The following is a 121896-nucleotide window of genomic DNA, read 5'->3' as shown; positions in this document are numbered from 1 at the left end:
GCAACCACCATCTTTAAAAAGATAGAACTGTCAAAAGAGTTGATAGATGCATATGAATAAACAAACACTCTTTCCCATGTTTAACTTTTGTTGGATCAAAGAGACCCTTATAATATAGTGATAAAGTGTTATATCCACTTTAACAACCTTCAACTATATGGAACCCGGATAATGAGTCACAAGCAAACCAATATCCACTGAAAACTTCTCATACAGTATCAGGTTTTCTGGTGAGGTTTTTTTTGTTTTGAATAATTACATTGATTAAATTTTTTTAAAGACTAACAATACTGTATGCACAAAGTAAAACAAACATTATATACAGAAGCATAGAAAAGTTTATTTTGTACAGGACACACACAAAAATGATATATACATGATTTTTATAAAATATTTTTCTAAGAAATAATAATAGTTAAAGATTAAAATGTACAATTAGAGTTAATAGTTGTATTGTAGTTGTAAAAAATTTGAAGGTAAAACTGCAGAACAAATTAAATTAATTTAGGAAAATATAACTGTTAAAATTTGACCCAATAAAACCACATTTAAAAAGTACCAGATTAAGTAAACATGAGTTCATTATGTATTTGCAGATATATGATAACTACTGCTACTGGTAGCAGTTGGGTGTAAAGGCTTTACTTTAGCAAATCTGGACAATCCTAGTCGGAGGCCCTGACTCGGAGATTTCACCGTTATTCTTCCATTTGTATTTGGGCTTACTCCAACTTTGGCTGGAAAAGTTAAAAATAAAAAAAATATTACAAACATTCCCACCATAAATGGGTACTGTTCAAATTTAACTATTTGTTTAATTAATGTACTTCAGATTTCAATTAAAACAACTTTAAGTATACTATAGTGTTTAAACAAAAAATAAAATGAGAGAAATTATAAATGACTAGAATTGATTTTAGACCCTAATTTTGAAACAAACAATGTCTAATTTGACAGCTACAACAATTTTCTACAAACAGCCCAACAATCTCACCAATCCTATTCACTTGCTTTCTCCAAAATAACATTGAGTAATTTACACATTTCTGCAATAACCTGAAGGCTCACTGAATTAACTAGTTTTCATTATTATTTGAAATGGTGTCTTTTGCTCACCTGGAGGCGTCCATTTGTGTATTCTGGAACCAAGTGTGGGACTGGGCATCAGTATAGGTTTGGATGATGGAGTAGATGATGGTGATCTTCCATGCAAAATGGGAATTGAATTGGAAAGGTCAGGATCTGTACCTGTGAAACAAAAATAAAGTACAGTATTTGATGTAGACATAAAGATGAAGACAAACACCTTATAAACCAAGGTGTACCTAATTAATACGTTGTCTTCATTAAATAAACAGGTAAAGAATGTCAAATGATTCACCTTTTAATATTAAAATTAAAATACAGAAGTTAAAAAAAAAACAAACACGCACTTAATATTAATTTTGTTTGAACTGTTCAACTACTACTACATTAACTTTTTATTAAACCTTAAAAAAATAAAGAAGCATATTTATAAGTGCAATATTGGTAATCATGGGGTATAATGGAGTGTACAGGAAGAGGTAGTACCTCAGATGGGGGAACACGTGGTGCTCCCAGGAGCAGTTTGTCTGCTTTGGTCCTCACCTGTCACTCAGCTCTCATCTGTGGCTCCCCGTAGCTGTTAGCATGCAACAGCGGCCATACCCCGGACAACAGCTTCCACTGGCCGGCTAAACCAGGTGAGGGTAGCCGATGGGCCCAAACCCTCGGTGAACTGGGCCTGCCTACCTACGCATGCGAAGTCTGGACGTCGGCGGAACCTGCGGAAGAGACCATCTAGGTCCAATGGAGGTGAAGGTGATTACAGCAATGCACCATGGAGTGCACAGAGCAAGATGAGGCACGTAGAACATCTTGGTCATCCACTGCATCCGTACCCATCTCCAGTCGTCAGGACTTGGTCTTGCCACTGGACACAGGTGGTCCCGGACGAGAGAGAGAGGTCGACGCTGCGCAACTCTTCCTCACTATAAACAAAGTCAGCCGCACAAGTCATCAGTCATCAATCTCACATCATCTTTCAAGCCCTGTGGCGACGGGTAAGCGACGAAGCGACAGGTGTGGTGCACTGGGAGTCGTAGCCGCAAGCCTGCACACAGGCGACTCAGGCCATAGGGTCGCTCTTCACTTACTGGAGCAGAAGTGGAGTTCGGCAGCCACCTGAGTGTCTGAGCAGCCCTATTCAGGACAGCACTGCTCACCTCCATGCATGAGGAAGGGGCTAGAAAAGGTGCCCCAAACATTGCCTGCTCCTTTCCACCCTGGCCGGCTAGCCGCGGTCGGCGAGGACCCAACTATGCGGTCGAAATTTAAAAACAAAATCTATTTCACTAAAACTTGCCACATAGAACATCCGCACCCTGCTTGACAGGGATAACACAGACCGACCCCAACGACGTACGGCACTCATTGCCCACGAACTTGCCAGATACAACATAGACATCGCCGCCCTCAGTGAAACCAGACTCTCCGGTGAAGGAGAACTTACAGAAAGGCTTGCTGGCTACTCATTCTACTGGAGCGGACACGACCCCGACTCAAGGCGAGAAGCTGGAGTTGGCTTTGCTATCAAAACCTCTCTTGTGAGCAAACTCTCCAGTTCCCCGAAAGGAATCAATGATCGTCTCATGACGATGAAACTCCCCCTCATCCATGGAACGAAGGCTGCCACTATTGTCAGCGCGTATGCACCCACCATGACAAACCCAGAAGAGATCATAGACAAGTTTTATGAAGACCTGAACACCGTCATCTCCTCCACTCCTACTGCTGACAATCAGAACTCATCATTCTCGGAGACTTTAATGCACATGTCGGCAGTGATAACATCCCCTGGGAAGGTGTGATGGGGAAGCATGGGGTTGGAAAGTGCAACAGCAACGGCCTGCTGCTCCTTCAGACCTGTGTTAAACATGGCCTTTTAATAACAAACACAGTCTTCAACCTCCCCACACGCAACAAGACATCCTGGATGCAACCCCGCTCAAAACACTGACATCTAATTGACTACGTCATCGTCAGAAACAAGGACCGACAGGACGTGAAGGTGACTAAGGCCATGTGTGGAGCAGAATGCTGGACGGATCACCGCCTCATCATCTCAAAGATGAAAATCCACATCCAACCTAAGAGAAGACCTCAAGCCACTAAAGCTCCGAAACGCCTTAACATCAGCAAGCTGAAGATCCCCGATATCAGACAGACCTTTGTTGACACCCTGGATGAACGTCTTGCTTCCATCACACTAGACAACCAGGACGCGGAGATGGCGTGGACCACACTTCGTGAGACGGTGTATAGCACAGCCGCTGAGCACCTCGGACCCTCTACCAGGAAACACAAGGACTGGTTTGATGAAAACAATACAGCGATCCAACTGCTACTTCAGCAAAAACGCCGGGCATACAAGGCGCTACATGACGATCCAACGTCAACAGCAAAGAAAGTCGCACTGAGAAGCATCCGCAGCAACGTCCAGCTGCAACTGCGCCTGATGCAATACTCCTGGCTGAGTGCGAAAGCTGATGAGATTCAGGGCTTTGCAGACAGGAAAGACATGAAGAACTTCTACAGAAGCCTGAGAGAAATGTATGGCCCTACCACCTCAGGATCTTCCCCTGTCCTCAGTGCAGACGGCTCTACACTCATCATAGACAAGGAAAAAATCTTAGAAAGATGGGCGGAACACTTTCCTAGTGTGTTGAATACGCCTTCCGTCATCAACGATGAATCCATTGAAAGACTGCCCCAGGTTCCAGCGAACAAGGCACTGGACGCTGTTCCAATGTTGGACGAGATACAGACAGCTATCCGCCAGCTGTCCAATGGTAAAGCACCTGGCTCCGATATGATTCCTGTCGAAATCTACAAAGAGGGTGGACCAGCGCTGACGGATAAGCTGTTGTGTTTAATCCAGATTATCTGGCAGACCAAAACTGTACCACAGGACCTCAAAGATGCTTCCATTATCCACCTGTATAAACGCAAAGGAAACCGCCAGGCCTGCGACAACCACTGTGGAATCTCACTACTGTCCATTGCAGGCAAGATATTGGCCCGTGTCCTACTGAACCGCCTGAATGTACATCTTGAGCAAGGTCTCCTACCCAAGAGTCAGTGCGGTTTCCGCAAAGAACGTGGGACTACCGACATGGTGTTTGCTGCCAGGCAGCTCCAAGAGAAATGCCAGGAACAAAATATGGACCTATATTCTACATTTATTGACCTGACCAAGGCTTTCGACACGGTCAGCAGAGATGGCCTGTGGAAAATCATGAAGAAGTACGGATGCCCAGACAAGTTCACTGCCATCATTCGACAGTTGCATGATGGCATGCTCGCCCGAATCCAGGACAACGGTCAGTCATCTCAAGCATTCCCTGTCACAAACGGCGTGAAGCAGGGCTGTGTCCAGGCCCCCACACTCTTCAGTATCATGTATTCTGCAATGCTGGCTGACGCGTTCAAGGACTCCACTACGGGCTTGTCAATTCGTTTCCGTACCGATGGATCAGTCTTTAACCTTAAGAGGCTTCAAGCGAAAACCAAGGTCAAATGTAACACCATCAACGAGCTTCTGTTCGCGGATGACTGCGCCCTCAACGCTGCCTCAGAAGCCAACTTGCAGCACAGCGTTGATATCTTTGCCGAGGCCTGCAACAACTTTGGTCTCACAATCAACACAAAGAAAACTGAAGTGATGTATCAACCAGCCCCCAGGAAGCCCTACATGGAACCCACCATTACCATCAGTGGGCAGCGTCTAAACGTGGTGGACAAATTCACCTACTTGGGCAGCACCCTTTCCAGAACTGTTGTCATGGACGACGAAATGAATGCCAGACTGGCAAAAGCGAGTGCAACATTTGGCAGACTCTGCAGCACCGTGTGGGACAGGAGAGGTATCAGACAAGAAACCAAGATCAAGGTGTATCGCGCAGCAGTCCTCTCTACATTGCTCTATGGATGTGAAACGTGGACAGTATACCAGCGTCACGCCAAGAAATTAAACCACTTTCACACAACCTGCCTCAGAAAGCTTCTCGGCATCAAGTGGCAAGATAAAGTGCCTGACACGGAGGTTCTTGCCAGAGCGGACCTACCCAGCATCTTTACAACCTTGATGCAGTCTCAACTCCGATGGGCAGGACACGTAGCCCGTATGGATGACAATCAGCTTCCTAAAAAGCTGTTCTTCGGTGAACTCACGCAAGGGAAGCGCTCCCAAGGAGGTCAATGTAAGCGCTATAAAGACACACTCAAAGCAGCCCTGAAAGCCTTCAACATCAATCCTACTAAATGGGAACAGACAGCTCAGGACAAAACCAAATGGAGATCAGCTGTCAAGAAGGGGGCTCAATCTTATGAAACTACCAGGACTGCGGCAGCTGAACAACGCAGACAAGCCAGAAAAAACAGCATTAGACCATCGTCTGCCGCAACCATTTCCTGTCCGCATTGCCAGAGACTATTCCGAGCACGCATCGGACTAGTAAGCCACCTACGCACCCACCCAGACCCACCCCACCCTTAACCAGATGACTTGATGGTCCTTGTTGATTCGACGGACGAATGAACGAACGAACGAACGAACGATTGGTAATCATGCTGTCTTAAGGATGTAGCAGCTTGGGTTCAAATGCCAGTTTCAGTTCAGTTGAGAAAGTGATGGAATAAGTAACGTATGACAGGTATGTGCATGGGACAGGACACATAGAGCAATAGCATGCTGTAGTACTTGCTAATGCAACTATCATTACATGGTTAAAATTATGATATGCCTCTAGGAGGCCAAACATCACTGCTTTTTTATTGTTCAAACCATTAAATACTAAAATTAAAATTTTATTTTCAGGAAGTAAATATAAATTAGTTCATCTTTGCGTCTATTTTTCTAAATCTATATATTCAACAATAAGGTTATGTGAAGACACACAGCCAACCCCAACAGCAGCAGGGGCAAGGTCATGAACCATCACTGAAGAAGATACAAGTTCATTGCAGAGTCCACTCACATATCTACTGCCACCACCAACATACCCTAACATGTACTGTATGTCTTTGAAAGAAACCAGAGAACCCGCAAAAATGTCACTTATGCACAGGATGAATGTGCAAACTCTGCAGAAACAGTAGCTAAGGTCACTATTAAATCCAGCTCAATGGAGCTGATAGGCAGCAGAACAAAATCGCTGTACCAGCTCCAAGGTGATTTTTTAATTATTCGGAAGATTCAATTTTTGTATCCCTTATATTAATTCTTTCATTTGTTTCTACAAATGTGCTCATGAGGAAAGCTGTTAGGGAAACATTCCACTATTTAAATCAATTGTTGTATAGCATGCAACATTTGAGAAGTTATGAGCATTTGGTTTAAAAAAAAAAAAAACTCTCCACAATGCCTTCAGAAGAGGGTTCTTTATTTCAGTTTTTTTAGAATGACAAATGAAAAGTAAAAGCAGTAAAGCCTGCATTTACGAAGACTCAGAAGGGCACAATTTTATGGGGCCTTTTAGAAGGCAACAACTTTATGGATTATGTATGCATGTCCTGCTCACGTACAGTATGCTTTAGTGGAAAAATTTTTTCAAAAATATGTACATAGTGGAAGCCATCATTTTCTGCACACTTTGACTTACATATGCCTATTATACAAAAAGAGAGGTTTGTCTAGAGACTTTAAATAACTGTTCACATAAAAAAAATTAAAAATCCCCAGTTTTTAAGCACTTAGCCATATCATTGAAGTAAAAATATCACTAACAACTGTTAATGAAAGAAAAAAAAAGGCTAAATAAAAATTCAAAGTGTAATGTTATAAGAAGATATTAATTGGTTTGAAACTATTTTCCATGGAAATGGTCCATTACATGGAGAGGTAACAAAACCAATCAAAATAAAAAGCCCACATATATATATAGAACACGAAAAATATACCTAATTCTTTTGGTAATATGGAAAAGTTCTTTCCAGATACACTCTTGTGGTTCACTTGGTTATGTTTTCTACCTGTCTGTCGTTATGTGAATTTGTGTTTAGTGTTGTTGAAAAATTTGTATGACAACTTTTAAACCTTTATGCTTTATGCCCCTGGTAGGGCCACCCAAGGCCAACTGGTCCTAGGTGAGGGATGAGACAAAGAGCGGTTAAACAAACCTCCTATGAAGAAAAACAATTTTGGACGGCGTTTTCCCTTGCCCGGACGCGGGTCACCAGGGCCCCACTCTGGAGCCAGGCCTGGAGGTGGGGCTCGATGGCGAGCGCCTGGTGGCCGGGCCTGCACCCATGGGGCTCGGCCGGGCACAGCCTGAAGAGGCAACGTGGGTCCCCCTTCCCATGGGCTCACCACCTATGGGAGGGGCCAAGGAGGTCGGGTGCAGTGTGAGTAGGGTGGTGGCCGAAGGCGGGGACCTTAGCGGTCCGATCCTCGGCTACAGAAGCTGGCTCTTGGGATGTGGAATGTCACCTCTCTGAAGGGGAAGGAGCCTGAGCTAGTGCGCGAAGTTGAGAGGTTCCGGCTAGATATAGTCGGACTCACCTCGACGCACAGCTTGGACTCTGGAACCAATCTCCTTGAGAGGGGCTGGACTCTGTACCACTCTGGAGTTGCCCCCGGTGAGAGGCGCCGAGCAGGTGTGGGTATACTTATTGCCCCCCAACTTGGAGCCTGTACATTGGGGTTTACCCCGGTGGACGAGAGGGTAGCCTCCCTTCGCCTTCGGGTGGGGGGATGGGTCCTAACTGTTGTTTGTGCGTATGCACCGAACAGCAGTTCGGAGTACCCACCCTTTTTGGAGTCCCTGGAGGGGGTGCTAGAGGGCATACCTTCTGGGGACTCCCTCGTTCTGCTGGGAGACTTCAATGCTCACGTGGGCAATGACAGTGAGACCTGGAAGGGTGTGATTGGGAGGAATGGCCCCCCCGATCTGAACCCGAGCGGTGTTTTGTTATTGGACTTCTGTGCTCGTCACGGATTGTCCATAACGAACACCATGTTCAAGCATAGGGGTGTTCATATGTGCACTTGGCACCAGGACACCCTAGGCCTCAGTTCGATGATCGACTTTGTGGTCGTGTTGTCGGACTTGCGGCCACATGTCTTGGACACTCAGGTGAAGAGAGGGTCGGAGCTGTCAACTGATCACCACCTGGTGGTGAGTTGGCTTCGATGGTGGGGGAGGATGCCGGTCAGGCGTGGTAGGCCCAAACGTGTTGTGAGGGTCTGCTGGGAACGTCTGGCAGAGCCCCCTGTCAGAAGTAGCTTCAACTCCCACCTCCGGCAGAACTTCAACCACATCCCGAGGGAGGTGGGGGACATTGAGTCCGAATGGGCCATGTTCCGTGCCTCTATTGTTGAGGCAGCTGACCAGAGCTGTGGCCGTAAGGTGGTCGGTGCCTGTCGTGGCGGCAATCCCCGAACCCGTTGGTGGACACCGGCGGTGAAGGATGCCGTCAAGCTGAAGAAGGAGTCCTACAGGACCCTTTTGTCCTGTGGGACCCTGGAGACAGCTGATAGGTACCGGCAGGCCAAGCGGAATGCGGCTTTGGTGGTTGGTGAGGCAAAAACTCGGGCGTGGGAGGAGTTTGGGGAGGCCATGGAGAACGACTTTCGGACGGCTTCGAGGAGATTCTGGTCCACCATCCAGCATCTCAGGAAGGGGAAACAGTGCAGTGTCAACACTGTATATGGTGGGGATGGTGCGCTACTGACCTCGACTCGGGACGTTGTGGGTCGGTGGGGGGAGTACTTCGAAGACCTCCTCAATCCCATTAACATGCCTTCCAATGAGGAAGCAGAGCCTGGGGACTCAGAGGTGGGCTCCCCCATCTCTGGGACTGAGGTCACCGAGGTGGTCAAAAAACTCCTTGGTGGCAGGGCCCCGGGGGTGGATGAGATACGCCCGGAGTTCCTCAAGGCTCTGGATGTTGTAGGACTGTCTTGGCTGACATGCCTCTGCAACATCGCATGGACATCAGGGACAGTGCCTCTGGATTGGCAGACCGGGGTGGTGGTCCCCCTCTTTAAGAAGGGGGACCGGAGGGTGTGTTCCAACTACAGAGGGATCACACTCCTCAGCCTCCCTGGAAAATTCTATTCAGGGGTTCTGGAGAGGAGGGTCTGTCGGATAGTCGAGCCTCGGATTCAGGAGGAACAGTGTGGTTTTCGTCCTGGTCGCGGAACAGTGGACCAGCTCTATACCCTTAGCAGGGTCCTGGAGGGTGCATGGGAGTTTGCCCAACCAGTCTACATGTGTTTTGTGGACTTGGAAAAGGCATTCGACCGTGTCCCTCGGGGAATCCTGTGGGGGGTACTCCGAGAGTATGGGGTACCGGCCCCCCTGATAAGGGCTGTTCGGTCCCTGTACGATCGTTGCCAGAGCCTGGTCCGCATTGCCGGCAGTAAGTCGAACCCGTTTCCAGTGAGAGTTGGACTCCGCCAGGGCTGCCCTTTGTCACCGATTCTGTTCATAACTTTTATGGACAGAATTTCTAGGCGCAGCCAGGGCGTTGAGGGGGTCCGGTTTGGTGGGCTCAGGATTGGGTCACTGCTTTTTGCAGATGATGTTGTCCTGTTTGCTTCATCAGGCCGTGATCTTCAGCTCTCTCTGGATCGGTTCGCAGCCGAGTGTGAAGCGGCTGGGATGAGAATCAGCACCTCCAAATCCGAGACCATGGTCCTCAGCCGGAAAAGGGTGGAGTGCCCTCTCAGGGCTGGTAGCGAGATCCTGCCCCAAGTGGAGGAGTTCAAGTATCTTGGGGTCTTGTTCACGAGTGAGGGAAGAATGGAGCGCGAGATCGACAGGCGGATCGGTGTGGCATCCGCAGTAATGCGGGCTCTGCATCGGTCTGTCGTGGTGAAAAAGGAGCTGAGCCGCAAGGCGAAGCTCTCAATTTACCAGTCGATCTATGTTCCTACCCTCACCTATGGTCATGAGCTATGGGTAGTGACCGAAAGAACGAGATCGCGAATACAAGCGGCTGAAATGAGTTTCCTCCGCAGGGTGTCTGGGCTTTCCCTTAAAGATAGGGTGAGAAGCTCAGTCATCCGGGAGGGGCTCAGAGTAGAGCCGCTGCTCCTCCGCATCGAGAGGAGTCAGATGAGGTGGCTCAGGCATCTGATCAGGATGCCTCCTGGACGCCTCCCTGGTGAGGTATTCCGGGCACGTCCAACCGGGAGGAGGCCCCGGGGAAGACCCAGGACACGCTGGAGGGACTATGTCTCTCGACTGGCCTGGGAACGCCTTGGGATTCTCCCGGAAGAGCTAGAAGAAGTGGCCGGGGAGAGGGAAGTCTGGGCATCTCTGCTCAAGCTGCTGCCCCCGCGACCCGACCTCGGATAAGCGGGAGACAATGGATGGATGGATGGAATTTTTAAACCTTGAATTTTTTAAATAACTGCTTGAATTACACCATTTTTGTCTTATTTACTAATAATATACACACACACATATACAATACATAAGCTACATATATATATATATATATATATTTTTTTTTTTTTTTTTTCAGGTGCTGGTCATAAAATTAGAATAACATGACAAAGTTGATTTATTTCAGTAATTCCATTAAAAAAGTGAAACTTGTATATTAGATTCATTCATTACACACAGACTGATGTATTTCAAATGTTTATTTCTTTTAATGTTGATGATTATAACTGACAACTAATGAAAGTCCCAAATTCAGTATCTCGGAAAATTAGAATATCAATTAAGACCAATGCAAAAAAAGGATTTTTAGAAATGTTGGCCAACTGAAAGGTATGAACATGAAAAGTATGAGCATGTACAGCACTCAATATTTAGTTGGGGCTCCTTTGGCCTGGATTACTGCAGTACTGGAGCACTGCTCAGGTGTTATGAGAGCCCATGTTGCTCTGATAGTGGCCTTCAGCTCTTCTGAATTGTTGGGTCTGGCGTATTGCATCTTCCTCTTCACAATACCCCATAGATTTTCTATGGGGTTAAGGTCAGGCGAGTTTGCTGGCCAGTCAAGAACAGGGATACCATGGTCCTTAAACCAGGTACTGGTAGCTTTGGCACTGTGTGCAGGTGCCAGGTCCTGTTGGAAAATGAAATCTGCATCTCCATAAAGTTCGTCAGCAGCAGGAAGCATGAAGTGCTCTAAAACTTCCTGGTAGACGGCTGTGTTGACCTTGGACCTCAGAAAACACAATGGACCAACACCAGCAGATGACATGACACCCCAAACCATCACTGACTGTGGAAACTTCACACTGGACCTCAAGCAATGTGGATTCTGTGCCTCTCCTCTCTTCCTCCAGACTCTGGGACCTTGACTTCCAAAGGAAATGCAAAATTTACTTTCATAAGAGAACATAACTTTGGACCACTCAGCAGGCGAGACGCTTCTGACGCTGTCTCTTGTTCAAGAGTGGCTTGACACAAGGAATGCGACAGCTGAAACCCATGTCTTGCATACGTCTGTGCGTGGTGGTTCTTGAAGCACTGACTCCAGCTGCAGTCCACTCTTTGTGAATCTCCCCCACATTTTTGAATGGGTTTTATTTCACAATCCTCTCCAGGGTGCGGTTATCCCTATTGCTTGTACACTTTTTTCTACCACATCTTGTCCTTCCCTTCGCCTCTCTATTAATGTGCTTGGACATAGAGCTCTGTGAACAGCCAGCCTCTTTAGCAATGACCTTTTGTGTCTTGCCCTTCTTGTGCAAGGTGTCAATGGTCGTCTTTTGGACAACTGTCAAGTCAGCAGTCTTCCCCATGATTGTGTAGCCTACAGAACTAGACTGAGAGACCATTTAAGGGCTTTTGCAGGTGTTTTGAGTTAATTAGCTGATTAGAGTGTGGCACCAGGTGTCTTCAATATTGAACCTTTTCACAATATTCTAATTTTCCGAGATACTGAATTTGGGACTTTCATTAGTTGTCAGTTATAATCATCAACATTAAAAGAAATAAACATTTGAAATACATCAGTCTGTGTGTAATCTATATTACTAAACCACAGTTAATTTATGCACGGCAGATGCACCGAGGCGCATGTGCACTGCGGCCTTTGCGCCTACCCCACAGTCCAGAGTCAAACGCAGCGGCTTCCCAAAACACGGCGGCGCCTGCCCCAGAGTCAAACGCAGCGGCTTCCCAGAGTCAGTAGGTGGCGCCCAAACAACACAACCTGTGAGCGCCCCCCGCCCCAGAGTCCAGAGTCAAACGCAGCCTGCTGCACTTGCTCTAATCCACTGTGCCAGTAATATAGATCACATAACGGTCACAGACTCAAACCCAGTGGCTTCCCTGACTCAGTGGCTGGCACATGAACACCACAACCTGTAAACTACACTTGCTGTGCTCCACTCTGCCAGCAGTCGGTGTCAGCAAAGGCAACAGAATCACGTCTCCACAAAACGAAACCGCTTTAGTACAGATATGCTTATTGAATTAAATGACATTTCCTCAGACGCACCCACCCTCCATGATATGTCATCCATCCAAATATCGGACGGAACAGACACTGATTGCCATTCTTGGATTTCTGATTCGCTAGCAAATCGCGGGATTACTTGTGAATGAATCTAATATACAAGTTTCACTATTTGAATGGAATTACTGAAATAAATCAACTTTGTCATGATATTCTAATTTTATGACCAGCACCTGTATATATGGAAGCAAAGGTCTGTGATATGGTTTGCATATTAGCAGCTGGAGACCCACAAAGGGAGAAAAATGAATCACGTATCATAAAGTAGTTTTTATTCCTGAGCTTTCAGCCCCTACCAGGAGCCTTCATCAGAGGATAATGCTTAGACTTACAAGAATCAAAGGCAATATATAGCACAATTTGTTTTTTAGGGTGGGGGGGGGGGGGGGTATAGGTTGTAATGTTTTATTTATTATGAACATGTTCTACTTAGGGCGGCACGGTGGCGCAGTGGGTAGCGCTGCTGCCTCGCAGTTGGGAGACCTGGGGACCCGGGTTCACTTCCCGGGTCCTCCCTGCGTGGAGTTTGCATGTTCTCCCCGTGTCTGCGTGGGTTTCCTCCGGGCGCTCCGGTTTCCTCCCACAGTCCAAAGACATGCAGGTTAGGTGGATTGGCGATTCTAAATTGGCCCTAGTTGTGCTTGATGTGTGGGTGTGTTTGTGTGTGTCCTGTGATGGGTTGGCACCCTGCCCAGGATTGGTTCCCTGCCTTGTGCCCTGTGTTGGCTGGGATTGGCTCCAGCAGACCCCCGTGACCCTGTGTTCGGATTCAGCGGGTTGGAAAATGGATGGCTGGATGGATGTTCTACTTAAGTTTGCATATGCTGGGTTTATGTCCAAATGTCTGTTAATGGCGTTTTTGTCTGATAGCCAAGATTCGGCCAGTTCTCTGGCATTTTTAGTACTGGCCTTAAATCTTACCTGTACATTATATATATACTGAAATGCTGGTGCATGTACTGTATCACATATACACACTCACATGTATTGTATGTTAGTACTTAAATGTAAATTGCTGTCTCACTTTTCTACAGACAACTACACAATCACAGAAAAATGCAATTTATAAATCAGTCATATTTTTTCAGTACATGAAATAAAAAGAGATCATACATTAATCTGAAAACTACTAGTGCTCCAGTTATTTAAGTTAGCTAAAAAAAGTACATAAACTCACCTAAAATTGCATTGCAATGTTTTTGCACACTTGGCCTACAAAGTACACCATTAGCATCAATTTGACATGGTAAAAGGACAACACACGGGGTGGCATATTGTAGATGGAGTGAAACACAAAGACGGCTCATTCGTAATAGTTTTAAGAGATACATTTACATATGGCAAACTTAAATGAACAGAATGAACAGTAGGATTAATTTGTGAAGGCAGGACTGATGCAATGTGGTATTTGGCCATGAATAAGGTACCTTTTAGAAAAAAATACATGATTTGAGTACAGCTATATCAAAATGCTGGCATGCATATTGAATCTCTGTGACACAGACACACTCTTTTATGGCATACACAAACAAAGAAAAGCCAGCCATTTATTCTTGCTTTTACGTATGTTGTTGGGTATATTTGTGCATTGTGGTGTTTTCACAGACCTGTAATATAAAGTGCGTAGCCAGAATTAATTTTGAAGTGTGCCATGCTCTTCAGTGCTCTGTACACCCAACATTTCCTATCCTCAATGTGTTCTCCTTTCCTCACGTCAGATTGGTGCTGGCTGTGTACTGCATATACAGATAGCTTTGCTGCTCTCAAACAATGTGCACACTCAGATGCTGGCTGCATACTTTGTATTCCAAGTAATGTGAAAATGTTACAAGTGAGGTGGCATTGTACATTGTGGACTTATTTAAAAGATTTTTGCTAGACAGGTTTCCTTTTAGAACAGTATTTATTATTTGGTAAATTTGTTCCCGGTTTGATTTAACTGCAGTTTAATAACTATTAATTATAACTATTCAAACATAACAAAAATAAAGATTAAAAAAAGAAAAAGAAAGTTTAAAATGCTACATTATTCATTTTGATATAAATTAAGTCAGAAGGACTTCATTTTAGATTTTTTAAAGTCTACACCATAATATAGTCTTATTTTCCAAACTTTTGCAAATATCATGTTGTATAATTTTGCTTATATCATCCAACCCTAAAGGGGGGGTCTAATGAATATTAATACCATTCAAAATGTAAAATATTTACCTTTTTGTTTAAATATGCTTATATACCCAAGGCATAAATGTTCACTATCACATAAACAGATAATGGTGATAACATTTTGTTGGTTTGGCTTCCACTGTGCAGAGGATACCTGCATCACCACGGGCAAATTTATACTTGTTTTGAAAAAGTGCAACATTCAACCCTCTGTACTGCTCCATTTTTCCATTAAACTGGGAAATAATGATTTCAAACTCGTGGTTTTTTTTTTTGTTTTTAAATTTGGTTTCACAAATAAAACAATAAATAAAGTTGTAAAAGTCATATGCCAGTGTTTGTCAACTGGGGCTCTGAAAAAACTGAAACTTCAACTCAAAGCAACATTTAGATAACTAACTTTGCCTGACTGCTACCGATTCCTTACAGCATGATACCATAATGTGCTATGTTTCCTTTCTCTACTGAAGGGTCCAAAAATGTTCACATTGTACTGTAAATGTATTCAGACTGCCCAGAATTATTTTCCAAAAAAAATCAAATGTGCAATTAAATGTAAGCAGCTACATGTCCGGAGTCGTATCATGTCCTTCATCCCTCCCACCTTTGATGCACACCAATTTGCTTACAGGGCTAACAGGTCTACTGAGGATGCTGTTGCTGCAGCTCTCCATGCTACCCTGTCCCATCTGGAGCACCAGGGGAGCTACGCACGTCTCCTCTTTATTGATTTTAGCTCTGCTCTTAACACCATCCTCCCTCACAGATTGGTGTGCAAGCTGCTAGCCCTGGGACTCCCGTATTCCACCTGTATATGGATTAAAGACTTCCTGACAGACCGCACACAAAGGTTTATGGAGGGCCCTCACATCTCCTCAGCCATCAGCATCAGCACCGGGTCTCCTCAGGGCTGTGTGCTGGGCCCACTGCTCTTCATGCTGTACACACATGACTGCGCCCCCACCCACCACAGCAACACCATTGTCTAATTTGTGGTGGGGCTAATCTCTAGGGAGGATGAGTCCGCCTACAGGGAAGAAGTGGAGCAGCTGACAGCATGGTGCATTGACAACAACCTGCTCCTGAACACAATTAAGACCAAGGAGCTCGTTGTGGACTTCAGGAAAAAGTAAACGGACATCAAACCACTCTACATCAGAGGGGACTGTGTGGAGAGGGTGTCAGATTTCTGCTTCCTGGGAGTCCACATCATGGAAGACTTGCCCTGGAGTGTGAATACAGCAGAGCTGGCGAAGAAGGCTCAGCAGACACTTCATTTCCTGAGAGTCCTCAGGAAAAATAACCTTCCCCAAAAACTGCTGGTGTCCTTCTATCACTGCTCTATTGAGAGTATCCTGTGCTACTGCCTCTGCGTGTGGTTTTCCAGCTGCACAACAGCGCAGAAGAAAACACTTCAGCGGATCGTAAAGACTGCCCAGCAGACCACCGGCTGTTCTTTAACCTCTCTGGATGAACTGCACAGCTCTCGCTGCCTCAGGAAAGCAGAAAACATCTTAATAGACTCCTCACACCCCACTCATGACACGTTCCAACTGTTGCCATCAGGCAAAAGAAATAGGAGCATCAAAACAAAAAAACAAAGACTAATAGACTAAATAACAGTTTCTACCCTGTTGCTATTAGTGCACTGAATGTCACCTAATCACCTCCAATGAAGCAGTGCAATAGATGACATCTTGTGCAATATATCTTGTGTTTCATGTGCAATTAAGGTCTTATGTTGAATGTTTTTGTTCTACCTTATTTCTTCTTATCCTTTGTTATCCTTTTGTAATTATATTTATTTATATTTTGACACCGCAGGGACTGCACCTAATTTTGTTGTATTTGTTACAATGACAATAAAGATATTCTGATTTTGTAATAGCTCAGTACTCCATCTTGTGGATGAAAAAAATACTGCTCTTCAGAAAAAGAATACAACAGAATCTTGGAAGGCATTCACATACCAAATATACATACCATCAACACAAAGGGAATTTCCACGATTACAAAGTGACACCATTCCACACCACAAAACTCCATAGATAAAAATATCAACAAGAAATTAATAGGCACACTATTATACAGGCAAAGCATGTAAAGTGTAAATGTTTTGTAAAATTGCATTACTTCCCAATAAATACAGGTCATACACAAGTAAGAACTGAAACAATATAAAATGTACAGTTTTGTGTAACTTTAAATTAGGCAGAATTAACTTGTCCTGCAAACATGGAAGAGAATTTTTCTGGTTCAGACAGTGGGTGGATGAATAAGGTACAGTACAATACTGGCAATGCTGATTGCAGAAGCAAGTTAAAGAACAAATGATTTTAACATTTTTGCCATTTTTTTTCTATGTGGGTGACTGGCAAAAATTAGAGTTACAGCAAAAACCAGGTATTACTATTTGAGTAATTTCTTGTAAATTTAAAATGCAAAGGTTGTACAGCTTCAAGTTAAAAAGGATTAACAACTCTTATTTAGTTAAAAAGGATTAACAACTCTTATTTAATAAACTGGTAAACCCAAATAATCAGCACTTAAAACCAACTCACACTTTACAAATATATGCATCAACCTTCATGCATGCAGATGATGTTATTCCAAACTTGTCCAGAGGAATGTCGACATACCTACAAAGTTTTGAACACAGACTTATCTGGATTGATTGTCCATGTGCTTCAAAAATCACAGAAAAGTGACATACCCCTCCTACAAATGTATACATGTGCAAACTGCAAACTCAAAAAAACAGTATGAAAGGATGAGCATCACCTGTGCTGGACAGGCACACACACTTAATGTCTGTAGAAGTTTCATATAACGAAAATGTGATGCTGGGCACCTGACATGTTGGAGGCATTTCTGAATGCTTGGCAATACCTAAACCTGTCCTTCCATTTGAGCCGAATTTAATAAAGAAAAGTTTGCTTATTTCTGAATTTGTCACATTTTAATTACCTAATCAAATGCCTATACCCATTTGTTAAAAACTCTTAAACTAATCATTGACTTGAATCAAAGTAATAATTGATTTGAATATATGATTTTTTTTTTTTTTTTTGAGTATAACATTACTTCAGTCATATTTAAGTCTCACATAAGGCTGTCATGATGTTTTGAGCACTGGATCTGCTAATCTCTGTTAGAGATTGTTGAACTGGGAAACTACCGAGTCAATTTTCTTTTGATATCCTCTCCAACTTTCATTGGAACATGAAATCTGTGTGATAGCCTAAATAAGTGAAAGGAATAATTAAGGCAGTCAGCCCAAAAATTACAATCAGAAAATTTTCAATATCTGGTACCAGCATAAGTTACCTTCACCTTGATGTTTGGTTTTAGATTCTTTGCTTTTTTTCGGTTTGGCTTCTTTTTTAACATTTTTAGGGTTTGTGCCTTTCTTCATTACAATTTCTTGGACTTCCCCACTTTCACAGTTGTCACTACTTGAATCTTTCGAAGATAAAAAATAAATAAATAAATGAATGATTGGTTAATTAGTCACTTAATCCCACCTCTCCATCAGAATTTCATCCATTGCTAACATATTGAGCAATTCATCCAGTAGTGCTGGATGCTGAAGACTACCCATGAAGTACTGTAATGGACAAAATCCCAAAACCAACACAGCTAAACATGTATAATGAAAAATTCAGAGACTAATCAACTTTATAATTTTTTTTTGTAATTTTGGGGTGAATTCAAATGCATAGAGAATTACATTTAGTTTGTGCAAACATACATAGACGATATTCACTATTGAATTGTTCCATCACATCCAGTTTATTTGTAAATTTAGATGACTTTTTACTTTATTTTTTAGCTATATTCTTTGAAATATTTTGACTGCTCTGCTCAACAAGGTTTTTCTACCCCCTTAAGTGTTTAAAAAAAACACATTCTTTAAAACATTGTGTAAAGTAGCCTTAACAGTGTTAAAGACATGGTGTTCAGAATATATCCACCAAATGAATGGAATTGTAACAATCTGGTTCAGAGTATTTCACAAAAGTAAACCTTATATCAGTGTTTTTCTGGCTTATTGGGTGCTGCCTCAATTGGGGATGTAAGGTCAATTAATAAAGTAAGAGACCTAAACTAGAACGCACATTAAGGCATGAAAGAGAAACTGCAAAGCTGTATGATATTTTTACATCAGTCGTAGCCTGACTTTCAGGTCTGCCATTTCATTGCCTTTGTATAACTTGTAATTCAAAAGACAAGGCTGACTAGAGATTTCTGATTATGCATCTAATGTCTCTACAGAAGCAGAAGATTTGTAGTGCAGAATAGAAAATGAGCCATGACAAAAACTCTTGTCAGCATTTTTGCATTTAAGTAGAGTGAAATATGCCCAGAAAGCTGCCGCTGATCATTAACTTTCATAAAGAGGCTACCTAGATTGCTAAAAATCTCAGTAGGGAGTAATTTAATTGAATAAAAAAGATTAAACAATTTTTATTTTAAATATGACCTTTGATTAAACTCTTACAGAGGTCATGTCTCCCTCACCTTTGAGATGAATATTCATTTACATCAGTATGTGAAATCTAACCACTAAAAGCAAGAAGAAAAAAAATAAGCAACACAAATAGCATGTTAAATCAGGAAAAAATATTAGGAGAAATCAAGCATTTTGGTGTAAACACAGATGTGGCCCCCAGAATGGGTTCCAGGCCCCTGTGACCAAGAATTGGATTAGGTGGATCTGATAATAGATGGATAAAACTACACAGTCTACTGTATATATGTTTCCTTCTGGATTTATGCAGTATTATGTAAAAGCAAAAATTCATCATTATTCTGGTGTACAGACAGGCAGATAATTTGTACCTAGGTGTCCGTCTCCTTTGACTCCACTATCATCCACAGGCATATTTCTTTGAGTTGTTTGTGCCTTTGCATCAGCCTGACTTTTGCGAAGGCTGGTAGAAGAAATATCTACAGTTTTGAGAACAAAAGAAATTTTTAAGACCATGCATTTTTTCTTACTGTTATTAGCTACTCAAAACCACATAGACACTCAACAAGCTGCTTCTTAATAAAAATAATAATAATAACAGTATATTTTATTTATACAGTACATTTCCCATGCTCACAGAACTTCAAAAAAAAAAGCACAATATTTGATTCAAAATGCACAGTTTACTCTACCTGTAGGTCTTTAGCTAAATAAGACCTGAATATACTCTTTTGTGAAATGCAAAAATTTACTATTTACCCATATTAGCCTCTGTACAGGTAAGTATACTGAATATCTGAATTCTGTCTGAAGAATTGTTCTATGCCTGACAATGAAGAAGGCAAATTCCCTCAGCTTGTATGAGAATAATATGACCCTTAGTCTACTGATGCATTTTACATATTTTAAAAGTCTGTTTTTATTAGTTTTTAAGATTTCTGTCTTCATATGTTCTACAGGATTAGAATGTTGTGTCAACACAAACAGCTTAATCCTTTGGCTTCAGATAGGTAAGCCTCTGCTACAGAAATATCAATGAATTTATGTTTGTTTAACCAGGGTAGTATTCAAAGACTGAAGTGAACATTTGTTAGTGGGACATGCTGATCTCTTCAGCTAGGTTTGGTCACAGATGTCTTCCTTCACCCCCTTTTTACATAAACGAGTCAGGCGGTAGGAAAGCAGGTAGATTTTAAACTGGTGCGAAAGGATACTTCTGCAACTTAATTATATAAAAACTGAAGAATGTTTTATTTGTTTTAGACAAAGCTCCATTCACTCACAAATAGTGTGGAAAGAAATGTATCCTCTCAGACAAAACTGACTACATTCTGAATTCTAGCTTTTTATATCAAGTCAAAAGTTCAAGTTGCTGAAAATCAAAAATAAACATCCAAAATATTCTTTTATTCCAATTGCTTAACAGTAAACTTTATTATAATAGGCAGCTGCCAGGTGTCTACAGATATTATTTTTGGCAAACACTGGTTGAGCATTTATGCTGGATTCATCTCAGTTTCTCTCAAAATTACTTGATATTTAATTATACAGTTAGGTCCATAAATATTTGGACAGAGACAACTTTTTTCTAATTTTGGTTCTGTACATTACCACAATGAATTTTAAACGAAACAACTCAGATGCAGTTGAAGTGCAGACTTTCAGCTTTATTTCAGTGGGTTGAACAAAACGATAGCATAAAAATGTGAGGCAACTAAAGCATTTTTTTTAACACAATCCCTTCATTTCAGGGGCTCAAAAGTAATTGGACAAATTAAATAACTGGAAATAAAATGTTCATTTCTAATACTTGGTTGAAAACCCTTTGCTGGCAATGACAGCCTGAAGTCTTGAACTCATGGACATCACCAGATGCTGGGTTTCCTCCTTTTTAATGCTCTGCCAGGCCTTTATTGCAGCGGCTTTCAGTTGCTGTTTGTTTGTGGGCCTTTCTGTCTGAAGTTTAGTCTTCAACAAGTGAAATGCATGCTCGATTGGGTTAAGATCAGGTGACTGACTTGGCTATTCAAGAATTTTCCACTTCTTTGCTTTAATAAACTCCTGGGTTGCTTTGGCTGTATGTTTTGGGTCATTGTCCATCTGTATCATGAAACGCCGAACAATTAATTTGACTGCATTTAGCTGGATTTGACCAGACAGTATGTCTCTGAACACCTCAGAATTCATTTGGCTGCTTCTGTCCTGTGTCACATCATCAATAAACACTAGTGTCCCAGTGCCACTGGCAGCCATGCACGCCCAAGCCATCACACTGCCTCCACCATGTTTTACAGATGATGTGGTATGCTTTGGATAATGAGCTGTTCCATGCCTTCTCCATACTTTTTTCTTGCCATCATTCTGGTAGAGGTTGATCTTGGTTTCATCTGTCCAAAGAATGTTTTTCCAGAACTGTGCTGGCTTTTTTTTAGATGCTCTTTAGCAAAGTCCAATCTAGCCTTTCTATTCTTGAGGCTTATGAGTGGCTTGCACCTTGCAGTGCACCCTCTGTATTTACTTTCATGCAGTCTTCTCTTTATGGTAGACTTGGATATCGATATGCCTACCCCCTGGAGAGTGTTGTTCACTTGGTTGGCTGTTGTGAAGGGGTTTCTCTTCACCATGGAAATGATTCTGCGATCATCCACCACTGTTGTCTTCCATGGACGTCCAGGTCTTTTTGTGTTGCTGAGTTCATCAGTGCTTGCTTTCTTTCTCAGGATGTACCAAACTGTAGATTTTGCCACTCGTAATATTATAGCAATTTCTCAGATGGGTTTTTTCTGTTTTCGCAGCTTAAGGATGGCTTCTTTCACCTGCATGGAGAGCTCCTTTGACCACATGTTGTCTGTTCACAGCAAAATCTTCCACATGCAAGCACCACACCTCAAATCAACTCCAGGCCTTTTATCTGCTTAATTGATAATGACATAACGACGGACTTGCCCACACCTGCCCATGAAATAGCCTTTGAGTCAATTGTCCAATTACTTTTGAGCCCCTGAAATGAAGGTATTGTGTTAAAAAAATGCTTTAGTTGCCTCACATTTTTATGCAATCGTTTTGTTCACCCCACTGAATTAAAGCTGAAAGTCTGCACTTCAATTGCATCGGAGTTGTTTCATTTAAAATTCGTTGTGGTGATGTACAGAACCAAAATTAGAAAAAAGTTGTCTCTGTCCAAATATTTATGGACCTAACTGTGGGTATAGGTAGTGTAGGTACACTATTAATGTACTATACAATTCAACTTTCTGCAAAAATATGATTAGTTCCTGTGTTTAGTTTGTTGTCTTTCATGTGAAGTTCTAGTCAGATCATGACACCCCTTCCAATAAATTAATTTCCATCTTGGGGAGAAAATATGGAACATTTTCCACGTAAACTGAACTTTGAACTTTTCTGTGCTGACTTGAAATTGCAAATATCATCCCAGTTTAGAATGTGATGCAAGTCTTTCTTGTCAGTATTACTGTTAGTTTATTGTTAATTGAAATCTTTACAGGCAGTGTTGTAAACAATTTGCATCTATAATGTTACAGAACATACAAAGCAGTTCTCAAACCTATTAATAAACCATCAAATAAATGAATAACAAATATGTCTAACAGATATAACCCCTCCAAACTCCCCATCTCCCACCACCTTCCAAACTGCATTCTGGCTGTCATTTAGAATATCATTGCCCTTAACAACTTATACTTTTTGTTGATATATGTACTCTGGTAAATCAGGAGTGTTTCAAATTGTCACAGCAGATCTGCTTATTTCAGCAAATAATTAAAAGGAAAATCTGACCACTAATATGCATCTCTCACATGGGTGTTTATGTTGACGAAATCTAAATATATTAAGAGGAATTTAAGACATACAACAGCAAAACTTAAACAAAAAAATTGTGGATCTGAATGCAATCAATTATGTGAACATTTACTTAGATGTTTTTTAGAATATTTTTTCAGTTTGAGTATAATCATGACTCATGAGTGTACATATTAAGAAATCAGCTATATTATTACCAGTCATTTTAACTAAGTTACTCAGTTAAATAAAAATAGAAAGTAAATGCTAAGTACAGTATGTCTGTAGGTACCAACAGTTTAAAATTAAATGCAAGTGTTTCAGACAAAATGTGCAAATATATTTGATAGATTGGAAAAAGAAGAACAAGATGCCAGTTTAGCAGATGCCCGAGCTCTGCAACCATCCCATACAGGGAACAATAATGCAAACCTTATACATAATGTATAATCTTTTACATTGAACTACAATTAACTCATTAATTAACTTGTTATATATGTCTTTGGGATTAAAACTTAGGTTCCAGGAGTTGCAAGATAGTAGTGTTAACTGCAGTTGCATCATGCCTTTTCTATTACAGAATACATTAAAGTGGACAGTTAATAAAAAATATGTGCTGTACCTGCAATTTGCATCTTAGATTTATGTTGTTTTTTCACTTTGCAGTTTGACTTTTTATTTTTTTTACACTTTGATTCCATCTTAAGATTAAATTCTTCATCTTCTTCACTAAAATCAGTGTCACTCCTAGAATCAGATTCTGAGCAAAAAAAAAAAAAAAAAAAAAAAAAAAAAAAAAAAAAAATAAGGAAATTAACCACTAATATCAAAGTATTATTATAAAGATTTTGCATTAATATTTACTTGCACAATAATGCAAAAACTGAAATATACCCCTAGAAACAGATCTACAACATAAACACTTATTTCCATTTCATATTTTCATACAAAAGTGTAGGTCAAAGTACAAATTTTATTTGTGTACTCCTTTATAAATTGGTTGCATTAGAATAAAAATGCTTGGGTCTACCAAAAACACATGGTTCAAGTAATATGGAAGGTATTTTCTACAAAAAAGAAAATTAAAATTATAAAATGAAAATGCAATCTCTCTTTTGCAATTTCATTTTCAAAGTCTGTGAGCAAAAATAATGCAAAAATTAAAATTACAATGAAACAACCTAATTTGCTATTTCATTTTCAAAGTTTATTTGCTAGAATGTTCCAAAAATTAAAATTAAAATGAAATAACCCCATTTCATTATGCATAAGGAGTACAACAGGGCTTAGCACACCACCCTGTGAGGGGCCAGTGTTCAGGATTGGTGTGAATAAAGGGATGCTGCCAATCTACACAGGCAGGGGTCTGCCAGTTAGAAAGTCCAAAATCAGGTTGCACAGGGTGGTCCCATTTTGACCAGCATTGTGGTCAGCCTTAGATTAGTGTTTCCCAACCTTGGTCCTGTGACCCCCTGTGACTGCAGGTTTTTGTTCTAACCAGATTCCTAACCAGTGACAACACCTGATAGCACTGATCTCATTTAATTAGCTGGTATTATTTTTCTTTTATTCGACATTCAGAAAAACACAGCAGCATGATTTTTACATTTATATGACATTTAGAAATATTTCTGCTTTTGCTATAGATTTAAATGCTTAACTCTCTTTTGTTGATTTCATTATATTTTGCCCTTTCTCTGTGCAGTTTTTCCCCCTTCGTTGTATCTTATTAATGACAATTAAAAATGAGCAGAGCAGACACGCTAGCAAACACAACTGAATAATCAAAGGCTGCAAGTACTTTAGCAGCAGACCCACTAATTAGTAAATAATGGATTAATTAAACAATTAGAACACCTGGAGAAGTAGAATGAAAATTAAGATGAAAATATTGTTAAAAAGAAAAAATATATTATTCCCATATAACTGCTTGGTACATTTTAATATATACAGTATATATATTTTTTTTCTCAAACTTAGTTTTCTAATTTCTACATTGTTCCCAAAACACAGAACTTTGGAAATAAACACATCACTTAATTAGCCCAGGAGTCCAATTAAAAACAGAAGCTGGTTGGAACAAAAAACCTGCAGCGACAGGGGGGGCCATAGGACCGTGGCTGGGAAACAGTGGCTTAGATGGAACAGAAGTGTTAAATGGTGAGATATAGTCAATAAATAGTAGTCTAGGATAGAAAATTTTCATTATTCAGGTGTGCCAAAATGGTATGAACATTGTGATGGATGGCCGGCTAAATATTCCGTCCCTCACCCCCAGGCCGCCAAGTGGAGCTCTCCCGACAGCATGGACGTTCCCCGAATTCCAGCAGGGCCTCATGGACTTTGTAGTTTATATGCACAGCCCTGCTGGATACAATGGGGGCCACCAGGAGTCGCTGTAGGGAGGCTGTCGGACTCTTACGTGCCCTATAACCCGGAGGTGCGTCATGGTCACATGACAGGAAGAAACAACGTGCCTCCGGGGTAAAGAAGAGTTTTTATGACCCAGAAGTGTTCCTAGTCACATGGACCGAGAGGGCGAAACACTTCCGGGTCAAGGACTATAAAAGGACTATGGGAAATCCCAAACGGGGAGCTGAGCTGGGTGGAAGGGTGGCAACGCATCTGGGAGAGGAGGATTGTGATTATTGAGTACTGTTTATTGATTTATTGGAGTATTGTGGAGTGGAGGGTGCTTTGTGCACAATTATTATTATAATAAACCATTATTTGGACTTTTATCTGATTTCTGACGTCTGATCTGAGGGTTCAAGAGGACGACCGTGCCTCTATCATTTCACAGTGGCGTTGTCGGTAGGATTCTCTGGCCGTCGGTTTGGCAGAGGACCTGAATTTAAAAAATTTCTGTGGACTGAGAACCCCAAGAAGACAGCGTCAGGACACTCAAGAAAACCACCATACTCCGTGGGCTGCGCTGCTTAATAGAAAGCCTCATTCAACATTGGTTCGAGATGGGAAAGAAGTCAGGAAAAAAGGGAAATACCAACTGGGTGCAGAACCTTACAGAGGCAGACACGTGCTTCATGCTTTCGCCCGAAGGATGTCGGGAGGAAGGTCAACGGCAGTCCGTTAGTGAGGTCGTGTGTTCCGAGATGGAACCAGACTCCCTGGAGGGGAAGGGGGAGGCGAACGAAGCAGCGCCGGAGTTAAAACAAGGTAAAGAGGGGCGGGACGTGACTGAAGGGTCTGCCGTTAAATTAGAAAAGGCAGATCTCAGTTGGCCACGAGCGGCCACCCGTCCCTCTAAAGACTCCAATTCCCAGAAGCCTCCGCGAAGCCCGTCAGAGCACATGCCAACAGCGGACGTACTCATTGGCTCCCGGCCGGCAGGTAAGGAGAATGAGGAAATAACCTTGCCTCCGGCCGAATTAAATAACTTTCTAGACGTGCGGGAGCTCGAAAAACTGATCGAGCCCGTACGAAGTATTTTTCAGGTGCTGACTGAGATCAAGAGGATCGTTGGAGACTTGGGAGCGTCGACCGAAGCCCCGATAAAGAAGGTGGAGGAATACCTGCGGCGGCTGGGTCGTGAGCGTCCCGTGTTATATAATTTGCCGGTACAGGTAGGAAATGCCGGTACCGTATATAATGAAATAGGGACGCAGTGTGAAATGGGCCCGCGTTTGATAAGTAGCGGGTGCCAAACCACTGCGAGCCCTACAAGAGAGGCGGAAACAATGACCGTTGGCTTAGTGGAAGGGTCGGTTGAACCGGAACAGCTGGATGGTGCTGTCTCCGTGAACGATCTGATCCTGAAGACACCGAAGCCGGTACAAATTAAATCAAAGGGTGTGCAGACAGCAAAGGGGCTCTTTTTTTCCAATAGAGAGACCAAGCTGTGCACAAGCCCCAGAGCAAACAGGAGATCCCCAAAATAAAACGCGGGTCTCCTGACAAGATGGAGAAACGGGCAGAGAGCAGCGGGGCGGCCGTAAAACCTTCCTTGGCGGAGAAGGGGGCGGAGACGGAACTGACAGAATTTCCGAGGTGTTTCCGGTCTCGTGGAGAAAGATGACTGGGAGGACGACGGATCTGTTACGACTGTCATCAGCCGGGCCATGTTTGGCGAAGTTGTCCTCGGAGGACAGGGGAGCGGAGGAACAGCCGATACACCGTTCCCCCTAGGTTCTCTGAGGGATCTAGACAACATGGCCAAGGCCCGACTGACGTGTCCTCCTGGAGGAGGACGTCCCTCGCGGGGCTGGACGCTCCGCCCCAGTTGGCTTCGCTAAGGGTGTGGAACTGTGGTGGATGGCTGGCTAAATATTCCGGCCCTCACCCCCAGGCGGAGCTCTCCCGACAGCATGGACGTTCCCCGAATTCCAGCAGGGCCTCATGGACTTTGTAGTTTATATGCACAGCCCTGCTGGATACAATGGGGGCCACCAGGAGTCGCGGTAGGGAGGCTGTCGGACTCTTACGTGCCCTATAACCCGGAGGTGCGTCATGGTCACATGACAGGAAGAAACGACGTGCCTCCGGGGTATAAAGAAGAGTTTTTTTATGACCCGGAAGTGTTCCTAGTCACGTGGACAGAGAGGGTGAAACACTTCTGGGTCAAGGACTATTAAAGGACTATGAAAAATCCCAGACAGGGAGCTGAGCTGGGTGGAAGGGTGGCAACGCGTCTGGGAGAGGAGGATTGTGATTATTGAGTATTGTTTATTGATTTATTGGAGTATTGTGGAGTGGAGGGTGCTTTGTGCACAATTATTATTATAATAAACCATTATTTGGACTTTTATCTGGTGTCTGACGTCTGATCTGAGGGTTCAAGAGGACGACCGTGCCTCTATCATTTCACAACATGTATTACATTTAATGTGTCCAATAACCAATCTTTCAAAGCATTTTATCAAAATTGGAGTGAATGCCACTGGAGTATTGTCATTTAAATAATCTACTTGTGTTGTCTTTGGCTAAGGGATCATTTTTATCTTTGTAAAGCAGGTGGAGACCACATATTCTTTCAGTGAAGTATTAAATATGGCTGTGGAAATTCCAGTTAATTGATTGCTATAGATTTTTAAGACACAACCCAAAATTCTATCCAGGCCAAATGGTTTATGGAGGTTGACTCTTTTAAAAATCCACAACATACACAGAAACAGAAGAATGAATTGTGCAGTACTACAGATTCTTACACCGGTTTCATTTTCTTGCTGTAATCAAAATGGGCACAGAAAGCATTAAATTATTCCAGGAGAAAAAATGTTGAAGTGTTTGAATTAACCTTTAATTCGTAATCTGTAAGCATCTGTAAAACCCGACACATTTTATGTGAATTACCATTAATGCTATATTCAGTTTCCTGCTCACCTCTGTATTGATGTTTAGTAACAATACATTCTTTCCTGGACTCATAATAGTATTCCTTTTATGTCTGTATATCACCAACCTGAAATCATTTTTTTCTGGCTCTAAAAGATACAGAAAGTAGTTTAAATGGGAAAGGTCCAGGAGATCGGCTAGGTCAGTGAATGTGGTTGAGTTTGTACTGGGAAAAACGCTAGTCAAAAAACAAAGTTTCAAAGACAAAAGCAGACCTCAAAAAGCTGTAGATTCAAGCAAAATAAAAGTTTGTTCGCAATATCTAACAGAATCTTAATCTTGAACAATATGTTAACTGGTGGGTCAAAATTTATGCCATTAGTTTAAATCAGTGATTCCCAACCACTGTGCCGCGGCACTTTAGTGTGCCATGAAAGATCATCAGGTGTACCGTGGAAAATTATCCAATTTCACTTAATTGGTCTGAAAATTATTTTTTATTTACTGCAAATAATTTGTCTTTGTTCATCTATGTGACAGTAGCTAAGTTTCCATCCAGTTTTTTGCGACGTTTTGTTATCGACAAACAGAATATACGTAAAAAAAATGTGCGAAATTTGCTGTCTCCAGCCTGTTTCTATCAAACTGGCTTTTTATCGATAAAATGGTGTGCGTGATGACGTCATCCCCCCCCCCAAAACGAACTGTCGCATAACTTTTGTTATATCGCGAAAAAAATCTGCCCTTGAGCCGTTTCCATACATAATTTTGTGTATGTCGCAAAATTATCTACCTTTTGTTTTCCACGTTACACCCCCTCCACTAAACAAAGAAACAAAGAAATGGAGAGATTATTCAGACAGTTTTTTGAAATTTGCCAGCTTACTGTTATTTCAGTTTCACAAATAATTGGAATTGTACATAATATCCGAAGACGACAGCAGAATGAAGCAGTTGCTTGTCTGATAGCCCTAGAGCTCGAAGAAAGTACCCCAGTGCGACGAAACCCACGGGTATGGGAGAGACGACGGAATAAGACCTTCTGGGAGGAGGTGGTGGAGAGACACTTCACAGAAAATCTCTGGCTGCAACATTTTATAATGACACGGCCGACGTTTGAGATGTTGTGTGGATTCATCAGTCCTGATGTTGCGCCCATCACAGGTTGCCACCGACCACCGGTTCCAACCCAAAAGCGGATTGCCATCGCCCTTTACAAGCTGACAACCTGCGCCGAGTATAGAGTAGTTGGAGAAACTTTCGGGGTTAGTAAAACTACCGTCCATCGATGTGTATATGCTGTGTGCACCGCTATTAAAGAAAAATTAATGCGGCGTTATATCAGACTTCCGACTGTAGCGGAGGCCAATGAAATTGCATACCGCAATTCCTTGGTGCATCTTGTGCCACAGATTTACGGTGCGCTGGATGGCACGCATGTGCCTATTCTTCCCCCGACGGAAGGCTACCGCGATTACATTAATCGCAAAGGGTGGCCATCTATTGTTCTCCAGGCCCTTGTTGATGACAGGTGCATGATACGAGACATTTGCGTTGGCACTCCTGGAAGTGCCCATGATGCAGCCGTGTTTGCAGCATCGGATCTGTACAGGTGAGCCTACCTTTCAACATCCCTTCTCAGTGCGATAACAACTGAATTAACCTGCTTCCCTTAAGGTTTTTAATTAAAACTGAAATTTGAATTAATACAAAATAACGACGTTTAATCAAAAAAAAACTCTCTTCATCAGACCATGAGAACCGCTCCGCCATTCTCGTTTTGATTGCACGTGATGAAATGTGACACATTTATTTGCGCTAAAGCCCTTTTTTCCGACAAAAAGTGTTTCCAATGTAGTTTTTGCGACATCTGAAGTATCGATATGGAATTTATGCGCTAAAGTTAAACGGAAAAATATTATGTCGACATGTACAACATTTTATCGATAATTAGCATTTCCATCAGCTATATCGGTAAAAAAACTTGAAGCGCTAAATATTTTTTCGCAAAAACTCTTTGGATGGAAACCTGGCAGGCAGACCAATTAAATACTCTTCCACTAGGTGGCAGCAGATGGCCAATTAATCTGTGTATCTTCCTGTTGCCATTCAAATAATAGAATTAGTGATGCTTCGGCTGTGACAGCAGTAATAGTGATGGATAAATATCTGAAAAGAAAAAGTACACAATCTGAACTGGGTCCTGGAGAAAATTGTGACCCAGATGAAGGCCCTAGTATGAGTAGTGGTCAGAAGAAAGCAAAAAAGGTGAGCTCAAGGCAATACAATAAAAGTTATCTATCCTTTGGATTTACTTTTACCAGGGAACCAACTGAGCCGATTCCATTATGCTTGGTATGTGGGGAAAAGCTGTCCAACAGTGCCATGGTTCCTAGCAAACCTAAATGCCATCGCCAAACAAACCACCCGTCACTTCAAAACAAGAACACAGACTTCAGCTTCGTGAACAGACTGAGAAACAGGCAGCTTTAGTGAGGAAAACCACAAAGATGAATGAGAGAGCTCTTAAAGCTAGCTACCAAGTTGCTGAACTCATTGCCAAATCAAAACAGCAACACAGAGACATTAATACCACCTGCCTGCAAAATTATTGTAAATGAGATGCTCAGCCCTGGCGCTCTTAAAGAAATAACCTAAATCCTTCTCTCAAATAACACAATTGCCAGACGTATTGATAACATGTCTGCTGACATTGAAAGGATCGTTTTGGAAAATATGCACGTCAGTGGAAAATTTGTATTGCAACTCGATGAATCTACGGATATCAGTGGACATGCACAACTTCTGGAAAATGTGCGCTTTGTAGACAAAGACACCATTACAGAAAACTTCCTGTATTGCAAGGAATTGCCAGAAAGAACAACAGGAAAGAAAATTTTTCGAGTTGTATTAGAGTACCTTGAACAAGGAAGACTTAAGTGGGAAAACCGCATAAGTGTTTGCACTGATGGAGCAGCCGCCATGTTCAGGCACACCAAAGGACTTGTAAGCAGAGTGAAAGAGGAACATCCAGACGTTATTGCGACGCATTGTTTTCTGCACCGTGAGGCACTTGTTGCCAAGACATTACCAGCAGACCTAGCTCCTGAATTGGACAATGTTGTGCACATGATAAACTTTGTGAAGACAAAACCTGTAAAAAGTCGCATGTTTGCATCATTGTGTGAGGAAATGAACACGGAGCATAAAGTGCTACTGCTGCATATGGAGTTCCGGTGGTTGTCCCGTGGCAAAGTTTTAGCCCGTGTATATGAGCTGCGGGAGGAACTAAAAGTGTATTTGACAAATGAGAGGTGTGATGACATTAAGTTGCTTCAAGTGATGAGTGGTGTGCAAGGCTGGCATATCTGGCAGAAATATTTCAACATTTGAATAACCTGAACACACAGATGCAAGGTCGAAATGAAAACCTGCTCACAAGTACAGATAAAATAAATGGATTTTAATTCAAAGGTGCAGCTCTGGCAACAACATGTGGAAAGTGCCAACCTTGACATGTTCCCACACACCCAGAAATGGCAAGGTATCAACATTACTGCACTGTTTGAGACAATAGGCAAGCATTTGAAAACTCTTGAACAGAAGTTGTCATTTTATTTCCCTTCAGTTTCCACTGATTGCCTTGACTAGGTTAGGAACTCATATAGCTCAACCGCAGTTGGAAAGGACATGACTTTGCAGGAGCAGACGAAAATAACTGTACTGAGAGAAAATTGGTTTAAAGCTGAGCTTTGTTGATCTACCATTGGACAGTTTTTGGCTGACTGCTGACAAAGAGAATCCCCATTCTAGCAAGCAGAGCTATTTCAGCCCTGATCCCGTTTTCCACAAACTACCTATACGAGCTTGGCTTTTCAAGCATAACTGCTATAAAAACTAAAAAAAGAGAGCGACTCAGAGCTGTTGAAGAAGATCTTCGTGTGTGTCTTTCTTCAATTCCTGTATGTATATCAGCGCTGTGTTCAACTAAACAGGCCCAGGTTTCACACTGAGTAATTAAGTAAGTTGTGAGTAAATTGAAACTAGAAGATCATTATATTTAATTACATATACATTTTGTGACATTTTTGTTTGGTGGTGTGCTGTGGGATTTTTCTAATGTAAAATATGAGCCGTGGCTCAAAAAAGGTTGGGAAACACTGGTTTAAATGATGTCACAAGCGATGCACACCTGGAAAACACATTGACACCCCTGTAAAAAACAATTATGACATCACAACTGAACACAAGCATATTTCAGCTTCTAAAGGACACGTTCTGGAGAAATTCAAGTGTCATGTTCAGATTCCTTGGGGTGAGTAACCCTCAATTAAAGCTTTACTTTGTCATAAAAAAAAAAATAACAGATCAGAACTCCTATAAAAACAGAACAAAAACTCCCATTGTACCAGAATTAGAGTAAGTTGCACTAAATTATGGATGTTGCTAGCGAGCCACAGATTCCTATTGGGAAATATGCAGATTGTTTTCATAGACACAGAGTCCTCTACACATTATTTTGATAATCCTGTTACACTGGTTGCAGACTCATCCGGATCTAATCAAGAATCTAGAAATATGTCCCATTTTATGGAATAAATACTAACCTTCAGCTTTTCCTACATCTCTTTTAATTAATTCCTCAAAATTCTTTAGTACTTTATGTTTCATGGAACACATAGTATAAATGGACATAAAAATATATTTAAAATTTAATTCAACAACAAAATATTGCTTTTTGGAATAAAAGCAATATGAAAGTCACCCAAGATGTGCTGCTTCTTGTTGATCTCTGTCTCATCACAGAGCAGTGTTGTTGGTACGATCATAATATTTACCTTTAAACCATTTCAAAAAAGAATAGCATTCTGTAAATCACTCCCTGTGGCTAATACATGTACCCCTCTGTCCTGCTGCCAGTGCTTTAAATCAGTGCTCCGCAACCGGTGTGCCACGGCACACTGGTGTGCCTTGAGCCGATACAGGTGTGACGCCGTCAAATAAGACAATTTTCTAACTAAATAATATTTCAATGGTCCTCCTTAGAAACACAATAACGAGAATATGTGCAATGTAATATTCGCGTAACTAGCCTTTTAAAGGTTTCATAATTTTATGTGTCATTTCTCTGAAATAATAAATCCCATCGCCTGGCGCCTGTCGCCTATGACGTAGGCCCTACGTAGTCGGCAGACAACTGCGCAGTATGCTTTGATAGGCAGAGCGCTCCGTGCCCTCACCTAGATTCAATTCAAGCCGACATATTAGTCGTGCTACGTCGCATTCACTCGTCTTGCGACAGTAGTTATCATTCATTACTATTAGTTGTGTTGCTGAATTGTGTATGGTTAACGTTCTTCGTGTGATTCATATTTAGTTTTATACCCCTTGACCAAGAACTTCGGGTTGCACTGTCAAATATTGAGCCGAATATAAAACTTTTGTGTTCATTGAAACAAGCGCAGGTATCACATTAATCAGTCATTATGTTATAATAATTATTAAGATTGTATAAAAGTAAATATAGTGTAGTTTTTATGTATGTATACTTATAATAAATGTATACTTATAATAAAAAATGAAAATTTATTGTAAAATTTGTGTATTAAATTAATATCTATATATCAGTGGCGTAGCTGGAGATCATGTTGCCCGGGGCGGTGAAAAATTTGACGCCCTAAAGCTGAAAAATAAATTGGAGATCATATTGTCCGGGGCGGTGAAAAATTTGACGCCCCAAAGCTGAAAGAATTTTTTTTTTGTGCCTCCTCAAGGAACAAAAAAAAAAAGGAAACTACCGTAGTTTGGACGCCCCTAAATAGCTGGCGCTCGGAGCGGACAAACACCACTGCTATATATTTTAGCTTTTGACGTGCCGCGGAATTCTAGGAAGAACTTTGGTGTGTCGTAGGTGAGAAAAGGTTGCGGAGCACTGCTTTAAATCAGCTATTTAGGGGCGTCCAAACTACGGTAGTTTCCTTTTTTTTTTTTTGTTCCTTGAGGAGGCGCAAAAAAAAATTTCTTTCAGCTTTGGGGCGTCAAATTTTTCACCGCCCCGGACAACAGGATCTCCAATTTATTTTTTCAGCCTTAGGGCATCAAATTTTTCACGGCCCCGGGCAACATGATCTCCAGCTACGCCACTGATATATAGATATTAATTTAATACACAAATTTTACAATAAATTTTCATTTTTTATTATAAGTATACATTTATTATAAGTATACATACATAAAAACTACGCTATATTTACTTTTATGCAATCTTAATAATTATTATAACATAATGACTGATTAATGTGATACATGCGCTTGTTTCAATGAACACAAAAGTTTTATATTCGGCTCAATATTTGACAGCGCAACCCGAAGTTCTTGGTCAAGATCTTTTAAGCATGACCGCTTATCATTTTTAATTAACACAAGAGTTGTTTGTCTTTTTTGGCGTAACTGGGATGGTTTGAATTTAGATGGCGATTTAGTTTACTGGGTGCCATTGCCTTGTTTGATAGCTGATCGCCGCAAATGATGCATTGTGGCTTTGGAGCCATTTCGTCACCACACCACGAGAATCCATATCGAATGTAGTCATCGATGCACTTCTTTTTCACAATCTTCTTTGTTTGTTTTTTTTGTAACACTTGTGCTGGGTTCTTCATCATCTGTACGTGAAGACGAATCTTTTCCACGTAAAATTTTATCCATATTTAAAGGGGTATAAAACTAAATATGAATCACACGAAGAACGTTAACCATACGCAATTCAGCAACACAACTAATAGTAATGAATGATAACTACTGTCGCAAGACGAGTGAATGCGACGTAGCACGACTAATACGTCGGCTTGAATTGAATCTAGGTGAGGGCATGGAGCGCTCTGCCTATCAAAGCATACTACGCAGTTGTCTGGCAACTACGTAGGGCCTACGTCATAGGCGCCAGGCGATGGGATTTATTATTTCAGAGAAATGACACATAAAATTATGAAACCTTTAAAGGCTATTTACGCGAATATTACATTGCACGTATTCTCGTTATTGTGTTTCTAAGGAGGACCGTTGAAATATTATTTAGTTAGAAAATTGTCTTATTTGACGGCGTCACACCTGTATCGGCTCAAGGCACACCGGTTGCGGAGCACTGCTTTAAATGAACAGTTCACTTCTGCTAGACAAGTCTTTTTCCACCATAAAAGAAATAATAAGCAACAGTTGCAAGCAATCATTATTTCTTTTCTCATGCTACAACCATAATTGAGAAGAGCGTCACTAAATTTAAAGTCAATTTTTTTTATGGCTGCAGACAAATGCTGGTTTAAGTTATTAAGTTGAATAAGATGTACCTTAAATCAATTAAGGAGCATTGTCCTTCAGCACCACAAGTCAACATTTTAGCCTGATATAATGTATACCATAATTCAGAAAAGGCAGCTGAGAACATGCTAGAAGGCAAGATGATTACTTGTCCCTCATGTACTTGCTTGTCATCTGTCATAAAGAATGTTATAAACTAGTAAATTAATATTGAAGCATTCCGTATTTAAAAATGTTTCCCTGAATCAAAGTTTATATAAATAACATATTTCTACTGTCTTTCTTTTACTGGTGTCAACCAATAACTCACCTGATGTACACTCAGGCTGATAATCTACATATTTGTCTTCATCAAATTCAGTACTATTTTCATCCATAATAATCTTTTGCTGCTGTGCTGCAGCTTTTGTAGCAGCTTGCCTTTTCTCCTTATGGGCAGTAACAGATGCATTTTCCTCTATGATTTTATCCAAGCCTTAAAAAAAAGACATAACACAGTGGCATTTGAGAGAGAGTACAAAATATTGTTATGTAAACAGTTTAATAAAAAAAGTTTGTTTTCTTTGTTTCTGTTTTGAGTAAATGTGCAGATATGATCTAACCTTTAACATGGCAATCGGAAGGTTGCTGGTTCGAATCCCGTAAATGCCAAAAGAGACTCTGCTCTGTTGGGCCCTTGAGCAAGGCCCTTAAACTGCAATTGCTAAGCGCTTTGAGTAGTGAGAAAAGCGCTATATAAATGCAAAGAATTATTATTATTATTAGTGATTTTTTTCTTCAAGCACCTATCTACAAACTAGCTTCTTAGATTAACAACATTGATCATGATTTTTCAAATATGCATAAAAGACAAAGGCTTTAAACCAGCCACAGAGGATGCACAAACCAGTGTGTTTCTTTGTGCCAGTCCCAAGCCTGGATAAATGGGGAGGGTTACGTCAGGAAGGGCCAAATCAATATGCGGACAACAATACAAATTTCCATACCGGATTGGTCGAGCCCTGGGTTAACAACGACCGCCACCAGTACTGTTAGCCAACAGGGTGCTGGCGGAAATTGGGCTACTGTTGGCCAAAGGAGAAGGAGAAGAAGATGGGGGAGACGTGTCCGGAGGTAGGAGGAGAGTAGGAAAGTAAAGAGAGTGGAACCGAGTGTAGGAACTTTGAATGTTGGCATTATGACTGGTAAGGGGAGAGAGTTAGCAGATATGATGGAGAGAAGGAAGGTAGATATATTGTGTGTGCAAGAGACTAAATGGAAGGGGAGTAAGGCCAGGTGCACTGGAGGTGGATTCAAATTGTTCTATCATGGTGTGGATGGGAGAAGAAATGGGGTAGGAGTTATTCTGAAGGAACAGTATGTCAAGAGTGTTTTGGAGGTGAAAAGAGTGTCAGGCAGAGTAATTATGAAGCTGGAAATTGCAGGTGTGAAGATGAATGTTGTTAGTGCATATGCACCGCAAGTTGGGTGTGCAATGGGTGAGAAAGAAGATTTTTGGAGTGAGGTGGATGAAGCAATGAACAGTGTACCCAAGGTACAGAAAGTGGTGATTGGAACGGATTTCAATGGGCATGTTGGTGAAGGGAACAGTGGAGACGAGGAGGTGATGGGTAGGTATGGTGTCAAGGAGAGGAATGAAGAAGGTCAGAGGATAGTGGATTTTGCCAAAAGGATGGACATGGCTGTGGTGAATACGTATTTTATGAAGAGGGAGGAACATAGGGTTACGTACAAGAGTGGAGGAAGATGCACACACGTAGATTACATCCTATGCAGAAGAGTTGATCTGAAGGAGACTGAAGACTGCAAAGTGGTGGCAGGGGAAAGTGTAGTTAAGCAGCATAGGATGGCGGTCTGTAGGATGACGTTGTAGACCAAGAAGAGGAAGAGAGTGAGCACAGAGCCAAGGATCAAATGGTGGAAGTTAAAAAAGGAAGACTGCAAGGTTGAGTTTAGGGAGGAGGTGAGACAGGCACTGGGTGGCAGCGAGGAGTTACCAGACAGCTGGGAAACTACAGTAGATGCAGTAAGGGTGACAGCAAGAAAGGTGCTTGGTGTGACATCTGGAAAGAGGAAGGAGGAAAAGGAAACCTGGTAGTGGAATAAGGAAATACAAGAGAGTATACAGAGGAAGAGGATGGCAAAGAAGAAGTGGGATAGTCAGTGAGATGCAGAAAGTAGACAAGAGTACAATGAGATAAGGCGCAAGGTGAAGAGAGAGGTGGCGAAGGCTAAAGAAAAGGCGTATGATGAGTTGTATGAGAGGTTGGACACTAAGGAGGAAGAAAAGGACTTGTACCGATTGGCTAGACAGAGGGACCGAGCTGGGAAAGATGTGCAGCAGGTTAGGGTGATAAAGGATAAAGATGGAAATGTACTCACAAGCAAGGAGAGTGTGTTGAGCAGATGGAAGGAGTACTTTGAGAGGCTGATGAATGAAAAGAACGAGAGAGAGAAGATGTTGGATAATGTGGAGATAGTGAATCAGGAAGTGCAACGGATTAGCAAGGAGGAAGTAAGGACAGCTATGAAGAGGATGAAAAATGGAAAGGCCGTTGGTCCAGATGACATACCTATGGAAGCATGGAGGTGTTTAGGAGAGATGGCAGTGGAGTTTTTAATCAGATTGTTTAATGGAATCTTGGAAAGTGAGAGGATGCCTGAGGAGTGGAGAAGAAGTGTACTGGTGCCAATATTTAAGAAAAAGGGGGATGTGCAGGACTGCAGTAACTACAGGGGAATACAATTGATGAGCCACTGCATGAAGTTATGGGAAAGAGTAGTGTAAGCTAGGTTAAGAAGTGAGGTGATGATTAGTGAGCAGCAGTATGGTTTCTTGCCAAGAAAGAGCACCACAGATGCAATGTTTGCTCTGAGGATGTTGATGGAGAAGTATAGAGAAGGCCAGAAGGAGTTGCATTGCGTCTTTGTGGACCTGGAGAAAGCATATGACAGGGTGCCTCGAGAGGAGTTGTGGTATTGTATGAGGAAGTCAGGAGTGGCAGAAAGTATGTAAGAGTTGTATAGGATATGTACAAGGGAAGTGTGGCTGTGGTGAGGTCTGTGGTAGGAGTGACGGATGCATTCAAGGTGGAGGTGGGATTACATCAGGGATCGGCTCTGAGCCCTTTCCTATTTGCAATGGTGATGGACAGGTTAACAGACGAGATTAGACAGGAGTCCCCATGGACTATGATGTTTGCTGATGGCATTGTGATCTGCAGCGATAGTAGGGAGCAGGTTGTGGAGACCCTGGAGAGGTGGACATATGCTCTAGAGAGGACAGGAATGAAGGTCACTAGAAACAAGACAGAATACATGTGTGTAAATGAGAGGGTGGTTAGTGGAATGGTGAGGATGCAGGGAGTAGAGTTGGCAAAGGTGGAGGAGTTTAAATACTTGGGATCAACAGTACAGAGTAATGGGGATTGTGGAAGAGAGGTGAAAAAGAGAGTGCAGGCAGGGTGGAATGAATGGAGAAGAGTGTCAGGAGTAATTTGTGACAGACGGGTATCAGCAAGAGTGAAAGGGAAGGTCTACAGGACGGTAGTGAGACCAGTTATGTTATATGGGTTGGAGACGGCAGCACTGACCAGAAAGCAGGAGACAGAGCTGGAGGTAGCAGAGTTAAAGATGCTAAGATTTGCACTGGGTGTGACGAGGATGGATAGGATTAGAAATGTGTATATTAGAGGGTCAGGTCAAGATGGACGGTTGGGAGACAAAGTCAAAGAGGCAAGATTGCGTTGGTTTGGACATGTGCAGAGAGATGCTGGGTGTATTGGGAGAAGGATGCTAAGGATAGAGCTGCCAGGCAAAAGAAAAAGAGGAAGGCCTAAGAGAAGGTTTATGGATGTGGTGAGAGAGGACATGCAGGTGATGGGTGTAACAGAACAAGATGCAGAGGACAGAAAGATATGGAAGAAGATGATCCGCTGTGGTAACCCCTAACGGGAGCAGCCGAAAAAAGAAGATAAAAGACAAAGGCCTTAAGTAAATTAATTTAGGGATTAAAGAGCTAAACTATTACTTTGACTGAAGGTGAAAACACCTGTGTCACTTAACAAAACCATTATATACCATATTCAAGTTTCCAAGGAGAAAATGTTGAAAGAAATCCCAAAAAGCATATCAATTGGATTAAATAATTCAAAATGAGAAATATCTACTATTTTAAAACGGCCTATACATCATATATATTCAATATTAAAACACCACAGTTTTATAAACAGAAAGAAATGCTGTTAAACTAGTACTGTATAGGAAATTTTATTTACCAAGAATGCTACTGTCCACACTGCAGTTAGAAAACAAGGGAGGTTTCTCCAAATTATCTGCATCAGTGATATTATTGCTACCTTTTCAAAAAGAAAAAAAGACACATTGACACAAATGCAAAACATTACTGGCATAAATGAAAAACTTTCATATTTACACAGGAAAACAATGTAATTAAAGCTTTAAACTATATTAGAGGCTTTGCGCAAATGTTTAAAATTTCTAATGCCTTTCTACTGTAACTAAATTTGGCAAAAAAAAGAAAAAAAAAGTGATTCAAACAAACCTTGTATTTTTTGTGGATTATCTTCTTCCTGTAGCATGGACAAAGCAAGAGCGGCTTCTAAATCTCTTTGATAAGATTTTTCATCCCGTGATATTCTGTAACAACAGTAAAAGCAGTTTTAAAATTATTCATTCATCTACTGCAGAAAGAACATATTTTCATAAACATTATAGTAGCAACATTAATTTGGCATGGCATAAGTGAATGTGCATGCGAGTATGAAGGAACTGTACAATGGACTAGCACCTGGTATGCATCCTTCCTTGTTCCCAAAGATGCTCTCTAATTTCCAGCTCCCAAGACCCTCATGTGGGTAATGCAGGTATGCCAATGAATGAATGAAGAAGAAATGTGTTATACAGAGACTTTTTTACGCTATACTGTACTGTAATCTTCTTTTTTAAAAAAAAATTGAGTTGAACCCTTTTCATTCAATAATTAGAAATTTCAACAGTAAGAAAGGCAACTCGTCATTACTGTTTACTTTTCAAGTATCCTTTATTTAGTTATTATTTCTGTAAGTTACCAAAGAAGCTACATTAAAAGGTTACGCACGGATAGTCACTAGCTGTCAACTGTGATATGAAGCAATGCCTTAAGTGAACATGAATTACAACATATATTTAACAGTTCAAGGTTTTCTTAATCTCCCTTAAAGAGTCTGGAAGTTCAATATTTTTGAAGAATCTTAAGGCCTTAAAATAAAGTTTCTTTGGCTAATTAGCAAACTTGGAAAAAAAAAAAAAAACAACAACAACAAAAAAAAAGACAATGTGTAGTTGTGGCAGAATCTACCAGGAGTGAAATAAATTTAACTACGGTTGATACTGCTAGACCTCTGGATAAGAAGATCAGTCAGGTAATAAATCATGTTTTATAATTATATATTTTTTTCTGCTATTGAGTTGCAGTATTCAAAAAGAACTGTAATTAATGTTCTCATTTAAGTAGATACCGTACACACTTTATTATAAGTAACAAAACACAGAACACAACATTTTTTTATACAGCACTCCACACAAGTTTGCAGTGCAAATCACCAGCTGCATGATTATGAATATATCAAACACGTGAATGAACAGTAAATTACAAATACACAGCAAATATCTGAAAAGAATGACAAAAAAAGTATTACAGAAATCCTACAAAAAAAATTCCTGTCTAGCCTCTCCACAAAGTGTAATAATACATAAAACAAGACAATGAGAATGATGTGGAATTTAACAACATGTGTCCATCTCTGCTCTGTCTGTTATGAGGCACCTTCAAGAAGCTGTTGTGATGCCTTGTCTCATATTAACGAAAAGTTCCTTATCCAAAGAAGGAAATGGTACATGGAAGGCAAAGAATGAAAATCGAGTCACAGCCAGTCTTTATGGTTTGAACACAGCCATAAAGGGACACTCTGAATCGCCAGAACAGTAATAAGTACAATATTATATCTTTGACTGTGGCTGGAAATTTGCGTAAACTGACAAACTTCACACCGAGTATATCCTAAGTATGTGTATCATTTCTGTACCAATATGTGATTTTCAAAAGCTAGATTTGAACAAGAAACATTATACAAACTCTGCTATTTAATGATGAATAAGCACTGTCCGCAATCAATGGTAATCTTTGCACACTTATTTAATTCAGTCTGTGATTCATATAAGACAAGAGTCAAAGCCAATGAATCTTTAGTGACCAGTTAATCTTAAGTGATATGGAATAGATTTCTCTCTCAAACACCTCATGTTTGCTGCTAAGTGCCTTGAGGCCTTTTCCATAGGTGATAGCAAGTAGGAGCATGAGATAACAAGTTAATTGGAGCAGTGGCAACAAAACTCATGTTGCTGTGTTAAACAGTGATTAAGCAGGAGCATAGACTGTCTCTGAAGCCATTTTGATCAACCATGTTCTTAGTGCCCTTAGTGTCTGGTAACATATCTTCAATGGTAATAAGTGAAAAAGATTATTGCCCAAGTGAATGTAGTCTTTCCAGCACAATTCCTTGCAAAAAACAGCTGCTCCAGTTTCTCAAAAACACATGTAACCTTTCAATTACTGCTAAAACTCATTTAATTAATTAAGTGCATTAGAATAGCAACATTTTGTCTATTGGTTGAAAGTGGACAAACAAACCTCCATAATCATAATATAATTGTAACTAGATATTGACAAGTAAAAGAGCATTTATTACTCTAACCTATTATACAATGATAACAAATTACGCCAGGGCAATTTGAACGAAACCAAAAGGTAAAAAAAAAGGAAAAAAAATTCAAGCCATGCTCAGTATTCATATACAAGTTACTTAAACTTCTTGCAAGCTTTGTGGATTCCAACCTGGCAATTCATTCTTTACCTGCTTAAAACATACAACCATGCTCTAGGGAATATGTTGTTTGTAATTAGTCAAAGACATGCAAATTAAAACATATAACTTCTGTTGCAAATGACATCAAGATACATTTACTCCACTAACATAGTGGTGTGCTTTGAGAACTATCATTCTCTGTTGTCTGTATAAAATATATCTCATATATAATCTTACTGTCAAGTACAGCAGCAAGTTCCTCATTAGGTTTAACAGGACATAGAACTACCTAAAGGCTGAGAATCCAATGTGACAGCATAATAATACATTGTCCATTAGTCAAAATGTGCAGACCATGAGGGGCTTTTATATCCGTGGAACTGTCAGTGAAACCACGTACACTGTTAGATACATGGGTCTATTTTTATACATGCATTGTACAGTTTTGAACAAAACAGACATGTTAGAACTACTTCACTGTTTATTACATAGAGTTTATACTAAAAAAAGCACATCATTTCGTATGATATATTGTTATGGAGTAATTGGCCAATGCTACAATTAAAGCATGAATCAAATCATCTCATTTAACACGGCTTTCTTGGCTCTTTTTAACATTTAACAGTTTATTATCCAGATATGCAAAGTCAATCCATTGTCTTTAACCAGGTAACAGTTAAGCAAATTGTAAAAGAATACTTATGCTTCCTTTATTGAGAAGAATAAAAAGCATGTGTAAAACAATATTCTTGGAAAATATAATGGTGGAAAACTACAGGGAACTAGTTGTGGAGTTTCTCTCTTCCTACCTCTTCCTAGCACTTGGGGGCAATATGTGTTTAAAAACTCATTTCCTACACTCTGATTTAGATTTTTTTCCTAAGAACATGAGAGAGGTCTTTGATGAACATGGGGAGGGGTTCTGCACAACTAGGAAGACGTTATTGTTGAAAGTCGAGTGAGTATGTTTGCAGACATCTGCTGGTTATTCCACCATGAAGCACCTTCAGAGGATAATAAGAGGGGGAAAAAAAAACTATAAAGTGACTATTTTTTGTAAGTAATAATTATATGTGATATTTACAGATATTTTAAAGTTTAAATAATTAATTTTACCTCTAAAATAGTGTTTTTTACTTAAAAATTACATCTCTCATCAAATAGATGTGTTAGTGCATTCCTTTGCCAGATTTAGATTCAGCACCCTCAAATCGTTTTGACTGAGTTAAACATGTATTTTTTTTGCAGACCAGTGTTATCAACTTATTGCATGGTCTAGTAAAAAATTTCATGCGAAGTAAAACATGTTTATAAGGTTATAATAAAGTATACCTTTGGAATATAGTTTTAATCTGTGTTGATAGACATGTGTGTTGACCTTCTAACCATATCCTCCTGTTTAAAAACCTTCTTGCTGCAGATATCTTGTTGCAAGTATAAAAGTATTCATGTAATTGTGTTAATAATCATCATTTTGTGAATGCATAGTGTCTATGGAGACAATTTGAGAATAAAAAGACTAAATGATCAAACAAGTGAAAATGTTCCTTATTAATTTATAAAGAATATGAATAAGAATTCTTTAATTATACTATTAGAAAGATCATCTTTTGCAGGTTGCTTTCTATGACAGTAACACATCATTTTTTAAAAAGGAGAATGAGGAGATAAAATAAAGTTAATATAATGATAAATCAACGTTCAATTTAGACATGACACAAATCAAGATATTTTAATCATAAAAACAAAGTAGCTCCAGTAATTCACACAGATTTACCTCCCCTCTCCGATTTCAACTGGTGATTCCAGCTCTTGAGTAGGAAACTTTTTTATAGGTTTTTGCTGTTTTTGCTCATTGGACGTCATACGAGCCTTTTTACTTGGTGGTGCTTTAACACATGCAAAATCATCATCTGTTAAAAATAGTAATAATGAAAAAAGGCTGAAACAGTCAATTAAATTTCATCTCAGAGATGCCCTTTTTAATGAGACATTCAAATGTACTAGTTTTTCATTAATTTATTTTTCAATCTCACTTATTCCACCACAAGGTCAACCATAACTCATTTCAAAATTGCATGACAGACATCATCCCTGGGTGGAACCTCTGTCCATTGCAGACCATATTCGTGCACATACACAAATTAATTTGCACTGGTCCAGATAAGTGTTGTCTGTCCACACTGGGGATGGAAGAGTGAGGGTAAAGACCTCAGGATCCTGAGAAAATCCACTTGAACTTGGGGAGAATGTCTGACATTTAAACAAATATCCAAGGCCTGGATTTGGACAGACAGGCTATGAGGAGGCAGCACTAACCACTGCACTCTTGATTTGTCATTAGCAATTTAAAAAATTAAAGAAAAATTGTGCATTACAAAAAACATCAAAATTTCTATTTTTATTATGAAGGTTACATTGATAACTCCACATTACCAAATATATGAAAAGTTTCAAATCATGAATGCTTACCCCCATTGTCAAATCTGTCAAACTGTGAATAGTCTACTGCTTTTATGTTTCTGTAGATCAAAATAAAAGGCAATTATTGCACTGCAATATTTTAAGATACTCTAACAAATACATAACAATAATAATAAAAACACCTGAATACTAAACTAGTAAAATGCTTAGTGCTTTCTATAAAAAACACATGACCAGTACAGTATTTAAAAAGGCTTCTGATCATCTTAAGTTCACTTTATTATCACAAAACATCACACCCAACTGTAACTTTCTATTAAACACTGAAAACTAATTGCCCAAGCTTTCATTACTTCTTTATTAGATCTCTGCAGTTTACTTTCAACGGTGTTCCTGTACAAAGAACTAAAATGAAATGAAACTCTCAAATCTGCTTAATGCAACAGAGGACTGTGAGGTGCCAGACGTTATCCTGCCAGCATTAGGTGCAAGACAGGAACCAGTTCTGTACAGGGCATTACTGTACTACAGTCAGGGCACAGCAGGTTCAAACTACTACTACTGGAGTCTTTACAAGGACAATTTCTAACCTCCCATGCGCCAGACTACATTGGCTCTTTGGTTTAAAAATAATCATCTCAACTACTATTCACTAACAAAGCTTTAAACATTAACACCCATAAATACCTGCTAACTCTACTTACTACTGTACACCTGCATAAAACAGAGATATTTGTTGATGTTGGCCCTTTTGCTTAAAAACTGTCACAGAACACTCCTTTAGGTCAGTAGTGGCAAGCATCTTTTCAAGAAACACATTGTGTTCTAAATTTAATCTATATGTAGGAAACCAATATTTGCTGCATTTTAAAAATCCTATCACGAAAATTACTAACACTGCTCTCAGGAGATAATTTATTGGAAAAATTAACATTCAGTTATTAGGCTGATAATTTATTGTATTGTACAGTATTGTCTATGTCTGTACTGTCTTTAAGTTAATCTCATTGTTTAGTTACCTGGCCTACAAATATGACTGAGAAATTCACAAATACAGTATTTGCATTCTTTCTCATAGCTTTAAATGCTTACATGTGTTTTGCCATTTTGCTTTCAGTTTACCTGTTTTTTGTAGAATTTTCTCAATTAAATGTACCCAAATGTTAATGATTAACAGGGAGGAGTGAAGACACAGGTGCAAACAGCATTGAATGGTAAAGGGATCAATGATTTCACTGCCACTTTCACTTGTCTCATTAAGAAACATTTCTTTCAAATTAGCAAACAAGTGAATATCGCACTGAAGTCATTGCTCCCAAAAAGCATTCACTTTTGCCAGCACTGGGAGAGCAAACTCTATAGAAAATCCATCCATCCATTATCCAACCTGCTATATCCTAACTACAGGGTCACGGGGGTCTGCTGGAGCCAATCCCAGCCAACACAGGGAGCAAGGCAAGAAACAAACCCCGGGCAGGGTGCCAGCCCACCGCAGAGCGCGCACGCACCAAGCACACACTAGGGCCAATTTTTAGGATCGCCAATGCACCTAACCTGCATGTCTTACATTAAAAAGAAAATGGCAAATGAAAACTTAAGCATTTAAAATTTTGTCAAAAATACAAATACATCAGAATAGGATAATAAAGACAACTTAGTAAACATTGAGATCATGTAAAGAATGCCTATTTGTGATGTTGGTTGGAATAGCCACAAGGTCCCTAAAGACAGACCCTAACAACTCACTGTGCAGGAATATAGGATTCACTGTATTTGTATTGTATACTCTGCAACAGGCGTCTACAATTTTATACATGGCAATAAATTTTTTGTTGCATTGTAATCTAACAATTTGTTTTGTAAAACTAGTTTGTGAGCATGCCCGCTGAAAAGATGTTGTAACAAGTTCTGTTCATCTGACATTATTATTTATTTTTTCTCTTGTACTGATAATGCTATTTTATGTTATATTTATATTGAGACAATGGTCCTATTTCTAAATACAGTACATACTTATGTGTTTGGGGCTATGGAAACTACACAAGAACAACGACGCTGGAAATGATGAACAGCAGATCTAACTACTGCGTCATCATACACACTAACCGAAAAGGAAATTAAAAGGCAATAACATCTGAAATTGTTTCAAATGTGAGCATTAAGACGTTTTTGCTTTTGTGAATCATTGTATAAATCATTGATCTGGTTCAGAAGCGCCTTAAAATGATACAACAGTTCAGCAAACCACGAGATAGGAAAACAGAATATAAACATTTACACTCGAATTTACAAAAGTGTATTATATGCATTGAAAATGTGCAATCTGAAAAAACCAATACACACCTTTATTACAAATCGATGTTTACTCACCGTGACGGTCTTGACATAATTATTCAGCTGAATCGTGCAAGATACAAAAAAAGACAAGAGCACACAAATGCCAGTTTTAGAAGGGGAAAGTCTGAGAGAGAAATAAATACACACGATTTCGCGAGACTGCAATCATGAGACATTAATACGAACATAAAATGAAAGGATCTAATGTAACTCCGTTTCGCACATCTTTCGAGTTTACCCGCCAGGAAAACAAAATAAAGAAACATCAGAAATGAAAATTGAAATATGACTTTCGTAACTTCGGAATGCAAGCAACGCAGATATGTAGTCAAATATAAACGTTGACCAAATACATATACATATTTTTTTTTATCACATATTATATGAGGTATTATTTCATTTTTATATTGTTTTAAATGAGTATTTAAATAAATATACTCGTAACGAATCTACACTCGCTAATTACCACTACGTTTACATAAAGATGTCAGCTGATTTGGGGTCCACTGCATCGGTACTAACAGAGCCGGTTTGTTACCTTATTACATTCTAATTTAGGCCTCGAATAGCACAAATATCTTTGTTTTTTAACGTTGACTACTTTTTGTAGTTTTCGGTTTGTGCTTTTAAATGAATAGTGTAACATAATGTATTAGACTGGAATATCATGATTATGTGAATGTAACCGTTTACTGTGAAAACCAATCCGGTTGGATTCTGTAGGAAGTAGTTGGCCTTTGACTGACAGCTACAGTTTACTGGGTTCAAATTCTCTGACGTCCATTGACCGTGGGGAGTTTGCTCGATTTCTTGATGATGGAGTGAAGAGATCTTCCTTTTTGCAATTATTTTTGTTTGCTTCTCTCTAATACAACATTTCAGATCTTCAGTTTCTTTGGTTATCTCAGTTAATTTTTTAACACTATCACTGGCCCACCTGATCCTGCTTTGCCTTGATGCAAGTCATAGAAGTAAGGGTTCACTTTTATTTTTGCATCTGTACAATTTCTCTATACTGTTTGCACTATTTTGATGCGATTGAAATTTTACTTCAAAACAATTGGTGATTAATTTCAATGAGGAAGTGAAAAATTCCAATTAAAAATGCATTGTATCATTAAAATTTATAAATGTGCAACAAATTGACAAACCTTCAATGTATGTTTGTGTGTGTATATACTGCATATTTTGTGTGTGTGTGTATATATGTGTGTATTATATATATATATATATATATATATATATATATATATATATATATATATATATATATATATATATTTACATACATACATAAAATTAGAATATCGTGACAAAGTTGATTTATTTCAGTAATTCCATTCAAAAAGTGAAACTTGTATATTAGATTCATTCATTACACACAGACTGATGTTTAATCAAATGTTTATTTCTTTTAATTTTGATGATTATAACTGACAACTAATGAAAGTCCCAAATTCAATATCTCGGAAAATTAGAATATTGTGAAAAGGTTCAATATTGAAGACACCTGGTGCCACACTCTAATCAGCTAATTAACTCAAAACACCTGCAAAAGCCTTTAAAGGGTCTCTCAGTCTAGTTCTGTAGGCTACACAATCATGGGGAAGACTGCTGACTTGACAGTTGTCCAAAAGACGACCATTGACACCTTGTACAAGGAGGGCAAGACACAAAAGGTCATTGCTAAAGAGGCTGGCTGTTCACAGAGCTCTGTGTCCAAGCACATTAATAGAGAGGCGAAGGGAAGGACAAGATGTGGTAGAAAAAAGTGTACAAGCAATAGGGATAACCGCACCCTGGAGAGGATTGTGAAATAAAACCCATTCAAAAATGTGGGGGAGATTCACAAAGAGTGGACTGCAGCTGGAGTTAGTGCTTCAAGAACCACCACGCACAGACGTATGCAAGACATGGGTTTCAGCTGTCGCATTCCTTGTGTCAAGCCACTCTTGAACAAGATAGATAGATAGATACTTTATTAATCCCAATGGGAAATTCACATTCTTCAGCAGCAGCATACTGATACAATAAATAATATTAAATTAAAGAATGATAATAATGCAGGTGAAAAACAGACAATAACTATGTATAATGTTAAATGTTAACGTTTACCCCCCCGGATGGAATTAAAGAGTCGCATAGTTTGGGGGAGGAACGATCTCCTCAATCTGTTAGTGGAGCAGGACAGTGACAGCAGTCTGTCGCTGAAGCTGCTCTTCTGTCTGGAGATGATACTATTAAGTGGATGCAGTGGATTCTCCATAATTGATAGGAGCCTGCTGAGCGCCCTTCGCTCTGCCACAGATGTTAAACTGTCCAGCTCCATGCCAACAATAGAGCTTGCCTTCCTCACCAGTTTGTCCAGACGTGAGGCGTCTTTCCTCTTAATACTGCCTCCCCAGCACACCACTGCGTAGAAGAGGGCGCTCGTCACAACTGTTTGATAGAACATCTGCAGCATCTTATTGCAGATGTTGAAGGACGCCAGCCTTCTAAGGTAGTATAACCGGCTCTGTCCTTTCTTGCACAGCGCATCAGTATTGGCAGTCCAGTCTAATTTATCATCCAGCTGCACTCCCAGATATTTATAGGTCTGCACCATCTGCACACAGTCACCTTTGATGATCACTGGGTCTATGAGGGGTCTGGGCCTCCTAAAATCCACCACCAGCTCTTTGGTTTTGCTGGTGTTCAGGTGTAGGTGGTTTGAGTCGCACCATTTAACAAAGTCATTGATTAGGTCCCTATACTCCTCCTCCAGCCCATTCCTGATGCAGCCCACGATAACAGTGTCATCAGCGAACTTTTGCACATGGCAGGACTCCGAGTTGTATTGGAAGTCCGATGTATATAGGCTGAACAGGACCGGAGAAAGTACAGTCCCCTGTGGCGCTCCTGTGTTGCTGACCACAATGTCAGACGTGCAGTTCCCAAGACGCACATACTGAGGTCTGTCTTTAAGATAGTCCACGATCCATGCCACTAGGTATGAATCTAATCCCATCTCTGTCAGCTTGTCCCTAAGGAGCAAAGGTTGGATTGTGTTGAAGGCGCTAGAGAAGTCTAGAAACATAATTCTTACAGCATCACTGCCTCTGTCCAAGTGAGAGAGGGATCGGTGTAGCATATAGATGATGGCATCCTCTGCTCCCACCTTCTCCTGATATGCAAACTGCAGAGGGTCAAGGGCGTGTTGAACCTGTGGCCTAAGGTGCTGAAGCAGCAGCCTCTCCATGGTCTTCATCACATGTGATGTCAGAGCAACAGGCCGAAAGTCATTCAGCTCACTAGGACGTGATACCTTTGGGACTGGGGTGATACAAGATGTTTTCCAAAGGACTCTTCTCTGTTCAAGGCTCAGGTTGAAGATGCGCTGTAAAGGACCCCCCAGCTCCGATGCACAGACCTTCAGCAGTCGTGGCGATACTCCATCTGGACCCGCTGCTTTGCTGGCACGAAGTCTCCTCAGCTCTCTGCTCACTTGCGCTGTTGTAATTATGGGTGGGGATGTCTTTCCTATGCTGGTATCAGCAGAAGGATGTGTGGAGGGTGCAATACTCCGAGGTGAGAGTGAGAGTGGGTTAGGGTGGTCAAACCTGTTAAAGAAGTTGTTCATTTGGTTTGCTCTCTTCACGTCTCTCTCGATGGTGGTACCCCGCTTCGAGCTGCAGCCAGTGATGATCTTCATCCCATCCCACACTTCCTTCATGCTGTTATTCTGCAACTTCTGCTCCAGCTTTCTCCTGTACTGCTCCTTCGCCGCCCAGAGCTGGACTCGGAGTTCCTTCTGCACGCGCTTGAGCTCATGCTGATCACCGTCTTTAAAAGCCCTTTTCTTCTGGTTCAAAAGGCCCTTGATGTCACTTGTAATCCATGGCTTGTTGTTAGCATAGCAGCGTACTGTTCTTACTGGAACTACAATGTCCATACAGAAGTTGATGTAGTCAGTAGTGCAGTCAACAACTTCCTCAATGTTCTCACTATGAGATCCCTGCAGGATATCCCAGTCTGTAGTTCCAAAACATTCTCTCAGAGTATTCTCAGCCTCCGGGGTCCACTTCCTGAATGATCGTGTGGTTACAGGTAGGACTCTCACTTTTGGTTTATAGTGAGGCTGAAGCAGAACCAGGTTATGATCTGCTTTCCCAAGCGCAGGCAGCGGGGTGGCGCTGTATGCGTCTTTAACGTTTGCATACAGTAAATCAATAGTCTTATTTCCCCGGGTGTTACAGTCCACATACTGGGAGAATGCAGGTAATGTTTTGTCCAGCGTCACATGGTTAAAGTCTCCAGCGATTAGCACAAGCGCCTCAGGGTGCTGCGTTTGTAACTTAGCAACAGCAGAATGGATGATGTCACTCGCTGACTCCTCGTCCGCCCGAGGAGGTATGTACACGATGACAACAATGACATGTCCAAACTCTCTGGGCAAGTAGTAGGGACGTAAACTTACGGCAGTGTCAGAAGCGTCTCGCCTTTGAACTGCTGCTTAGTGGTCCAAAGTTATGTTCTCTGATGAAAGTAAATTTTGCATTTCCTTTGGAAATCAAGATCCCAGAGTCTGGAGGAAGAGAGGAGAGGCACAGAATCCACATTGCTTGAGGTCCAGTGTAAAGTTTCCACAGTCTGTGATGGTTTGGGGTGCCATGTCATTTGCTGGTGTTGGTCCATTGTGTTTTCTGAGGTCCAAGGTCAACGCAGCCGTCTACCAGGAAGTTTTAGAGCACTTCATGCTTCTTGCTGCTGACGAACTTTATGGAGATGCAGATTTCATTTTCCAACAGGACCTGGCACCTGCACACAGTGCCAAAGCTACCAGTACCTGGTTTTAAGGACCATGGTATCCCTGTTCTTGATTGGCCAACAAACTCGCCTGACCTTAACCCCATAGAAAATCTATGGGGTATTGTGAAGAGGAAGATGCAATACGCCAGACCCAACAATTCAGAAGAGCTGAAGGCCACTATCAGAGCAACATGGGCTCTCATAACACCTGAGCAGTGCCACAGACTGATCGACTCCATGCCACGCCGCAGTGCTGCAGTAATCCAGGCCAAAGGAGCCCCAACTAAATATTGAGTGCTGTACATGCTCATACTTTTCATGTTCATTCCTTTCAGTTGGCCAACATTTCTAAGAATCCTTTTTTTGCATTGGTCTTAATTGATATTCTAATTTTCCGAGATACTGAATTTGGGACTTTCATTAGTTGTCAGTTATAATCATCAACATTAAAAGAAATAAACATTTGAAATACATCAGTCTGTGTGTAATGAATGAATCTAATATTCAAGTTTCACTTTTTGATTGGAATTACTGAAATAAATCAACTTTGTCATGATATTCTAATTTTATGACCAGCACCTGTATGTATATATGTATACACATGCATTATCCTTTGCAGAATCATGGGAAGCTGGGGACTATCTCAGCAAGCATTAGACACAAGGCAGTAAAAATCCCTGCCAGCCGGTCACAGGGTGAATGCACACACATTAGTCAATGACCAATTTAGTAACATGAATCCAGAAAACCTCAATGTCTTTGGACTTTGGAAGGAAATCCACAAAGACAAATGGAGAAAATGCAAAATCTACACACGGGGCACCTGGAATGTGAAGCCTGGTCTCCTTGTATGCAAGGCAGCAGCAGTACCACTTCACCACAGTGACGGAGACATCTCACACTCAAAAGCCAGGCCACAACTACAATATGCGAGTCCTTGGTCCAAAAGACTTTTTTTTTATTTTCTTCAGTCACCTCTTAAACAAACAGGGTTTACTCCACATTAGTACCTTTCTCTACAAGCAGTATTCTTCTTACTCTTCTTCCATCTCCTTGACTCATCAAGTGAGTTTTGTCTTCCTGTAGTTCTGAATCCAGTTCACCTGGGAGTACTTTCAACAAATCAGAGGTGTAGTTTAGAAGAAGCTGCCAGATGAAACGTGAGCCTCCTCCATAGTTGCTCCCAGCAGCTCCAAAGGACCCCAGCAGCTGTTAAGACTACATATCCCATTGAGCCCACTGCATGACCAGGCAGGAGTACTGTCAAAGGGATGCTGCCACCCAGCTTACTGTGGGAAGATATGTCCCTGGGAGGCAGCCTCCCTTTGTCCCTTCCCTAATTGGAAGGTCAGAGAAGTGAAAGTGCCATCAGCTATCCCAGCCAGGATTTTACTTCATCTATGTCCTCTATTTGTGTGTGTGTGTGTGTGTGTATATATATATATATATACAGTACTGTGCAAAAGTTTTAGGCAGGTGTGAAAAAATGCTGTAAACAAAGAATGCCTTCAAAAATTGAAGTGTTAATCATTTATTTTCATCAATCAACAAAATGCAGTGAATGAACAAAAGAGAAATCTAAATCAAATCAATATTTGGTGTGACCACCGGTTTCCTTCAAAACAGCATCAATTCTTCAAGGTACACTTACACACAGTTTTTTTTCGGCTGGTAGGTTGTTCCAAACATCTTGGAGAACTAACCACAGATCGTCTGTGGATGTAGGCTTCCTCACATCTTTCTGTCTCTTCATGTAATCCCAGACACACTCGATGATGTTGAGATCAGGGCTCTGTGGGGGCCATACCATCACTTCCAGGACTTCTTGTTCTTCTTTACACTGAAGATAGTTCTTAATGACTTTGGCTGTATGTTTGGGGTCGTTGTCCTGCTGCAGAATAAATTTGGGGCCAATCATATGCCTCCCTGATGGTATTGCATGATGGATAAGTATTTGCCTGTATTTCTCAGCATTGAGAACACCATTAATCCTGACCAAATCTCCAACTCCATTTGCAGAAATGCAGCCCCAAACGTTCAAGTAACCTCCACCATGCTTCACTGTTGCCTGCAGACACTCATTATTGTACCGCTCTCCAGCCCTGCGACGAACAAACTGCATTCTGCTACAGCCAAATATTTCAAATTTTGACTCATCAGTCCAGAGCACCAGCTGCCATTTTTCTGCACCCCAGTTCCTATGTTTTCGTGCATACTTGAGTCGCTTGGCCTTGTTTCCATGTCGGAGGTATGGCTTTTTGGCTGCAACTCTTCCATGAAGACCACTTCTGGCCAGACTTCTCTGGACAGTTAATGGGTGTACCTGGGTCCCACTGGTTTCTGCCAGTTCTGAGCTGATGGCACTGCTGGACATCTTCCGATTTCAAAGGGTAATAAGCTTGATGTGTCTTTCATCTGCTGCACTAAGTTTCCTTGGCCGACCACTGCATCTACGATCCTCAACATTGCCCGTTTCTTTGTGCTTCTTCAAAAGAGCTTGAACAGAACATCTTGAAACCCCAGTCTGCTTTGAAATCTTTGTCTGGGAGAGACCTTGCTGATGCAATATAACTACCTTGTGTCTTGTTGCTGTGCTCAATCTTGCCATAACATGAAACTGTCTTCCACAACCTCACCTTGGTAGCAGAGTTTGGCTGTTCCTCACCCAGTTTTAAGCCTCCTACACAGCTGTTTCTGTTTCAGTTAATGACTGTGTTTCAACCTACGTGTGACATTGATGATCATTAGCACCTGTTTGGTATAATTGGTTGATCATACACCTGACTATAATCCTACAAATTCCCTGACTTTGTGCAAGTGTACCTATAAGAATTGATGCTGGTTTGAAGGCAAAAGGTAGTAACACCAAATATGGATTTGATTTAGATTTTTCTTTTGTTCACTCACTTTGCATTTTGTAAATTGATAACAATAAACAATCATTATTTATATTTCTGAAAGCATTCTTTGTTTACGACATTTTTTCACACCTGCCTATAACTTTTGCACAGCACTGTATATATATATATATATATATATATATATATATATATATATGATAAAGTGGAAAATAAATCCTAACACATTTCTGTATGTGTTAGTTACAATATTTGAACTGTTTCTTTAGAGCAGTTTGCTTTACTTTGAAACAGGATTGGTAATTTGTAAACAAGAAAAAAAGATTCCACAAATCAGTGACATGCAATTAAACATTTTTAAAAGAGAAAAAATTGTTTCAGCAACATTTCTTACTCATATTTTTTTCAATTCCAGGGATCATCAAGCATGAAAAAGACTAAAGGGAAATCATCAACCACAGAAAGAGAATTTGTCTTTGAGTTCAAGGCTGGAAAGCAGTCATGTCATTTAAGCGTACCCTTAAATTTTCCTGTTGAGGAAAACATCAGTGACCTGCATGGACGACTTATGCTTCTGCATAATTTACCGTGCTTTATTGAAAAAGGTAATTGTGTTCTTCATTACATACATTTTCATACATATAACCTGAAATGCACTGAAACTTAAGAGTCATGGGGGCAGATGAAACCTATCTCATATGCAAGGCAATGAACCAGTCTGGATTAATATTCTCAGCACTATGTAATAATAATAATTTGAAACTGCAGTACTTGAATTTAAAAAGTTGTGGTGTGAGTCAGAAAGAACTAATCACACTGATGCATCGTATCTTTCTTAATAAATATAAATTAACAGGAAGATCCTCAAGCTTCATCACTGTAAAAATTCACACCCATGAAGTTCTTGATGTTTATTCTTTAATACAGGTGGATCTTGGATTATAGTGGTTTTGACTAGGCAAGTCCACAATCATGAACAAAAACATAAACCTCCATCCCCCGCCCCCTTTTTTTCAGCTGAATTTCAATTGATTTTCATCTAGTGCATTCCATCTTTCACTTATGAATGAAGTTTTGATGTGGGGAAGTATGTAGCAGCCAACCCTAGGTCTGATGTGTATTACAGTGTTAGTCACTATTTTCACTCATGTTGTGCTTTCATTTACACATGTTACTCAGTGTAACCAGTGTTGCATTCAGCCATGCAATAGTTCTGTCACAAATAGGAAGCTAGATCAGCAGCTGGCTGTTTAGCTAAACAGTAGAACCTATTGTTTGTAATTTCCAGCTTTCTAAGTTTGCCTTCCTGATGCATCATATCAAGGAGTATAGCTGATGGGAAGAGGTGTTGGTGACATTCTGACTGATCCTTCATCAGGGACAGCACGTCTCACAGTTGTCAGTTAGTGGTAGAATTTCATGCTATCAACGTGTCTTTTCCAACTGTTTGGGGTACAGTACTGTATTTTTATCAAAATCTTTTGGAGGTTTAAACATAAGGACAACATTCTATACATATACATGATTCAGTTTAGTTTAAAGGAATACTCCACTTAAAAATGAAATTTACCCTTAGAAAATTAAATAGATTGCAAAGTTCGAATGTATACAGTCTTAGGAAGTTTAATGAAAATCAGCAACGTCAAAGGTGAATTTACTCCTTGGTGGCTTTTTGATTCAGTAATTGATGTGGTCCAATCTTTGACATCCAGATGAAGTGGTATCTGTGTTCCTATATATGCATAAGATTAGCTGGCTGTTTTGCTGATGGATGTCTCTATTGCTCACATGTATTTGTGCAAACCACATTTTAAATGAAAAAATATAAATTATTTAAATAACAAGACACATGCATTAATGTAATAAATGATTGATAAACTGATCGCAAGAAGTCAAAATGTACAATTATTTATCAAAAGGAAGAAAGAATGCAGATGTAGTTAGATAACATGCTTTCAGGGGTCCTCAAATTGTAAAATAGTTAGTTAGGTAAGTCCCTTTGTAAATTAGTTAGGTCCTTTAGTTTGTTTCAACAAAATAAAAAAAAAATCAATAGAGGCAATCCGCTGTTTCAGAAAATGACAATTTTATCCTCCAGTACATAAGCAATAAATCATTATGCATTTTTGCCATAAATGTCTATTATTAGACATTTTCAGTGCAAGTTCCAATTTATATACAAAATAAGGTTATGAAAGTCCACAGGAGTGGAACTTGTTTAAACCCAAAGCTTGTCTGTATATTTTTTGTTTATGCTATTTTATCTTTCTGATAGATTTGAAACAATCTCTGGAAATTTTTATTGAGGATCAAACCAATCAAGACAGAGACATAGATTCGGAATTAGCTCTTCAGAAGATCAAAATGGGACAAGTGGATATGGATCATCTTACCAAAGCTTGGTCTAAGGCCTATACTGAAGTAAGTAAAAGTCACAAATATTTTGTCAACTACCTAATTCTATAGATTTCCTAATGCATTTGGTGATTGCAGAAAAGCATTTGTTATGCTCTTTTTAGTTATACAAATGAATGACAACTATGCTTGAATAAATAAAATGGACACTTATTTTATTATTAGGCCCCCAAGACTTAAAAACTAAGCATACATTCCAATCTAGCATACCTGTGGAGAGGAAGTCTGTTGTTTCTGTATGTAGAACCCACCCTTTGATTCTTAGGTGAGAATGGCTTGATGTTATTGCATTTAGGTTTATTATGCATATAATTTTAGTCATGTATTTTGTCTTACTGAACTTCACTGAAAGGTTCTTCTGTTTATATGGTGCTTCTCTTATATAGGCATAATAGCCTCCAAAATAGCCCTGACATAGTTACTAATAGGAACTTATGTGTCATTCCATGCCAAATCAACCAATTATCCAGAAATCCCATGTACTTCGGTCTCAAAAAATTCTGAAAAAATACCAGTTGTACACGTTATCCAAGAGACACCCTGTAAAATTATTTTGATATAAGATCAATACTTTCCAAAATACAGCCAATTTTGTGAAAAAAAAAACATTTTGGGTCTAATTTTCAAACCACCTTAATGCACTGTGGGAATGTCCAGACATTTTTAAATTATTTTTCCTGTATCCTCAATGGTCCCTTCTTTCTCAAAAAACAAGTCATTTCCTATGTAAATCTTTCATTTTTATTTTCCATTCTAAACATGGGTTAAACTCACCATTTGTCAGTAATGATTATCATCAAGTTCTTTATCTCTAACTTGAGTATAGGATTAATGGAAAGAAACAAATCACCAAAGGCATAATAAGCACAACACATGAACAACAGCTGTTTGATTTATCATTAAATATAACACTAGTTATAATGAAATGTTAACATCTTTGTATTGCAATAGTAGGAATATGGCCCATTTCATTTCTGTTTCAATCAAAGTGCAGAGTGTAGGGCATCTTTATCTTTGAGATCAAGATGGCACTATCTCCCACTGACCATTGTAGGTGCACTAGGCTGTGCAACGACACACTATAGTAGCACCCAACAAATATCATCTCTAGGTGGCCAATGGAAAGACTGTGCAGGATAGTTTGAATGCATGAAACATATTAAGATATCTGATTCTGCTTCTCTCTTGTCACAAATCACACCAACCCAACATTTTTCATAATACATGCACCCAACATAGTCTCCAGTAGGACACAGGTCTAATGTGGGGGACACATCTGATCCATCAGGAGTGTGATTGTGAGAGGGCAGAATCTCAGCTGCTACTTCAGAGGTGACTATTCAGACTGTCAATTGACTATCTTCACCAGACACCCAGCTGACTTACTTCTTCTGTAGGGAAGTAAGAGTGGTATTCTCCAGTACCAGGAACTCTTTTTGTCATGGAGAATCACATTCTGTGTTCAGCAACGTAAGATAGGACATTGTCAGTTGATATAAAAAAAAGTTTGACATTTTTGATAACTTACTGATTAAAAACTCAATGATTACCATTATTGACTCATGGCACATTCAGCCTATGTTTTGGATAGAAAATAAACATGAAAGATTTGCATAAGAAAAGTAAGGTTTGTGTTTTGAGAAAGAATGGACAATGTAGAATAAATGAAAAATATTTTAAACTTTTTTGCACATTCACACATGCCGTTAGGGTGCTCTGAAAATGAAATCCAAAATTATTTTTTGGATTACAGAGGTCTGCTGTTCAAACCCTGATAGTTACTTATCTGTTTATTGCTTTTTCAGACAATCTATATAGTTATCTGAATAAGGGAAAAAAAATCAAAAGTTTGTGTTGGTTACAACTACGTATTTCTGAGGCCTAAACAATGCTAAGCCAAAATCTCAAATTAAATTTTGATCAATTTCAAGGGACTACTCTGACCATGCAGGGTTTTCTGGAGCAAATGTTTTAATTTTGTCACATACAATACCAAGTAATGTACCAGTGTGCAAAGTGTGAGCCTGCTTGATGGTTTAGTTCTTGAGCTGCTGACTTGTGAAATTTGATGAAAAAATGAGGCCGGATAAAATTGCCTCCAACCTTGATAAACTAGCTGTATCTTGGATATATGAAAAATGTTTTACAGCGTGTCTTCTGACTAACATGGGTACACCTGGTAATTTTTCCCGAGTTTTTGGATGATTTGACATGGAATGACCCTTATCAAACATTTTACTGCAATTTAAACATGCTCTTATGTACTCTTTTCTGATGGCTAGGTCTTGTACATAATCGCATGAAAATACTTCTACTGTATGTATATAAGTAGACACTGTGAATCTTCTGATTTAGTGGTGCTGTTTAAAAAAGACATTTATCTCTTATTTAATGAAATGAACACAGGGTTTATAGCTCCCACATTATGTCGATCTTCCAGTTCCATTCATGTTGTATAAGAATTAGCCTTAAATTGTTGAATCTATCTATCTATCTATCTATCTATCTATCTATCTATCTATCTATCTATCTATCTATCTATCTATCTATCTATCTATCTATCTATCTATCTATCTATCTATCTATCTATCTATCTATCTATCACCAAATGACATAAAACAAAGTCAAAGTGTTGGTGATCGACCCCATTTACTGACGGCTGCCTTGCTTCTGTTCTCTTTGTCCATTGTAGAACCCTCATCCTCGTTATTTGAAAACAGCAGTGTCAGATCGGGGGGAGCATGAATGTGACTGAGAGAATAAAACAGAATAAAAAAAATGCTAACTTTTATAAGAACCATAAATTTACACCGGCTGTTACAGACTCAAATCAAATGTATGTTTTTATTCTATATTAGTAACAATATAAGAGCAGCTCACTACTCGAGACGGAATGCATCCAGAATCAAACCGGGAACCTCTTGATTACGAGTTTCCAGTTGTCAGTGTTGTACCCGAACTTGATTTTTTTTTCTAGGGTTATATACTTGAATAAAAACATACTTGTTTTGTTATACAGGATGATCCAGATCTAATTATGCAATTATTGCATTGCATTGCATGAAAAGTTGCATAGTTAGATCTGGACCACCCTATACTTGTACTTATGTAAAAGTGTTTATTTGATATTTGGACTTAAGTCTTCACACATTATACACTTCATGTCAAAATTTTGTGATTAGTTACTACTAGCCAACACGCGCCGCATAATTATTTATTGATGGGTGAACACTTCATGAAAGACACAGTTGTCCAAATGGGGTGGGTTTGAGGATACGACTGTGAGTGAATGAAAAGATGGAACTCTGTAGAGAGCAACATACAATTGTCCATGACTGAAAACTGGTTTTGGCAGATACAGGCATATCTTTTTGAAAGTTTGTCCCTGCGCCTTATTAATTGTCATTGCAAAGGCCAATTTAACAGGAAATTGTCTGCGTGTAAATGTAAATATATATTTTTTTAAAGTTTTTAAGCACAAATATAGTTAATTATACCATAGAATGCATAGAACTAAATGTAAAAACATTGAATAACACTGAGAAAACCTTGAACAACAGAGAAAACTTAACACTGCAAGAGTACGTGCTATAGCACTACGAACTGCTCGCTAAAAACAATTTTTAAATTAGTTTTAAGCACAGGAAAAAAAATGAGCATTTGAAAAATCCGTAATTTAATAAACCACCAAGAAAAGTAACATTGCAACAATGCATGCTATGAACCGATCGCTGTAAACAGAAGTGAAAACAAAATCAAGCCCGGTGCATTCTTTAACTGCCTTCTCTGCCTTATGCTTCCAGCCTGTGTGTGTGTCTCTCTCTCACGCGCCTGTGTGTGTGTGTTAAGTCTCTCTAGTGTGCCTGTGTGTGTGTGTCTCTCTCTCACACGCCTGTGTGTGCGTGTCTCTCTCTCCCGCACCTGTGTGTGCGTGTCTCTCTCTTGCACGCCTGTGTGTGCGTGTCTCTCTCTTGCGCCTGTGTGTGTGTGTCTCTCTCTCTCGCTAGCCTGTGTGTGTGTGTCTCTCTCTCGCGCGCCTGTGTGTGTCACACTCACTCTTGCTCTCTCTCTCTCTCTGGCTTGCTCGCTGGCTGCACAGGGAATGCACAGGGAGAGGCTGAACACGTGCGGAAATCATCGGCACGCACAAACCGAAAGGGAAACTGGCTTGTTCGTATACCGAGTGTGTGGTCGTGAACAGATGCAAAAGTTTAGCGAACTATTTGCGGTGTTTGGTGAGGTGTTGCGTGCTGGCACATGAGGCTCAGTCGTGCGTATCCCATGACGCTGGAGGAGGGTTAGAGTTGGCAGGCGGGGCTCTGTCTTGCGTGCGTGCGTATCCCATGGTCGGGCGACTTAGTGGATTATATATCGAAAAGCAGCCAGAACCGAAAAGAACAATGAAAAGTCAGGTTCTGCGTGCCTCGAGAGCGAGGGTGGACTCGGGAGGAGGGTTAGAGTTGGAGGGCGGGGCTCTGTCGTGCGTATCCCATGGTCTTAGAGTTGGTGGGTGGGGCTCTGTCTTGCATGCCATGGTCGGCTACGTATTGAATTTTCGGTGGGCGGGGCTCTGTCTTGCATCTTGCCTGCCATGGTCAGCTGCTTTAGTGAATTTTATATATATAGATAATATGAAAAAGTTTCTGTATTAGGTATGTGTTCAACATTTCCTGTCATCCTACATTTACCCAGATCATTGTAGAAACAGAACACACATGAAATGCATGTGTTCCAAATAGCGATGGATTATTTAATCTATACAACTCCAGGCACCTCACACCAAGATAAACAGACTTTATATAGTCTTTATATGAAAAACATTTATATGTTACATATATAAATGCCACATCAAATGTTATTTACCTATTTACTTTGATTTATTTAATTCCTACAGCGTAAAGTCACAGGCGGACTGCAGATCTTCCTGTGTTTGATTGACACTGGCATGTTGACAAAAGTACCTGTACAATACCACTCCTTATTTAGTAAAGATTCCAGGCATCCCACAGGGGAGAGACTTTCCGAGACTGTGGTCATAAAGTTTATGTAGGTGTTTCTGGACAATGGCAGAACCGTAACAATAGTTGCGTAAAGTGCAACAGGAGCTTCCACCTGCAGCTAAAGTCACTTCAGTACCAGACATCAACTACCCTCTGTTTAGAGAAAGCTGTTAAGAGTTTTGATTTGCGTTCACTTTATCTTTGTTTCCTCTGATGGTTTAAAATGCACGAGACAATGAAATATCAACGACTTAATTGAAAATGCACATTTTTGTGCAGCAGTAGCCTGTCACAGATGATTAAAGGTGAATGGTTTCTAAAAAAGGTAAAAAACAGAAACTGACTTTCTTATAATGATGTAGTTAAAATGCAAGCCTGACAATTTGGATAAGGCTTTAAGATTTGTAGTTATTTTACTACCCTCATTGAATGCCATGTACTTTTTGGCAGAATAAATTATTTAAGACCAACTACACTGTCCTGTGTAATGTATTGAGAACTTGTGACTTAAACAGCAATATATTTCAATTCCTCCAATACAGGTATTTTGATCTTGCCTGAAGAAGGGGCCTGAGTTGCCTCGAAAGCTTGCATATTATAATCTTTCTAGTTAGCCAATAAAAGGTGTCATTTTGCTTGGCTTTTCTCTACAGGTATTTTGACTATATTGTGTTCCATTTGAATTCATACAAATTCATATTAGTATTAAAAATCTTCAGGTTAATTTTAAAAATGTGAATACATTTGTCTTTTTCAAATTCAATATATCGAATTATTATGGGTGGAATGGTATGTATAGAACTGAATTCTCTGCTTGATCATTTTCTCTGTAAAGTTTGCTCATTCTGCTTATTTTCTCTTGAGGCTCCTGTTTAGTTGTAATTTAAATTTATCTCTAAATTATCTGTAGGTGAGCAGTGACTGATGATTCTTCTATTTCTGGTGCCTGCTTTGTACTAGATGTTGACAGAATATGAGTTTGTTCCCTGCTAACCTTTAATGGAATAAAGGGATGCATAATATGAATGGATAATTTGTGCATATTGGATGTTAATTAGTATCTAATCTTGTTAGACTACTTTAGAACATGCAAAACCTGAAGAACCAAATTGGGATGAAGATTTTGCTGATGTCTATCATGAGCTGATCCATTCTCCAGCTTCAGAGACTTTGCTAAATCTTGAGCACAATTATTTTGTGAGCATCTCTGAATTGATTAGTGAAAGGGATATGGAGCTAAAGAAACTGCAAGAGAGGTTTGTACTTTCTCCTGTTAAGTAACACCCTGTAGAGATTAACATGTAAAAGACTTGTCATTTTTTTGTTTGTTTTTGCTGTGTCTTATAGAAACATCAGTTTTAGAATACTGTACTTACATGAATTTTGACACCTAGTTGCGTGTTTCATTTGTCTCTCAAGGACCTGAACAATGTTTTTTGGTAGTAGGGATTTTTGTTTGAATCTTTTGTTGAGATTTATTTTGGCAGACTGACACAAGCACCCTTTACACTCTAAAAATTTGTGAAACACATCTTACACACTCTTTCCACCTCCAATACATTCTTAACATACTGTTCCTTCAGGATAACCCCTGCTCCATTTCTCCTCCCATCCACACCATGATAGAACAATTTGAACCCACATCCGGTCCACCTGGCCTTCCTCCTCTTCCATTTAGTCTCTTGCGAGCACAATATATCAACCTTCCTTCTCTCCATCATATAGGCTAACTCTCTCCCCTTACCAGTCATACTGCAACATTCAAAGTTCCTACCCACTCTGTTTGCCTGCCTCCGGACACACCTTCCTCCTATTCTTCTTCTCCTTCTTCGGCCAACAGTAGCCCAATTTGCAAACACCCTGTTGGCTAATAGTACTGTTGGCGGCGTTGTTAACCCCGTCAGGAATTGGTTGTCAAGTGGCTCAACCAGGATAACAAAAACATAACACTGGTGTCGCAAAAAAGCATTCTGCTTTGTTTTATGTTTTTTGGATGCATGTCCAGACAGTGAAACACTAGATGTTACAATGCAGCTTGATGGTTTTTCTGTCTACTGTATAAATTGGACTGAATCATTAGGTAAAAGGAGAGAAATTGGTGGTGTACAGATGTTAAAGGTATTCTTGTTCTGTAGCAGTGTGAACGCTGAAGTCGAAAATAACGGAAAATAAACAACAATTTAAAATAAAAAGCAATTTCTTTATTCTTGGTGAGTTAAAGAGACTGCAGCACCCTCCCCATCCCCCCAGCGCTCAGTGCCACTGACTGGTCAGAAAAGACAGCCTGCCTAAAAGAAGAAATCCTCTCTTTTTATTACCTAGCTTATTCATTAACCAAAGAGAGAAAAACATGGCAGTTCATTGTGAGGTCATACATAGATTGCTGTAAGTTACGGTTACATCCTGATTTAGTACATTCAGGAGTGCAGAGTTTCTTACCAAAATAAAGAGTTATCAGGGAACTTGCATTCCTAAGAAATATGCCCTTATCAGCACACACACATAAGACCAGTTTAAAGCAGTTTCTTATAGTTCAGTACATTAGTTATAAAGAAATTACATTCTTATAGCTTTAATATCTTCATTAGATTTTGTTTGGTTAGATTAATAAATCTTTATTTATTAATCCATAAGGGACATGTTTCTTATAGTTTTAAGCAAGAATTAAGAAACTATCACATTGATTTATAATATCACAGGGTGTTCTGTTAGTATCAAGAGATCAGCATTATCTCATAAAAGAATGCAAACCAGTCTCATATTCTGTGCACAAGCTTAATTCTTTTTCTACCTAAATGAAGAACAAATCATATAGAAGTAATACATTACATAGCTCTGTGCAGCTTGAGTAATACAAAATACAGTCTTTGGTATTTGTGAGTTAAATACTTATAATCTTTACAGTTAATAATGATTTTTTTCTTTCTCAGTTCCCCCCCTTTGCACATAAAATGTGCACATTAAATAATCATCATAGTTGGGAAAGAGTTCGGAAAAGGGGTTGGGGGATGGAAGAAAAGGTGTGTACTGGGAGTCAGGGTCAGCGCTGAGGAGATAAGCCTTAGTAATAGAGGCGTTAATAAACCTTTGTAGAAGGGCTCGGAGGCACAGGATAAGACAGCAACACAAGAGCATGAAAACTGCCAAAGAAATAAGGACAGTTATGAAAATAGTTTTAATCCAACCAGCCCAAGAACCGAACCAATCTTTGGAAGAGATCATCGAAAGAGTCAGATGTTCCTGAGTTTTCTGCTAATTCAATAGATAGGGAGATGATGCCAGCTAAAGCATGAGTAACGGAACCGTCCAGGACAGTGTTGTTAGGAATAAAGGTACAGCAAGTGTTGCTGAACACAACACACAAAATCCTCACTTTTCAGTTAGGAACATTTCTAGTGTTTACTTCCTGAAATTAAGGTACACTTGAAAGGGCAACCAGGAAAATTATGTGCATCCTTAAAAATAATCACAATTAAAAAAGATTTTTGGGAAGGGATACAACTAGGAGATAGGGTTTAGCAGTGGCACATGCATAACAAGAATCTGTTCTTAATTGTGTAACAGTAACCTTCAACCACTTATATCGCAGATTATCCTCTAAGAAAAAGGAAATAATCCCTTGACAGAGTCCCAACACAGAAAGTCCAAAAATAGCAACAGCTTAATGATTCAGTCCACTTTTTACAGTGAGAGACGTGCATTCATGAAAAGAGTCCGTCAACCTTAACGGCATGTGGGATGCCAATGTTTCCTTCGGGTGTCTCTGACCAGTATCCAGGTTCCAAGGGGGATCTGGAACTTCGTCGGTGGGGGACCGGTCCGGTAAGCCTGTTTAACCTGTTTGTGGACTTCCTTCAGGGAGGCTCGGAGAGCTGTAAGACTGGAGAGAAGATCATTGTCCACAGTATGCAGAGTGACATTTCCGATAAGGCGTCCAGTTAAAATTTCAAATGGCGACAGTCCCAACTGCCGATGTGTCCTTCCTCTCAACCCCATCAAGGCCAGAGGTAGAGCATCTGGCCAGGTTAAGTTTGTCTGCTCACAGATTTTTGCCAATTTTGATTTTAGGGTGCCATTGCACCTTTCTATAATACCTCCACTTTGGGGAAGGTATTTGCAGTAATGATGTACATTTATCTGGAGCCAAGTAGTCAGTTCATTTATTACAGAGTTTCACAAAGTGGGTACTGTTATTGGTCTGCAGTTTCTGTGGTATTCCCCATCTTGGAATAATTTCTTTTATTAAAGCTTTAGCCACTGCCAATTTGATTATCAGGGTCTTTGTCATCTTTCTGTTGGAGTAAAGAGACTGGTATGCTATTATAGGCGGCCTGTTTAGCAAAGTGATCAGCCAGTTCGTTTCCTTGGCTGACTGGGTGATGTTTCCCAGTATGGGCTTGGCATTTAACTATTGCCAGTTTCTATGGTTTTGTTATAGCTTCAAGATGGGATTCCACTAATTTCTGATGTTGTATGGGCTTACCAGTACTAGCTTTGAATCCCCTTAATTTCCATAATGCCCCATGATCATGGCAGACTCCAAAGGCATATCTGGAATCTGTGTAAATGGTTATGACCTTCCCTTCAGACAACTGGCAAGCTTGGGTGAGAGCTATTAGCTCAGCTGCTTGTGTGCTTAAACTAGAAGAGATTCAATTTGTTTCAAGTAACTGGTCTCCTTTGACCACTGCATAACTGGTGAAGAGTGTTCCGTCATCTAATTGCAAGGAATAGCTGTCCACATAAAGTACTTCTCCTGCTTCTAGTGGAGTTTCCTAGAGGTCTGGCCTGGGTTTCTGGACCTTTGTTATCTCATCATGGCAGTCGTGTGGTTCCCCCGCTCCCTCAGTGGGGAGTAAGGTATAGTGTATTGCCCTTTCAGTAGTGAGGTGTGAGGTTTTGGCCTGGACTAAGATGGAGTGAACAGCGTGAGGCACTTTCACTGTCAGGGGACTCATGAGTCATCTGGAATGGTCGTCTTCATCTGGGCTGGTGCCAGTGTTTTCACCGTGTGTCTCTAATGAGAGCCCAAGTCCCAATTGGTATAGAAATTTACGTGTCAGGTAGTGAGGTAGTTCACCACGTTTCCCTCACTTGTTCATGCACTCTATCTGTAAGGCACTACGCAGACCTGAAAGAAAAGATATAAGATCATTGTTGACCATGTGGAGAGTAATTTTACATAGCGGAAAACACATTAGCATGGGGCAGCCAGTAAGAATCTCCAACGGTGATTCCCCGCAGACCAGCCAGAGCCAAAGGAAATGGCAATGCATCAAGCCAAGATAGGCCTATTTGTTCAAAGATGTTTGCCAATTTAAAATTTTTAATGTGGAATATATACAGTGGTGTGAAAAACTATTTGCCCCCTTCCTGATTTCTTATTCTTTTGCATGTTTGTCACACAAAATGTTTCTGATCATCAAACACATTTAACCGTTAGTCAAATATAACACAAGTAAACACAAAATGCAGTTTGTAAATGGTGGTTTTTATTATTTAGGGAGAAAAAAAAATCCAAACCTACATGGCCCTGTGTGAAAAAGTAATTGCCCCCTGAACCTAATAACTGGTTGGGCCACCCTTAGCAGCAGTAACTGCAATCAAGCGTTTGCGATAACTTGCAATGAGTCTTTTACAGCACTCTGGAGGAATTTTGGCCCACTCATCTTTGCAAAATTGTTGTAATTCAGCTTTATTTGAGGGTTTTCTAGCATGAACCGCCTTTTTAAGGTTATGCCATAGCATCTCAATTGGATTCAGGTCAGGACTTTGACTATGCCACTCCAAAGTCTTCATTTTGTTTTTCTTCAGCCATTCAGAGGTGGATTTGCTGGTGTGTTTTGGGTCATTGTCCTGTTGCAGCACCCAAGATCGCTTCAGCTTGAGTTGACGAACAGATGGCCGGACATTCTCCTTCAGGATTTTTTGGTAGACAGTAGAATTCATGGTTCCATCTATCACAGCAAGCCTTCCAGGTCCTGAAGCAGCAAAACAACCCCAGACCATCACACTACCACCACCATATTTTACTGTTGGTATGGTGTTCTTTTTCTGAAATGCTGTGTTCCTTTTACGCCAGATGTAACGGGACATTTGCCTTCCAAAAAGTTCAACTTTTGACTCATCAGTCCACAAGGTATTTTCCCAAAAGTCTTGGCAATCATTGAGATGTTTCTTAGCAAAATTGAGACGAGCCCTAATGTTCTTTTTGCTTAACAGTGGTTTGCGTCTTGGAAATCTGCCATGCAGGCTGTTTTTGCCCAGTCTCTTTCTTATGGTGGAGTCGTGAACACTGACCTTAATTGAGGCAAGTGAGGCCTGCAGTTCTTTAGACGTTGTCCTTGGGTCTTTTGTGACCTCTCGGATGAGTCGTCTCTGCGCTCTTGGGGTAATTTTGGTCGGCCGGCCACTCCTGCGAAGGTTCACCACTGTTCCATGTTTTTGCCATTTGTGGATAATGGCTCTCACTGTGGTTCGCTGGAGTCCCAAAGCTTTAGAAATGGCTTTATAACCTTTACCAGACTGATAGATCTCAATTACTTCTGTTCTCATTTGTTCCTGAATTTCTTTGGATCTTGGCATGATGTCTAGCTTTTGAGGTGCTTTTGGTCTACTTCTCTGTGTCAGGCAGCTCCTATTTAAGTGATTTCTTGATTGAAACAGGTGTGGCAGTAATCAGGCCTGGGGGTGGCTATGGAAATTGAACTCAGGTGTAATACACCACAGTTAGGTTATTTTTTAACAAGGGGGCAATTACTTTTTCACACAGGGCCATGTAGGTTTGGATTTTTTTTCTCCCTAAATAATAAACACCATCATTTAAAAACTGCATTTTGTGTTTACTTGTGTTATATTTGACTAATGGTTAAATGTGTTTGATGATCAGAAACATTTTGTGTGACAAACATGCAAAAGAATAAGAAATCAGGAAGGGGGCAAATAGTTTTTCACACCACTGTATGTGTGACGCTGTGGGTTCTCTCCATGCTCCCATCGACCGTCCGGGAGCCCTGAACCCAACACCGTCGATAATGTCACCGAGATGAGCTGACAAATGAGGACAATTCTCAAATGAAGCCAGGGGATATTTCCAAAAGTGCTAAAGTGCTTTTATTAAAACAATAATCAAAACAAAAAGTGCAGTACATCAGTTTCAATAAATAGTCCAGAAAACAAGTGTCCAGTGGGGCTAAAAACCATCAATAAATAAATCCCTTAAAATCAGAGGTTAAAAATGCAGTCCCTCTCATCCTACTCTCGGCTCACCTCCTTCTCTCCTTCTCCCTGGCTCACCCGTAACTCCTTCAGCTGGCGGAGAACCCACAGCCACGAGCTTCTTCAGCCAGCCTCCGTCTTGGCCTCCTTACGGACGTCACTGCCAGAACATCCGAGGTTGGCTCTCCTCCCTTGATCTTTTGCGCACCCACAGTTGCTCCTCAGATCCCTTGGGAGGACACCTCTCTGCTCACCCCCACTCACTTGTTTTCAGTGGGGTGAACTAGCCGCCAGAGCGCCACCGGCTAACACTCCTTAGCAGAGCCCCAGCTCGTGGTGTCTCCACTTTCCAGGTGGCCAGATCTTAACATCATGACTACTGTTTTCCATTCTTTAACCTCCTTTCTCTTTCTCTGTCTCGATTTCTTCCATCCTTCGATGCATCTATTCATCTCCCTTTTCCTTCCATTTCTATCTCCCCCTTTTCTCTGGTGTTGACCCATATAATATACACATACCTCCGCGCGCCTCCGTGGGCACAGCGCCTTAATCACACACCGTAGGAAGCCAATGAGGCAATCGAGAACGACTGCACCCACACGTGCAGGTGCGACTCTCTCCAATCACCTCATTAACTCCCTGCGGTCATACAATCGCGCCCACGGAGAACAGCACGGCTATATGGATTTAAAACTCAACCTTTTTTTATTGGAAGCCGTGGACCCGCTATACCACAATATGCTCCACCATCCCTCCACTCTGTGGATTATATTTGCAGTAGTGGCGGGCATCAATCTACAGCCACTGAGACAGTTCTTGTAACAGAGTATTTACTTGCAATTTCTGAGGCAAACCCCAAATGTGGGATGATTTTTTTTTTTTTTTTTTACTAGCACTTTGGCCACTGACTTGGCATCTGCGTGCCAGCATGGGAAAACCTTCACCCAGCGTGAGAAAACGTAGATGATTACTAAGCAATATTTATACCCATGAGACGGGGCCCTCCGGCATTTGGTGTTACAGCCGGACTTACCTGCAAGCTTTTTCCTACATTAAATCTTTAGCATAGTGTACACCTCTTACAAAACTGATCAGCAAAGTTAGAAAAACCCCGGGTGTGACAGGATTGTTGCACCTGTGCCATCATTGCGTCTTCTGGAAGGATGGGCCAGACCATGCATAGCCTTTGCAATACCTAGAAAGTAGCTTTTGGGAGAAAAGGATGTTTAGTTAATGGATGGATCCAAATTCCTTTCGGATCTTTTTCTGATCCCTCTTTCTGCCACGTCTTTATCTCTTTTCCCGTTGCTACAGTTTGTAGAGATAAAACTGCATCCTTGGATGACTCTTGTTCCTTTTCCTGTTATAGAAACAAAGAGGTTAGTGGTGAAGTAGGATTCCGGGCGGCTTTCTTTGCCCACATGTCTGCTTGCGCATTTCCCTCACTCACTGGATTCGTTTTCCCCTTGTGAGCTTGACACTTCACTACCGCAAGTGCACCTGTCAAATGAGATCTTCTTGTCTGTACTAAGATGGAATGTACAGCATGTGGTACCTTAACAGTTAATAGACTCATGAGAACAACATCTGAGCATGCTAATATGGCCTTGGTTATTGCAGCAGCTACTTTCAAACAGACCGGGATTGTAGCGGCCACTGGATCCAGTTTTATATTTTTTTTTTTTAGTATGCGACTGGTCCTTGTCTATCTCCTTGTTGTTGAGTTAATACTGCAGTCATACACCCCTCTTTCTCGTCCACGAACAGAGTGAAAGGATGAGACTAGTCCAGAAGTCATAACGGAGGCACAGACATCAAAGTGTATTTTATATATGTTAAAGCCTTCTCAGCCTTTTCCGTCCATGAAATGTTATCAGTCAAAGCCAAATTAGAAGAGGTCGCTAGATCTTGGAGTGGCTGTGCTTTTTCAGCAAAAAAAAAAATTTTTTTTTAAACTCATTGCCAGCAATATCCTAACATTGCAAGAATGGACATAACTTGCCACCTTGCAGACCGTGCACATTCCCCTGCAGTCAAATCATTAACCAGGTATTTCACTTTTCTTTAATCAGTTGCAACTTTTTCCCGGGTCACCTTGTGCCCATTTTCTGCTAGGAAGACCAACAAAATATTTTTGTGTCTTCTTCGCATTATTCCTGAGCCTCAGAGCATAAAAGCAACTCAGCTACATATTGCACCAGGACACTACCCCTCTTTGGCCAATAACCTTTCAATTTTTATCTTTTCTAATTCTTGTCCATCCACACACGGACACGTGCACACACACGCACGCATACACACACTCACACGCACGTACACAGAGCCTCTGTATATCCCTGCAGCATCACAGTTCAGGTCCAACGCTTCCCTTTAAAAGTGAATGCGAACCAGAACTGGGAGTCAGGGTGAAAAGGAATTGAAAAGAAAGCATTTGCGAGATCAGTAACAGAAAACCACATAGCAGTGGATGGGACTGTAGAAAGAACAGTGGAAGGATTTGGGACTATAGGAGTCCTAGGGTGTAGAGCAGCATTTACTTCGTGGAGGTCCTAAACGAACCGTCATGTACTATCTGCTTTCTAACTGGAAGAATCGGCGAGTATTGGATTGGAATAATAGCATCCCGCTTAACTAAGTCAGCATAAACAATGGTACTATCGGCCTCAGCCTCAAGTGAAAAAATATATTTAGCACAAGGTAAACGGAAGGATGACTTTAGGAAAATGCCCAAGGGTTCAACATGAGTTATTCAGACAAAATATTATTTCCCTTGTACCCAGAGAGATGAGTGGAGCGAATCTAACTAAAAGATTTGAAGGGTAAACAGCATGGGTCTAGGTGGAGAGGTGGAAGATAAATGACAGAGTGATCGGGTTACAGGTACAACTCATTCTACTGCAATTTTCTTAACAGATCTATCTGGGGTGGACCAAATATTAGGTCCCACATACTCCCAATCCTCCCCTTCCTGACATGCTACTACCCATTGTCTCACATTATGCCACTGAAAGTGAGCGGATTTAGCAATGGGGATGTATGGGATAGAACCACTCCAGAAGAAAAGCAGTTGTTGTGACAAAAGAGAGATACTGCTCCAGCCAATTCTGCTGGGATATAACAGTTCGTTATGCAAATAGTCTCTTTTTCTGACAGCAGCAGCTAAAAAGTCCGAGAGCCAGACTTCACCATAATACAGTCCAAAAATCATGCAATACAGTAAAACAGATTTTGAATACTGTAATCCAAGAGGAACCCAGGACAACAGAGATTTTTGCTGTTTTGAGAAAAACATGAACAATCAAGGCAGCATAAGACCATGTAATCGTAGTGGTCATTGCAAGGGTGGTGTGTTGTTCTGATGTGACCTTCACTCCCTTTTCCGTAACTGAGATGCAAAGGCACAGGCAGGCCATCAAATCTGTCTAAACATGTTCACTGGGCATTAGAGGGCTGATATATTTTGCATTTATTTGTGCTTGTAACTGAGTCCACTGAACATTGAACTGGCCACTATCGACCCCCCGTCGTCCCAGAGTCTCATTCCATTGCCCTCTCACATCATTTCATCTTGGAATTGGCTTCCTTCTAAGGACCTGAATCCATTCTGCAGCATTTGGCTTATACATGTCATCTGTTTCTCCGCCGTCATGAACTGGTTCAGCAATTCCTGCACCACCTCTTTTAATTCTTGCAGGTCCCTGTTTCTTTGCACCATCAAGGTGGGATGGTTTTAATCTGAGTCAGGCTGTTGTACATTATATTGCGGAATGGGCACTTGTATTAATGGTGCTTAAAATTCCATCCTTTCATATTCATGTTTGACCCTGAGGGGTCAGAATCGGGGCTTATTAGGCATCCCTTTCCCCAGGCCATGTCTTTGTGCTGCTTGCTTGCACCGATCGTAACTGAGGTCGGTGGTGATCTCTACCCTCTCCCTCTTCTTCATCCCTCTCTGGCTGAAACTGTTAGTTTTAGAAATCATCAGGACCATCTTCTTCCTCTCCTTCATTAATTCCTCCAGCTGCCCCAAGGGGTGGTGATGAACTATTGTCCTCAAAGGGAGAGGAATCTTCTTCTTTTTATTTATATTATTTTTATTAACTTATTCTTCCTTCTTTTGTCCAGACTTTTGGGATGGTTCTTGCATTATCAAGAACAACTTTTCTTTTTCTGCTATAAGTTTCATTTGGCTTTGCAGTCCCTCATTGAACTTCTGCATCGCTTTCAGGGCTCTATCTTTAATTATCAGTTCCCATCTATCAAACATTTTCATTTTATATGGCCCTCGACTACAGCACCCTCGTGCTTGTACAATCTTCCTAACTTCCTGTATTTCACTCATATCACCAGAGCCTTCTACTGGCCACCTGCCCCCGCTCTGTTTATTCTACCGTTTACATTATTTTTTAAATCTAACCCTGTTTTCTGTTCTATGTAGTGTCTTGGAGTAGTGCTGGGCGGTATACCGGTTCATACCAAAAACCGTTTTATATTTTTTTTATGATAAGGATTTTTCTTATACCGCAACACCAGTTTAAATTGCCTAAACGACATTCGGAACGTGGCACAGCGGGAAACTGTTCAAGTGGGGACCTTTTTCACTGCTACACCGCTAAACACAGATTTGTTGTACAGGGGCTCTTTTTCACTGCTACTCCACTAAATAGGCAGTGGTAGTGTAGGTATTACGCGGTGAAAATGGACAGAGAACATTCCGAAACTGAAGCTGACGATAAAGTTGAACATAATGACACAAAAGAACTTTTGCCGAAAAAAAGGAATCACGTCCGTTTCCTGGAGATACTTTGGTTTTAAAAGGTCGGATGTGCACCATTATGTTCAAATGTGTAAATACTGTTTCTATACTACTGGATAATACTGCAAGCCAAGTTGTACTTGTTTTATTTGTTTTCAATACAGTGCAATTTACCTGGGTACTGTATAATAGTGTGATGACATGTTGACTTTATTCTCGACATTTCCACTTTAATCTCGACGCTTATGACGAGAATAAGGTCGACATGTTGACTTTATTCTTGAAATTTGTCATTAAAGTAGAACATTGTAAACTAAACTTCATCATAAAATGAATATTTAATTTACTAGATTTTCTCAAACCCCGTCATAAGTTATATAGCACATTAAATGCTTTGTGTTAAGTGTTCCCCGAGCTTCTTAAACTAACTTCCTCTTGCACTAAGAGGAGGCGCCGGCAGCGATCGCCACACAGAATACATTCACTTCATGATATTCCTGCTCTCTGAACATTTAGAATGCTAAGATAAATACTTGATATAATTTTCATGGTGAAATGCATTAAAGCATGCATTAATCATGTGGGGGCACGGCGGCGTGGAGGTTGCACAGCTGCCTCACAGCAAGGGTGTCTCGGATGTACCCTGCCTTGCATTTGCATGTTTTTCTGGTGGGTTTACTCGGCGTGCTTCAAAGCCTTTCAAAGTCATGTAGGATGTGGGGTTTTGTTATGCTATATTGACCCTGCTAGTGTATGTTTTGCTCGTATTCACCCTGCGATGTACTGGCGACTCGTTCAGGGATGGGCGCAACCCTGAATGGATGGCATAATTAAACATGTATAACGAAGATATTTTTAAAGTTCTGAACACTCCGTGGGCTAAGTTTATAACTAGTTTTAATTTCACAAAGACGTTTATCGTGTGGTGATTGGTTATGTGGAGAAAGAAAAAGGAAGGATAGGAACTGGGGTTTTGGTACGTCAGATAGAGACAGCATGCATGCAATAAAGAAAGCCCGCTCAGAAGAACATGCATTGAATTCTGTGTTCGTGTCTCCGACCACCAGATTACAAACCCAATATTTACACAATATTTAAGTTAAACCTGTGCGATACCCATTCATACATCCAGTTTTTTGAAGCCTCGTCACAACTGCCATAAAGTTCTCTACACTGAACATACACCTGGGGACCCCTTACTGCGAGGGAGCAGCACTACCGCCTCACTACCGTGCATGTTTAATACCTGCTTTAATGCATTTCATCATGAAAATGATATCAAGTATTTATCTTAGCATTCTAAATTTTTAGAAAGCAAGAATATAATGAAGTGAATGGATTCTGTGCGGTGATCGCTGTCTCATCTTAGTGCGGAGGAAGTCAGTTTAAGAAGCGTAGTGATTAACAACTGGGTCGGGGAACGCTTAACACAAAGCATTTAATGTGCTGCATTAACTTATGACGGGGTTTGACAAACTCAGTAAATTAAACATTGATTTTAGGAAGAAGTTTAGTTTACGACATTCTACTTTAATTATGAAGTAAACTATGAGAATAAAGTGGAAATGTTGACTTTAATCTCGACATAAATGGCGAGACTAAAGTGGAAATGTCGACTTTATTCTTGACATATAGTTTGTTTTTTTCTTCCCTGTGTCCGTATTTTTTTTTTCTTCACCATGGCCCTAATATGATTCCGTAGGGCTATACCACAAATAGCATTGTAAATGCAAGTTGCAGTCCGTATTAATGCAGTTTGCCTAAATGATGGTCTAGTTGGTAAAGATGTCATCACCAAGTTGCACTTGTTTTATTTTATTTTAATTTGGTGAATACTGTGTAATGCACCTGGGCTTGAAGCCTTGAAGTAATAGTGCAGCTATCAGTAATAATACTATTATTTATTTTATTGTTATTATTTATTAGTTTAAATATTATACAGTTTAATGATGGTGAAGTTGTTTAAAAAGTCACTTTAACGTGTCAGTGGACAGAGATTGTTAACATTAACAGAAAGTGTCGTTGGTTTACAAAAAATATTTACTATTTATTCCTTTTCTAAGGCATGTTCAGTGCAATACAACTTTTGACAAGCACTTCTGGATATTTTACTAAGTCTAAATGCCTGTTTGGATGGTTGAAAATATGTTGTCAAAATTATAGTTAAAGTTTTTGCAAAATTAGTTCAATAAAAAGGTTCTATATTTTGACTGCATCTGTCATGCAACGTGATTCCTTCTCTTCATTAGTGCCACCCCCTTGAAAACTATCACTTTATGGGGCCATGCAAACCTGTATTAATACTTGTGTGCACAATTGTACAATGTACAATGTACAGTGCTCTTGACAGTGGAATAGGTTATTCTTAGCCAGTAATTGCAGTGGAAAATGTGGTTAACATCCACTCATGCATGGGGAAAAAAATACCGTCGAATACCGTGAAACCGGGATAATTTTGAAAAATACCGTGATATAGAATTTTGGTCATACCGCCCACCCCTATCTTGGAGAGTCGCTTTTTTTTTTTTTTTCCCTTGGCACGTTTTCTGAAAACAATCCTCCGAACAGAGGCTCCTCATTCACACCCTGTTTTTTCAATTTCTTTCTTTAGCGAATCCCCGACCGGGAGGTACTTTCCCTTTTTACTAAACTTCCACCTCTCCCTTCTAATTACAACACTACTTAAGGCTCCATCTCATTCCAAGAGGCGCTCTTATCGTTACATCCCCAGTACCTCTCCCAGACGGTAAAGCAGTTGTGCTCACCGGTCACTGATCTTATTCCTGTCTGCAATTCGCACCTTCACTCAGGTTCTCCAACAGGAGGGGAACTGTTCGGGTGCCAAATAAACTGTGGAAGTAACACCCGAGGAAGACGGGAATAGTTCATTCACTTAGTCTTTACAGTATTCAGTCACAGATGAGTACGTGGATTCATGCTTTGTAAAGCAGAAGAGCCAAGTTTTCCGGTTTCAGTCGGCTTTAATATTCAATTTCCTCCCTCCGAAAACAATCCTTTCAATAGGTGCTTTTGGTTTCCCAAAGGAGTTTTAACCGGTTTACTATTAGTTTTCCCCATGGTCAGTGAGTTTTCCGCACTCTTTTTGCTAAACCAGCCCCAATTTTCGCTTCACTCCCGGTCCCTCCTGTCCACCGGGACGATCAACCTGATTAGCGGACTGACGATCTCACCTGAAGGCTGCTGGTTACCGCTGTTTAGGTGATCAGTTCCCTGAGTGACCCGTTGAGTTCAGGATATAACCAGACCATTAGAGCAAAGAATCTCGCCCTCCCACAACAGTGCTTTTTCCCAATCACGCAAAGTTCGGTTATTTATCTATTCTTCTCACTCCCTTCCTTTATTTTACTTTTAAGCCTCTAAGAGACTTCTTCGTTTCCTAGGGAGTGTACTAACTCACATCCTTAACATTCATAATCTTTACACTGTTTTATTTCCGAGAGCTTATCTATACATTCCAGTCCACTCACTGCCTGGCTTCTTTTCCCCGGTCGGACTCCCTCGGTCTACTTACCAAGAATTTTTCCTCCCGTCTGGAAGTTCCCAGTTCCCTCGACTTTCAGGAAAAATCAGAGGAGGTCAAGGGGTCCTCACGCGGGACTCGGCAGAGGCAGGCCAGTCCTAACTTTTTCCGGAGCTGGTCCTCCTGATCCGGCCGGAATCGGTCCTTTCACCGGTCCCCTGGACGATCCCACTTAAGGAGTTGCTTGGCTGTCTCTGTCCCCATACGGGCCACCAAAAACTGTGGACACTGAAGTCGAAAACAACGGAAACAAACACCAATTTAATATAAAAAGCAATTTCTTTATTCTTGGTGAGTTAGAGACTGCAACACCCCCCCCCCCCCCCCCCATTTAATTCTTATTCTACCTAAATGAAGAACAAATCATATAGAAGTAATAAATCATATAGCTCTCTGCAGCATGATTAATACAAAATACAGTCCTTAATATTTGTGAGTTAAATACTTATAATCATTACAGTTAATAATGTTTTTTTATTTCTCAGTAGCCACACAAAATTCACCATGTTCTGACTCTATTCGTTTATCAAATGTATATATATATCAAATTCAAAGATTCAGTATTCATAACCTGGATCTAGTCAGTCATGGCTTTGCTAAAGCCAATCATCTTTGCTAAATATACCTTTAACCTCCATGACCCTAACCTTCACTTTGATTGGTAACCTTACCAGAGTACTAAGTTCCCCATTTTGCAGCACAGGATGATCATAATCCTAGATGGGTCCTGTTTGTCCTTCTGAACTTGTAACGTGTTGTGGAGCTGTTTTATTTTACAATAACATTTAATTTTTGTATTTTTTTAGCAAAAAATCATGGACTGTGCTGATGCTTAATAGTTTTGGATAAATCTCTGGAACTGATTGAGTTTCTGCAGATTCATTGCGCAATATATTTTTCTTATGATGCGATAAAGTTTTGCAGAATACATTCTCAAAAGGTTCCTTTTTTTCCAACTTTCTTAAACAGGCAGTCCCATGAAATGGATGAAGTGATGCAGGGTCTTGGAAAAACACGAAGTGATCATGACGTAAATACTGTTGCTTCAAAACATTTTGATTCTCAGCAGGTGAGAAAAAGTTTAGATTAACTTTAAATTATTTAACTACACTTGCCTAAATTTTCAGTTTATATTTTTTTGCGGTTATCCATAAAACAGTGGTTAGATTCTATTTTCAGGTTCGGGGTATAACCTTTGGGGGCTTTTTGTACCTCTTGCTGTTTTCTGTGTCTTGTCCTTATAACACTTAAAAGCCACATGTATTAGCTGGACATTTATGTCACCTGGATTTTTGGTGGTGTAATTCAGTTGTGTCTATAACAAATGAATTTTGGCTTTACTTTGTTTTAAAAAATGAACGGATGGATGATTATTATGAAAAACATCACACTTTCATATTTCATAGATTTAAAAAACCTTCATCTTTTATGAATAAAATAGTGTAATTCAAGTGGCATTAAGCAGTTATTTTTCTTTGCTTAATTTCAGGAACTTGAAAATAAATGGGCTAGTGAGCTGAAACAGCTTACAAGTATTCAGAAACAGGAATATCAAGAATGGGTGATGAAGCTACACCAAGATCTACAGAATCCAAATAACAGCTCAGTCAAGTATATTTATGACTTTTTTTGTCAGAACTCTCTGCATGCAAATCACTTATTACATCAATATCATCACTTTACTTGTTAGATTAAGAATAACTTTCACTTGGATGGGATGCAACTATGTTTGCCAGTTCTAAAATAAATACCTTGAATGTATCCTGAAAGTTTGAAATTTTTTTCTTCAACTTGGAGGGAATCAAAGTAGTAAAGTAGTACATTTGGCCATTTTCTTCAATCACTTCATAGTACCACTATCATTTTTATGTAATAGCATTTTCAGACATGTTATTATATTTTCAATTTTGCAGTGAGGAAATCAAAGTACAACCAAGTCAGCTGAGAGGATCTCACGAGGGCAATGAACGGTTATATGAGGAACAGCGCCAACTGGAAGAAAGCTTTACCATCCATCTCGGTTAGTGGCATGAAACCCAGACCATTTAATGTGATGCACATTGTTGTCTGGAATGCATGTATAATTTTCTTTTCAGAGTGTTTGCTAAATACGATTGGATGAGTCTCCAATTTACAAAACTTGTCTTGACACTTAAAGTTGGCTATTCTCTCGGAAGTCTGCATTGCAGGTCATTTCAGTTATTTTCTTGCACTCTGATTTTGTTACTTTCATAGCTGAGGAGAAAAAAATTAAGCGCTTTCAAATTATTTAACATATTTAACAATAGTTGCAATTTTCATTTTCATCTCTTATATATATTTGTGTTCTGGTTCGTCCTGCTTCCACTTCAAAACCGGTCCTGCCCACATGCAGCCGACACGGCATTTCTCGATTCCTATTCGTCGTCTTCCATGTCATGCACTATACTGGCCTGCTGAGCGTAATACATCCAACAAGTACTCGAGGTGCTGCCACAACGGTAAAGTAGCTTTACCACCTTTGCGGGAGCCACCTGTGTCTTTACAACAGCTTCTTACACAGCAAACATCAGAAGCTAAAAATTATCGTGAACACATTTGAGAATACAACTCTTCTCTAGCGTTTGCTTCCATGGGTGCATAGATAACTCAACCTCCTGGCCACGGACCATACTGTTTTAAAATACACGGGCAAATTTATCACCAAATCTCTCCACTATACGCTAACACTTCTACCTCTCCAGGATATGGACAGTTGTATGTTTTTGACACAGCGCAAGCTACTGAAGTAGCTTACAAAATAAAGTAAACTCTGCATGCAGCGAAAATGTACTTCTCCAGCTACATGCTCAGAACCATCAACCCCTTCGCTAAATCATACAAAGACATGCATGAAATCGCTCAGTCCAATCCAACAGCATCTGTACGAATGGTTTTCAAGGAAAACCCTGGGCAGGATTTACAACGATACTATGCCCCAACATTGCAGCGATTTTCGTTGGAGAAGATGGCGAAACGCCTGCCGAAAGGGACATTTGCATCTATCCCATACACAACTCCTGTAAACAGATTTGCACACTCAATATGAATTGCGATCCTATGGTTTACCTACTTTTCCCGATAAAAGAACCGCCAAACGAATAAGGCCTACTCAATGCCAATTTTACGTGTACAGATTAGCAATGAGGAATACATTTAGTATTTTGCACTCCAGCGGCAAACTATTTCAACAGTACGTCATAGATGTGTATGTTAAAACAGAGGGCGCACGTCTCAACTATCTCAGATTACATCAACAAGATATGCGCGTGGAACAATAAAATGTTTGAATACAGACGCACTGCAAGCAAACGCTGAAAATAACAACGTATGTGTAGGTAAAATGATCATATTACCATCCACATTTCCAGGAAGTCCAAGATACATGCAACAAAACTATCAGGATGCCATGGCCATAGTACGTAAATTCGGAAAGCCTCATTTATTTATCACTTTCACATGTAATCCTGCTTGGCCGGAAATTCTACACACACACTGCGTCTTTCAAGAAGTATTTATTTCTTCTTGATTTCTGAATTCCTTTCTCACCGTTTTCCATTCCTATTCTTACACCGCCGTATGCTATGGCGGGCGTCGGCTAGTTTCATTTATTACGCTAGTTAAATACTTACTTGTCACAGCAAATGAAAGTACTTGAAATAATGTGACAAAAAGGAAGCTCCTGAAATGTGTTCATAGTTTACATTATTTTCTGTATATAATATAGTTATGCACAAATCCATTTTCACATTGTTTTGGTTATTGTAGCTTTTGGAATAATTACTGATGCAGAGTTCACAACCTTCCCTCCGTGCTGTTCCAAAATCTTAGTCTGTGCAGTTTTTCTTGCTTTAACCCCAGTTTACCAAATGTTATAAAATACAGAAGTTGGCTGAGGGACAAAATTAGGGTAATCTGATAAGGCAGATGCAAACTTTGGAAAACCTGGCAGTTAATTTGGAGTTAGCAGGAATCAGTTCACAGACTGGCAAAAAGTCCTTCACAAGGTCTTATAAAAGATGGTAAACAGGAAGTAGTCAGTGATTTAAGAAATACAAAAGAAAAACAATAACCTTTCACATCTTGAACAAAAGGAGTGTTATGTATAAATGGTAAACACTGAAGTATACAACACAAACGATCAATGGACATTGTGAGCATCACATGCATATAGTATTGTTGCTGTGAAACTACTTGAGAAATGGCACTGCTACCTAACATTACATGGTAAGAAAGTTATTTAAAGTAATAAACTGTAAAATACTGTCAAGCAGACACTCTGGGTTTTTTGTATAACATCCAGTTTCACAGTCGTTCTTTCTTTTAAAAAATATTTGATCCCAAAACATATCAAAAAAAGTTACTTTTGCTCAGAATCCATAACACTGACTTTGTTTTTCAACATAAAGATGTTTGCTGTGTATTGCAGCGAGGAAAGTGCTGTAGTATGTATGACATACAGTATTTGACTATGAATTGCAATACTAATATTCAGTGTTTGGAGTACCAACATATAAAATGCAATGCATTCACCCCTGTTTAAAATTAATTTCCTGAAAACAGAAGTTAATTGGGTTTGTTAACTTTAAATTGTTATAGTCAGTAACGTTCTTTCTGTTCTTCCTTCCTTCCTTCCTCCCAGGAGCACAACTAAAGACCATGCACAATTTGAGATTAATTCGTGCTGATGTACTTGATTTCTGCAAGCATAAGCGCAACCATCGTAGTGGAATCAAACTTCATAGGCTGCAGACAGCACTCTCCCTATATTCTACATCACTCTGTGGTTTGGTTTTACTTGTTGATAACCGTATAAATTCATACAGTGGCATTAAAAGAGGTATAGTTGATTTTTAGTGATTTTTTTTTTATTCAAGCTGATCACCTTTGCTTTGAAACTGAGATCAATGGTGATTCTTTTTATGCTGTCAGATTTTGCCACAGTTTGTCAAGAGTGCACAGACTTCCACTTTCTTCCATTAGAAGAACAACTTAAAATCATCCAGCAGGTGGTGCTGTATGCTAGGATTCAGAGAAACAGCAAGGTAAAAATTCATCCTGGTAAGTACAGCAAGCAAGATCATTGGTTCTGCTTAGTATATATTTTGCCATATTCAAAACACTTGCAAGGTGAACTCTGCATTTTGTATTTCTAAGTATGCCAGCATAAACTATCATTATGACACTTATTTTGCTCAAATAACTTTTTAAATATTTTTTTATGCTGAACATTGGTATTTCTCTAGTAAACATCATTGGAATTATGTAAAAATGCATTTATTTTCAATTTAAGAGTGACTTAAAGTTAATAAACTATAAATTAATATCTTACTTTTCTTTTTAATTATCTGTATTTCACTGTAGTTCAATATATTATATACTTATTGTATTAGCTTTGTGAAAGATTGAGGCCTCCGTGACCCCTTGAACCCTCTGATCAGACGTCAGACACCATATAAAAGTCCAAATATTACTTTTATTTAGACAAATATGTGCACAAAGCACCCTATACTCCACAACACTCAAAAAAATAAATCAATAATCAATAAATCAATACACAATCCTCCACTCCCAGACACTTCACCACCCTACCTCCCAGCTCAGCTCAGCGTACTGGGCTTTCCCATGGTCCTTTATATTCCCTGACCCGGAAGTGGTTCCTGTTCCACAACCCACAAGTCCTTATTCCTCCCGGGCCAGGGTAAACAGTCCTTTTCTTCAACCCGGAAGCACACCGTTTCCTCCTGTCCTGGGATTATGACGTACTTCTGGGTTATAGGGCATATAAGAGTCTACGGGCTTCCCTACAGCGACTCCTGGTGGTCCCCAAGGCATCCAGCAGGGCTGTGCATAAAAACTACATAGTCCATGAGTCCCTGCTGGAACTCGGGGCACATCCATGCTGCAGGGAAAGCTCCACCTGGCGGCCTGGGGGTATTGGCCGGAATGAAAAGCCGGACACATATCACAGCTTATATATCATGTAATATTTTAGCATATTCTTATTTCCCATTAGGTGATCAATCACATTGGCAGGACTCCCTTTGCTTGTTATATTTTATTTATTCATATTAATGTCTGTTTTTTTGTACTTATCTGTAAAACCCATGCCAGTTCATGAAAAGATGTAACAAGGCTCAATTATTGTTCAGTGTCATAACTCACTTTGTGTATCAACTATGTGGAAGAATTCTGCATATTATTTCAAATGTATTTTACTCACATTAGCATCTCAAAATTTCTCCTTTTCTATTAATACTAATATTTGTAGGAGAATTTAAATCTCATCATTTGGAATCTGTTTTACAAAATGTCCAAACTGTATTTGTCCATTTGATACAAAAATGTTCATCCTAACTATACTACATTGTACAGTCAAGCACCCTGGAAAAAAAATCACTACTATTCAGGTTTAAATGACATAAAGCTTTAGTGCCAAACATTGTTTATGGCAAAGTTTCATATGTTTCCTAAGGTCATTCAAAAAAATTGCTCTTTGGAAAAAAACTGACTGACTATCCATTATTCAAGAAGGAAAATTTGTCATTTTTTCCATATTAAATAAATAGGATTCATGGCTTCAATTAATTATTGTTCTCATATAATCATATAATGTTTTATCAAGTCATTCAAAACTGGATTGAAGATAAAATTTTGACAGAAATGTGTATGATTATGACATTTACATGACAGTCCATATTTTGTCCATCGTGTTTATGTCACCGGTTTGATGTCATTTCATGCTTATATATATCTATATATAATGCAAAGTTGACTATCTGAATGACTGACTCACTCACTTATCAACAAAACACTATTTCTCATTTAGTTAAAAAGCTGAAATTAGGTAGGATGGTACATCTAGGGCTGTAGAAGAAAGGACATTTCAATATATCAATATTTAGGGGTAAAGCTCCCCACAATAGAAAAACTAAATTTCCCAAAATCTCAATAACACTTTCACTTTTAATTGAATGTTGGTGAAGTTATAGAAAAAACAAAATTAGCCAACACATTTGTATTTGTCAATATGTGTTGGTGGTAATGTTATAGTGAGTGGGATACTCCTGTGCAATTATGCGCTTTTATTGTCTCAGCACAGATAAATGGGGCTTACATTTCATGTAAATGAATGGCGCCAGCACAACAGGCTGGCACTGTAAACACACACAGAAATGGGCTTGCCACTCTGTGCAAATGAACTTCGCTACCAGAAAGTGGAAGAAATTTCTGCAAAGTTCTTGAAAGACGTATTTAGCAAGTTGCATCATTGGGTGCACACAGTACTGCCAATTCTGTCAGTTGTTATTCCTCACAATGCGGTATAAAATGCATATGAATTTAAGCCGGATTAGATTGTCAAGCCCACTTATATATAAAAAAATATGTGTGTGTGTGTGTGTGTGTGTGTATATGCCTCGGAAAATGGGGGAAGTTTGCCAAGGCCACATGGGGTGAAATAAATGCAGTATTGTGATAGAACAAGAATTAGAGCTACAGAACTTAAGGGTCAGACCACAAAGTGCCTCTACTTTTCAGTTCACAAGGCACAAACAGTGAAATCCCAGTACACTTACCGGAACACTTCAAAGCCCTAGATAGAACACAAGCCAGGAGTGATGGTCTGCCTTTCTAAGTTTACACTGTTGGGTAGCTCAGTTAAAGGTGGACGTTGTACATGGTACGTCATTTTATTTCTTTTCACCTGTTCTTTTCTGTACAGTGCTTAAATTCATTCCATTAGCCACATAAATAAGCAGCCTGTAAATGTCAATACTGTATGAAATAATAAATCAAACCATGATTCAGTGTATATTGGTTTGATCAAAACCCAGATCAGAGCATTACATTCAAATCTACCTGAAGTTACAGTTTTTGCAGGATGTAGTACAGGGTGAAATAATATTTATACCTAAATTTCCCATTATTTCTTACTAATTATGTTTTAATTCAAAAACAATAGTTTCCTGAAAAATTGAATTTTCCAATGACCATCAACAAAAGCCAAAGTCAGTTGGTAGGAGAAGCAGAAATTGATTTATGGCATAATTGTTTTACTGATGGGCAATTGTATGTAGCATTTTCAAGAGTAAGGATCTCCAGTGAACTAATAAGTTTAGCTCCAGTATAAAAAAAACATCATCGTATACAGAAAAGTACTTGGTTACATAGTACTTCTGATATATCAGCTTAACCGAAAGCAAAATAACAAAGGCCCATTCTCTTACGAAATTTCCCAGGCAAAGCTGGGCAACACATCTAGTTTGATATATATTATACTTTTGGCCCAGCTCATTGGTTATTCTAAACCGTATTTTTATATTGAAGAGGCATAAAGTGAATGCTAACTTCAGCTTGCCATAGAGAGTGCACAATTTGTGTTTCTTGGTTACCCCTTCATTTTTCACTGGTCAAAAAATCATTTTACTGTGATGTACAGAGTTTGCCCAGAGGGAAAAGTAGTTTTTATATTACCTTTTAAGTGTAATAGACAGAGCTTGATCAGATTGACCATCAAAATCATGCACACTGCCCACATCAACATGGTCAATGTCTTAATCAGTGAAGGCTGATGGATTACATTGTCCACTGTTGTTGCACATTTGGTTATCAGCTATAGATCATCATATGCCATAGTGTGTAGTGACTTGGGGTACTGTAAAGTTTGAAAAAGATGGGTACCCAAACATCTAATCTGTCACAAGCCTTTATACTTCAGTGAATTTAATCAGATTTCACTCTTTCTGCCCAATAAAAATCTCACTACAGCATGTTGAACAATAATGGTGTCACACAGGAGAGCGTCCATGTTCATTTGACTTTGGCTTCAACTAGGCTAATGGCAGATTGCTGAAGTGTGTGTGTTTGAACTACCCATAAGCCATTGTGAATGTGTTGTATTGCATGAGCTTCTATCTGTTATAGTTACCGCATAATTTTTAAATTGCTTTTTTGATTTATTCTTGTAGTTTATTAAAATGCAGTAAATTGGCTTGAAGTTATGTAGCTTTTAAGAAAAAGAATATTTTCTGTGAACAGTTGACTATTTCAACATTTAGTAATAAAATTGTAACTTTCTTACTGTTTTTTGAGTGTTCTATAGGTGATGTTTGTTGTGGTTTGGAAAATCAATATCATGTTGGTTTGTTGCCAGCTATGACACTGATTAAAGCCAGTAGCTGGTCAACAAACCAAACAAAAATAAAATGAGTTTCTAGAGGTGAATTGATAATAAAAGGTTATGCTTTTGTGGTTAAAAAATGGTGATTGGACATTCTTTTGCCTTTCCTTAACTGTACCAACACAGTGTTTCCCATATTTGTAAGTGGAAATGGCTGACGTAATTCTAAACATCCAAATTTCTGGTTAGCCAGAATCTTTCATAATAAGAAAACAGTTTTGCAACATTTTAATTTTAGTATCATTTCTTTTCTTTTTGTTTTTACAAGGTTATAAGGTATTTGGGTTATATATAGCAAGGGATTTAGGAACATTTTGAGGCTACTTCACAGGATCTTACACTAAAGATATCCTACAAAAATATTATCATCATAGCCAGATGACTATGTGGCATACTCCTTCCAACTGGGATACCATTTCAGTCTCTTTCATAACCTTTTTTATGTAAGGAAACTAGAAATGAATGAAAACCACATAGTGAGCATGTGGTTTTATTTGACCTGTCTTACATATGATGTTTCCCTGCTTAACAGTATCACACTTACTAAAATACTGTACTTTAATAATAAAATTAAAAAAGGACAATTCACTAGTACTTTTTTATGAGGTGTTTAAATATTTTACAAGTCCCCTATAACATGCATATACTTGTAAGTTTATAATATTTTTTGGTTGTATCATTTGCATAGTAGACCATACCAAATAATAATAAGGTGAGTCCTAGGAGTTTTTTTTTCCCTATAAGTCTCCCAAACCTTAATCACATGTATTTTAAAGTCACACAAGACACAGTTGTTTCAAATAAATTAATAAAGGTTATAGTTTTGCACATGGACAGTAGACTTCATAGCTGTATCATTTTAGATGCAAAGGATTCTTTATTTTTGTTTGTTTTTCATGTGAACCCAAAAGAAGGTTTTATTTCATTCTGTTATATTTCAGATGTTCTCAAAAATGGCAGTTCGGAAGACAAGTATAAGAACATTGAAAGGAATCCTTCAAATATTTTTCCAGGTTATCTATCTGTCTGTCTATCTGTCTGTCTGTCTGTCTGTTCATCCATCCATCCATCCATCCTAGAAGCACTGAAAACTGAGGCCTTAATATAGCCATTTGCACAAAATATATACCAAAGCACATGTGGGATATCAAATGAAAATTGTACTGTGTATGAATTAGTGGCAGTGATTCAGAGAGGGTAGCACACTTGTTTTCACTGACATGGATTTGGACCTGAACCAAGTTACTGCGTGGAGTTCACACATTGTTTTCATGCCCTGTGGGTTTACTTTAGCAACTTTGGGATATATATTTCAGTTTTATTAGTGGCATTGGGCATGTGTGTGTTTATACAAGTGTCAGTCCAGAGTTAGTGACTTTCTTATGCCCTTAATGATGCCTGTGACCCAGAAATGAAAAAAGGGCTTAATAAAAGAATGAATAAATGGATGGATCAAGGATTGTGAGAGTTAGTAAAGGCACACATACAGTTAACTGTTGGTTTATTGCCTTCTTATATACTGCCTCATTCATTATCAAAGATTTACATAAATGGTAATCTAAAAATATCTGTGATTGACCAATTCCTTTTATGCAACCATTAGTGATGAGTGAATCCTACTGAATTCACTTTGCCTGGAGTTAAAAAAAAAAAAAAAAAAAAAATGCGGAGATGTTTGGGATTCAAATTTAGTGAAATGCATTGAAGTTAAAGGGGAAGAAGAAACAGAACAAGTTTTATGTGGATTATAATGGTGCTCTGGTCTTTTAAGTGTCCTTGAGTGCCAGGAAAATGTCTGTCAACTATGCTGGACTGATTATTGTGCCTAAAAATGTGATCTGAGCTGTGAGGCAGCAGTGCTAACCACTGAGGCATAAATACCAGATATCAGAACAGTAAAATTTCTTGCAAACAGTGGTAATATAGAAATAGGCAGCTTGAAGTCACTGAGGCTTGTCCTTCACATATTTCGTAGTAGGAACTTACCCCTCCTGAATTGTAAAGTACGTTTTTTTTTTTCTCCTGATGCATTTGCTCAGTCACTGCTGCTACTACCAATTAAGCACATGTGGATTCTTCACTCCTTCTTGTTTGCATCAGCTACACAGCACAATGAGTAACACTATTAAAGAGGTAGGCTCTCATATTACATATAGGTCACCATACAAGTCCATACAAAAAGACACCAGTAGTATGCCATCACATTTCCAGTTTCCATATGCGTGTGTGTTCTGTGCTTAAATTTATTTGCAAAGCATCATGGAGGGCTGGGAAAAAATGTTTGTCTTAGCCAGTTGCGCAGTGAAATTTTAGGAAAATATTCTGTCAACAAGATCACTGGCAAACTCAGCATTTTCACTTTGGGAAAAAGCACCCCATATATGAGAGAATGCAAATATATACTTCTAGGATACTTATTAAATATTTCTTTTGATTTTGTTACAGTGTTTTTTGTTCTCTTAAAGAACTGTTACTGTATAGGAAGGTTTTTATTATATATAAACTAATACAATACCAACAAATAAAACAAGAGATACATTTTACATTTTTAAGTGATCCTATCTGCAGCGTAACAAAGCGTATACTGACCTTGCTGATGCTGCAATATTCATCTGTCCTCAAATGCTGTCATGTCAGATGGTAGGACTGAACAGTGTTGCACCAATGCTAGAAAACCTGGGAAGCTTTAAGCATTTTGTCAAGAACTCTTCAAAGAGGGTTTTTTAACCAAAGAAATTTTGTGCTGAGTATTTCATGGGGAATACTGCATATATATATATATATATATATATATATATATATATATATATATATATAATATAAATATGTATACACAATAGACTGGATATCTATTTCATGGTTAATTTGAACATTTTGGAAATATTTAAGTTATTCTGTGCAATTCTGGATCCTTATTTTTATTTTCTTTTTGTTAGTTTTTGTTAGTACCTTCACTACAACTTGGAACCATAATCTGGAAAATGTTAAACATATTGAACAGCATGTAGTAGGCACATTGTTATGCTGTTATGTCATAAATTGTGAATTTTGTTATTGTAGATGATTTCGTTTATAGTTAAATGTTTACTGAAAGTATCAAATGCCCTCACATCAGTACTAATATTACCATGAAAGTGATGCATTCATAAATAGAACACAGAGTTTTTCCTTGGCATTAAACAGAAGATAGGCAGACAATGGCAAAAAAATTATAATAAATAGAAATATATAATGATAATGTAAACCTACTGTTTCATTAAAGATGGAATGCCATTTTTCATCAGAAGTGATATACAGTATTGTTATTTTAGTAATGCCTGTAATTTACTCCTTGGATTATATTCTCGTAGAGTTTGTATCCTTCTAATTATGGTAGTGAAATCAGATAATCCCGTGGAGTACAGATGCTAATTAGAGGTTTTCTAGCTATCAGAGAAAGCCAAGTATTCTTGATAATTTTCCTTATTAATATATCTTTCCTTCTGTAAGTCAGTCATCAGTCTATGGTAACAATTCTGGCCATAAATCACATATAACATATTGCTTTTACTGAGGTATATTTAGTAATTAGCCACCTCATCTACTTTAATAGCTTCTAATTAGGCATTTTTATTTTTGTACACTTTTTAAAAATCTTTCTAATTTCCTATTTAGTTGGTGTTATTTTATCCTGTAACTGTGATGGGAGAATTGTTGACATAATGAACGGCATTTCTTTAAGCATGCTCCATTGTAAAATATTGTTGTGTCATAAAACATAAATATTAAATGTTCTTTCAGTGCTGGATGTGTAATCTCCTTTTCATCTTCACAGGAGAATTTTATATAACCCGTCACTCAAATCTCTCTGAGGTTCATATTGTGTTTCATCTCTGTGTTGATGATAATGTGAGATCTGGAAATATTACTGCCCGAGACCCAGCAATAATGGGGCTTAGAAACATTCTTAAAGTCTGCTGCACACATGACATCACAACAATTACAATTCCTCTCCTCCTTGTGCATGATATGTCTGAGGTAAAAAAATTCTAACCTGTATATTCTTTAAGGAACTCTGGAATAATGAGTCTGTTTTATTAGTTCAAATGATTTTTTTAAATTTACAGTAGTTAGTGTTTACAAATATTCTTGTCTTTTTATATACATATTTTAAGCATTTTCTTTGCCTTCTTGATGCATGTGATATTAAAACACCTGATCCAGTTTTTAGCATTTTAGATTAAAGCTTTTTCTGTCTTTGTAAATGGTAGATTTAATTTATTTTTAAATATAGCCTTTAGTGTTAGATCAGCTTCTTATTCTTATTATATTTAGTTACTCTATAGACACAGAAAAAAAATTCTAATTTCCTAAATACACATTTTCATTTTTTTTCTGTGATTTTATGTTTCATGTGCCTTAAATTCAATAGGTCATGTGGAAACTTTAAAACATATATACATTCTGACTTTTTTTGCATTCATTTTATTAATTTACTGTTATAATGTGAAATTAGTTGTAATATTTTTGTGAATTATATTCTTAGTCAAATGTGCTCTAAATCAGGGGTAGGCAACGTCGGTCCTGGAGTGCCACAGTATGTGCAGGTTTTTGTTCCAACCCAGTTCCTTAACGAGAACTCAATTATTGCTGATGAAGCACATATTGCTTAAGTGACATTTTGATGCTTCATTTTAGTGGTCTCGCTTGTTAAGGATCTCCAACCATAATTGCTTATTTCAATCTTAAACTGCTGCATTCAGTGTTTTAATTGCTCCTTATTAGCAATAAGATGTAAAACAGGGGTAGGCAATGTCGGTCCTGGTGAGCCGCAGTGGCTACAGGTTTTCATTCCAACCCAATTGCTTAATTAGAAACCAATCATTGCCAATCTCAGACCTTATTTAATTTTATGGCTTGTTAGTCTGTGCAATGTAAGGCTTTTATATCGTAGATTTTTTTCCTTTCCAAGGATATCATCCAAATGATTTGAAGCCTAAAACAGATCATTTTCAGTCTGTCACATTTTTCTATTAAGTGTTTTATTAAATCAAACCGTGCATGATGAACACACACAGATGTAATTGGAAAAAAGCTAGCTGGAGAACTGCTGGCTGCTTTGTCTTTTACATCTTATTGCTAATAAGGAGCAATTAAAACAATGAATGCAGCAGTTTAAGATTGAAATAAGCAATTAAGGTTGGAGAACCTTAACAAGCGAGACCACTAAAATGAAGCATTAAAATGTCACTTAAGCAATATGTGCTTCATCAGCAATAATTGAGTTCTCGTTAAGGAACTGGGTTGGAACAAAAACCTGCACATACTGCGGCACTCCAGGACCGACGTTGCCTACCCCTGCTCTAAATAGTTGATGTGATATGTCATTAGCTTGTATGAAAAAAGTATGTGAATTTATAGTTATGTCAGTTGTGATTGCACAGAAAGACAAATAGTGTCATACATCAGACAATGCACACAGAATGTTTAAAGGTTTGTGCATTTACTTTGCCAGCTTAATTATTTATTCTGAGATTACATTCAAACTCGGAATTCTAGTATTGTGGTGCTATGCAAATCATACAAATTTTGTGCAAATTTTATAGTAGAAGTCAGATTAAGAATGCCTTTAAAAAATAAATGAGGTCAAGTTTGAAAGGTAGATTAATCCAGTGGCAGTGAATCTGTTAAATACCATTGAGCAGTGTACATTTCTTAGGAGGTGCTGCTGCATGATTGGGCGGTGATTTAAAAAAAAGTCTATCAATGCATGTGAACTCTTTGACTCAGGAAACATTTGGTCTGTCTTGCCACCTACATATAAACCATGGTTAACCAGGCACAGCTGAAAAGAGTTCCTCCTCTTTGGCAGATACTGCTTGTCTTTTTCTCTTGACCTACTAATTATATTTTTTTTTTCCAAACTGATAATTGTTTAGTGACTCAATACCGGTAGTACCCTTAAATGCTATATAAAAAAATTCTTCTGGGAGGAAGTCAAATGTTCTCTCCTGTGAAACTACTGGATAATTTTAGAAAGTTTCCACTTGCCATTTTGCTGCTCACCACGTTGTATTACATTAGGTTTGATATTTGAACTGTAGGTTTTCAATTAGCCACCATATATTTAGAATAATATGGATAGAGCATATTATTCAGTTTTGAAAAATAGTAATATAAAATTACATTGTAGGACACCTAGGTGAAGTTAACCTGCGGTATTATTATTTTAATTATCTGTCATACTTGGTTTATTCTGTTCTAAGAAATATCATGGCTGAGAAAACCCAGAATAATTGAACCACTTAATCTATTAACTCCATCCCCAATGCATTATCTTTGACGGTAATTTCTTTTTTGAAAATACTGATGGGAGAGTCCTACATGTAATGTGGTTGTTTTTTACAACCTGTTGTGTATAATGCATTGAAAGACTATGATTCTTCTGATATTGTGTTGAACTTTAAGGAAGCAGATTAAGAAATCTAATACAAATCTTATAAAAATATCTGTATCAAAATAGTCAAAGTAAGGAGTCCAAGCAGAAAAGAAACCAAAAGAGTTGTTGATCCTGCCATGTCAATGTTTTCCTTGATGATGGGGATAAGTGTATATTTGCTGCCGAAAGCCATGATGGTACCTATTCCTTTATTGAGAGATTATGCTGTCATGCTAGTCTGTCTTACATATTTGTACTGGATGTTGAAGGTTTGTTAAGTGAGCATGATGAGTTATGGCTGTTGTTGTTCTTCTTCTTCTGAGTCAGTTTAATTGATTTTAAGAAGGAAGTAGACAGTTCAGTTAGCTTTTGACAACTTGGCCACATTCCATCCTGTATTTCTTTTAGTTCATTCTTGTGAAGTCAACTCAGTGGTCACACTGTTGATAAGCTGTTTAGAAAAATGAACAAGAGATAATCTCTCACTTTGTAGATGCCATTCACAAGTCAATGCCTATAATTCTGTATGTAATACTTAGTATGCCATTTGGATTTTCTATTTAACCCTTAAACCGCCACATACTTGGGGGTTAATGCACCCCTGAACGCCAAATACTTTTTTGCTGCACTTTTTAAGTAAATGTCACAATTCACAAAGAAAATGGAACACACATTTTTTTTCATGCAAAGAGCATCACAATTACTGCAACATTGATCATTTTACACACTGCCAATGAACTGTAAAAAATATTTTAAAAAACTACTGCAACAATCTATTATTATACGTACAAGATGCAAATGACGTCATTGATGAAATTCAGTAAATCAACGAGCCAACGGCACTTGAACTGGCTGCATGCAAGCACACAGGGGCCAATGCTGACACTGGCAGTCTAGTCTAGTGCAGCGACTGAATGCCAGAGACAGTGCTGAGGCTACTTTTTGCACCTTCCTGCTGCAAACAAACTTCCCCCTGGAATAACAGTTTTGCCAGTTACTTAGAATCATAGGTGCATAACTACTAAAATAATTGTACTAATTTATTTTACACTGTATGACAGTTTATCAATCTGCATTAAAAAACAAATATAAAATACAAAACATATTTGTAAAACATGAAAGTGGTTTGAATAGAAACAATTACATTTACTTATGAAAATATGTTGTCATGTGCATATATGTAACACACATATGTGGTGAGATTCTGTGTTGTTTTTGCCTTTTTTCCATGCTTTTATTATATGTAATGTTTATATAAACACATTACAAAGTAGATCTTGCATATGATTCTGTTGAATGCTATTTGCTGTATGCAGAGAGCAGACAGTAAAACTTTAGGAAAGAGTGGATACAGGAATATTGGTTTTTTAAAAAGTGGAGTCATAAACTGACAAAAGGCACCCTTAGGAATCGTCCTGTACATGGAGAGAAACGGCAGACATATGTTGTCCAGCTGAACTTGGAGTGGAAGGAAAGAGAGACACGTCATTGGCAGAAATTAAGAGAAGTTCTTTTAACAAGTTTTTTTTTTCCTCCTATTTTAACATCTTGTCTGAGTGTGAATATTTAGCAAGCATCTATTTAGTACTGCAGCTCACATTTTTATTTGGAAAAATAATTGGGGAAAAAAAAGAATTTGCCCTCAAGCTAACAAGCCTATTTTACTTGTAAACCTGTTAAACATAGTAGCATTAGGAAGTTGATAAACATCTTATGGATATTTAATTAGAATTTTGCCTTGTAATTATGTCAGGCATTTTATTTTCTTTTATTTAATGTGTAGTATGGACAAATGTATTGTGTACTTGTTTTATTAGTTTAAAAGATTATGTATTTAGGGGATTTATTTTACTGAAAAGTGAGCCTGCGGTATACATTTTGTTAATTTTGATAAGACCTGTGGTCTGCATTTTAATTGTAAAAATACAGATTTAATATAGAACCTAAGGCTTCTACATATTTGGATATGCAGGATTTTAGTCTTAAAATTGAAGTAAAGATTAAAATGATGAAGAAAATAAATCGGAATTGCATCTGAATTGACCAATTCTAGTAACATGAAATTGGTGATTGGAATCGCCCTAAAAAAGTCCAATTGGAGCATCACTTACTGTATACAGTGCATCCGGAAAGTATTCACAGTGCATCATTTTTTCCACATTTTGTTATGTTACAGCCTTATTCCAAAATGGATTAAAATCATTTTTTTCCTGAGAATTCTACACACAACACCCCATAATGACAACGTGAAAAAAGTTTACTTGAGATTTTTGCAAATTTATTAAAAATAAAAAAACTGAGAAATCACATGTACATAAGTATTCACAGCCTTTGCTCAATACTTTGTTGATGCACCTTTGGCATCAGTTGTAAAGGTTTTTACTATCGTGAGATATGAGACTTATACAAAACTGCATCAGATCCCACATATATTAAACTAGTATCCGTCTGAAGGGGTCTTTTCTCTGTAATTGAATTGGCTGTGAAAAGTGAAATTGCAACCAGATTGCTCACAATATATTATAAAAGAGAAGGGTAGTAGATGTGAAAGTTTTGGAAGACCTTGTTTAATTCACAAGATGTAAAAGCCAAGGAAAATCACACAGTTTAGTGTATTTAAAGATTTGGTGACCTCTGGCGAGTGGTAATGATCCTGTCCTCAATCTGCTGTGTCCTGTGGTCAAATGACTACATTGCGTAGACCATATGAGTTTTTATTCTTTCTCTGGGAATGGGTGAGGCCAAAGATGGGGGTGGAAATGATGTCAGACTCCTTTTTCTTTGTGCTGCTCCATTCTATGGAGGGAAATGAAAAATGAATATACAAATGTTTCGCTGTTCCACTGGTTCTTGGGTGTGTCCTTAAAAGCAGTCCCTATAAGAGGCTTACCAAGACTACAAGTGTTTGTACACATATATGTATTTATATACACCTGTGTGTGAGAAGTATGGTGTTTATGCACAATGTACTTTGCTCTGTTTTTGTTTACCAACCAGCCTTTCAAGCAAAACACAGACAGCTGTTAACTGTAATGCCACTGACTGATTTAGGATGTGGTGCAGTACAAAGTAAACAAGAAGCGGAAGAAAAGCGTCTTGGGCAGTTGCTTGTTTGTGTGTGGCTTTAACTTGGCACTGATGCTTTTTTGTGATTTCTAGGTTTTTTTCATTATTTTCTGTCCCTTCTCTCCGTACAGGAGATGACAATACCTTGGTGTCTCAAAAGAGCAGAGTTAGTCTTTAAATGTGTAAAGGGTGAGTATGAGTTTTAAAATACTGCATTGACTGCAGTGATATAAACTGTTACGTTTTAGATTTTCAGTGAAATGTGTAGTTACAGTGCAGCTCCATTTCTGATAGTATGCATCAACTTTAAACATGTTTATTCGACTTAAACCTTAACATGCAAGTAAGAATATCACTGTACTCTGTAAATGTTGCAGAATTAACCCTATAAACCTATAAAGTGTTTCCCAATTTTCCGTGCATTTTTTAAAAAATTCATTGTTTTACCTTTTCTTTATTTATAATACAGACGGCCTTGTAAGTTGTTTAGTTTTATTTGTTTACATATGCTTTCCATGCTTAAAACACCTTTTTGTAAGTATAGGTTTCATGATGGAAATGGCATCATGGGATGGAGGAATCTCAAGGACTGTGCAGTTTCTTGTTCCACGGGTAAGTTTACTAATAAATGAAACAAAAGATAATTTTGTTAAAGCAATCGATGATACTTCCAAAACAACTACACATAATTCTGAAGTTTATTTAATTTTGTTTCATAAAGCATCATTTCAACAGTAATTGATTTGGCATATTAAATTAGGTTTATAATTATTTGCCTTTGTTTTCTTAATTCTTATCAAAGTAATCACATAAAGATTAGCAGATATTCACTGTTTAGAAAAAGGCTCCGGCTTGTCAAAATTGTTAGAATGTAGCTGATTTGGTCTTCCCTTGTAATATTTTGTCTGCTAATCATATTCATCTTTACTGTGTTTTCAAAAAATATTTCAAAATTACACAATAAAATAATCTTTCATTATTAATTACTTTTTTGTTTTAAATGTGTATGTGCATTTTATTCAGTGAAGTGTATGAGATATGTGTTTGTGTCAGTCTGCAGTATTTTAATACACAAAAGAGCCAAACCACAGAGCAAAAACATTGGTTTCAGTGGTGTGGAGGAGATGACGGCTTATAATACCATGACAGACTGCTATATGCCTCTTGGCATCAGTTTCTTTTTTCTTCTTCTGTTTATTTATAACCCTTAGTGAAAAGTGTCATCTGACCAGAATTCAGTGTTGCTGCATTGTTTTGCTTCTTCCATTAACTGTATGGTTCTTAGAATGTTTTTGTTGAAATGTCAGTTGACTGAATTAAATGTTTTGAATAAATGCTAAAGTGGTAATTACATTTTCATTATATAAACAATTTCAGAATCTAAGAATCCAAACATGGCGGTTTATTCTGATAGTGCTTCATGCAGGATAAAACTCATTTTTTTCAGGTGATTACTAGAAACATTCCATCCATCCATTATCCTACCTGCTATATCCTAACTACAGGGTCACGGGGGTCTGCTGGAGCCAATCCCAGTCAACACAGGGACGCAAGGCAGGAAACAAACCCCGGGCAGGGCACCATCCTACCGCAGGACACACACACACACCAAACACACACTAAGGACAATTTAGAATTGCCAGTTCACCTAACCTGCATGTCTTTGGACTGTGGGAGGAAACTGGAGTACCCGGAGGAAACTCACGCAGACACGGGGAGAACATGCAAACTCCACGCAGGGAGGACCTGTCTTCTGCATGGTATAATGTTGGTTTAACGCTTTTTTAAAACTTTTATATGTAAATTAACCTGGATATCTTAGAAATGAAAAAAAATGTGACTTAACTCTCAACTCCTCATACAATCACTGCATCAGCTACCCAGCCATGGATAGAAAAGAGCATAATCACACACTTCCCATCCGTTTATTGTCCAAACAAAAAGTTTATATTCTTGAAATGTGTAACTGGATAAAGTGGCAGGCAGTCTGCCCACACAAATCTGTGCAAGGACAGACTGAAAGTGCCTTGGCTGGCTACTACACATCCAAGCCAAAGGCCTAGAGAAAGCCTGGACTAGGCCAAGTCAATACCCTGCTCTGCTTTACACCAAATTTCCCACACTTATTCCTCAAATTGACAGTTCAACAACAGTAGTTATCAAAATGCAAAAGTAAAAGATGAACATATGGCAAAGAAAGGTGAGCCGGTGCACTGATATATACAGTGGATTAATAAATAAAATGTAACCAAATATTTATATACACAAGAGAATGACCCTTCCTTATTCCACACAAAATAACCATTACACTAGGATTGCCATGATACCAAAATTTCAAACTTCAGTACGATACAAAGGAAAGTATTGACATTCAATACCATTTTTGATACCCAGTACAGTATACTGTAGCTCAATAAAAATCTATTTAGATGAATTGCAATTCTGCATTCATACAAATCTTTACATCAATGAAAACAAATAATAGAAATTTTAATCATTAAATGCAAATTTTTGAAGTAATGTAATTTTTTGTAAAAGTAAAGTTCTGTAAACATTAAAAAGTAAAGAAGTTTAAGTCACATATGTTCAAAAAAGAATGAAACATATTGTATTTTGTCTATTTCAGAACAAACCTGCAATAGATACATCCCAAAGAGTCATGCACTAGAATATTACAAATACCCACATGTATAAATAAACAATGTGAGGGAAATCCTACTGTGACATTGGGCTCATTAATAATAGTTACACAATGCAAACCAATTGTCACATCATATATTGTCTCAACCTACATGATGCAGGAACCTCCAGGATGAGATGCCAGTTAATTAGATGGTGTGTTCATGCATATACCTGTATATTTACTCGTATAGAGCCAGTTGAGTTTCACAAGTCAACCTAACTTGCATGTCTTGAAATGTGAGAATATTAAAGAGTGCATGAAGAAGAAACCATCTGAGCACAAGGATAATAATTCCACTTGGGCAGTGAGTAGGATAGAACTCAAATGCTAATTTCAGAAACTCTGAGGCAGTGGCACTGGCTCTTGTGCTTCCACGAAAATTATATTTTACACTTAAAATATTGTATCACATTTTAAGGTTTAATCAATGTTATCTCAACTAGTCTTGTGCATAATTTCTATTCATAATTTCCATTTGCAGAGTATCTCAGAGGAAATGTTCTACCAGCTGAGCAACATGCTTCCTCAAATATTTAGAGTATCCTCAACTTTGACCCTGACCTCCAAACGATGACATCAAGAGGACAATTCTATATGCTTACGAATGTCACTGGATAATGTAAATAGTCTTTTTCAAATTCCATGTTGTATTATAGGAAACTTTAGTCAAACTGATGTGTTACTGCAGCCTTGGCCATAGTTTATTTGTGCCTCACCATCCAGAAGCTGCTCCTGAAAACTTTATCAGAAATGTGTCACCCTTATCCACCACAAGAGGGCAGTGCTCACATCTCATGTGAAATTGGTTTGCTGTAAGTCAACAGATGTAATGCTTTTATTGATGAACTTGTATCTGTCTAATTAGGCTGATTGAGAAAGTGTACTCCCTTGTAACACAATGTTTCTAAATAAAATATTGGTAAATATGTTGTGTGTTGTATACAAATTAGTTGTTCTTTCTTTTAGAAAACAGTTTTGAAGCAGTTTACAAAGCAGTTATTTTGTTGTTAAAGTTGTTGTTTTGTTGATAAAGACCCTGGATGTAATGCTTGCTGTTCAGTGTAAACCAGTCTGCAAAAAATGTATACCCAAAACGTTAACATTCCCCATCTTTTCTTATTTAAAATAAGCTATGCCAGTTGGTGATATCATTCTGCACCCAGCACTGGTTTGATCTTGTTAATATATTGAATAGTACTGAAAGTTTTGTAGTAACGTTTAAGGTTTTGTTGCCAAAAAGAATCTGCCTGGTTTGTGACCAACACTTACAGCACATATTGTATAGGCACTGAGTTCACCGCTTGTTTTCATGAGTAGCCAAATAGAGTTTGTGAGTCATAGTAATGAAAACTATAGATATTACCAACAAAATACGTGGAATAATAAACAGAGCTATAAATACTTGGAATTATTATTAATCAGTGTCAAACATGTCACTCAGTAACAGATTTTTTACCTTTAGGTTCTGTATATACGAAAGAAAGTTGTTTGACAATTTATCTTCCTTGTTGTCATTTTTACTCACCCACGGAATTATTCATTAAAGCCAGAAGAGGTTTTTTCACTTTAAAGTGCTGGCACTCTACTGCTAACCTCCTCAGTCTGTGAATCATCACTTGAAAATTGAGGCAGTGTTAACCGTAGTGAGCAGCTTCGCTTTGCTTCTGGAGTTTTTTTTTTTTTTTGCTAAATGTAACACCAGTACTTAAAATAACAAAACAAGATACAGCGTTTGATAAAAAGTGCTTTTTAAAATGCAGAAGTACAAAAAAATATATACTTGCTTGTCAGTGAGATTCCCTTGAGTTTGAAGAAGAATACTTTTTCATGCTGTGTGATGCCCGGGTTGCCTGTATTTCCTTGAACCTGGGTCATTGATAGTCATGACAGGGATATACTAGTGCAATGAGGACACACAAGCCAACAGAACTCGGGCAAACAAGTGCTTAGTGCATTTACTCAAACATTTGGTGTCCAAAACAATACATAAGGTGTGGTGCCAATCCATTCATCTTGTATCTTATCTTATATATATATTAAAAGTCAATGTATGTTTGTAAGTTCCATCATCACTTCTGAACGGCTGGAGCGATTTTCATGAAACTTGGTACATGTTTCTCATTGGTTGACTAAAAATACTGTAGGGTGAAATCAAACCTAACCCACCCCCTTCTGGGTAGGGTGGGAGGTGATCTTTTATGCATGTTATCATCCAGTTGACACTCGGAACGACCACCAGAGGGTGAACTGGAAGTGACTGCCAGCATTCTTTATGTTTGAGCAGCACCACGCCCCTGTTGCTTTTCAAATTATAAATAGAGTTGGCCGGTTCCGAGCATCAACTGGATGATAACATACATACAAGACCGCATCACAAGCACATTAGTGAGTCTTCGTTGTTTATTAATTTATTTCTATTTTTAAAGTTGTGTGTTTTTTAATTATATCTTTATATAAAAAAGTATTGTATTTTTCTCGGACAATTAAAATAAAACATTTATTTTCCTCCCAGGCAATGTTTGGTATTTCAGCTAGTAAATAAAATAAATGATCCAATAACATATTTTCCATGTAGAGGTTAAAATCCATGAATAAGCAGTCTAATAAACAGGTTAAGATTAAAAGTGAATTCTCGGCAAGGATCAATTATTTGTCAAGCTATGAGCCCTCGGTGCATCCTTCCTTAAAACACATCTACTGTGTTCACCCATGGGGTGTACTTAGCAGACGAAGACAAGATGCCGGCAAGTGTATCTTTGGCTCGTGTCCCCACCATCTCTCAATGACTGTGGGGACCATATGTGCCATGATCCCTTTCACCACCACGATTCCTCAGTGTCTGTTGGATGTCGCTGGTGCAGTAAGCCACTCCTGCTCCTATATGATGCTCAGCAGAAGCGACACTACCCAGGAGAGCCATTGCTCCACATGGGGAATCCCCAACCACTTTGCCTCCTTTCTTCTGCACCGACTCTGCCTGGAACCTGACTCTCTCTCTCTGTCTGTCTGTCTTTCCATCTATCTCTCTTATTGTCTTCCATTTGATTTTTACCTCCATACCTTCTCTGTTCTCTTGTTCTCTTCAGTCTTGAGATGTGTCAAACGACCCACATGGAATAAATTGTTGAGCCTTTCTGTCATGCTAGCAGACATTCTAGAGGCACAGTGTGGAACGTGGTTTTTCAGTTCTCAGCCAAATATTCTACAGTGCATCCGGAAAGTATTCACAGCGCATCACTTTTTCCACATTTTGTTATGTTACAGCCTTATTCCAAAATGGATTAAATTCATTTTTTTCCTCAGAATTCTACACACAACACCCCATAATGACAACGTGAAAAAAGTTTACTTGAGGTTTTTGCAAATTTATTGAAAATAAAAAAACTGAGAAATCCCATGTACATAAGTATTCACAGCCTTTGCTCAATACTTTGTCGATGCACATTTGGCAGCAATTACAGCCTCAAGTCTTTCTGAATATGATGCCACAAGCTTGGCACACCCATCCTTGGCCAGTTTCGCCCATTCCTCTTTGCAGCACCTCTCAAGCTCCATCAGGTTGGATGGGAAGCGTCGGTGCACAGCCATTTTAAGATCTCTCCAGAGATGTTCAATCGGAGTCTGGGCTCTGACTGGGCCACTCAAGGACATTCACAGAGTTGTCCTGAAGCCACTCCTTTGATATCTTGGCTGTGTGCTTAGGGTCGTTGTCCTGCTGAAAGATGAACCGTCGCCCCAGTCTGAGGTCAAGAGCGCTCTGTAGCAGGTTTTCATCCAGGATGTCTCTGTACATTGCTGCAGTCATCTTTCCCTTTATCCTGACTAGTCTCCCAGTCCCTGCCACTGAAAAACATCCCCACAGCATGATGCTGCCACCACCATGCTTCACTGTAGGGATGGTATTGGCCTGGTGATGAGTGGTGCCTGGTTTCCTCCAAACGTGACGCCTGGCATTCACAACAAAGAGTTCAATCTTTGTCTCCTCCGACCAGAGCATTGTCTTTCTCATGGTCTGAGAGTCCTTCAGGTGCCTTTTGGCCAGCTCCAGGCGGGCTGCCATGTGCCTTTTACTAAGGAGTGGCTTCTGTCTGGCCACTCTACCATACAGGCCTGATTGGTGGATTGCTGCAGAGATGGTTGTCCTTCTGGAAGGTTCTCCTCTCTCCACAGAGGACCTCTGGAGCTCTGACAGAGTGACCATCGGGTTCTTGGTCACCTCCCTGACTAAGGCCCTTCTTCCCCGATTGCTCAGTTTAGATGGCCGGCCAGCTCTAGGAAGAGTCCTGGTGGTTTTGAACTTCTTCCACTTACAGATGATGGAGGCCACTGTGCTCTTTGGGACCTTCAAAGCAGCAGAAAGTTTTCTGTAATCTTCCCCAGATTTGTGCCTCGAGACAATCCTGTCTCGGAGGTCTACAGACAATTCCTTTGACTTCATGCTTGGTTTGTGCTCTGACATGAACTGTCAACTGTGGGACCTTATATATTCAGGTGTGTGCCTTTCCAAATCATGTCCAATCAACTGAATTTACCACAGGTGGACTCCAATTAAGCTGCAGAAACCTCTCAAGGACGATCAGGGGAAACAGGATGCAACTGAGCTCAATTTTGAGCTTCATGGCAAACGCTGTGAATACTTATGTACATGTTCTTTCTCAATTTTTTTATTTTTAATAAATTTGCAAGAATCTCAAATAAACTTTTTTCATGTTGTCATTATGGGGTGTTGTGTGTAGAATTCTGAGGAAAAAAATGAATTTAATCCATTTTGGAATAAGGCTGTAACAATAAAATGTGGGAGAAGTGATGCGCTGTGAATACTTTCCGGATGCACTGTAAATATAAGACAAAAATGAAGTCTGCCAATTTAGAATTGTGGTAATTTCATATTGACTTCATTATTACTGTGTAAACATTTATACATTGATGATTCTTTATACAAAACATTTACCAAATTTCTTGGGCATCCCTAAAACCCTACTGTTTTTTAGCAGGTGCATTGGTGACCCTTTATTAGCCTAGTATGATTGAAAGTGCTCTGGGGTGGACTTGCACTCATCCAGATTTGGGTTCTTCCTTGCACCCAGTGCTATTGAGATACAGGTAGGCACTGGTGTTCCGGATTAATGAATGGATAAATACAGTATAAAGATACATGGAGTTTCATTACATTAGTTTAAATTTAATTCAAAGTCATACCTAAGTACAGATCAGTGAAAATTATTATTTTGCCTAGCTGAAACATTTTAAATAGACCTCTGAAGGAATCCCCTCATCTCCTCAGAAATCAAGCTCTAGTGTCATTATTGCTAGAGGCTCTGCTGCTGGAAATGGGCAAAGGGTGGAAGCACTGGAGGAGTGAGGAAAGATACGTATAAAGAAAGCACTCCATTCCGCGTTTTATATGCAACAAGACCTTTTTATGAAAAGCTTCCTTAAATGCAACAAGGAAGATTTTAAAATATTTTTGCTTTACTGGGAACTAATGCAACACTTCTAGGAGAGAAGGTGTATTGATGTAATGTCAGATTCCATGCCATTCAAAGATACCCATTCCTGCTTATAAAAAAGCTTTTCATGTCTCTCTTTCTGACTTACTGTACATGTGAAGTAATATTGTATGTTTGTCTGTCCCTGCTGCAAATGAATTTCTCTACTATAATAAAGTCTGCCTAACGCTAAATATAAGTCTACATAGAGGGTTTTGTTGATGATATCATAAAGGAAAGCTTGTGATGCCCTGGTGCCCTCAGTCAAGTGCCTTTCCCTACTTCCTGAGACATCAATAGTCATGACCAAGGGTGGATCAGGACGAGTGAGAAGACAAGTATGACCTTCTTTGTTAAAGTGTATTATAAGTTTTTTCTTCTGTAGTGAGAATAAAGTGCAAAACAGTGCATTCAATAAATAAGGAATAAATAAGTCTCTTTAAAAGCTTGCCTTTAAAATCCAAATCAGTGTCTTCAGGCGTGTCCGAAAATAAGGAAGTTCCAAATAAATAATTAAAATCCATCCATGCATTTCAGTTTCTATTGTCAGGACCCAGGGACAAACCTCCCTCGCTTGTTCTCAAGTCCATTATCTTCATTTGCCACCTCCATCGGTCTCCGCATACTCTCTTTCCTAGCCCATCACCACCTCACAATCCGGCACCTCAGTCAGTCACTGCAGATCCAAACTGCCACCTCTATTGGTTCCCTGTAGCTCACCTGGATGCTGTTATGCTCCAGATTTCTTCCATGGCCATCTGTCCTGTTACTGTTCATCCCAATATTACTGTCTAGAATACAGTTAGTCAACTGTTCGTAGATTAATGTTTTTGGTCTCGCCCTTATTTCAGTCTGTTCTTAATTCTTCCCTGTTTGTAATGCACTAACCCCTAGTTTACCTTCATGACAACAAAATAAACTACAAGGAAAAATGCAAGAATAGATTACATCACTCACTAAATACAGAACTGTCACATATGAAGATATGGATTTGATCAAATACATCAAAAACAAAGTAGAAATTAATTAACATAAAAGAAAAACAACCATGTCTGCCCATCAGTTAATTGTCAAGCCACAACCAAATTGTAGAAAAGTAGTCAGAGACAAGCCAGACATGGTCAGAGTCCTGGAGACCTCGGCCAACAAGGCCCCCTACTGGCCATTCCATAACTGAGTCAGTGCTGGGCCGGCCAATCTGATGAAAGGACCCTTCTACACGATGATTCCAGTGCTCCTTTATCAGAGATGACTTTTCCATAGACAGGCAAACAACTTGGCAATAGACCAATGGCACCAAGTGCCACATGTGAGTACTGAAAAGAAAAACAGTGTAGGGGAGCACTTATAACATTAAAATTATCACATTACTTATGTTTTAGTACGAATGACTAACGACAGAGATGCAGCATGCACAGTTAATCAGCAGCTCTAGTCAGGGTATGCTAAACTGAAGTAGTGAGTCTTCAGCTGGGATTTCAAAGCTGAGACTGATGGGGCATCTCTTATAGTAGCAGGCAGACCATTCCACAGTTTAGGGGCCCTGTGACTAAAGGGTCAACCTCCCACTGTTTTTTAATTAATCCTTGGAATCATAAGCAAGTCAGTATCTTGAGATCTTAATGTGCATTCTGGTTTATAAGTAATGATAAGTTCAGATAAATAAGCAAGGCCTTGACCATTTAATGCTTTATTTGTTTAGAATTTTGAAATCTGCCCTAAACTTAACCGGGAGTCAGTGTAAGAATTTAAAAGCTGGAGTTATGTGTTCGTATTTTCTTATTCATGTAAATTTGATTTAACTGAATTCAACATATGATCAAGTATACACCGAAGTGGAAGAAGATAAAGCAGCCCAAGCAGCATTTCCTGACACACTTTTGCTGAATAATTTGTTGACTGAAAGTCCTCATTGTTCGTATGTCAGAGAGAAGATGTGCAGCATTGTTCATAATGGCACTCAGTTTTGTTTACATTTTCTTCGTTGCTGCTACTTCCAGGGGGTCCAGAATGTGTTCCATAACTGAGCTTGCTCTTTTAATATTATTCAGAAAATAAAGCACAAGCAGTAAAGCACACATAAATTAACAATTTTGTCAAGACAGAAATGGAGACCTTATGTTCTGTGAAAGCCATTTTCAAGAATGGAGAGAATACCTTTTTCCTCATGCGTGAATTCAGCCACAGTACTGTGAAGGAAGTGACTCAATTACAGCTATTGATGACCCTTCTTAAATACACGGCCAATTGCAGGAGTACCTGATTAGTGGGCATTTCTCCTGTCCTTACAAGTTACTGATAAATGAACCCTTGGAGTAAGAAGGTCTCCTATTCGTGTTTGCAGAAGCTCTTATTACTACATAACCTTGTACATACCAGCAGCAGCCCAGCATAGCTGAGACAGGATCACAGATCAGAACACCTTCATTAAAATACTTTTTTAAAGTGTGAAAAGTAAAAGCCAATAATAAAAGGTTATAGTAATCAAAATAATCATTACATAGTAACTGCTCCAAAATATGTTCCCTTCCTCTACCCAATTCAGTGAACAGTTCCAAGTGGTTGTTCTCATATGTGCTTTTATGCAAAAACTTTGAACACTCTGGCCAAATGATATATTTTGTTGATATCTGAAGTTAAAAAAAAATAAATAAATAAATACAACTTTGACAACAAACAGTGGCGTTTTTATGAAAATGTGCAGTTATGATTTATTTATTGACCTGAAAAATGTCAAAAAATTAATGAATAAATGTGGCATTTGCAAAGGTTTGGGCAACCTGTTAAGTCAGCACTTAGTAATACTCACTTTGGAAAAAATCACAGCATACAAATTTTTTTTAGCAGCCAACTATTACTATTTGAATTCTTGTTTTGGAATTTTTCCCCATTCTTCCAACTGTAAGATATCCTCAGGCTGTCTTGTATGCATAGCATTTTTAAGGTCTAAACACTGATTTTCAATGATGTTCAAGTCTGGAGACTGAAGGCCTTTCCAGAGTGTTTACCTTGTGTTTTTCAAGGTACTTCATAATAGATTTTGAAGTGTGTTTTGGATTGTTCTCTTGTTGTAGAAGCCATCCTTGTTTTAGCTTAAGCTTCCTCACTGACTGTCTGACATTCTCAAGGATTCGTTGATTTTTAAAGGAACCCTTTCTTCTCGGTTCTTGTGCATTGTTTTCCCATGAACCTGACAGTTGGCGAGGTGTTCTTTTCTTCAGATGCTACTCCTTTTTTTCTCCAAACAAACATTTTGTAGTTGTGATCAAAGAGTTTAACTTCATGTGTCCACAGCACTTCTTTCCAGAGTGCCGCTGTCTTATGCAGATGTTGTTATGCATACTTAAGACCTTATTTTTTTGTAATGAGATCACAGGTAACGCTTCCATCCAGGGGCTCTTTCATGAAAGTCATATCCATGTAAGTAACGCTGCACAGCTGAGAAGTGTACCACCACTTCATTCTCAGCTAAACCGGCCTAAAAGTCCCTTGTAGTCAAATTCAGGTTTTGCTTTGTCTTCCTGCACAGTATACAAGCTGTTCTATTGGTCAGTTTTCTGCTACATGCTACTCTGCTGCTTAGGCTTCACAGCCAAGATAAATTCTGAAGTTTTACGACTGGATTCTGTTTTTCCTTTGTTTCCATTGTCTTTTTGTATTTAACCTTAGGCAGTTGTTGGGACGATTTTGTCCCATTGTTCATGATCCATTATATAACTTCAGGAAGGACCTAATTGACCACGCTGTAGACAGCATATTGGAAATTAATTGTTGACAGTTTTATGGTTGTACAAGAATTTCCAGCTCCTTAGCACATATGAGAAACCTCACTCTGACGTCAGTACCCCAAAAGACCAATCTGCTCAGATAAAGCTATTGTACGTCACCTTTGTTGTCTAAGCTGATGACGCCATTAAGAATGTTCCACTTCAAGTCTTCACAATAACAATGACATGGGAAAACGCTCTAACAAATCATAGTATGACCCATCAGCTTTCTGTTTCTTCACTTATACTCCTCACTTAGTGGAAGAGAATTATTTTAGTATGCATCTTTCAATTTTGATTTCTTAACTTTGAATTTCTCTTTGATCATTGAAAAAAAAAATACACAGTAGGTTTCAAACTTTCTCCTTCATCCATATATTTTTTGATTCAGTATGTAGTGTCGTGGAGGACCGAATGATTGGATGGGATGGTAGCTCTTCACACAATTCACTCATCCATTCATGCCTGGCTAGTTAACCTATAATGCACACCTTTGGGATATGAGAAGAAAGCTACATGAACATGTAATCCAGAGCACATGGAGACTCCGCATAGAGAGCAACCATGTTGGGACTTGAATCTGCTGCTTTGGAGCTGTCGTCCAGTTACACAGACAATCATTTCATTGTCTTCCTCTATCTTCTGTTTCTGCTAGAAGGAATATCTCATAAATCCCAGTAATGGTGATGAGAACTTAATACATATGCTTTCAGGCTTAACCAGCTGTGCTACCATCTAAGATGCATTAATATAGTAAGTCATCAACATAGACTTCAGTGCATGCATGACTGCTAATGTCGGCGAATGATAAATGCATTGCATTTCACTGCTAGAAGTGTTTGTGATGTGCCTTCTGTTGGAATGATAAATGCACTGCATTTCATTACTACAGATGTTTGAGATGCGCCCTCTGTCAGAATGACAGAGACATAGCCACCGGACAGACACAAGGATACACAGACATTTGTACTTTTATTAAGGCGAATAAACGGATTTCTGTCAGTCCAGCAGTTACTCCGTATTGGATGTATTCAGCGTTAACTTTTGTAGTGCAGTGTGTCCGTCCAGTTGTAATGTCTATGTTACTTGTCATTTGGTACAAGATTCATAAAAGCATCGATAATATTTGTGATGTTGTATCTGTTGGATAATAGAGACATAACAACCGAATGAAAACGCAGATAGATGCACAGACACTTGTCCTTTTACTAAAGTGGATATGCAAGTTTACATTGATTAGGAGGGCTATTTAAATCCTAATGTAGCTATATGCTATCTTTTCACCAAAAATTAAGATCATTAAATTGATTTGGAAAAACACTCAGTTTCATTGACTATTAAAGTCTTAGAAAGTTGCAGTTTTTCACAGGATGAAACTGCACTGACACAACAACAATTGCTGTACTTTTTTATCCAAAAGGAAGTTAAAACACCATCTGCTCAACTACGGGCCACAGCCAATGATTATGGTGTACTTCAGGTATTTTTGATTATGAGCTGAAATTTGTTGGATAGCTTGCAACAGTTTAAGGCATGTACAGCAGCCAAACAAATAGTACAGTAAACCAAATTTCTAAATTCGTAAGTCCTGCAGAATTTGATAAAGAGCCACTCAAACTGAAGCCTAATTGACCAGTTGTGTATAATACGTTTGCATCAGCTTACTGTATATCCTTTTTAGATATTGTTATCAGTGTCAAGCAGATTGTGAAACCCCATAAATATTTGTAAAACAATATTCTGAAAATTGCCCCACTGACATGGTCTTAAGCCCTCCCCTTCACAATCGTGTTTGCAGCAATTTCATGGGTGTTAGTTTCAGGAGTCTTTGGTGCTTGTGTGGTTCTTCATGAGCCTGTAGCAAATATTTCAACACCAAGAGTTGAACTGAATAAGTTAATCCTAATGATGAATACATTAAGTCCTCAAACACTGCAGACTAAGACACAGATCCTAGAAACTGTAGGTGAGAAAGACTTGGCCTCAACATCAGATCTGACATTACTGGATGGGATCAAGTTGTCTGTGCTTTGGCAATTCATGGTCAAGTCATCCATGCTTAAGATGCATTAGCACATGCACTCACTGGCCACTTTATTAGGTTCACCTGTTCAACTGCTTGTTAATGCAAATATCTAATCAGCCAATCACATGGCAGCAACTCGATGCATTTAGGCATGTAAACATTGTCAAGATCACCTGCTGAAGTTCAAACCGAGTATCACAATGGGGAAGAAAGGTGATTTAACTGACTTTGAACCTAGCGTGGTTGTTGGTGCCAGGCAGGCTGGTCTGAATATTTCAGAAATGATCTACTGGGATTTTCACGCACAACCATCTCTATGGCTTACAGAGAATGATCCAAAAAAGGGAAAATATTCAGTGAGTGGCAGTTCTGTGGGCGAAAATTCCCTGTTGATGCCAGTGGTCAGAGGAGAATGGCCGGATTGGTTTGAGCTGATAGAAAGACAACAGTAACTCAAATAATCACTTGTTATGTAGAACGCACAACACATTTAACCTTGAAGCAGATGGGCTACAGCAGCAGGAGACCACACCAGGTGCCACTCCTGTCAGCTAAGAACAGGCAACTGTGGCTACAATTCGTTCAGGCTTACCAAAATTGGACAATAGATTATAGGCATAATGTTGCCTTGTCTGATGAGTCTTGATTTCTGCAGTGACATTTCAATGGTAGGGTCAGAATTTGGTGTCAACAACATGAAAGCACGGATCCATCCTACCTTATATCAGCGGTTCAGCCTGATTGTGGTGGTGTAATGGTTTGGGGGATATTTACTTGGCACATTTGGGCCCCATAGTACCAACTGAGCATTGCTTAAATGGCACAGCCTACCTGAGTATTGTTGCTGACCATTTTCATCCCTTTATAGACTGCAGAGTACCTATCTTCTGATGGCTACTTCCAGCAGGATAACACACCATGTCACAAAGGTCAAATCATCTCAAACTGGTCTCTTGAACATGACTGTAGCAGTGCTACCACTGGAAGGACTCCATTTCCCAGCAGCCCTGAAGTGGCTTGCCCTCATTGGGTGTCTGAAATGGGTGCAGGAGCTGCTGGGGACAAGAAGGGCCAGCGGGAAACTTCAAAAGTCATTGTCATCTTTACTCCATACCATTTCATCTGTTTCTGCTGCATTGGAACTGTGATAAGGACATTGTCATGAGTTTTTATTTTATTGTTAGGGTTGATTGTACTGTGTAATACCCTGTATATGTATCACCGAAGGATGAAGGGCAGGCTTGTGTGATTTTTGTTGTTTATATATTTTCCACTTAATGCTGTATATTTCACTCATTTGTTTGATTCGTATCTCTGTCTGTGAGTGTGTGTGGGTCCGGCCAAGGTTGGGTGCGTTCCTAGAATCCCCACCAAAAAAATAAATAAATCACTGTCCTATCGATGGTGTGAATCTGAGCAGCACCGGACTTCTACATGACAATGAGTTTACTGTACTCAAATGGCCTCCACAGTCATCAGATCTCAATCCAATAGAGCACCTTTGGATGGGATGTGGTGGAACAGGAGATTCGCATCATGGATGTGCAGTTGACAAACCTGCAGTAACTGCGTGTTGTTATCACATCAATATGGACCAGAGTCCCTGAGGAATGTTTCCAGCATCTTGTTGAATTAATGCCACTAAGAATTACAGCAGTTCTGAAGACAAAAGGGGGTCCAACTTGATACTATCAAGGTGTACCTAATAAAGTGGCCATAGTGAGTGTACATCACACATGCTGACTTTGACATCTAAGGGTTTTTTCAATCACTTTTTCTAAACTAGCAAACAAATAAATAAATACTAAAATAGGTTTGCTTGATTACAAATGATGAATAGCAATGCATTCATGAATTGCTAATACATTTAAGAAGACTTTATGTGACTTATACACGTAGATTAACTTTGCAGAGCTATTTTAAGTCGACTACTAGTAGGACGGCCAAGTACCTAGCTGCAATTGCAGCACTTTTGCCTAACCTCTTAAATACAATCTGAATTTCTAATGAATTTCAACAGCTTTATACTGTATGCTTAAGGCAGAGAGTCTCTTGGTAAGAATGTTCTAAAATGTCTGATATATAGAAAAGAATGCTATAACTACTACAATTCTGAGAGACTTTAATTGTACCATTTCCATCTTTATCCCATGACATTTATGGCCTTGATCACATTACACAATTTTAGAGTTCTTAAGTTCAGTAAAAGGACAATTGGAACTTCTAATCTTAATTTAATTAAATGGGCAAGTGGTCCAAAAATAATTTGCAGATAAATTGCAGACATAATGTACGATAGTTTAATAGATCACATTGTTATTATTTTACATCAGTCATTCCACCCTGCTATTTCCTGGGGAAACATCAAGACACTATAGTCTGAATTTTAAGTTGGACCTCCAACCTCCTCGAGTGATCCTCTAATTTTCACAAAAAAAAATCATGAGAGTTCTAGAAGTGGAAACAGAAGCATGTTGACAGAGATTTGCACATAATTAAGACAAAAGTGAATTAGGAGCCCATCATTCCCTTAGTTCCACATACTAAGGTCTGGCTGTTTAGGTTCAGTAGCCAACAACTGTGGGAAGTCTGTCATGCCCGACTGCAACTTGTGGCCTGGCATATTCACTGGGACAAGTAAGTGGCAGTGTGCACCTGGGGATGGTAGCTGAAGGAGACCCACTGCATGTCTTCCTAGATGCATTCCCAGAAGGCTGAGTGACCTGGTAACATTGGGAATTGTGCTGGAAAGAAGATTTGGGTATAAGAGAATACAGGACCACAATCATCATGCCCTATACACCAGAGATTTGAATAGCTATGAGAAACTGTAGATATACATTCCATCATTAATCCACCAGGGATATCCTGAATTCCCAGAAGATCTACAGGAGAAGATGGCTCTGCAGATGTTTCTTCAAACCCTAGCATATCTGAAGATCTAGCAAAATCTGCGCCTGGCTGAATGGATGGAGGCCTTAACATGCCTGCCTGGTGAGCACAATCAACCCAGTTGGTCAAAGAGCAAAGAAGACAGGAAGAACAGATCATCACTTGATTGAAAATGTCTGCTTGCACTACCACAAGGAAGGCCATGAGGTCTGGAATTGCAGGAAATGACTTCCAGAACTGCCAGAGAAACTCCAGTGAGGCAGCAAAGTGGAGGTATCAGACTGCCCCATCAGCCCTCCTTAATCAGTCAAAAACAATATCAACTACATTGTCCCCCAAGCAGTCATCTCCTTCTCTACAAAGTTCAGTCTACCTCTGTAGAGCCATATTGGATTCTGAGTCCACAATCTGCTAGTTGGGAGTGAAATTACTGAAGGGCTGTAGTGCAGTACTGTAGACAGTTAGAGGGAAGCAGATGAGCATGTGACATAAGAGACCCCTCCTCATCACCATTGGGCACTTCCAGTTTAACTTTGAGGTGTGGCTGGTCAATGTGCAAGACCCATGCATTTTGGGGGGGGAGGGGAAGGGGACTTCCTAGTGGTACAAGCAGCAGTAGTGGACTTCACTACAGATATGCTTTGTCTGCAAGGAAAAGAAATACTTGTAACTGGTTTCACAGATTACTCACAGATTCCTTGTCATCAATACCAAAGCTTGCTTCAGGTCTAAAATATTGGCAATGAGCCTATTTGCAACAACAGCTACCTAACTAGGGACATCTTCACCACCGTCCAACCACACATCCATCTGAGGTGATGAGAGTGACCATCAGGGATCTGTGTCAGTACAGCACAGCTGGCATTTAGGCATCCCAATGCAAACTGCTTTGACACGTCTTGGACAAGAACCTCAACATCTTTGTTGCTAGACATGTGAACTGTGCACCGAGGCTTACTTTGTGCAGAACAACATCAGAATGGACAATGGTGCAATGATTTGTCTTCACCTACATTGTTTTCTGGGAAAAAAGATAGCTGAAGTGAAAATCCACAAGATGGCTGACAGTCATGAGCAGTTCTCATCAGGTGAAAGGATGGAAGGTGTCAATTCTGTGTGGATTACTGGCAGCTGAGTGCTGATGATGCCATAGGCACATGAGCAGTTTGAGCTGGTACAGCTCTTGAGTCCTACAACAAGACCACATTTTTTTCATCAGGCATGGATTGTGTCATTTCTCAGTAATGCCCTTCAGATGTGCAATGCTCTTACTACCTTTAAAAGCCTCATGGAAGACGCTCTGGCTGGAATTTTACCCAGGTACTGCACTGTCTATCTTGAAGACTTGTTGGTGCATGCTCCCAACTTTGAAACAATTCTCTCCTATCTTTGGGAAAGTGTTTACAGCCATCCATGCTTCAAGGCTGAACCCAGTTTCACTTGGTGTGGAGAGAAGCCGAGGTCCTAGGGTGCATGATTAGTGCTGAAGTAGTAGCCATTGACTTCAAGAAGATTGTCACAACTGACTATAGCCCACTAATCTACAAGAGCTCCACAGATTCCTGGGCTTAGAATTCTTATACAGTAGAAGCATGGACATGAGCACCATTTTACCTACTGTATTGACTAACCAGAGCAGCACATATCAGTGGACACCAAAGTGCAAGATTGAATACTGCCAGCTAAAAGAGACTCTGCCTGCTCTTCTTGTGTTTACATACCTGGCCGTCATTAAATCACTTTTCACATTAGAGCGGTCCTGTCCCAGGTGTACAGAGAGATAGGGAAGGTCTTCAGTTACTATAGCTGCTGACTGAGCAGACAGAGCAGAACTTCTGAAGGATATTTCAGTAAGTTGTGGTGGTGGTCTCTGCTCTGTAGCATGTCAGTGACATTAGCTTCATATTCATCATCTTTAGCCAATTAACCAATAAGGTGAATCTGCACCCACCATCCTGAATTGGGGCAAACCTCAACTTAATTATCTCACAATTTATAACATTTCACAATAAAGAAACACATCTTTACATTTTCTTTAGCTAGAATAAAATTTCTTCTCCATTCTACTCTGGAAGTTTGTATATAAATAAAACTACCAAAATTACTAAACTTAGCCCCCTTAGGAAAACAAGAGCAAGACGATAAAACATCTCCATTCTTTAAAGGACTCAAATGCAGGAGCAGGAAGGTATTAATAATGCTAAATAATAATTCTTTACATTTATATAAATATAAATTTTCTCACTACACAAAGTGCTCAATAATATTGTCTTTGTAGTCGATGACTGGTATTTGAAAGTGGGAGAGAAGCTAATCGACCAACACACAGATCATTCATTTTCCATCTAAATGGTCTAATAGTTAGCCCAAATGGGAAAAGTGATTCAACTAACCTCAGATATATTTGCAGCCATCTATTCATAACCTTTTTAGATGACACAAATTAAATTACATCAATGTGACTTAAGCTCATTGTTTTCCACAGTAAGGTCTTTGCTATGAGTAACAGTGAGGTGAGTGCTATAGTATGAGGTATTCACCAACAAAACTTAAGAAATACAAACATATCAGAATATTTAAGAAACAGAAGGTAATCACATTTTTTTATGTTAAGCTATGTAATTTCTTCTCTATCATAAGCAAAGACTACCCAATAATTTAAGATCAATTTGAGATGTTATGGTTGATACCTGCAAGTTTAAGAACAACCGTTGAGGTGGAATAAACCTTCATGGGCACCAGGCAGCATTATCTCCCTATCAGCTTATTCTAAATTATTCTATGGTTTGGTTTGGCTTATTGATAACCACATACATACATGCAGTGGCATTGAAAGGGGCATTATTTTTTCTGTGGTGAATTTATTACATTAGATTTTACTATTTTTTTTACGTTCAGATACTGACACCGTTTTTAAGAGTGCCCTGACTTTCACTTCCCTCCTCTAGAAGGACAGCTTAAAGTCGTCCAGCAGATGGCACTGTAGTTACTATTCCAAGCAACAGCAAGTATAAAATTGCTCCTGGGAAGTAGTGGGTGAATAATCTTAAGATATGCATAGTGTGCTCAAGATTCGGTATCTTATTAGATCAGTTCTTTGTTTTGTAATGGAGAGAAATTAATTAGATTTAAATTGTAAAGAAACTATATTGCTTTTTTGGTTTTGGTACTTTTGAAAATCTGCTTCTGTATTGGCTTGTATTGTTTTGTATAATTATCTGTATCAAGGTTCAGACATGCATTATTTATTGCACACTGATACAAAATTAAAACTATAACAGAGGAAACATTTCATCCTGCTTTTGAAAAGCTTCTTAGGGCAGGGAACTGTGATATTGTTACATCTCTGATCCTGAGTCTAAATTAAAGAGATGAATGTCAGCCAAACATGAACCTGTGGCTTTCTTGTTTTCTCTTATTGTTCGAGTGTACAATTAGGTCCATATAACATACCCCATTTTAGAAAATAGAATATGTATTGAATATTTTAGATTTATTCCTCATTAGGTAACTAATTGTGAATTTCCCTGTGGGATTAATAAAGTATCTATCTATCTATCTATCTATCTATCTATCTATCTATCTATCTATCTATCTATCTATCTATCTATCTATCTATCTATCTATCTATCTATCTAAGCACCTTGTGTGCTGTTTCTGTTATATTTTGTTGTACTCATATTAATCATCTTTCCTTTTCTTTTAGCCTACACATTCTGATCCATAACATCTGTGCCAACTATTAGAATGAAAAGTATATTCTTAAAGTTGATGATTTGCATATATTCAAAGAGAATCACGAGCTTATATGAAAATAAGTATTATATCCTAATGCATGCTAGTATAGTAAGGGTTAAATCATAAAAAGCCTGCGCCTGTATATTTTATTATTTTTCTCTTTGCAGCTACAAACCACCATTATCTTGCTGCTAAGCTTAAAGCCTCAAAGACACTGCGTACTAAACAGGCCATTGTTTTAAGAAAAGCAGCTACTTGCAGCGGCTAGGCCTCTGCCTCCCTGCTTGCCTGGACACTAACATGAGGTGATGACAAGCCAAGGAAAGTGTGTTTTATAAGACACAGCTTCATTGTCTTAGAGATACAGCTGCCTAGACCTCTAGCCTTGAGGAGTGTGTGTGCAACAAGAAACTATTCATTTGTGCGGGTGGGTTATGTGTGGGTCCGTCTAATTCCAACTTGCTTGTGGGAATTGATTGATAAACAGGTCTCAGACACCTGCACAGGGTAAGGAGTGATGTTGCAAAGTTTCAGTCAGCTGATGTACATAGGGTCAGGTGATGGGCATTAGGGTAATGGTGAAGACCTGCCAAGTGGGCGTGATGAGCAGGACAAAGCACTGTTCTCATTAGGCTGGAAACATTGGTGGAGCTAATTGGAGGCAGGTCCAAAGATACAAGATGATTGGGAGTCAGATGAGGATGGGTTCTATGATAAGAACTGTAATAAAAATATGGTTTGCCCATCCTTAGGCGCTAATTTCATTTGAATTGAGACTGTGTATGCATCACGCAATAAAGCTTGATTCTGCCAGCACATCCTGACGTGCCTTCTTTGAGCAGCGTGTTTCTGCCACAATTCATGCTGGCTCAACGTGCAAATAAGATTTTCACTGTACTCTGTGGACATGACAATACTGCAATTACTGGTACGGCTAGCCCTTTTCATGTTATTTTTGGACCATTCACAATATGACCGCTAGAGGTTGCTGTGACATCGGATGAGTGAATTTAAAAGTTCATATTTGTTAAATCTGGGGTTTCAAAGTCAGTTCCTGAAGGACCACGATGGTTGCACATTTTCACTCCAATGAGTTTCTTAGATAGAAGCCAATTCTTTCTGTCAGTCTCATTCTTGGACTTACTGGTTCTTTCATTCAGCCACATCAGACATTTCTAAAATGATTGATTTCCCATTTCTGATAAGTTTGTATGAATATTTTGTGACTGGAGTAGAAATTAGAGTTAGGCTTAGGGTTAGGGTAAGCTCAAGTAATTATGTAATTTTTTTTATTTTTTAATTTAATAATATTTGATGCACAGTTAGTTGATGACCTCCTCATTATATGCATCTTGTTATTAATGGAAAGCTGGTTAAGAAAAACAGAAGCAATTAACTTTTAAACACAGCTTTCTGTTGCTTTGATTTAGCTGGCTATAACTTCATCATGCTTTATTCAATTTTCAAGTTCTGTTCCTTCAAAATAAAGGTTTGACATTTCTTTTCAGAATTTTTACACCTGGAGAATTAGTTATGTTGCACACTATGGCCAGCAGGGGGCACACCAGCCACTCAAACCCGACACAGACAGGCACCAGGCACAAGTTTCAGCACAACACACGTTTATTCTCAAGGGTGAAACGTTTCTCAATCGTTCCCCTCAGCAGCTTAGTGCAGTAAAGCACTTTACAGCTCACAGTACTTTCTTTGCCTTCTTTTCAGCCTTCTCTCCCACTATCGGTCGATTCCATTCCTCTTCAGGCAAGTGTTGTCGTCTCCTCCCAACTCCCCGTGTAATGGCAGCTGGCTCCTTTTAAGCCACACCCAGAACATTACTATGTTCTGGAAGTACTCCCAGGTGTGGTGGAAACCCAACATAGCAGGGCTCTGTAGCCAATGCAGCTTCCCTTGGTGGCACCCACGGAACCCATCTGGGCTGCAGTGAACCCCATCTTCCAGCGTACCCTGTGGGAATCCATGGTGCCATAGAAACCCAAGGGGGCTGCCCTCTAGCCTCCTTGGGGGAGATAATGCCCTGAAAATGCTCTCTCCCCATGTCCAGCTGGCGTCCTGGCTGGGCAGATCCCCTGGCTGTCTACGACAGCACATATGTTACAGCATAATAAGTTGTAAAATTCAGTAACGTTTTTACCAAAAAATTTTGAATGTTATTCTCATTTCCATATGTGTTGGAATTAGCTTCCAAACACTATAAAAGTGTCAGTGAATGTGACACTTTACTTGTGAAATACAAGTAAAACATCTAACTTTAATGTTTGAAGCAGTTCAAAAACAGGATACATTTTCTCTGCTTTTACTATTTTCAAATCAGCACCCATAGCATACAGTAAATATCGATTATTAAAGACCCATGACCTATGTATCATTTTGAAGAGCAGAACGTACTCTGTCAGAACATGTATAGTGTGTATCCAAATTACAACAAAAATTGCTGTAAGATTCAAAAACGTCTTTACCAAAAAAAAAAAAATCTGAAATATAGAAAGTGGAAAACAGAGAGTGGAAGGTGGTGTCATTTGATAGTTAAAACACCGCTGTCATTAGTAGATAATAGTCTGTCCATCAAATTATACACAATTGAATGAAGATATTCAAAAAAGCCTGGGGGGAGTTGGGGGCAGGCGTTGACACAGCAATTCAGCCATCTTTGAGCATCAAAAGAGAAACATTGCAATGTAGTGAGAGTATGGCATTTTAATGGCAAAACACTGTACTTCAATTATAGCAATGAGGAAACTAATGGCTGCGGTGGGCTGGTGCCCTGCCCGGGGTTTGTTTCCTGCCTTGTGCCCTGTGTTGGCTGGGATTGGCTCCAGCAGAACACCGTGACCCTGTAGTTAGGATATAGCGGGTTGGATAATGGATGGATGGATGGGAACTAATGACTTTATGCAGTATTTAAAAAAAAAAAATTGCATTATTGTTTGGACCCAGGGTGGCACGGTAGCACAGTGGTAGCGCTGCTGCCTCACAGTAAGGAGACCTGGGTTCGCTTCTCGGATCCTCCCTGCGTGGAGTTTGCATGTTCTCCCCGTGTCTGCGTGGGTTTCCTCCCACAGTCCAAAGACATGCAGGTTAGGTGCATTGGTGATTCTAAATTGTCCCTGGTGTGTGTGTGTGTGTGTCCTGCGGTGGGCTGGCGCCCTTCCCACGGTATTTGTACCTGCCTTGCACCCTGTGTTGGCTTGGTTTGGCTCCAGCAGACCCCTGTGACCCTGTGTTAGGATATAACGGGTTGGGAAATGACTGACTGACTGACTGAATGTTTGGTCCCATCTGTGGGTCCAAAATAATAGAGCTGCACATGCATAGGATTGTGAAGAAGTTGCTCTTCTTTGTGTGTCCTGAAACCCCTTTGACAAAAATACAGTAAAAACAATATTATTCCATTTAGTTATGAAGAAAATCAGGTGCTATATAGTAAAAAAATAAATTTACATATGCCTCTTTTTGCATGCCGTCCTTGTTCATTATTTTTATACCAAATCTGATGCTATATTTCAGGGAATTGAACTTTTGTTTTCCAAACATGAAAATGGCATGAATCGGGAAGGAGCAAAGAATTTCAAGTTTAAGGATTTTAAAACAGAAGATTCTGATTTGTTTCTGGCATTAGATATACTGAAGACTAACAAAACACCTAGGGCTGATGGCTCATTACCAAACAAACTTACCGGACTGAGCAGAGCTTCTCTTCTTTGTGAAATATTTTACATTCTTTTGAAATATCATCTACCATGCCCCTTCAAATTATGATCAGAAGAGGGCAAAGCAGATCATGATCAGTCTACCACCTTTTGCTTCCAAACACAGCAAACTGAGCTCTCCATTTCATCATTGTGCTTAGAAAGTATCACTTGTTAAACTAAGGTAAACAATGTGGATTTTGTTGGATTGAACAGAAATATTGTCTGTGAATTGTGTTTTTTTAGAACTAGATATTTTGAAATTAAATTGTGAAAATTCAAATTGGCTTTTCGTGAGAGCACTAAAGCAGGTGATCTTTGAGGTTGTTTGCATCATCAGCATCATGTTGGTGGGCAGCCAAATGTGACAGCGGTTAAGGCCAGAAGCTGGCCAACAAACCAAACAAAAATAAAACAAATTTCTAGGGGCAAGTTGATAATAAAGGGTTTTGCTTTGTGGTAAAAGAAATGGTAATTGGACATCCTTATGCATTTCCTTAGCTGTACCAACACAGTGTTTCCCATATTTGTAAGTGGAAATGGCTGACATAATTCTAAACATCCAAATTTCTGGTTAGCCAGAATCTTTCATAATAAGAAAACAGTTGTGCAACAATTTTTATTTTAGTATCCCTTGTTTTCCTTTTCTTTTTATATGTTGGTTATAAGGTACTCATTTTAAATATAGTAAGAGGTTTAAGAACGTTTTGAGGCTATTTCATAGAAGATCTGACACTACAAACATCCTATAAGAATACTCTCATCATAGCTGGATGACCATGTGTCATGCATTTACTTTCCAACTGGGATGCCATTTCAACCACTTTATAACATTTATTTATGAGGAAAGTAGGAAGGAGACATTTAGTGTCAGGAATGGAACTTAAGAGACACACATTATGAGGGTTAATGAGGTTATCCATACGTCACCATGCTGTGGAAACCAAATGTACAATAGTTTTTTTCCCATTTTAGTGCTCAAGCTGACGACAGTGTTTTCATTAATACTCTGCTTTTCAGTTTAGTTTATTTTAGACCTGTGTATTTGACGACAGAAGTGCTTTGCAGAACTTTAATTTGTTTAATGTGGTCAAATGATTTTAGACATGGATCTGAAACCAAAGATGCAAATTCATATCTCAGATTTGGCTTAAAAT

General features: G+C 39.2%; 2 protein-coding genes across 4 annotated transcripts; one reads left to right on the top strand and one right to left on the bottom strand.

Moving 5' to 3' along the window:
- Positions 1-348: 348 nt before the first annotated feature.
- rad51ap1 (RAD51 associated protein 1) lies at positions 349-47445 on the bottom strand. 3 transcript variants are annotated; one of them, XM_051924509.1, is made up of 11 exons: positions 47212-47445; positions 44890-44939; positions 44195-44330; positions 40116-40210; positions 39829-39909; positions 35862-36026; positions 23568-23705; positions 19516-19623; positions 18007-18135; positions 1117-1248; positions 349-737 (listed from the first exon to the last, which is right to left on the bottom strand). In XM_051924509.1, the coding sequence occupies exons 1-11, from the start codon at positions 47226-47228 to the stop codon at positions 583-585; spliced, it is 1206 nt and encodes a 401-aa protein (XP_051780469.1). In that variant the 5' UTR covers positions 47229-47445; the 3' UTR covers positions 349-582. The 3 variants fall into 3 exon arrangements, with proteins under 3 accessions (XP_051780469.1, XP_028664995.2, XP_051780474.1); XM_028809162.2 differs by having other exon boundaries at positions 351-737; positions 18001-18135; positions 47212-47444; XM_051924514.1 differs by having other exon boundaries at positions 351-737; positions 18001-18135; positions 47185-47443.
- Positions 47446-47709: 264 nt separating this feature from the next.
- c1h12orf4 (chromosome 1 C12orf4 homolog) lies at positions 47710-100046 on the top strand. Its single transcript, XM_028809136.2, has 14 exons — positions 47710-48149; positions 55240-55429; positions 57100-57245; positions 63314-63495; positions 78724-78823; positions 79244-79365; positions 79668-79774; positions 82415-82612; positions 82705-82833; positions 87895-87966; positions 90768-90970; positions 96569-96626; positions 96982-97049; positions 99602-100046. The coding sequence occupies exons 1-14, from the start codon at positions 48135-48137 to the stop codon at positions 99692-99694; spliced, it is 1683 nt and encodes a 560-aa protein (XP_028664969.2). The 5' UTR covers positions 47710-48134; the 3' UTR covers positions 99695-100046.
- Positions 100047-121896: the final 21850 nt, after the last annotated feature.

The sequence above is a fragment of the Erpetoichthys calabaricus genome, chromosome 1, assembly GCF_900747795.2.
Source record: "Erpetoichthys calabaricus chromosome 1, fErpCal1.3, whole genome shotgun sequence".
NCBI lineage: Eukaryota > Metazoa > Chordata > Cladistia > Polypteriformes > Polypteridae > Erpetoichthys > Erpetoichthys calabaricus.
Note: the sequence above shows the minus strand (reverse complement) of the source record. Positions and strands in the feature narration are given on the sequence as shown.

Coding starts and splice junctions, on each gene's coding strand:
- rad51ap1 (XM_028809162.2), bottom strand. Junction 44,331..44,889: donor TGACAGATTTGACAATGGGG/GTAAGCATTCAT, acceptor TATTTTTAACAG/ATGATGATTTTGCATGTGTT. Junction 1,249..18,000: donor AACCAAACATCAAGGTGAAG/GTAACTTATGCT, acceptor TTTGTTTCACAG/GTACAGATCCTGACCTTTCC.
- c1h12orf4 (XM_028809136.2), top strand. Junction 82,834..87,894: donor CAAGGTAAAAATTCATCCTG/GTAAGTACAGCA, acceptor GTTATATTTCAG/ATGTTCTCAAAAATGGCAGT. Junction 96,627..96,981: donor AGTCTTTAAATGTGTAAAGG/GTGAGTATGAGT, acceptor TTGTAAGTATAG/GTTTCATGATGGAAATGGCA.